The sequence below is a fragment of the Brachyistius frenatus genome, unplaced genomic scaffold (genome assembly GCF_029030835.1).
Source record: "Brachyistius frenatus isolate BFR_SWC_R1_liver_20210118 unplaced genomic scaffold, ASM2903083v1 Contig_35, whole genome shotgun sequence".
Classification (NCBI taxonomy): domain Eukaryota; kingdom Metazoa; phylum Chordata; class Actinopteri; family Embiotocidae; genus Brachyistius; species Brachyistius frenatus.
This window is the reverse complement of record NW_027210634.1, coordinates 2175663-2319841: the sequence shown is the minus strand read 5'-3', so window position 1 is coordinate 2319841 and position 144179 is coordinate 2175663. Positions and strand designations below refer to the sequence as shown.

Here is a 144179-nt window from a genome sequence, read left to right as displayed (position 1 = left end):
AAAAGTTTCAATTTAAAAATAACCTCTGCCGTTTCTGTACGAGCTCAAATGAGCCGACGGAGCTCCGAGCTGAGGTTATTCTCTGACTTCCTTCAGCGTTGGCGGGCACAAATTTCGCAGATATTCTCTCGACTGAGAGGCCCAGCAAAGGAGCAACACTTTAATGTTTATTAAAAAAAAAAAAAAAAAAAAAAAAAAAAAAAATGGCTGAAAGCTGGAATGAGGAGGAATAGTTTCCCAAGCCAGGCCCTCTTTCTCTTTTTCTCTCTCCCACTCCACATCTGCTGCACTCATGTAACCCCCCCCCCGCCCCCCTCCTCCCTCTCTCCCCCCTCATCCCACCTCCCACTGGCTCAGAGAGGAGAGGCCCCCTTTCCAAGCCTCCATTCTCCCCCTTGACCAGAGCTGACTGTAGGAAACTATCAAAACATTAAAAGAGGAGGAGGAAGGAGGAAGAAGAAAAAGAAGAAGGAAGAAAAAAAAAAAGGCTGTGGAGTAGGAGGAAGGGGAGCAAGATCCCCTCGGCGGTGGGGCAATAAATCACAAACTCTCTGGGAGCAACAAGATCCTCTTCAAAGCCCCCTCGGGCACGCAGAGCTCCCTCCTCCCAGGATGCCCCACCTCCAGCCCCCCCCCCCCAGCCCCTTTTGCACACTATCCCTCGCAGCGATCACAGGGGCTCTCTCTCTCCCTTACCCACAACTCCCTCCCCCTCACCTCCCCCCATCTCTCTCCCACAGCCCAGGACACAGAGACTTTTTTCTTCTCCCGGTGCTACAGTCAACTCGCTCCAGTCTTCGGCGCTGCTGGCCACTCAACCACGACAACGCCATCCAACACGCATGCTGCCCCCCCCCACCCCCCCCCGGCTCCGAGCACACTGCAAAGAATTTCACAATCGTACCACAAAGAGCAACATTTCTTTCTTCTTTTTTTTTTTTAAAACGACAACAAAAAATTGGCAACTTGCAGCTGCTCTTTAGGTGAGCGCAGAGCTTTAAGTGCACATTTCACGCCGGCCGCAGCGTCTTTAAAAAGATGCGAGTTTTTTTTTTTTTTTAATTGCAGCTCATCGCTGCGGCCTGAGCAGCAACACCGACTCGGATTTCAAAGGGTCGTTTTGACGCAAACGTTTAAAAGGAGCTAAAAAACAAAAAAGGAGCTTAAAAAACAGACCCGCCGTAATTTACACCTGGCCAAATATTTCCGTTATAAACTCGGTAAAGAAATAAATGTGACTGACGTTAAATATAGAAATACTGAAGAGTTCGTATTAGCGATGCACTTCCTGTTCCAGTAGCTACGCTGCTAACGTAGACCGCAAACACTGAACAGCCTGCTATCGTCCCTAAATAAAGAAATTCAAACGTTTCACCATGTTTCACCGATTTAACTCTGTCCGATAGGTCAAATGTTATAACATGCCAAGTGTGAATGTACGACACGTGTAAAGAAAATGATTGTTCTTCTTCACCGCGTTACGGGCAGCCATCTGCGATGTGCAAGATTTATCAGTCAGCACAAATAAATGTCAATTTTTTTTTTTTTGCCATGAAAAACCTTCAACTAATTCAAATTTGAGGAACGGCCTGACTTGTTGGGAAATATGCTTGTTTGAGGGCTTTAAAAAACAACAACAACAAAAACATCACCTGTTGGCAAACTCTACCAAAACTATCAAGTTTGTTTTTCCAGCTTCCCATCTAACTACAAGAAGTAAATAAGACATCATCAAATATACAGGAAGGCTCATTTTCATCCGTTTTGATAAATCTAGCTTACCATCTCCCCCCCGCGCTTCCAGACAACAACAACAACAAAAAAAAGCAATTTGCCTTAATTACCAGTGTACGGTGATCTAAGCAAGTTTCTCATTGCTGATGAGGGAGTTAAATTCCCTTCAGATGCAGTTTTGAGGAGAAAACAGATGATAGTCACTGGTAACATATGGCTTGCACAAGATCCCCCCCGGTGTACGATACCCTGAATACACACCAGTGGCTTCGTCCTCTGGGAGCGAGCTCGGTTCACATTCAGTGCAGCTGCACAGCACCGGTCAGAGCTACTTGCTCATAAAAAAACAACAACCAAACCCCCCCCCCCCCCCCCAAAAAAAAAAAAAAAAAAAAAACCAAAAAAACCAAAAAACTGCAGACTCAGCATCTTTCTTATACTTCATGAACCTGAATCCAGACCCGCCGGTTATTATCTCATCGATTCGCTTTAACAATTGATTCGTTTACGATAAAGGAGTGGGTGGACAACCGGGGAAAGATCGAAGAGGCCGTTTCGCGTACGACGCCGGGAACTCCTCCACATGACCACCTATCACCAACCGGCTAACTCCATCTGCTGATGAAGGCCGTGACATATGGCTGAAAGTTCAGGGGAAAAACCCAGTGAAAGGACCTCGGTATGTCAGCCAGATACCAGAGGAAGGTAAACAGTCATTTTCAAACATGGCTGTGTTCACATCCTGAACTTTTTCCCTCCAGTAAGAGTAAAACCATTTTTATGTTTTCTTCCTGCAAAAAGGTGGCAGCAGTGTTTTATTTGATGTTATCGACATTTAAGATGCCGCGAACCATTACGTAACGATCGTCTAATCTAATCTTTCCTGGAGCCTCATTGCACAAGCAACAACAACGAGAGCTGCTTTTTTTTTTTTTTTTTTTTTTGCATCGCGAGTTAGCCGAGGGAAAGCTATTTTTGATTCCGAGTTATATAAATTTTTCCCTTTAGACTTGCCCTCAATTTCACTCGAGAAAGTGTTTTCTTTTCGGGTATATGTCGCAAGCTTGTTGGTTTCGGTTGACTACTTGAAAATCCTGCTTCATTTTTCTGGTGACAGCTAGCTCAACTCAAATGAGGACACTGCGTAGAGGTAGCCACAGAGGAATTATGGGAACTGGTGTTGGATGTATGAACTCCAGGCAGCTATGGAAATCATTTTTAAAAAATCACACGATAAGACTGCAACTGCCAGGTAGAATAGTGATGTACCGTTGATTCACCTCGTGCTACTGTGGTAAATTCATTAAATCGCACTTGACGTCGCACTTCAGGGCCCGGTGACCATTGTCATATTTCTTCTTACAGAGAACTCTCAACGCCTTCTTGGATTTAACCGACAGCAACATATGACTCGGGTGCCTGAACACCTGTTAAACTGTGTTGGTTCGGGCACTCACCTTGTTCCGAGTCGGAGTCGGCCTCTGTCCTGAAGACGCCCGGCGCTACGGGTAAGGGCCGGAGGGGCCTCGGCTTCGGCGTCGGGGGAGAGATCCATTTCTTCCCGATGTACTCGACGTATGTCCCGGGGAAGTCCCCCTTTTCCTGAGTGGTTTCGTTAAAGCCCGGCAGCCAGCCAACCTCGTCTGGCCTCTGCTCCAGTCCGTCCGTGTACCCGAGAGCCACCAGGGCTCCTTTGCTGACCAACAGTATATCCCCCACATGCAGGTTTATGTCCTCCTCCCGCTCCTTCTTGTAGTCGTAAAGCGCCCTGTACTGGTACCCTTCAGCACTCATGTCGACCACTTTGCGTCGAGGTCTTCTTTTCAACGATGAGCTTCAACCCAAGTTACTTTTCAGGTTTTTCTGAGGACGTGCTTATTCCACGTACTCATTTGCTGGCTCGGACGGTCCCAAGAAAGCAAAGTTCGACGGTTTTCGGAAGAACAACTATTTCAAGCTCGTCGTCATTCTTTTACAGCTCTCCCGTCTCTTTTTGGATGATTTGCTGCCCCGTTGGTGTGTCGCCCCACAGCGTGCACCCATCGGTAAGTGATCGTGAGACCTGTAAGACGAGAGCAGAGGCCATTTACACCACGAGACAAATACTGTACGTATTGCATACGGTGTTTGAGCAGACTAAAGGTCTTGACAAAGAAATAACACGAAAATGCGAAATATTAAAATTTTCAAAACTATTCATACAATGCGAATTTGGGAGTTAATAGTATTTAAAAAAAAAAGGTTCAAACAGATTCACGCCAGCTAATCCTTCACGCAAAATGGATTCAAAATGGTAAAAACATATTTTTGAATTGGTCGTGGCTAGTATAAAGGTAAACCGCTGTGGGTGGAAAACTACAATGCTGCCGTAAACATACGCTACTTATTCTTTCAAAGCGACTAGAGATGGTTTGACGTAGTTTACGTAGTGGGACATCAGCCAATCCGAGAAAGGAGGAGTTTTGGTTGGGAATCTCTGGGTTCAGAGCTGATGACAAAGAGGTGACCCAACTAATAATGGACAAATCTTTGAGCTCCATGAAAGTGGACATCCCCATGCAAGCGCAATGCAAGTTCTGCAGCTGAATGATTATTCATCGCAGAGGAAACTAAGGATGTCACAACGCCCGGAAATGAATAATGTGTTTGGTCTTTATTGACTGTGCAAAAAGCTCAGAAAAATTCCTCAGAAAAAAAAATGAAACGGCACTTCTTTTTTTCATTTTTTTTTTCAAACAGTTCAAAAGAATATAGTGATGTGCAAATGAATCGCAATAAAAAATAAATAAATAAATGCTTCTAGTGTGTACGTGACATTAGTTTGGTTAAGTTTCAAGAGTAGCACAGACTTGATTGATCAGACTTTTACAGTATGCAAAGAATTTGCAGTGATAACAGGAAGTCGAAGCACAAATTCTGGGGCATGCCTTTACACGTTATATAAAACATGCACAGAGCCGGGTTTTTTTGGTTTGTTTTTAAATCACATTATTAATTTATACACAAGCCAAGTTACTAGACTGTAACGTAAAGTCGCGTTAAATGCGGTTAATTTCATCATTTAGTACTTTATTGTACCCCTGACGTAACCCTCAGGTGGAAACACAATAACTTTAACACAAGTAAATAATTTACTGACTGATCAGATGTTTTGTTTTCTTTGGGTCCATTTTTTTTTTTTACAGTTCGCTGTAAAAAAATAAATAAATAAAAATCGACTTCAAAAGCTGCACAGCCCAACATACGGCTGCTAACATTAGCACTATTTATAATAACTAAATAAGTCACCTTCCTGGTGCGTTAACGAGTCGGCAGCAAAACAAATTGTGGATTTGTAAAACGTTTTTTGGGTTTTTTTTTTTGTTTTTTTTAAAGCTCAACGCAGCAACTTTACATCGTCTGAGAAAAACAAACAAGAAAAACAACAAAAAAAAACGTCGCGTTAGCTAGCTAACGTCAGCATGCTAACACGATCGACTAGCGTTCGTTAGCTTCACGCTAAGTTACCGTTCATAAACCGAAGACATCTAATAACGGTAAAGTGATGTTAAAGTAGTAGTTATAAGCAAAACAACAACAACAACAACAAAAAGTTAACAGAAGAGAAGAAATGCAAAGAGAGAGAGAGAGAGAGAGAAAAACACGACTGCAACGGTGGAAAGTAAACTTAAGTTTAAACTAACTGCATTTCAGAACATTTTACTACCAGGAGAGTTTTTGAATTAATACTTTTAAGGAAAGTGGCGTAAAGTTTTGTTGTTGTTTTTTTTTTGCTGGAAAGGCTGGTGGAGCTCCGACCGCAGTTAACTTACGGTGTTCACGGATCCGCACGTAAATCCAACGAGTCCTCGTCCCTCCACGCCGAAACGATCCGGCAGTTAAAACTTCAGATTTTGCGACGCGTGATGAATAAAATAAAAAAATAAAAAATAAATTAAAAAAATGAAAGATCCTTTACCGGACCGGTTTACCGAGGAAAAAGTCCTCCCGCTTGAGTTTAAATCCGATTTAAGAAGTACAAAGTGCTACCAGCCGGCAGCTCGTCGACATAACGGCGCGGCTTCCCCCCTCGTCGAGAACAAATGTTCCCTTGGACTTCGCCTCTTCGGCGGACGAGGGGCCCGCAAGACAAAGCACGGCCGCTCATTGGTCCGCGTCTCTGTCAATCAGGAAGGTCTCAACGATCGGACCAATGGTGACCCTGCAAGAGGCGGACACTCCCGCTCCATGTACTCTTACACGCAACTCGAAACACCTATGGAAGTTACATAACTTCTGCACGCAATTCCTGTTAATCAGGGTGCTTTTTTAAAAAAAAAATTTTTTACTATCAGTACCTGTTCTTATATTAACCTGAGATTATTATTTTTTTTTACAGCATTAATATCTAAAGTAAGGACCAAAATTGACCAGTGAAGGTGACCAAAAACTACTCATATATTATTCATTTATTTGTTTTTTTTTGCTTACATACTATTCGGGAAGATGTTGTTTGTATATGACATTATGTCTTTAGAAAAACAAGACCCAAAACAACCTAGGTGTGCTATTTAAAAAAAAAGACACACAGGACAGCACTTAAGCATTGTTTTCCCTTTTTTTTTCTTTTTCTATAAATCATTACATGTCAGTATGGAAGGTCCCCAAATCTTTCAGAGTCATCCTCCAAGGCACATGACCGTGAATGTGGGTGGCCTAATTATGGCAGGGGAACTGGGCTGGCTTGCAGAAATCCCCTATCAAGTACGAACCCTACTGTCCCGGCTGTGCTAAAGAGGCAGTAAGCAGCTTTGCACAAGGGATGGCCCCTTTAAGTGTTCCATGATAACACAGGCATCAGTGGCCATCACCGCTGAGAAAAAGAGGAAGGAGTGAAGTTGGTGCTGTTGAAACCAAAAATAACTGGGAACTTCAAACTACTGCGTTGAGAAACTCAAACTAAAATGCCCTTTTGACAACCTCCTTTGGATCACATTAACAATATTTTGCCAACTGTTGCAATTTTTTTTTTTACAAACCACAGAAACCTCACAGTTATTGTGGAACTGGATTTCTTTCTACTGTTACGCAATTTATGTTTGCATTTACAACGGATGAAGTTTTCTTCCTTTCGAATGCCAGACCAAACTGTGTCCCTTAGATAGCCACTGAAAAGAAAAAGACATGGTTTATATTTCTGCTGCAGATAATAGAAAATAATATTTAAACCACCAGACCATATAATCCGCCTCCTCTGCTCCTACTACCCCCCCCCCCCCCCGATTAAATAGCCATGTTCTGGTGACCCATCTGCTGCCATGCACATACCCAAATTACACCTCTAATTCTCCAACTGTACCAGACATTTATTGGACTGGACTTAGTTAATATTTTCTCACAGGCTGTTCAAAGTGAGGCATAAAAGTAAGTTTCCATGTTTGCCTTGTCCATACAACAGAATATTTTACAAACAAAGCTGTTGCCATCCTGGGTTGGTACAAAAGAAAGAGGCTATTCATAAATCAGGAAGTTATTCATTAAATGTTTTTAATGGCCACGGCGGTCGAGTGCAAGTGTGAATTTTGCACCCAGGTTTTGGTGAAGTTTGAAACTGAACTTTGAAATTTAAAGAGACATACAGGCCTGCCAGTACATGAGCTTGACCTGTTGTTTATATTTTATCCTCTGATCTTAGAGACTCTTTTTCATATTTTATGCAAAGCTAAGAAGCGTGCAATGCAAACTAGACTAGTCCATGAAATGTACTGCTCTCTTACCGTAACACATTTGGTGGGTAATTGGACACCGGATTTATTTATGCTGAGAATATTTTGAATTCATCATGTTCCTTTTTGTACCATCCAGCACAGACTACGAAAGGAAGTGTGCACATAAACTACAGTATTCTGAAGGCTGTTTACATTTCCAGTAAACCTGCAGTTTGAAAGCTCTCATCTGGCGCACAAGGTCCAACCATGAATTGTTTTGTATGTAAATTATAATACGTATAAATTATTCCTATGCTTTGATGACAAATTGAAATTAGCATTTTGTTTGCTTGTCGTCTGAAAGCCCCGAGTCCCGTTTCAAGATGTAGTCTGACTTTCGATTAAGACGTGGCTAACTTATCAAACCAAATATTAATAAGATCCTAAAAAGCTTAAACTCCACATATAATTTAACAGTAGCCAACGCATCAGCACCATGGCGGACAAGCTCAGAAAACACCTCTGCAAAACACGGTAACGACAACACAACAACAGTTTTACTCATTTATCTGAATAAAAAGGACCTTTAAGCTTTCATTTGACACTTTGGAAAATATGCTTATTCACTTTAAACGATGAGATGTATACAAGAGGATTGTTTGACTATACTGCTATACACAGGTTAATTTAGCTTAGCATTAAGACCGGAAGCGATAGAACAGCTAGGCTGGCACTTTTATTTTTGTACAAGTTCAACAAATAAAATATAATGTGTTGATGAGAAAGCTTCAGAGGTGTTCTTGTTGGATGTTGTTGCCTTAATACAGAGCTAGGATAGTTTTCCTCTGACTGTAGCTTCGTCTTTAGCAGACAGTACCAACTGTCTCATGTCTCATCAGACACTTGTGTGATATCAGCGTGGCGCCACGTTCTCAGTTATTAGCAACTTTCCTGTTTACGATAGAAAACATTACGATTCAGAAACTTCAAACCATTTGAACTCTGTGGAAATTTTACCAATGTAGGATTTGTTTAAATTTGGACTGAAGGACTGAAACACAGCCACAATCACTACATATGCAGATGAAGTCCACAAATGCACAAATGAAAAATGTCATTGTGACTTCTTTATTGTTCAAATGCCAAATACAATTCTAACAAAAACAAAACAAAAGGATAATGTCTGTCTGTTTTTCTGTAGTTGCCCCTGCTTACATCATGCAGGGCTTGTAGTGTCTGTCTGGCCCTGCTGTAGGGATCATGCCCTATCTGGGTCAGTCTCCATCCTTTTACATAATTATTGCCCTGCAATGACATGAAAAGTATTTTTTTTTGTACCAGACGAGTGCATGACCTGTTATAGTAACCACAGATTAAACCCGTTGATGCTGCTCTCGGGTGTCTGTCGTTTGCTAAACCACAACAACGCTTTAGGAACGTAACTTAAACTCTAAAAACTCTGGTACTTACCTTTATTAAAATGAAAATTAATGGATAGCCTATATATCTTGGCGAAAGTGATGGTTTTGTGTTTCCCCAGTGTAATATTTTTTTTGTATCTCCTCTACCTGCAGTCCAGCCTTTTTTTCAGAAACGCCTTGAAAACAGAACACCTTCAAAATTGGGTGGATAGGTGTATCTGACTCGATCTGATTGTAAACCTGATGATACTATGTCCCGCCCACCTTTAGTGGAAACCTGACTGAATCAAAGGACTGTCAGTCAAACAGACACGCCCCTCCAAAAATGGCTTTTTGAGGCCTATTTTCTAATTAAAGACGGGATTATTTTCAGATGGACCGCCAGAAAACGAAACTTAAAAAGAAGGAGGGACCACTGCGGAGAACTTGTGGAAAAAAAATTCATTGACTTTGTATTTCATGAGAAAAGTTGAATGGGAGTCTATGGAGCCAGAGGCTTTTTGGAGCTGACCCCTGGTGGCCCTCGCTGGTATTGCACTTTATGGCAGTTCTGCATAGGCCTAATTTTTCAGACCCGGAAGCTACATCGACTTTTATATATGGTCAAGATCCGACAAGCAAACTTCTATCTTTTCATTTGCTCTAAGTGACAGCGGGCTGTTTAACATCAGTATACAAGCGCTCTAATTTTATATGGATCCATTTTGTTTCTTGTGTTGCCACCTTTAGTCCTTTTCTCAAAGAAAAAAAAAAAAAATCAAAAATGTTTCCAATAACCAGTCTGTAGCTATTTCAGTAGGTTACTTGAATAATTCACTAGATGAGCACTTTCAGTTGACATACATTTCTCCAAATAATGCTTGAGGTCCATAAAACTGTCCGACCTCCTCAGCTTTTATCATGGTAATTTTCAAAGTGTGAAGTTCTCTCAGACCACCAACTGTGTTACATTCCAAAACACACTGAAGTAGGTCAACATCCTCGCAATGCAGAGAATATTATCTTAAATATTGAAAAAAAACAACTTTAAGCTGTACAAACACACGAAAAAAAAGCAAAGACGTAAATTCATCGCAGGCTCTATTTCCTCATTTCGATAAGCATGTTTCAGGATTGTGTAATTTCTCTACTTCTCTGCAGAACAAAAACTGTTTTTTTTTTCTCTCGTCTTCCAGAATCTGTCAAAATGATTTTGGGAGTTGGGGTGCCTGCACGGGCTCTCAGGCGCTGAAGTAAAGCTCCAGGCACACGGCAGAGAGTTCCTTTCATGTTGGAACAGCGGACCTACTTTTTTTTTTTTTTTTTTTTTTAAGAATTCTCTCTGCTTGCATTGGGCCCCTTAAACCATTAATCTATGCAGTGTTTTCAGAGTTGTAATAATGGCTAACTTCAGTGTGCCGAGATCTCAGGCTCCCTGCTTTTTATTCCCCCCCCCACCGCGCTCCCTATTCATCGATTCTTTTACTTTTTGTGAGCAAGCTGAGAATTTTCACATGGGTAACCCCATAATGCTCACTAACATAAGATGAACTTGTGAAATGCATCACCCACCAATGCCTATTTAAACAAAACACCCCAAAAAGGAGGGGGTGGGGAGGTAGATACTTCCTCCATATGCTTTGGTTCCTGACAGGAATAGTTTTCTTCGGTCTATAAACTCAGTCACTTTCCGCTCTATTGACACATTTGCTCGTCCATGGTTTCATTATATTTTTATACTGAAGGGCCCATTATCCAATGAAAGGGATGTAAAGAGATGAGTGTCAACACCGTCTTGGAATTAACATAAAACCAGATTTAACCTTCCCATCTCAACCCAGTGGCCTGGAACATGTATGATAATTTGCAATTACGTATTCATTAAAACATTTTCCATCAGGATGAATGAGACTTTTTATTTAGACTTTAATGAGAAATACTTGTAATTCTTTGCATATAAAATGTATAAAAGCAGAGGTCATTTCCTAGTTAATGGTTTAAAATGGTTCGTCAACGCTCCTCTCTTGGACAGTTTCCACCCATCACTCCTGACAAAGTGTAGATCACATGAGCCTTCAGTAACATTTCTCTCTACTTGATTTTTGTCTGCCGCTAATTCCACATCATGCCGTTCTGCGTATCCTCTGAAAATTCAATAACCAAAAAAAAAAAAAAAAAACAGGCTTGCTTGTGTGCTCATCAGTCAAAGCATTCCTCCAGCATGAAATAACTCTTCTCTCTTCTCAACCATCAACTCATCAGACGCGGCAGACAATGCCTTTCTTCACTGGATGAGCCTGGAAATCATTAATTTTCAATATTAGCCACAGTTGAAGTGCTCTCTGGCCCTATAAGAATGCCTCACAGGACATACAGATGATTTGGAGACGAGCAGCGTTTTGACAACAACAGGAGCAGCAATTGTGAATCAGAAATTAGATCATAACGATGACTGTAACTCTAATAAACAACTCCATAGGTGTTTTGCTCGCAGATGATGACGACCCACAGTTAAATTTTTAGAGTAAGCGACGTCTAGCAGTCTTATAAATAAAGATAGTTCTTGTCGTCAAACGTATTACGTGGTCGTGGCATGTTAAGAGCTCAAATGATCTGCCATGGAAACAATGCCTATAGAAAGTCAATCAGACTCGTTTACGGTTTGTACAGGTGGCGGTATCGGTGAAAAGAGACTGGCGTTCACTTCCCGCTTTCAACCACGAGTCAGGAGAGGTTCTTTAGTTCACTATTGCCATGACAACCGAGGTTGCATAACTTTAAGGAAGTATAACTTCACGAGTCAGGAGTCATCATTCTAACAAAATCCATTATCTTTCCCTAACCGAGTGTTTTTTTTTATGCCTAAGCATAGCCAAGGACGCTAATTTAAGAAAAAGTCCAATGGGTCGTATTTGAGGGTAGAAACAAACCACCTATATGGTCGTGTGGGTTGGAAGTGATCCGAGTTAGCTCAAATGTGTAAAGTACAAGCACTAACCAGTGTCCCGTTTTACTGCTAATTTATTAAGAACTGGAAACTTGTTGTATTTCCACATTATAAAACCTAAACCTTCAATGTGGGATCCCTTGTGTGCCGCACAAGCAAGTTTTAAAAACAAAACTGAAATTTAAAAGCTGATATATGCCTAACATACTGTTGTTGTTGTTGTTTTTTAGCAAAGCAACATTAGTGTTGATTTGGAATCGTCATGTTTCTGTTTCGGTGTTTTTACGAGATAAATGTACAGTATTACAACTTTAAATTAATCTACTGTAGTATTGGAGGAAAGTTGGTTTGCATGCATGACAACAAACACAAAAATAACAATCAAGGACAACAGCAATACAATAAATACACATGATAGATTATAAAAGAAAACAAAAAACAAATAAAACGGCATTAGATCAAGCCAAAGTTGTGTCTTTAAAGTTCACGGTGTACATGTGTGTCTATAAACTTTTTGTGAGCAGGTTTGTGTGCCATGAAAGATTCAAGTAATGGAACATTCGGCGGGTAGGGCAAGTGATAACGTTACACACAAGATGTACCGTGGCACTCGTAAAGTCAAACACAAAGTCAGCACTTAAATGTACTCAAATGATTCTAAAGGTCAAAACGCAGCAGTGTTAAACTTTATTGTGTTTTGATGGTGTCAAATTTAAAGGGACACTTCTTAGTCTTAAATTAATGTATATTTACAAAATGTTGGACTAAAGGTTTGATGCACAGACCACTTAAATATGCAGTATTAACATAAATAATTCATAAAATACTGCTGTAAACTAAAAGAGGAAGAAGAAAAAGAAGAAGAAGAAAACAGGGTTTTTTTTTGTGCTGCTCATTATCTTTCAAAAAAAAATATCCTCCAACTACTGCCTTGCATGAAGGACACGTCCTGGAATGAGGCGCCGCAAGGTGATTAATGAATAATGTTGGCAAGCTGCAGCGGAGGCTTCTGGGAAATCAGTGACACAGATAGAAACCTGAACTGTCATCTGATGTTAATGTTTGGGGAAGAAAAAAAAAGTCTTTCTTCTTTCTTTAAACCCCCCCCCCCCCCCCCCCCCCCAAAAAAAAAAAAAACAGTTTGCAGCAGGACAGATTACTATTCAGAGATGAAGATCAATTGATCAGTCTGTGTGGCTGATCATTTTACAGCCTCTCGGTAATTTCCATGTACAGAAACGGACTACATTAAAACAAGACTTGCTTTTGCATGAACGCATTTCCTCTCGGACTGATCGTCTCCTCCCTTGTTAACCCTCGCCTGTCTGCAGCACCTCTCAGCCCGTGCCTCCCCCCTTCGCCCCTGTGCACTGAAGGGAACGAGACGCGGTGACATGTCACATAAACAAAAGACGGGGGGGGGGGGAAAAAAAAAAAATGGGCCACATCACGCGGAGGTGCAGCGCGGTAAGTCGCTGAGCTGGAGGCCCCCACGTTTGATGGGCGGTGCTCGGAGAAGAGTGACCTAGTTCGGCAGTGACATGTTTATGGCTGATGAGCGAAGGCCAGTGATTTTTTTTTTTTGCTCGCAGAGATTGCACCCTTTGCTTCGGGGCCCTCTCATTTGGAGCACTTGGGCTTGAAACCCTTCCAAGAGAGGAGACACGATTCTTTTCGGGTGGACCCTGTACACTCCTCCTTCCAGCCAGCCCCCGCGGCTTCTTCTGCTTTCTCTGCTTTCATGTCTCTGTCTTTACCTTTATTTTTAGCCGAGCTAGCAGCACGACTCTAGGGACGGCCGTGCAGGTTCTGTTTGTTGGTCCGTCCTCTATTGATCCGCGCTCAAATATCTGTTGTTGGCTGTTTGCTCATGAAACTTTGTACAAATATTTATGATCCGCGGACAGTGAATCATTACCGACTGAGCAATTAGCTCAAATACCCGCAGTGTTAAAACGGATGAATCCTGATGATGTAGGTGACTTCTTGCCTGTAGCATCACCAGCGGGCTGAAAAGGTTTTGTTTGGAGTAAAAAAAATTTAAAAAAAACGCCTCGGCATCTATTGAACGGATCACTGTGAAATTTAGTGAATCGTAATGATGCGTTTATCTTGGGTCGTCATCCGGTCAGAATTGAAATCGGACCAATGACGTGATTTGTGACCACATACCTGCAAAACTAATGACATTCCCTACAGGTTCAGTTGTACATCGTGCCTGGTGCTGACACACTTCAGTAAAATGGTGACTATTAGTCAAGTGTGAGCAGAGCATTATACCTACTTAGCGTTAGCATTTTAGCATTGTCATCCAGCCTGGCTGTACACATCTCTCTCTTAAACCTGGCAAAAAGGCAAGCTTTCTTTGCTAGTTCCAGACCAATGCAGTTTTTTTGCATCTAGATATCGACACATGAACCCATATGTACGACAATGGAAATGTTGGTCTTAAAATTAGGTGCAGTCGGGTGCTTTGTTGGTGCATTGCTACCTTGAAAGCAGTAGAACATGACCGCACGATTGACCAACAAAACACAGGTCTGAACTGAATGCGGTGTGCTGTTATTTCAAGGGGAAGTGAGTAATTTGCATCTGTACTGGCAGATGCACCATGCTCATACACTCTGCTTGTTACACGCATGGTGACATGCAGCAGATTAAAAATAATAAGATTACAATGGGAAAGATGATCGTTGTGAACATCAATTTGTTTCCGCTGCAGAGAAGCTTTCTTTCCTTCTTAACAAATCCGCTGTTGTTCAAGTAATTCGCTGAGGTGCAAGCCCACCTGGATTTTAAGGGAAATGATGCCCAAAACACACCTATGATGATGACGACAATGTACGACGTAAAACCCCTCTGGAGCGCGCGCGCCGTACTTTCAGTTTTAATTTTTTTCTGCCGTTAAATGAGCAAAAGTGGTTTTTGGACACGCCCTAAAACTTGGACCATGTGCATTAGGCCGTTAGCACAGATCTTTAAAATAGAGCCCTTAGTGTGGTTGAAGTGGTATCAGTTTGCTCTGACGTCCATGATATTATTCATGTTTTTTCCAAGTAGCTTTTCTTAAGTGCCTCCGCGAGGAATGCCTCGACTGGCGTGAATTATTTATTTCCCCCCCCACCTCAACGTGGGACAAATGCATCGGGACTGCCTCTCAGCGTCGACACACAGCACTTGACCGGTAAAACTCAGCGACTCCTCGGTTGCTTAACTTCAGTTTCTTGTCAAAATATATGCCTTTCTTTTTTTAATTTTTTTTGTATTACACTGCAGAAAATAGTCACACCGATTGCCCCATTCCTCATTATTATTAAATTACACTGAACTAATGCACATTTCAGGAGTTCACGGGTTCAAGAGCTATAATGAGCCTTCATTCCTCTGGTTGCTATTACATGGTGTCCAAGGCCATGTGTGAGTTGCCACAGGGCCAGCATGGACGAGCGTATTCATTTTTCTGATTAAAGCCTCTGATGAAGAGGCCCGGCTCTATAATTACAGCCGACTCCACAGCCACTCTTTGTGAGATTCATGTTGCCAGGGCAACAGCCAAATTAAATATGTCTCGGAGTGGAGTAAATATACCCCTCGGTCTATCCATGTAATCTTGTTTGATGTGTTTGCCACAGCGCTCTGCCTGTGAAGGAGGAAATAATTCACAGAGATTGGATGGGTAGAGGGCCGAGGAGGGCGAGCCCACTGTGTCATATAATCAGCCAGAAGAACAGGAAAGACATTTTGTCCTCGTAGCTATGAGCTATTTTTCTCTCGACATTAATAATAATACAGTTGCAAAGCCGCAACGAATGGTCATTCCATGTAATCCACTTGGCCTCAAGATCAATTTCCGCGGCTATTCGCTCTGTTTAGTGACGATTTATTTTTTTTAGATTTACAGAAAGCGGTTGAAATCCATTCGCTGTCAAAGGAGAACTACTAGAAGAATTTTTTTTAATTTTTTTTTTATTATTAATTAGCAAATGCTAGCATGCTAACACACAGCATTCAAATGGTTCATTGAGAACACCAGACTATTACTCACGGTTTAAATTTTCCTCGCTGTGATTGTAGTCTGGAAACCCTGTTGGCTCAGTCACGCTGAAGGGCGGGCCAATCAGCACCCAGTGAATGGGGATAAGCGCGATAACATTGAAGTCGAGCGGTTTTTTTTCTAAATGGTGGTCGAGTTTTCGGGCATGTGGTGGTCAATGCCGATCGGGCAAAGGCTGCGCTGTTGATGCAAAATTTAAGCCAAGGTCTGCCCCCCATTCGTATGCAACAACTGGAAATAATTCCCAATGGAGCAGACCCATATATTCAGGCTCCTCTTTTTAGACCTGAACGGTATGTCCACTTTTATAAAGTCTGTTCTCGCAACGTCAGACTTCTGAGTTTTCTGAAAGCCGAGAAAGTAATTTTTTTGGGGGGGGTATTAAACTAATATATTCAAATTTTAGTTGTATAGAATTTTTTCTTCAGAATTTAATAATATGCCCAAGGAAAAGATTCCCAACAGTCTCATCTTCTCCCTCTGCCATTGTGTTTTTGCTTTTTCTAGTATTACGTTACCTGCCTGCTTGCTTGCTAAATTGTTAGCCTCCATTTGAAGGCAGCATAACCGAATGGAAACGGTAAACGTCCCAGCTGCTAAACAATAATGTGTTGGCAGACCTCCATTCAACCCCAAGCCTTCGGACTTATCTTGTTTTCTCAACTGCTCCTTAAATATCTCACAACAAGTACATTGTTCTCTGTATTTGCTTGCTGGCCTCGACATTACAAGCATTAAAACGCCTTACACTGCCGGGGTCACGTGTTATTACTACGAGAATACGAAGCGGTCAGCAAAAAGCACCAGGTTACATATTTGCGAACGACATGTGCCGCGTGTGATATTTCACGGGTGAGAACATCAGCCCCGATAAACTCTGCTCCGGATCGGATGTCCTTCAGCACAGCAGCGCAGAACACACACTGCTGTGTTCCACCTCTCCTGACGCTGACACGGGCGATCTGTCCAGCTATTTCTCACCTGCATTTCAAATTCGTCATCAGCACACAGCGAGGGGTTTCAAACTGTCAATTTGAATTACACGAGGGGAGCTATAAGATCTGGCTGCAAATTGAATTTCCTGGAAGATGCTCATCCATCGCCCTGTCACTGCCACTGCTGTTACAGTTTTCAGTCAGATTGCGAGATACGCTGTCGGAGAGACATTGCAACGGATGTTTTATGGAAAAAAATTTTTTTTTGTTTTAATTTATTTCAAAGGAGGCTAAACGGTAATATTTAATTATTCGGGATAATTTAAGAGATGCAAACAAAAGAAATTTACAATTAAAGAGCTTATTCGAAAAGCAGATTTTCACGGAAGCCTCTGTCACAACAGTTCTAATCTCTTTTTCTCCATAAAATCTTTCTTTTGTGATAAAACCTTTTTTATTTATCACTTTTCAACTCATATAGTGATTTTACAAACAATATACCAACAGAAACCCAAAACAGCATGAAAAAAAATGAAATAAAAAAAAGAAATAGTAGCACATTTTTCTTGACAATAAAAATATTGTCATGAAATCTTTCTTAAAGTAAAGAAAATTCAGAAACAATTATGAAAAAAAAAAAGAGAAGGGAATTTGGAATGGGACAATAGCTTAAGAGCACAGTCAGCCTTTGTCTGTATTGGAAAACAATATATTAATACTCAAAGAAAATAACATTTTTGTGGTGCAATGGAATTGAAGCACATATTTGCAGCTTATAATTAAAATATTTGATGTGGAAATAACTGATGAAGGTGCCATTCAGTGGTTTCAAAACTATGTTGACATGGCAGGATGACATGTTGGTGCACTGCCTCAGAGTTTTCCCATGTGGGAACAAGTTGGTTGTTACGGTTTGATTCCAAGAGCAGAAATGACCTACATCTATCAGCGTCAATACCCATAGTATCCTTTGCTTTTCAGTTTGATTGAAGGGAAGGAACCTTTTTTCCCCCCGCTATTCAATCCTTAAACTTTATGACACGAGGCAAAAAAAGGAGACTTACAACGCCCGCTACGCTCTAACAGCACATGGCAAGAGAATCAAAAACACCTCGAGATGTTGGCAGAAGGACGTGAAAAGGAGATTTGAAAAGAGAGACTCTGGAGACCAGTTAAAGCCAAAGGGTCCGAGCAACGAGACGCTACTTTCATCCGGACTTCACATCCCAGTTCCCACCACAAGCTTAGGTACCATGAGCGCGCACAGGAGATGATGGAGAGAGCACGGCATTGTGTTGTCAGGTCGACCATCTGGCTTCATACAAAAAAAAAAGAAGCTGGGAGCAGGGAGGCCCCACAGCGTGTCCATCACACAAGACAAACACAAGCCGCGCTGAATGGTAGCTGTCAAGACTGACTCGCAGGTTTGTTTCAACAGCAGTTTCTGCCAGCAGAAGAATAGATGATCCAAACATTGGTCTTTCATTTTGTGCGTTTCGCCACCGTGAGAGATTTGTTGATTCGAACAGGTGCAATATGTATAGCACACGTGCGTGCTTATTTACACACGAGTTAGATGAGGAATCAATACTACTGTATTCTCATATTCGCTCATTAAAGAAGCTGCGCGGTTAGCTTAGCTTAACATAAAGACAAAGGCAAACTGTTAGCGTCGCTCTGACGAAAGGAAAAAAAGTATTCATTACAAGTGTAAAAACAACAAAAATGTGATTTTCTTGAGTTTTGTGACTTTCTAGGCTGGAAGTATCAGCTTCCTGGAGGCTTATTGTCAGGCAGAGGTTGCAAGGCGACCAGTTGACAACACTCCAGCCCCAATTGTGATTACCCAGCCTGTTGTCATTCTCAGAGCATCAAATATAGCTGTTGGTGTCGATAAGCAAGGTACCTTATGTCGAAAGTCATGTGACGGTGTAAAAATAGGAGTAACGTACACGTAGGGAGGTGGTTGGGTGGAAGAAAAACTGGATTTCTTCCCAGAAGACTGCTGCTCAAATCCATGAAAAGGCAAAAATCAATGTGAATTTCTTGAAAGTAACCCAAACCATGACCTTTTCCTGACCCTGACCAAGTAGTTTTAAAAAGTTACCTTAACCAAATGGTGACTTTTAACCAAAATCACGATCTTTTCAGTGGACCTAACCATGTAGTTTTTGTGCCTAACGTTAACTAAATAGCAACCGTGTCACATTGAACCCAAACCAGGATCTTTTCCTGACCATAACCACGCAGCTTTTCACCGTAAGGCCCCTTGTGTGTCACAAATGTTAAACTGCTAATCTATGCGTAAAGATGGCCTGTTTTGTTACGTCCCGGGTTGGATGGTATTAATCGGCGTCTGGATTTGCAGACACATTGTGCTCCCGGGACGAAACTGCAGCTCCATCCATTACACATTCTTAAAACTCGAAAGCTCACTTCGGTGCAGGCCGGGGCAGGTCTGCATAACCGGAGGCTCAAGGCTGCGCGTGTGCATACCCGGGAATAGACTTGTAAAAATTGGACGCGGCATTGTTTGACATACAATATTAATTCAGCGGTGGAGTTCTCTGCCGGGGCATGACTGGCATTTATGAACATCGCTCCGAAGCAATTTTATCACCCCTCAGAAGCGACATGAAACAATATAGCAGCTCACTCCCCACCCCCCCGTCTGATCGTGACACAAATCTCCTGTTTCCCAGGCACAGTTTAGGCCTCTGAAACTGCTGCAGGGCGAAGAAGTACGGATGATTTGTGTGTCTTGATCTTTATCGAATAATTAGAAGAAAAAAAAAAGTCCAGTGTTTCGTCTAGCTGGGAATCTAGTTGTGTTCAAGTTGTGTGACAGTTTTTGAAAAAAGAAGGACTAAACCAGACGTCCTTTTTCGGCATCTGTCTTTGCTTTCACACTGAGGTAAATATGAAATATAGTTCCCCAAAGTTCAAGCCAACCACTTTCCTCTGAACATGTACATCACATCTATGATTAACTCTGGCCTCCGCATGGCTGGTAGCCAACACCTCATTGTAAATAATGTTATAATTTCCTCGACCCCTTGCTGAGGACTTGGCCGTGTTTACGAACACATTTGGGTTTTTATGATTTAAATGACCCACGGCGATGATAACGTCTTTGATTTGGTCCCCTCGCGGGACAGCTCCATATCTGATTTAGTGAGTGGGGCGGGTATATTAGAGGGGTTCCCATCCCTGTTTACAATCACACATCCTGTTCCTTCAGCCTCCTCTCTCCCTTGCCAAACTCATTAAAAGACTCCTCTCTAATAATAGGAGCGATTCCAGCATCTCTCTCCTCGGTTATTTGATCTCAACGCAGTGTTCAACGCGGAAAACGATAAACTTCTGAACTGCACAGCTTGTCTTCCACAAGTCAGTGTTCATTTCATGTTTCATCATGTCTGTAAAAACCAGGCCAGCGATGACTCGAAGGACCGACTGGACCAGCGAGATAAATCTGACTGCACAAACTGAGTGAGGAAGGAAGCGCCACGCTGTCATTACCACCAATGAGGCGCCCTTGAGCAAAGCCCACAACCGCAACCCTCCGGTTGGAGCTGCTCGGCGGCCAACAGAGGGAACTGTGGTTGTACTTGGCAGCCTCCAGGTGAGAGTGTGTGAGTATGATTAGGGCATTCCTGCTTGAGTAAATGACATTTAATACTAAATACTAATAAATTTGAATAAAGAAAGGGTCACAAAAGTATCCAACAACATTATAGTCAAAAAGCTTCCAAACAAACTTGAGTCTACGGATTTTAAAACAAACAATTTCTTATACGTTTCGCTCCTCTCATTCACACGCAAACTGAGATTTTGGTCACTAAAACTGAGAATAAAAAAAAAAAATACATCTTCTAAAAACTGTTTATCTGTGTGGACATAACGATGACATAAAACGTTATTTTGCCAAACGTTGCATGCGCCTGAAACAACAACGAATGCAATACGTTTCTTTACGTTCGGTTAGCAACAGCATCTACAAGTTTACAACTTAATTATTAATGGTTGCATTTTTTTTTTATTTATTTTTTTTTTTAAGTCACTACCACGAAATGGAAATAAGCATTGGTGCTAGATTGGATCAGCTGGAGGAATGCATTGGTCTAAAGATTGGTTGTTTCACTCTAGAGTAATTGGCCCCTAACCTTTTCCCTAATCCTAACCGTAACCTTAATGCTCCCACGACATAACAACCAATCACAGGTCGAGTGTCCTACCCGCTAATCAGATCCAGCACAAGCCATTGTGAATGCTCAGCATTTTTCTTCTCTGGTATTTGACTTGTCTTTGTTGTAGAAATGTATCGCCGCCTACTGGCAAGGCATGCGACAGATTTTTCTCTAAAACGGAAGGGGAAAAGTCTGTATTAGCTCCAAGTTGTACCGCTATGCAGACGACACCCAAATCTACATATCAGCCCACACACACACCTGCCTACTTAGGGGGCCTAAGTACTCCAATAAAAGTGGTCATCGGATGCTTGTCACACATCCCCCTTCTCCTGCCACCGCACACGTAACTCTGTTTTCGAAATTGGTTGGAAATCTTGGTGTTTTGTTTGATCAAATACATTTGAAAAAGTGACAAAAAAAGAGAAGCAAAATACAGCAAACGATTTCCATGATTCTGCAACTTTTTTTTTTTTTTTTTGTGGGTGGTTTTCGTCATGTTTCCAGATTGCTTTCCTTCATCTGGTGAGTATTATGACCACAGCATCAGATAAAGGGTTGCATAATTGAATATGTGTGACCCCGGAGGGAGACAACCAGTAGAATCAATAAACAGACACTCTTTGTTTTTTTCCACACAGCAAAAGACTGATGTTTTTTTTCTTAGAAGGTATTTATGAGTAACTGGAATGCAGATAAATATAATCAGTTAATTGTTACTGACTTCATGCATTCATCTGTGTAATATAATTAAGCTGTCTTTCTTTACATGTTGCATTTTCCACAGCCTTGTATTTTTTTTTCTCCACATGAAATGCCTGCATCCCCACAGGAAATGGTATTAGCGATAACATCAGCACAACGTTGAGTGATGCCTCCACGTAAAATCGGATTACCACAGTTCTGAACGACTTTGGTCCAAAGCCCAAATCAATTTTTATATATTTTCACCGTGCTGCCCCCCCCCCCCCCCCCCCTCCCCTCCTTTCCCTCTCCCCCTCCCGAGACAAATACGACTGCGTTTGTGGCGATGCTCCAAATGGATTGAAAACACACAAGAAAAATTACGACATGCTCGCTGGAAGGTGAGTTTGACATTTACTCGTCCGATAACCTGGTTCTTGATTGAACCCTGAAACGGATCATGTGAGTGGGAGGCTTTTCAGTACGAGTCCTCTGGGAACATTGGACCATGTTCTTGTCAACAACCAGCATGAGTCACCCATTAAAGAAAAGTGCTTCCTGCGATCTGAGTCCAAAATAAACCGTGTCATTACAGATGTTAGCTGTGCTAAGTCATTCGAGCCCTTTAATGCAGTCGCTTTAAATACATTTTGTCGATGCAGGCTCAGACGGCAAAGTATATCTTTCCGTCTACACATACAATCGGCCATACACAAAAGTTTGTTTTCACTCTCTAATAGACGTTTGTGTCCCTGTGTGGAAGTTGAGTATTTTTAGGACGTCACTGTCAGGGGGCTTCTTTTTTTTTTTTTTTTTACTGCTCTAAGAGTCACTTCTTTCCATAAATAGCCTGCAAATTTTCTGCTTCTCACAGAACGCCAATGGTAGCTCGGGAAAGCAAGCATCAAAGATTTTAGATACGCTCCAAGCAAATTTGGGTAGCACAGCGCTCTATTCTATCATTTTATACTTCTCTCGTGAGGCCTTGCAAATGAAAAGATGCATTCATGAGTTTGGGTGTCACATGCCAACTTCAGAATGTTTTGAAATTCATTTTGAACTGTTTTGTGGTGTTTGTCCTGGAAGGAGCAGTAAAATCGGACTCGATCTGATTGGAAACCCGGTGATACTAGGTCCCGCCCACCGACAGCCAAAACCTGACTGCGTCACAGGCCTGTCAATCAAACAGATACCCCCCCCCCCCCAAAAAAAAAAAAAGTCCTTTTGAAAATAATTTTTGAATGAATGACAGGATTATTTTCAGATGGACCGCAAAAAAAACTAATAGGAAGGAGTGACTTTAGCTAACAACACCGAGACACCTCATGGAGTAATTTTATTGACTGAGAATTTCATGAGACTAGTTGAATGGGAGTCTATGGAGATGGAGGCTTTTTGGAGACAACCTCTAGTGGCACCCGGTGGTATTGCAGTTTAAGGCGCTTCTGCATCGACCTCATGTTATTAGAGCCATAAGCTTCGTCCACTTTTACAGAGTCAATGTTTATAGTCGTTTTCAGTGGTGTGTAATGTTGCACTGGACTGCTTTGATTACCTGTGTATCTGTTTGCCTTGCAGGAACTGAGCGAGAGAAAAAAAACAAAACGGTCTTTTTCAGGTTGCACCCAGCAGAATTATTGAACTATTGACCTCCGCCGAACTTCAGACACTTCCTGGCAGCACTACCTCAATACGTGGCACCAAAAGTGGCTTTTACTGTACTTTTGTTCGCATTTTTACAAGATTTACACAAATGAGAACATACTCCTCTAATTTGCTTATACCCTTTTTTTTTAAATTTATTTTTATCTTTTTTAATTAATCTACAAACTAAACTTGCTCTCGAGCAGTTTCCGAAGAATAAAGACGAACATCTTTGCATCTTCGTCTGTCACACTGAGCCACTTGTAATGAGAGAGCGAACACGTCTCCAAACCAAGCTGATTATTGCACAAGCCTATAATCTGTGAACATCTGCAGCTCGGCTAGTCTGTCACCACCGGTCTCCGCAGTGTGAGAAATCTGCCAATGGCAGATTTGTCTACTTTCGCTTAAAAGAATTACCTCAGCTCAAATCCAAACACGGCTTTGCTCAGTTTCAGCACTCAGACGGGGTCAAATGAGAAGCCTCATTGATCAAGTTTAATTCAGAGTATTGTGTGGCAGACTGGACGTGTGTGACTTGGATGTCGGTCATTATGAAGAGATGTGTTGTGTGTGAACGGCACTTCCACTTCATCAGACTGTCAAACGAACAGGAAGTATGTAAGTGCTGATGGGAGAATGAGTTGCATTCTGTGGTCCAAAGTAACTTTTACACACTTCAGTACAAGTTGTTTGTAGATGTAATGTACATTGAAGGGTCTCCATTTTCTGCTACTTTTAACTTATGATCCACTATATTTATATGAAAGCTGGAGTTACTTTGCAGATCCAAGATAAAAAAAAATTATATATTTGTAAAATATGATTCATAAACTAACAGTATATAAACGTGCTTTACTGTGGACATTTCTACAAAGTAAATAACTTCACATTTAAAGATTTAGTGACTTACTTTTCTCAAAACATCCTGAATACACACATTTTGTGTGTAATAGAGCATTTTTTCATTATGAAATTATACCTTTTATGAAAGTTAAAGGATCCGAGTACCTCTTTCCTCACTGGTGGCATCTAGAAAGCTGGAGTTATGCTTGTAAAACATTAAAAAAAAAAGAAGCAAAAAAACAAAAAAAAGCTATTAGAACTAACCATATCAACGATCTTAACATATCTGCATATAATGAAGACATGCATTGAAGATTGAAATCTACAAAACCCCTTAAATCCAACATATCCAATCCTCCATCTGGTTAGAATAAAAAAATAAAAAATAAAAAATAAAAAAACTTTTATTAAACTGTGTAATAATACAAAATGTGACCGTAAATCACGGTAATTTTTTTTTTTTTTCCCGTGGCACTACTTTTCGGCAGCTTTCTATGAAACAGTGACTCATTGTTATGCTGCTTCCACACCCTGAGCTGATGAAATCAGCAGCTGTAAGCTATGTGTTCCTGTGACTGTTAAGACTGTGCCATGCTGGCAGGCCAAGTGAGGTAAATCCAGTCTATTCCAATTATACAGCAGAGCACTTTACTCTACTTAAGTGCATTACCCCCTAATCAGTGCCTGGCTGTGCCTGTTAGTGCGTGACCTTCCCCTTCATATTCATGCAAAGGTAAGAGCTTCTGGAAAATTAGCTCCAATTTCCTCATCACGGTTAATTCTCGTATTCATATGTAAAGTAGTATTTACGTATGAAATCAGGAAATTGTTTTGTGGTTTCTCTCGCTTCAGCAGCCAACTCAGACGAAAGCGCGCATTAGTTATAAACGCTGCAGTAAAACGTATGAATAAGTTGAAGCTGCACTGGAGTTTTGATTCACCATATTTTTATGAAGCTGCAAATTACTGAAATGTCCAAAGTTGGTAAACATGTTCGCGAGCAGTTCTTTACTGAACCTGCACATCCGCTTAACAAATCCAACAAATATGGAGTGACATTTACCATCCATGTTAAGTTTTGTTTCCGGCAACCTGCCAAATGTAAATCCAATTTTCACTCCTCTTTTAGCTCTCGTTTTTGGTCTCCACCAACTGTTAAAGGAAATATCTGCTCTTTCGCTACTAAACGCTTCACTTTTCTCACCTGGGAGTTTGCCCGTCTGCTGTTTGGCGTTGAACGGGCAGAGCACAGGGGATTTTTAGAGTTGACGTTTTGGCTGAGAACAGCTACCTGTTTTGGAAAAAAAAACATCGAAAAAAAACAAAAACAACAACGAGAGCACTGAGAGTAAACAAAAACTTTAAAATTGCGCGTTGCTGAGCTGGAAGTTTGCAAAACTCTCAAACTTTGGGTTTAACTAAAATTCGTGTGATCATTTACGAACCTTGATTTTGTTTACATTGTTTGATATATTGCGGTCGAAAATATGGCTTGCAATACAACAAATCTGACAACGTTTTCGATGTAAATGCGAAGCCTCATTTTGAACGTTGAAAAAAAACAATTTGCCGTTTTCTTCTTTAACTTTTTCCATTTAAACGACTTCGGGGTCTAGCTATCTAAAATGTGCTATCAGAACACAACTATCTTTTCCATGACACATGCAATTTCGACCTGCTGAAACAGAGCAACTAGTAACCTTTCAAGAAATAGTTTGACATTTTGAGAAATAAGCGCATTCGCTGACTAAATGTGTAGGTAGAGCCAGGAAAAAGATAGCTCGGCTTATTTTAGCTTCGCGGACAGACCTGAAACACGGGGACACGCCAGCTTGACTTAACCAGGGCCTCTCACATTATGTTACAAGTCTTACTTTTATTTCTGTACATGTTAAAGAATATGACATGCAACCTGTAAATTTGTGAGCTTAAGTGTGGGTAGTATTTTTTGTAGGCTACCTTCTGACATTGCCGTGCTAGCGGTTTAACACTGCTTCCGGTGCGCTAAGCCAAGCTGCTGCTTCATTTTACAAGAGTATATATATAAAAAAAAAAAGTGTCATTAACTTTGTACTGAAAAACACAGGAGCTAAAAAAACAACAACTTGATATCCTCTGTCGTTAACCTCAGCAGGAACACACCTATCCACTTTTTCTGTACGACATCGGTTTTCCGAGTCGGTCAAATACGTCTTTGGACCGTGTTTTAACAGCAAACCTACTCGATGTGGGTCGTTTTTTTTTTTTTTTTTACGGCCCTGTTCGCTACCTTTAGACGAGGGGGGCAGGGGGGGGGGGGACAAAAAAAAAAAAAGTCTCTTTTGATTCTCCAGTTATCTGGGACAACCTCAATCCTGCACTTATGTTAATCCATCCGTTGCAGTGCCATGCAGCTGGTGCCTCTGACACAGGACTGAACTAAAGCAGATTTCAAGTGATCTACAAACTCGCATGGCATACGCAGAGTCTGAGCCAGGATCGCTTACGCAAGTTCAACCAGCTGTGGCTGTTCGGGCCGTGCGTGCCGGGAATGTGTTTTACATAACGCTCATTTGGGCTCCTTTTTTTTTTTTTTTTTTTTTTTTTTACTTCACAGGTCCTAAAGAAAGTCAAAAGCGTGCAGTAAGGATAAAAAGCAGTAAGGATACTTTTTCGTTTATTGCACCAAGTTTTAAAAAGTTTGTTCCAGCCGCCATTTGAGCAGGACGGCTGCAGCGTTGCACGACAGGGTCCAGACGTTTCCACACGCAAACTTTAAACTCGATCGCCAACCAAGTTTCACGACACAGAGACGTTATTTTGTTTCGCGACTCAACTTTTAATTAAAAACAAACCAAAAAAAGTACAATATTTCCTCTAAATTGTAACGATAAAGTAAAAATGGAGCTACTCAAGTAGAGTATAATCAGCTCAACACTGAATAAATCAGTAAAGTAAACTCCAACGTGGATAATCAGTGTATGTAGACTAGTCGGTCAAAGGTGATGCAACTAACAGCAACAGTGAAGTTTTTCTATCTAAAATGGGATCAGACAGCTCAGGTTGAGGCTCCACCTCTCCAGTGTGGGAGATAATGCGGTTTACGACATGTCCTAACAACAGTCCCTCTGTATTATTTTCAGGTGCTGCTTTCCATTGGAGACGACCTTAACGCGCCTCCGTAATGGCGGCTCAGACCCTCGTCCTGTTCCCCCCCCTCCCCTTGAGGCAGAGAATCAGCGCCTGATCTGCGCTAAGCCCCTGGACCTTAAATCCCTCTCAGACGCTCATTAATGCGCTCGGTGTGGGACCACACCGGGTCGTGTCACTCTTCTGAGCCCCGACCACGGGCCCTGCGTCTGTCTCAAGCCCTTTTTGCCCTGTCGAACTCGTCTTCTCCGCAGGTAGCTCTAAATATGGCCGCAAGAGGAAGGGATCGAGCGAACCAGGGAGATAATTCAGCTGAATATTTGTCTTTTTTTGTATTTATTTATTTATTTTTTACTAGCATCAGATCTAACATGGCTCCTATAGGAATATTCAATCTGAACATTAACATTTTGTCATTCATTTTGTCCTGATAAACTACATTTCTTCGAGTGACATGGTCAGAAAAGCACAACTTTTATTGCAGCCACGTGAATACGTTACTGCATTTCTAACTCCTTTTATTGCAAATGTAAAATATTACACTATTGAATAAAAAGTTTATCACGACACATTTGTCCCAAATATGTGGGAGAGCCAACAAAACCAAATAAATTAGAGTCATAGTGCTACAATTGGGAGAAAAAAAAAAGTGTACCTTTAATGAAGGTTGAACTTAAAGGTGCAATATGTAGGATTTAAGTCCTGTCTTGTAACACCGCTGTGTAATCATTAGGAGGCGATAGTGAGTCACTGTAGCGATTTTCAGATTTTGAAATTTTGTTTTGTTACGACAATGTTTCAATATTAAATGCTGAATCAAGGGATCACTGGAAACGAATGGAAAACGGAAACAACTGCATTGACAATAAAGTGAAGTAGCGAAGTTACTGAGACGCTTATCATCTATTCAAATCTCAACCGTGCAGGTAATTTAGATTAATATGTTACTTCATTCCCAAACCCCAAACAGTCACATCACCCGTCTGTTTATTTAGTCAACAGAAGTCGAGACGTGTAACAACAGAGCGACATCATCCTCTCATTTAACCACATGAAGCTTTTTTTTTTTTTTTTTTTAAATCATTGTGCTCTTTTTGTTTCGCCACACAGAGAGACAGTTTCGCGTGCGATCCGAAGAAGCTCCTCAAGTCCAAGAATCGGTTTTCAAAACCGTCGCCACGGCAGCACGAGAGCCCGGTTGCAACGCGAGCGTTTCCGTCGGCCCTGAAAATATTATCCTCCTGTTGGTGTTCTGCCCCGTTTGTAACCTCGACACGGTGTTCTTTAGCTCTCGACGCACCTACGCGGAAAAAAAACAACAACAAAAAAAACTCACTTCCTCGTGTTCACTTTGCGTCACGACTTTTGCGGAGACAGAAACCGTATCGACGCGGGCACGTTACCAAACATGTCACGTGACGGACAGGTCGGCAGCGGGGCAACACGCGGCGTGTCGGAAGCGTTGCGCAAGGCGCCGGGGGGGATGTTTTCGCTGCTGGTGCGTCCCACGCTGCGATTGGAAAACAGCATGAAACACTTTACACCTCCCGGGCGAGGGAGTGCGGCGAAAAAAGGGGAAGAGTTAATAAAGTGGAGATCATGCTGGGATAAGTGAAACGCAAGACGCCCGCACAAAAGAAATCACGAGGACTGTTGGATTTTCGAAACACAGAAGCAGCAGTTTTTCTTTTTTTTTTTTTTGCTTTTATGTTTTTCAAATGCGAGAGCGCCCCGACTCCCACACAATGAGCTCGCTCCTCCCTCGCGGGCGCGACGGCCCCAGCGGCTGAAGACCCGGGGCCCTCGGCCAGAAGCCATTAGTTGCAACATGAGATATGAGAGCTGGGCTGGAGTTTTTTTGGCTTCTCCCCAAGTCACAGAATGTACCCGAACAAATTCCAGCAGCAACGTTAATATGGGCCAGGCTGGATTTATCTCTCCGTGTGTCTCAGAGCTGCATGCGTCTTTACAGGAACAACTTATCTTCTCATCGCTGTTTACAAGCGTCTTTATGCGCAACAAAAAAAAAAAAAAAAAAGATTTTGATTTTGTTGACGGCCTGCAAACTCCAGTAGGAAATCTTTTTTTTTTTTTTTTTTTTTAATCGAACGCTTTTGAGTGATTTGAACCAAAGTTTGCACATGTTTAAGTAACTTATTTTTAGCCACGCCAACAGCTGGCAGGACGGACCGAAGGAAGCCGACCCGACTTTTATGATCCGCCGACTCTCCCTTAAAGCCAAAGTTTGGCTCTTAAATCGTGTAGGAAAAGAGTCCGGAGAACCATTAAATGGATTGCCCTGAAATTTGGTGGAGATATTTGTAGCTGCCAGAACATAAAGCCGACCGGTGATCTCCTGACTAGCACCACATTGCAGGTCATTTTTTTTAATTTGTTTTTTTTTTATCACGGATTAGCCCAAAAGTTTGAACATGACGTTTGCGGCCCTCAGAGGATAGATCCTCATGAATCGGACGTTTTCAATTTTGGACAAAACGTCGTTCCCATTAAATTTGTACTTTGCGTTTACATCAACGCCGTACCGGCTAAACAATCAGCACGTTTGAACGGTTGACACCGTGGAGCACGTCGGCGTGCTTAAATACATGCCGGGTGCATCCGTTGTTTAGGTGTATGTACGTATATTTGTTTCTCAGTTGCACATTTGTCTATTTATGTTTTCTATGTCCTATTTACGTCTAGTCTGTTTTTTTGGCACCCTGAGAGAGAAGCTACAACCGGAGTCAAATTCCTCGCCGTGCGTAAACACCCGCGGCCAATAAAGCGGCTTCGGATTGGGAAACCCGTTAGCCTCTGTGGCTTCTAAACGCCTTCCGTGTTTGGCGTCGCCTAGCAACACTGTTCGCGCCGCTTACGCCCGAGCACCAAGCGTACCGCACACGCGACTTCCGATGGCGTAGCTACGAGCTCGCGGGTTTAATTTGAAGATAGTGAACACGGTGAACCTGCGAAATGGTTTCATGTTGTTTCTTTTTTTTTTTTTTTTTTTTTTACCGTTACAGTCTCATGTCCACCACCCCCACCACCTTTTAACCCTTTTAAACCCACACCATATCGATAACGATGCCCACGTCATTAGTATCGACCAGTCTTTGTAAAACGGATCAGAGCCTCCATCCCGGGAGAACGTCACAGGAGAAGTTTCTCTGCTGGATACGAGTTCAAGACAAAGCGGCCAATTAGAAACCGTAATGTTCTCTCGGCAGGAGCTGCTGCAACACTTCCTCCCTCACAACGGTCAGCAGCATTCCCAACCCCCAAGAGGATTTTCTTTTCCGTTCATTGGTCTAGTTTTTTTTTTTTTTTGCTGAGAAATCTGCGGCGTGGACACTAATCCATCTGTATTATTAATTATGTATGAAAAGACAGTTACTGACGATCAACAGGGAACAATGTGTATTTCTCTGAGGAACCCTCGTCTGATCAAACCAAAGATAAGAAAAAAAAAGGAACTATTTCATCCCAGAGACGTTATCAAGTCGTAATATGTAGAATTGAAATACACAGCAGGAATGCAGATTAATGCCCAACTGATGTTTTAGAGTTAATAATCTGTGCAGGAGAAGCAGTTTAAAATATGCTTGGACAGACTCTCCCGAGGGGAGGGCGCTCCATACGTTACAGTACACCTCATGAGTCCTCCGTGTAGCTCCCGAACTGCTTGTTGCGCAACGGCGGTCGGACACGGGACGGACACGGACAGCATCCGCCCCGGCACACGAGTGGAAATGTGCTGCCCCCTGTTGGTACTGCATCAGACATCCTGGTTTAAGTTCCTTAAGTGACTTCTGTGTCATTTCAATGTAAAGTTACAGAATTAAAAAAGCATCTCTCTCACTGCATCTCCATTTCTGAATTCATGAACATGTCTTTTAGAGATTTTAGTGGGTTTTTTTTTGTTAGAGCTTTACAGGAAAGATACCAAATATAGAAAAAAAACAACCCTGTAATTTCCTGAAAACCTTTGCTCAGTTATTATATTAGAAACTGTCCTCCCTACACAGTATGTTTAATAGTATGTTTGCCGGCAGAGACATTTTCAATTTAATCTTGTACTCTGCTGCTTACACCACTGAATAATTGCAATGAATTAAGGGCATAAATTATACTATTCTTAAAACAAAATTCAATGTTTGAACAATTACAGATCTGTAAAACAAAGTGTTTCCAACCTTTTCATGGTATATAGCATTTCAATTTGATAAGAATTAAGACTGAAGACTGTATTAGTTGAATGCAAAATATTACAGGGTGATGCATGTGAAATTAGTTCAAGTTAATTGGACGGATTTAAATGAGTGGTTTAGATGTTTCTGAACGCAGCAGCAGTAAAACCTGAGCTGCCGCAATGTTCACCAATTCAGTAAAAAAAAAAAAAAAAAAAAAATTAAACCCCGTCATATAGTGGCTTTAATTATATTTTGTTTACATTTTTTTTCCCCACTGCGATAATCTGAATAATATATCTATATGCGCGTATGTTACTCCCTCTACGAGATTGTGGGTTTGTGAGGATAAACAAGTGAGAAAATAAAAAATAAAAAAGGGACTAATTTATAATTCCATTTTATTTTCAGTATTACGCAACATTAGAAGTATAAATATCTGTTTTAATATACAACATCTATGACATCCATAGAGCTTTCCTTGGGCAAAATACAAAACTCAAAACACTTTTATTGCACATGTTCTAAAAGACAAACCATCGTAAGCGAGTTCATCTAATACTAGTGTTGCACAGAGGGAGGGAGGAAGAAAGGAAACCGGAGAGACAAGCGGACGAAGAAGAACCCGACGTATGAAAAGACACCGATTACTGCACAAACAAATGCTCTCGTTAAACACCGTGGCGACGGGAGGGGGAGTGGGGGGGGGTGCAAAGTCTCACACGACTAGAAACAACAGTATCCGTGACACAGAACATAGATTTGGCAAATCAACCATATACAAAATATACATCCATGATGCTTTGTAAACAAACATTGAATGTGCTTTGAGGATTTAATAAATGTCCTTCGTCACAGGAAGAAAAGATAAAGAAAAAAAAAAAAGGTTCGCGGGTGTGTGTGTGGGGGGGGGGAGAGAGGGGGAATTACATGGTTTAATAGTAAATTCATTCAAATCTGAAGTGTTGGATGCATAAACCACTTTCAGTTCTGAAAAATGTCCCCCTTTTTCTGAACTGAATATCGGCGAAACATTAAGGTGCGTTTGTTTGTTCTCTCACGATACGTCAGCAACACATTTACGATATCTAACGCGAGTAAACATCAGATTAAAAATCTCTGCCGTCGACCTTTCGCTCTCCGGTGCGGTACGAGACATCTAGATACAAGCCGCGCGGGGTTAAACGAAGTGTTTTCTGCTCATCGTATACCAAGTTTGTTTACATTTTTTTTTGTGTGACATTTTTATTTTAATTTTTTTTTTTTTAAACCCAGAGCGAACACCGCCACCGTCCTAGGCGGGCTACGTCCCGGTTGTCGTTTAGGGTTTCCGCAGTTTAGGATGTGCAGCGTGAGAAACGTGGCGGCGTACGCAGCAGAAAAGTGAACGTGGGATATACGACAGCCGGTACGTAGAGAGTACCGAGTATTTTGCGCGCCAACATCAAATTTGTCGCGGACGGAAACGACGCCAACGATCAAAAAAACAAAAAAACAAAAAAAAAATCGAAGCTCGTTGGTTCCAAACACCGACACGCGACCCGAACGCCGCCGCCGCCGAAAACCCTGAAACCCCTCCGGGACCTGCGTCTCGGGTCAACGATCGATCCTGCAAAGCGAGACGGGAAACCCGCGGCTTTTCTTTTTTTTTTTTTTTTAGAAACGGACCGCGTTAATCCTATTTTACACGAGTCGTCGTTCGTCGAACCGCAGTCGGCCGGCAAAACACATCGTCGACGGCAAAGACATTCTCGGGGTGGGGGGAGGAGGGGGGGGGGGACGCCGACGGCCCTCACAGTTTTGTTATATAATGCTACATTTTTTTTTTTTTTTTTTTTTAGAAATCTCAATCTCTCAAATCTTTCTCTTCCAAGTTATTTTTGGAACACGTCAAAACACGTTAAAAGTCACGAAGAAGAAGAGGACGAGGAGGACGGGGGACGAGGACGCCTTCCGACGAGACGCGTCGCGCGACCTCAACTCCGGTCATCGAGCACAACGGGACGCTCTTTAATATCGAGCGTACGAACACGGCGCTGCAAAAAAAAAAAAAAAAAAATCTATACATATAATACAAACGACAATCATGTAAGCCCCGTGTTTCTCCCCGTTTTACAACGTCATCATATGTACACCCTGTTGCATAAAAATCAAAAGATATATGTACAGACGTCAGAGGAATGTGAATAAACGCCACGTCTCGCTAAGAGCAGCAGGTGTGTTTTTTTTTTCTTCAATTTCCTGTAAATCTAAGGCCCCGTCACTAATTCAGGATTTCTAGAACCGTAACGTGATTCTGTACAGGGGGGGGGGGGGGGGGGGGTTCGGTTTTATTTATTTTTTTAAGTTTTAGGTGAAAAGCACAGGACGTAGCGCGTTCCCCTCCGTGTACCGCTGCACGAAAACCAAACCCCCCGACGACGACGACGACAATCTGATCGTACGCGGAACAGAAAACGACGAGCCGCGGGACCCCGGCGTGGTCTACTGCATTAAAAGACTTCGACGTCAGGTCGTCCGGAGTCCAGAAGGAAGAGTGCAATTCCTGAAAAAAAATAAAGAATAAAACTTTTTTAATTTTTTTTATGGCACCGACCCACCCCTCCCCTCCCCCCCACTCCCTCCCCCACTGATTGCACAAAGCGTTCTGCGATGGACACGAACGAAACTTCAAAACATTCAGTTGAAAAGACTGGAAATGATCAGCAAACGATCGCCTACATTCAGACCTCGAAACATTGACCGTCTCACACACACACACACACACACACACACACACACACACACACACACACACACACACACACACACACACACACACCTCTAACCTCTCCTATCAGCATGTAACAGCTTGCCCGGTCCTCAAAACAGAAAACAAAAAAAAAAAAAAAAAACGAAGGCATGATGACGCTCGCACAAATCACTTCTAACATTTCATTCCGTCGATGCGGCGATGGAAGTCGTCCGACGTCGTCGCTCCCTCGCCGCCGTTTTACTTTTTGTTGCCGGAACTCCGAGGCGACTCCTTCTGCTGCTTGCACCTGCCAGCGTCTTTGTCCGCAGAGGGAGACGCCCTGGACGCGTCCCGCTTGGCGTTCTTCTGCGCGGACGCGGCCTCCTGAGCCGCGTCCTTTCTCTTCCTCTCGGCCGCCTCCTTCCGACCGACGGGCGCGTGCTTGTCCGACGCGCCGGCTCGGCTCTCCGCGGCCCTGTGTCCGTCCGCCCTGAGCGCCTCGGACCTGGGGCCGTCCTTGGCCGCCTTGGACTCGCAGGCGGAGAACTTGCCCGAGGCGGCTCCGCCGCCGCCCGGCGCGTGCGTTTCCTTCCTCGCCGCGGGTTTGGGCAGCACCGGCGGCGGATTGGCCGGAGGGGAAAGACCGGACGGCTGCGGCTCCTTCCTGAGCTGCTGCTGAGCCGCAGGATGAGGCGAAGCGACGTCTCTCGGTTTGGAGTCGCGATGCTCTCTGGCGACCGCGGCTTGGTTTTTGGGCGAGTGGTCTTTCGGTTTGCTGTCCGGACTTTGTTTCCCGGCCGGAGTCGGAGCTGCGGCCGGCTTCAGGGCCCGTCGACGCGGCGGCGGTTTTCGGAGGGAGCCATTTGGGCTTCGGGTCTGCTACAGAACTTCTGGACTGGGTTTCTCTTTGCTTGACGTCGGGGAGCGAGGGCGAACGCGTCGACTCTCTTTGCCTGGCGTCGGCTGCGGCGGATTGCGGCGAGTCTTCTTTCCGTTTAGCGTCGTGGGTTACCTGGACGGTCGAAGCTGAGGGCGCGGATTCCTTCGGCGGATCCCGCTGCTTTGAATGCGGGCCGCTCCCGACCGCCGGGACGGGCGGAGCTGTGCCGGGAGACTTCACTTCGGGGGCTCTGGCGTCCGTCTTCGCGGCCGTGGCCGGGACGGGTTGCGGGTCGGGCCTCGACTTACTTTTGGGACTCACGTTTTCGCTCGCCGAACTCTTGAGTTTAACTGAAGGGACCGCGGCGTTTTCTTTCTCGGACGTGCAGAGTTCAGAACCGGAGGATTTCTGTCGTGCTTTGTCGGCGGGGTCGTTTTTTGACGGCTGCTCTGAATCTTTAACGCTCACCGCACTCTTCGCCTTCGGTGACGCGGGAACGACGTTCTTCTGCAACGACGCGCCGCCGCCCTCAGACACAGTGTTATCCTTCTTGTTGGCGCTCGGTGCGACTTGCGAAATAACATTTAATGAGGCGGACGTGTTCGCGGCACAGACCTCCCTCTTCTGCTCCGCTCGCGCGACTGCGGCGCAGATGGTGACGTCCGTCTTGGAGCCGTTTAGCCCCGCGGACGGTTTAACGGCCGACCTGTTGGAGAGCCCAACGTCCTCACTGACAGATGTTTCGCAGCGGTCCCGACCCTCTGGTTTCAAACCGCTGGATTTATTGCCGTGCGCCGACGCCGTGACGGAAAGTTCCGGGTTCGCCGAGCAGACGTCGGGCAGCTTTGAAAAGGCCTCCTCGGGAACAGATGCCGAGCTGTTCTGCGCGTCCACCTCGGAGACGGAGGTCGTGTTTGCCTTGTGTGCGGGGGCCAGCTTTTTCTCGCGGCTCCGAAGCTGACCGGTGTCCAAACCGGAGTTTGTGCTCCGCCTCGGCGGCACCGGTAATGGATCGCTGGCGGCGGCTGCAGTAGCTGGAGCCTCCGCTCGAGGAGGTGCGGGGGAGGCTTTTATGTCTACCTCCGGCTTCTTCGCTGAAGTCAAAGAGACTTCTGTCTTGGAGCCGTCGGTGCTCTGTGATGTGGCGTCCGCCGCCGCTTCCTGCGGCTCCGCTTCGTCCTCCTGATCCTCGTTGCTCACCTCCCGTATGGACGGTGTTTTTCCACAGGAGGAGAAGTGGGAGCTGTGCCGAGGACCTCTGTGGTCGTGGGCCAGCGAGGAGGTGGCCTTCGCGGCAGCCCGGCTCTCTGGTTTCACGGTAAAGGTCGGGGCCTCCGCTTTGCTGGTCGGAGCCTTTAATGACTCGCCAAGTCGATCCTGCGTTTTCTCGCCGGTTTTCCCCTCCGTGGTTGCGGTACTCGGCTGCTCTTTGGAGACAAGTGCGATATTTAAAGAGGAAACGGGTTCGGGGATAACTGAACAAGTCAGGGGGCTCTTCATTTTGTCTGTAGTTTTCAGTTGGGGGACGGTTATCTGTCTCTCAGTCGGGCTCTGGAGCCAAACCGGAGGACTCGCAGAGACCGCGTCGCTCGTGTTGTCGGCCATCTTGGACAAGCAGGTTTCCGTTTTGGAGACTCGGGGCCCCGAGAGCAGACCGATGTCCAGGGTGCCCTCCAGAGGTTTGAGAGAGGAGACGTGGCGTCCTTCGAGTTTATACTCCGACGACGTCTTCCTGAGAGGAGACTCCGCGGAGATGAGCTGGAGTTTCTCCACAGCGCTCTCTCCTCTCCCGGAGAAAAGCTTCGGGGACAGACCTTCGGGGCTCGAGTGGACGCTTCCCAGCCCGGCCTTCATGTGGTCGTGGCACATGGCCGTGTCCAGCTGGAGGCTCTTCGACCGCGTGGAGCCAAAGTGGAGGTTCTCGTGGAAGCCAGAAGACAAGCGACACATGCAGTCCTCTCGCTCTTCGAAGGACAGCCTCTTCCTGGTGAACTCGATGTTGGGAGCTTTGAAGTCCAACCTGTCGGGCTTCAGGTTGTCTTTACTCTGTCTGGAGTGCTGCCACTCCGGGTGAATGGAGCAGAGAGCCGCTCGAAAGCCTGCGTCGGCGTCACCGCCGCCACCTGGAGGTTCATTGTGGCCTTCGGACGCACGCGTGTTCAGTTTTTTATACAAGACGTCTTTAAGGGTCGCGCTGGCAGCTTTGGGCTCCAGAGAACCCGACTCTGGACTCTGAGTTCTGTTTTGGCCCCGGACCAGGAAACCTTCCTCCCTGTCGTCACCGCACGGAGGCGACGGGTCGGACTCGTGCAGGGCGTCCTGCTTCTGCAGAGACTCCCTCCTCTCGGACCAGTCCTGCCTCATCACCACCATCTTGGCCTTCAGTTTGTCTTTGTCGAGCTCCTCGAGGGACTCCTGCCGGCCCATCTTGCGGCCGACGGGCCTCTTCAGGCAGCCCTGCTCGACGGGACGCACGCGGTTGATGGCCGGCGGCTCGCAGGCGGTTTCGTCCACGCTCTGCAGGACGCTGTACTCCCCGGTCCTCAGCTCCTCGTCCTGCACCTCCTCCTGCGTCACCTCCAGGCTGTGCTTTCTGGGGCACAGGTGTTTCTTATCCCCGGTGTAGGAGGGGGAGAGCTTCTCCTCCGACTGGACGCGCTTCAGGAGGGGCGAGCGAGGCGGCTCGGCGCTTTTGGGTCGGACGATGTGGCGCACGATCGTGGGCGGGGAATGTATCTTGGTCGGGAAGGATTGGGTCGTCTTGGAGATCGCAACGGAGTGTCCGCTGAGGAGGGGGGAGGGGGAGCGCTGAGGAGATGTCGGCTGGGGCGTCGGGGAAGGCGTGCGCGCCAACGGAGAGAGGGGAATGCTGCTGGCCGACTTGCGGCGCCCCTGACGGAGCCTCTGACCGGGCAGTTTGGGGCCGAGGCCGTGGAGGGTACTGGGCCGGATGTGGCCCGAGCCTGCGGGGGAGTTCGGCGCGCTGGAGCTGGGGGAGCTGCTCTGGGACGAGTTACCACCTGGAAATAAACAAAAAGAAAAAAGAAAGAAAGAAAGAACGGATATTAGTAATCAAACGTGATACGTGATGGTTTCTTTTGTTTTTTGTTCCCTGAATGACGTTCAAGCTTGTCGTCAAGATAAGTTGAAACCTCCACCTGACTGGGTGAAATCTGGTGCGGGGCGGAAGGCGGCAGTGGGGGAACGAGGGGAGAGACTGTGGGTAGGGGAGCCGGGGAGACTCTCACCAGAGGACAGAGAGTGGTTGAGGGACGAGAAACTGCGGCTCGTGTGCAGAAGCGGAGACGGCTGCATGGCGAACCGTCTGAAGAGGGAGCGTCGCCTGCAAAGAGAAGTAGAAAAAAAAAAAAAAATCAGCCCACTTTGGAAAGTGTCAAAAACGCCCTTGTTCATAACATCTTTTTTTATTAAAATGATACAGCAAACTAAAACAGCAAATGTGCAAATTTCCTGTTTCTCCTGCAGGTTTATTTGATTCCCTCAGTGTCCTCTGACTGCCTCCTAGAGGCCAATAGGAAACTCACACAGGAAGTCTGATCATTCACTTCTTTTCTGCAGGAATACTGAGCTGAATATGTTTCTGCAACGTCACGGTGCTACAGAAACAAGTATCAAGACAGGAAGTCTTCCCTCTGGTCCTCATTAACTTTTAGGGAGTTATAGAAGCGTCTCCACACTTTTGGGTGAAGTGAGCCCTCGCGCAAACTGAGCCGTGACTCACTGAACCATCGTAAAGTCCTACCAATCTCCAAATTTATCGTCCACTCAATAATATCCACATGATGTCAGGCACCGTGAGGTGGTTATATTTTGAACAAACCGATTATGGAGGAGACGAAACACGTCTTCTAATTTATAACAAATACGATTTGATTTATTCTTTAGCATCTAAAACCAATAAATGAACAATTTACTGTAATGTCGTTTTTAAGAAGTTTTTAGAATATAACAAAACACAGTTTGCAACATTTATATTTATCATCAATAAACATTTCCCCCTCGACTTTCATGACATCTGAGCAACCGCACTCGCTGACGAAGGCCACAAGAGGATGCCGAAAGCTTCGGAAGGTCTCGATAGGTTTTAATAGACAGTTTTGAATATTGTTATTAAATTAAATATGATTACAGCTGTCCGACGCCGTGTTAACAATCATAAATCTCGACCAACAAGTTAAATAATGCCTAGAAATAGTCAGTACTGTGTAATAAATACTATAGAAATGGTGTTAAAATATAATGAAGTTAAGTTTTCATACCTTTCCGGCGTCCTCTCCTTCTTGGGCTTTTTGCCACATCGGACCATCTTGCTCCGGTAGCTGTTCCTCCTGGCGGGACCTGTTTTTATGGAGGTGTTTTCAAACGCGGTCGTAGAGATGGCCACTTTACTGCCGCTCTGAAAAAAGGAAAGACAAAACCGTATTTAAATCGAAAATAATATTTATGACTAAATTACTTTTAGTTTATATATATATTCTTAAAAGATCAAAACTGCGGTCAGACCATAGACTGTTGGATTTATTTGGACCCGAGACTGCAGTCAGGGTGAGCGTTAACGTTGTGTGTAGCTTCAATTTTGCCACTTTTATAACCATGAAAATAAAGATGTTCATTTAAAATGATTTAATTTAGTAGTTTATCAAGTACATATTTTTCTACATAAACGACTTCAGAGTTGCTCCAGTGACTTCATCACTGCCGGATTTTTTTTTTTTTTTTACTCTCTCCACTCTTGAGTATAAAAACCTCAACTCATCAGATTTACCTCGGAAGTTTCAGAAGCACTTTGGTCAACAAGTTGGACAGATCAATCTATTTATTCTGAATTTTTAAAATCACTACTGTCCAAACCACATGAAGAACATCATTACTACCTTGAGCAGCAGCATATAAAAAAACCCCACAGTGATTAAAACCTGAAGCGCTTTGATTTAAAGTTACCTTCAGCAGCAGCTCCACCACCTCAGTGTGAACGAGGCCGTGAACTGGCTCTCCGTTCACGTGAGTAATCAGGTCTCCGGCTTTGAGTCCGGCCTTGTGAGCAGGTCCGCCGTCTTCTACGTTCTGATCCACAGACACAAGAGACAATGAAAGATTATCATTAATAGGATTTTTAAGCTGTCACGCCTGCAGTTTGGATCATTTTGTCCAGACGAGAAATTCCTTGTTGCATTTTAGTCGTGGTTCAGTTTGGTCTTTTTTTTACTTCTTGTTTTTACAATCAATAATATGAAATATCAAGTAACTCATTTAGTGGACAGTTTTGGTCATTTTGCATAACAAATGACACGGAACGTGAACCCGTGTTGTGACCAAGAGCTCGCAAAGAAATAGGACACAACTGGACCTTTGACATCAGAATTATTAAGTAATAATGATAATTATTGCCAAACATACAGAAAAAGGAAAGAGGCATTTTGTGTTGCAGTATTATGGGATATAGTTACTGTGCCGTACTATATTTCACACGTTTTATCAGCATTCAGCCAAAATAACGTGGACACACACTCCACAGTTCCCTGATTTAGGGCTGCAATGACATAATATTACTAGTTCATCTGCTGATTACTTTCGCAGTTAAATTGTTCAAAAGATGCAATTCTGAAACTTTTTAAAGTCCACGTTGACGCTTTTAATTTGCTTGTTTTTTCTGATCAACAGATTTTGCTTGAAAAAATGACTGAAATGATTCATGAATTATCAAAATTGCTTCATTTCCTGGATTTACAGCACATCTGGATGATGCACATACATTATCCAGATGGTCTCGAATGAATAGACTCTATACTGTGTGTTGTTTAGACACAGTGGGAGACTGAGTTCTCATATCTACTGTCACATCCCTGTGCTCGGTCCACTTCAGCCTCGTGTTTTTCGCCTGAATTTGATTGACAGCTTTCACGTCGGCCCGAACAAACTGAACGTAAACAGGTGAGCCCTGCAGAGTTGGTTTAAAATGCACCGAACAGGTGAGACGACCGCACGTCTGCTGCTGTCGTCCTTACCCAGACCATGTGATAGACGGTGTACATGTCGCCGTCGCACGCGTACACCCGGATCGCCCTCAGCGTGAAGCCGAACTTCTTCCCCGAGCTGTGGATGACGATGGGCTGCCGCGGGTTGGCGGTGCAGAGGGAGGAGTCTCGGCTGGGGGAGGAGTCTCGGGAGGACGGGTCCGAGGAAAGGGAGTAAGGGGAGAGGGGGCTGGCCAGCGGAGACACCCCGAAGATATCTGGAAGAATTAAGAAGATTCCTTTTATTCAATCAGACTTTAACCGGACCCTGAAGTCCGCTCCCGTAAAGCCCCGTGAGCCCGCTTCCCTTTCTGCTCCTGCTGCGGCCGAAACTAAATGGGATTTTCTCTCCCAGCGGTGCAGACCCATTGCTCCGGCCCCGCCTGTAAAATTCCCCCTGTTAGCGGCTTGTTCTCGGCTTCTTGCTCGCAGCCACTCGGTAAAAATGGAGCTCACAGCAGGCGTCACGCTGGGCCAATTCTGCACAGATCCACATTGAGCTTTCATCTCTTTCACATTTTATTCGTTCAAAGTCCGCTGCTGCTGTTGCGATTCCTGACACGGTTACTTCGGCAAACCGGTCGGAGAGTCTGCGCGGTTCGTCCGACTCACCTCCGGGGATCATGAGGGACAGGGCCCCCGTTGAGACGGACTTCGGGACTTTGGCCACGGCTCCGGTCCTCTCTGCAGCGCTCTCCGGCCGCAGAGAGGCGGTCTGAGGCCGCGGGTCTGCAGAGGTGTGACCGGTGCTGTCGGGGCTCTCCACGCCTTCACCCCGGGGCGTCAGCTGGTCCAAATGTTCGGAGAAACTTCCTGGATTTGAAAAAAGACGTGCGGGGAGTGAGGCACTGTGAGTGCTGTTGGGATAAATGAAACAATTATAGATTTGGAGTTTTGAATTTGTAAAACAAAAGTTTGAAATTCTGGGAAACGAACTTATTTGCTTTTTTTTGCCGAGCGTTAGACGAAAAGACCAATACCACTCTCGTGTTGTAATGAAGCCACAGCCAGCAGCATGTTAGCTTAGCTTAGCATAAAGACTGGAAAGCGGGGGAAAGGTTAGCCTGGCTCTGTCCCACGTTATGGAAAATCCGTACCGGAGAGCGTGGCTCCGCTGTGCGTGCTGCCGGGAGTCGTGGCGTCGGGCTCGTCCCGCGGCAGCTCCCCGATAGAGAAGGGGGCCTTGCTGGGGTCTCCGAGGCCCGAGGTGTCGTCCCCCTCGCTCTCCGCCGAGATGGCAAACTTGGGCAGCAAACCGGGGCGGGGGCCCTGATTCAGACTGTCGGTGTCGGTGGAGTGGGACAGTGAGGGCCTGGACAGGAGACACAACATGGTCAGGTGAGACGGACAGACTTCCTCTAAATGTCTGAATATAATGTACATCTTAACGCTATTAATAGGTTTATGCGAGAGTGAGTGAGAGGAAGGTATGACTAGTTTCATTTTTGATGGTCGTACAGTTGAAACAGACTGTTTAACATGATTAAAAGTGGCCTCGGAGCGTCTTAATGCAGAAATCAAATGTAAAATGTTCATCAATCGTCGGTTACTGTTCACGTTTGGTTTAATTCAGCCTCTCTGAGCACCCGAAAACTCCTCGTTTGGATCATATTTGCTGCAGACATATTTTAAAAACTTAAAAAATTTTGCACTGTACAAATACAGTTCTATTACCATCTACTAAGAGAACTGGAACATCAAGCTTCAAACTCTCCACCTGACAGCTGTCATTTGTTTAGATGTTTTGTTTAGAGGTAAAAAGGACAAATGTGTCTGAGCTATCAGATAAACTAAAGTTTCAACCGAGCAGTTCAGATAGAAATCATTATTTGTTAATATTTTTCATTACTCTCTTGACTTGAAGGAGGATTTATTTGTCATTTAATTGAATAAAATAGTGATTTATCTAAATATAAATACTTAAATTGTAAGTCAGGGACACAAACATGCTGCAATATGTGTACCTAAACATGCTTTTTTGCATTTTATCTGACAGTGGGTCATTTAACGATATGGTTTTCAGTCACATTTATCTATTTTTGTATGAAATAATGTATTGATTTATATCTTTATTTGCTCAAAGTTAAACACCTGCATCATCTGCAAACGTTCTCCACTGCCACGAACACAGAGTCTCACTTACTGATGTGGAGCTGGACCTCTTTAAACCCCATCTTACCTGAGTTTTCTAATCCTCTCATTAAAACTTGCAAATATTATAAAAAAAAATATTTTTTTTAAATGTTGTGTAAAATATCCAAGTGTATTGACTAATGTAGAGCTTTGAGTTATAAATAATAAACCATCTTTTTTAGCTTGTGACCTCTTCTCCCATTTCAGTTGTCTAAACTTCACAGATGGTTTAATTAAAAATGTATTGTTCGAGGCTCCAAGAGGCCAAATCTTCCGTTTCACACACGACAGCCAAAGAATAATGAAAAATCAAATGTTGTTTTTTTTTAAATTAAAAACCTGTATCAGAACTTTTTTTTCCATTTTCCTAAACAATAAATCATCCGAAGATCCCTCAGGTTTATCTGTTTACCTTTTAGAAGGGCCCAACCCTGATTTTGGAGAAACACTGCTTAACTGTATATAAACTATTACATTATTTTCCACATCATTTTGACCAAATACAACAGTAAATCAGCCATAAGGGTCTTTTTTTCGATACTTTAAATTTGTTTTACAATTTTTTTTTACTTACAAATTCTTCTGCCTTTTTGATTCCGATTTTTACATGAGAGCTGCTGGAAATTAAAATGTCCCTGTTGGAATGATTAAAGTATCTATTTATCCATTTTGATGACAATATTTATCTAAGCAGGGCTTTGAATGAATGACTTTCACTTGAAATGGAATACGTTTACATTAATATATCAGTACTTTCAGTTAAGTGAAGGATCTGAGCACTTCTTCCATTCCTTCCACTGCATTTGCACCACAGAACAAACTGCAGCTAGCTTGCCTCCAAACATAAAAAAAGATTCCTGCGACTCTGTAATAAAAACGACTTTTCATCTCGTGTTTAAATAAGCCGATTTCGAGCCTCGTCGTGCACCGAACTGTGTATTTAAATCTGTGTTTGGGTGCAGAGTTTTAAGGAACTCCAGCGATAATCTGGACTCAGATGACAGAGGTGAGTCAGCGTACATTTCAGCAAAGTCCGGCGTCCAGCTGAGCGAGTCCACGGTCAGCGGGCTCTCGCTCTTCTTCTCTTCCGTCTCTCCCTTCTCCTCCAGGTGTCCTCGGGACAAATCCAGGCTGCTGTAGACCTGACGACCACAACGGAAACACAAGGATGCACTTTATCACACGCGGGCTTGTAAGAGCAGCAAGGATTTATAAATAAACGCAGCACATTCTGCACAAGTGGAGCGCCATTATGACCTTCCTAGGGTTTTGAAAAAAGATTTGTGCCGACTTCATCGCGTCTTAAAAGGTTGGAGTTTTAGGTTTGCATTGTAGCTCAACACTTCCTCTGAGACCCCCTGCTGCTTCCTGAGACACTGTACTGCTCTGTGTTGATGCGAGAGGGGGAAGCGCACTGCAATGCAGCACAACAATGACTCTCAGCTTTTACGTCTGTATTGTTGCATTGTGTCACACATTACCAAAAAAAAAGAAAAAAAAAGAAACGGATCTGATTTGCAAGCAGAAAATATATGCAAAGCCGAAATGTACGCCTTAATACCGTCGGGGCTAAAAGGGAGAACGGGAGGGAAACGTGTTTTCTAGACGCACATTTCCATATGAAAAAGTCGTCTTTCCCATGAGAAGAATGGGAACGAGGACAAACGAGGCCATCGGCTCATTTACGTCGCTGAACGACTTTGGCGGTAACGACGACGCTTCTTCAGACCAGAACAAAATCGGAGGCGCGGGGGTTAAAAAGACGCACCTTGGAGAAGCGGTGAGAGCAAGAGGAGAACTGCCGCAGCTCCACGTTGAAGTCTTCGTCGTTCGTGTCGTCCTCCTCCGTCTCCAGGTGGTGGTACCTCTCGGAGCGAGCTGGGGAAAGAACGACAGGTTTAGATTTCACGCGGTTTTTAATTGCTTTCGGGTTATTGCAGGTTAATAAGAATCATCGCAGTGCCAGAAGGTGACTTGAAGATGGATTATAATCACTTTGGAAAGTGGAAAGCCCTTCATTTACAGCCGTTTCTCAGACAGACGTAACATATAATGGTATTTGGTTGGTCATGCCAGTTGTACTATTCTTGGACAGTGTTTAGGAACAATAGTTTTATGCTAAAAATGTAGTTCATGGCCAGTTTTTCCTACTTTAACTAAACAGCATCCAAACAGCGACGTCACTCGTCGGTTTGTCAGCGGCCGTTCTGAAGCCTCGTGTTCGGTATTTCAACCGTCGCCATCTTGCTTTTCTGAAGCCAGCAACCAGTGGATATGACTCAATTTGGAAACCTGAGGGCACTATGCCCCGCCCACCTGACTGCACTGTCAGGCCTGTCAATCAAACCAGACACGCCCCCCAAACATACTGCTTTTTGAGGAGTAATATCTAATTAACGACGGGATTATTTTCAGATTGACTGCCAGAAAACGAATCAAAAGAAGGGAATATAGCTGATGTCACCATAATAATCAATAAAAACATGTATCGATTTTGTATTTCATGAGAGAAGTTGAATGGAAGTCTATGGAGGCTATTTGAAGCCAACCTCTACTGGCCCTTGGTGGTATTGCAGTTTAAGACACTTTCGCATCGGCCTCATTTTTCAGGGCCGGAAGCTGCGTCCACTTTTAAATGAAGTCTTTGTTTTTAACTCGCACGAGAGTTTCAGCATTAAAGAAAAAAGTGTTTTGATGGAAAATTCCAGCATTAATAAAGTCAAATAATGTACTGGTGATTTTGTCATCCTGTTGTTATTTGTTTTCTTACATCTACTTGGGGGATAATTATACTCGACAAATCCCATAATGCTTTTGCTGTGTTAGCGAGGAGTATAAGGAGTCAGTGAGCTGGTATTTCTCAAGTACGCGGACAAAAACATGACTTTGTCCATTTTCCGCTGTTCAATCACTCACTGTCGAAGTAGCTGGTGTCGTCCTCGGACTCCAGCTGAGGGATGAACTCGGCCTTCTGCCTCAGCAGCCCGTTCCAGTCCAGGTTGTAGAAAAACTGATTCTGCTTCACCTCAGCGGCTCCACCTGCGGGTGAAATAAACACAGTTTGAGTTCGACTGTCGGGAGGACAAAAAAAAAAAAATAAAAAAAAAAAAACGGCGGAGAAAAGGACCGACATTGAACGGTTCAGTCAAACACAAGGAGGTGAAGAAGCGCTTACGCTACACGTTTCTCCTTCCCCCACCCTCGTGGCTGCAAGCCAAACCGATATCATGACCATAAATTATGCAGCACGATTTCCTGCCTGTGACCTTTGGTGGAACAACAGGAGACGTTGTGAATGGCAGCCGGTGGATCGGAGCTTCTGGCTCCGGACTGATTGAAAGCCGCCGGGTCACGTTCACTTTTACATTCCGCAGATCTGCACTCCGGTCACAAATGCGGGACTCACGATTGATGGACTAGCAAAGGACATAATTGCAATTGACCAAAGGGTGGAGGTGAGAAGGCCACAGGATGAACTGCTCTGCTGCCGGACGACCTCAATTTCCTCCCCCGCTGACTTGGAATAACGAGGCGACACGCGAGAATTTACGCCGGCCCGCGTTCGTACCTGCGCCCATCCTTTCCAGAGGATTCTGTCTCAGCAGCAACGTGATGAGCTCCTGGGAGTCGGGAGGAGGAGCGTCCTCTCCATCGGGCCAGTTGATCTCGTCTGGAAACGAAAAACACGGAAAACAAAATCAGTTTGAAGAATGACTTCACGTAGAAGCAAACCATGAAACTCCTGCTGTTTTCTTTTGGGGGAATTAGAACAAAAACTATTATTAGTTATTATCCTGAGAAGTGTGTGCACGCTAAGGGCGAGAAAACAAACCACGAGTGACTGACAGATTATGAAAAAAAAAAAAATGAAAAAAAATCAACACGAGAAGTTGTTTTAATGTTTTAACCATTAGAACCCGATGGATGCAAATTGCGTCTAAATTCCCGACCCTTCTTCTCACAACGAGTATTTTTTTTATTTTTTAGCTTATCTGGTTTTGAAATCTTACCTCTGTACTGTCTCCAACATTGTACTGATATTACATCCCACTTTGTATGAAAAAATAATAACGATAACAACACTACAGCTGAGCAGCTGGCCCCTCGGCCACCCGCAGTCATTTATGACATATTTTCAGTCAGGCACCGAGCACATGTTTTTTTTTCAAATTGTTGAGTCATACATTTTCCCACAAACATAGATATTGCCAGATTCTAGACAACTATAAAAAGATATTTCTACTGACAATATTAAATGGTTAGATACATGTAAAAACATAACAATTTAAAAAAAAAAATTTTTTTATTGATATGATGGCTAATTAAAAAAAATCTCTAAGTATGGCCCTAACAATGACTAAGACGGGTGCTGCCACATGGTCACGTTAACTCGCAAGATCTAACTTATGCAAGTGCGGCGTGTAGTAAGAGAGGTTTTTTTTGTGTTTTTTTTTGGAAACACAGACGGCTGCCATGTTAATTTATCTCCACATCATGTCATTGGCGACCTGCACGTTGTTGATTTTTTTAAATGCTACAAGTGTCCGTTTATTTAGCATCTTTGTTGACATGAAACTGTTCCGTAAGATTTTTTTTTTGTTTATTTCAAAAACAAAATTTTACATTTTAGCCCATCTTCAGGACTATTTTTTTTTTTTTTTTTACCCGTTTTGCGACCCACTAAGGCGGATTTTTGTGACACCCTAAGCGAGACAAATCAAAGCCGATTCTAATGTCGAACGAGACGGTTCACGTGTGGTCTAGCTCCGGGCAGAAACGCCTCACGGATCAGCAGCGAAAGGAGGAGCCGGGCCTGTCTGCGCCGGGCTGATTGTCTGCTCTGCGCACCGTTTGTCCCCCATTTTTAATCAAATTTGGGCTCCAGCTATGAATATGTATGTGCGGCCCGAGGCCACGGTGGCACGCATTCAGCGTGCTCGGGCCCCTTTAATTAACAGTCAGAGGCTCGGTACAGTTTTGATTGAGAGCGTACCAAATCGGTCGTGGTGCGCCATTCGTTTCCACGGCGCGGACGGAGGCCCGCGTCCAACGAGCGCCGCGAAACGCAATTCATCCGAGTCTCAGCGCGACAGAGTAATAGAAGCGCTTGTTTTCAGGATTACGATTTTTGTCACCTTGAGACTACAAAAGACATGAAGTAACATCATAATATTACAGCTTCACTCGGTGACTAAAAGTCAAGCTGAATCCACTCGCTGCCATCTGTTTCCCCGACGGCCGTCGGGGGAAATCTCAGTCCTTCGGTAAATTGGGAAATATGCGCACCAACTAATTCCATGTGGTCGCTATGCAAATGTTTAACTCGCGTCTCAACGAGGGCGCCAGGAGTTTCTCCTGATGTGCTCGACGGCACGTAAACGCCAGATGCTGCGAGGCTTAAATCGCCTCGAGCAGCAGAAAATACGTCTGTGCATTTTTATAATCATTGAACTAACATAAATAAGTAAATAGGTTTATTATACTTTAATGCAAATAGCAGAGAAGATGAAGAATTCTGCTGATGACACATTTGCAAAAAAAAAATATATATCTATATTATTGACATTCTGTCATTGTAATACTCAGTTCTGGAGGCTGCACGTTAGCACAGTGGAGCTAAATGCTAACACCAAAAACGTTTGTCGTTTTTCTGTTATTCTTCGTATTTAAATAATACGTCGGAGAAAAATGTTGATGTTCCCAACGCTCTTATCTTTTCACTCTCTTTACATTTCCTGCATTACTTTACCTGCCTGCCAGCTTGCTCGAATTAAGATTTTAAATATCCGAGCTCCATCTCAATTTAAAGATCTTGTCGTACCCGACTGTCCCAGCAGAGGGCTTCACTGTCAGACTGCTGGCTGGCTTTCAGGCCCGTCTGCTGTGCAACGGGCTCTCAGTTTGAGTTCGGGAGGCAGACAGCCTCTCTACTTTTACGATCGGGCTTCCTTTTTTTTTTAATAGAGCTTGTAATTACAGCACCCTAAAATGACCCTGAACCATCCCTTTGCTCTGCTCTCTTTTGCCATAACTGATATTTTAAACACTGATAATTTAATGCGATCGTAAAAAGTACACAGCCAAGTCTTTTAGTTTCATGCAACGACTCCATGATGTTTTAACTGTAAGATTTATTGGGATCATGTTCCACTGGGATTTTACACAGTAAATAAAATTTTTATTGCAGTATCTTACTCACTTGAACTGCCAAACATACTGTGTTTGACCTCTGACAGTACATCATAACCACAAGCTAATGAATTCCATGTAAAGGCAGCAGAGGTGACAATGCTAACATGCTATTCCCCATCTTATTTTAGCCTGTCAGCATCTGGCAGTGAACACTAAGTGCAGCTGAGGCTTATGGGACTTTTTTTTTTTTTTTGTCATTGGAGGAAGTCGGAGGATAACCAAAGTTATTCGCTGGCATCTTTTGGAAACCACGAATGTTTATGCAAAATTTCAATCCATCAAATACTTGTTGAGCTCTTAGTCGGGACCGAAGTGGTGGCAGAAGTCTCATGTTTTTTGTTATTTATCTAGAAAGAAAGGAGGTATTACTGACCGCTGATGACTTGTCCGAACAGCTCCTCCGGCGTGTCTCCAAAAAAAGGCACGCAGCCCACCAGGAACTCGTAGAGGATGATGCCCATCGCCCACCAGTCCACCGGCTTCCCGTAGCCTTGTCTCAGGATCACCTCCGGAGCGATGTACTCCGGGGTTCCACACACCTAATCAGAACAAAAACAAAACAAAACAACAACAACAACAAAAAATAAAAATATATCTTAAACATGATGTGATCTGTGAGGAAATGTCTTGTAAAACTGCACATGTCAAGCTTTCTACAACGTTTACCTGCTTATCAGAGAACTCCCGGGCGTCTTTCTCTATGTGTCCCTCGTACAGGTTAGTTGTCATGTTCATCAGCCCGACTTTGGAAAGGCCGAAGTCGGTCAGCTTGATGTGGCCCATCGAGGTCACCAGCAGACTGCGAGGAGGAGGAAGAGGAGGATGAGGAGGAGCAGGAGGAGGAGGAGGGACAAGAATAAGAGAAGGTTAGAAATCAGTAAATACCTTAAAATGAACTGTGGCCGACCAACACTGTATATTAATATTATATCAATATTGTAGAAATGAGACTCGATATTGTTTTAGATATCTTAATACAATATGGCATAAGTGTTGTTTTTCTTTGGTTTTACAGGCTGCATTACAGTAAAACAAGCTGTTCTAGCTGTTCTCTTATTTCCCTTTTCTTAATTCGTCATTATGTCCACATTACTAATGATTATTTATCAAAAATGTAATCGTGTACATTTTTGGTGAAAGCACCAATAGTTGTCCCGTCAACACTGTCACAATATCGGTATCGTGGTCAAAAATACTGTGATATCTGATTTTGTCCATATTGCCCTGCTCTATTTTATATATTATTATAGTTTTAAATTTTTTTCATTTGGAGTCGTTTTTCTGGCCACCTGACGAATTAAACTCCGATATTTACTGTCTTTCTGATCCGTTTTGATCTCAACCACCTTCCGAGGCTCCTTAGTGGCTGTAAATGATCCTTATATTCACCACCTTGTTGCTAGCACTGTGCTTGGTGCCGAGCAGGTAGTGTAGGCCCAACAGTTAGTTATCTTAAAGGTCCACTGTTTTATGAATTTAATGCTCATGGTGCGTTCATGGAGCAGTGAAAGTAAACAAGACAAAGCAGGAAAATAAAGATGCTAAAAGTGCTCCATTATTCTGTGTGGGTTCATCATTGTTGACTTTACTGATTGACTGCCTGTTTTGTTGTTTTGTCTGTTTTATTTCTGTTGTATGTCATCATTATATTTCATACTGTTGCATATTGTGTTTTAAATGTAAAGCGCTTTGTAACTTGTTTTTGAAAAGCGCTATAGAAATAAAGTTATTATTATTATTATCACCCTGAGCTGCCCATTATCAATGTAAGAATATTGATCGATATAAAATTCACAAGATCTCACTTGTCGGGTTTGAGATCCCTGTGGACGATGCCGTAGTTGTGGAGATACTCCAGAGCCAGTACCGTCTCCGCAAAGTACATCCTGGCCATGTCGACGGGCAGCGGACCCATGTTCTTCAAGAGGGTGGCACAGTCGCCTCCTGTAAAGACCAACGGCGTCATGTCATGAATCGCTTCAGATAACACACAGAAGGCCTTCAAAGCGCCACGGTAGCAGCGCGGCTGAAAGAAACTCGGGCCACTGACCTTCGACGTACTCCATCACCATGCACAGGTGCCGGCGCGTCTCGAAGGAGCAGTACATGGACACCACGAAGGGGTTCTCGGCGAAGGTGAGGATGTCTCTCTCCACGAAGGCCTGTTGTATCTGATTCCTCAACATCAGATTCTGCTTGTTGATCTTTTTCATGGCGAACCGCTGCTTCGTTTCCTTGTGACGAACCAGATAAACGGCTCTGCGGGAACAAAGAGGGGGAAATAAAATGAGCTTTTAGAAAAAAAAAATATATATATATATATATTGTTTTCGAAAGGGAATAGATAAGAAAAACGCGTCCTCACCCATAGGCACCATTGCTGATGAGTTTTGTCATCTCAAAGTCCAACTCGCAGGGTTTCCGCCGGCACCGCAGGGCCGTGCTGAGGCTCTGAGACTGAAGGGGCGAGAAGAGGGGACAAATACTTCAAAACAAATCAAGAAGATAAAAATCCGCATTGGGCTGCTTCGCCCGCAGTAAAGACGGACCAGATCAATGCGATAATCGATTTCTGAGGACTTACGGAGTCGTCTGTTTCTGGGGTTTCTGCGATCCCACTGTCACAGCTGGTCAGCTGAGCAATTTCTGTACAGAAAATAAAAAAACAACGCAGGGATGTTTAATATGAAAATAAAGTAGCTGTGAGTTGATTATAAATCTATAACTTTATGTGAAACCCACAAACAGTGCAGGTTTTGAAACAAAGGTGCTTTAAACACAACAGAAACAGCAGACTGGAGCCTTTATTCAGCCGTTAGCTTCGAGGCGCTGACTCCGAGAGATCCTGAATTGAGGATAAATGGGGCGGAAATCAAATCTTAGCAACACGTAACACTCATTTTAAAAAACCACCACTCCAGAACAAGCGCTCATTAAAAACCACCTTGCATCTTTTACAGCATTTGTTTGGTTTTTTTTTTGTCTCCGAGCATGTGTTTTTCCTGGCAGAGTTCATGTGTGCCGTTTCACAGGGGAGGCGTTTTGTCTCGTCCCCGGAGGGCTTGTAACCACATTTTCCACGGCTATTTAACATCTGTCCTTCCTTCGCAGGTTCGCTTCGGGCACACGAAGGCGGCAGGCAAATGGAAAAAAAACAAAACAGGAGACACTCGGGGGAAATGAACGGGGAGACTGGCTGATGAGCCAGCCTGTGTGGATCTGTATAAGGTCTGTGGGGAGGCCATTCTTTTCTAATTAGTCATAATGAATGTTGTCGGTTAGTGAATCTGGAGAGAAAGAGGGTCATTAGAAAGACGGTCTGTTCGGGTTCAGGACATTAGTCAAGAGGATCTTTGTCTCTTTGTTCCCTTCCACAACTCAATTCTCTCATTCCTTCACAGCCTCACCACAACATCATCTTTTTTTTTTTTTTTTTTTTACATATATATTATATCTTATAATAAGACAATTTATTCTTTACTAAAAGTTTTCTGAAATGTTACGTTTTAATATGCAAATGATGCCTTATGCAAATAAATATGCACCAATTTGCATACATTTTCAGAACAGAAATGTGAACATTGGATGACGTCAAGTTTTGACATTTTATTTTTCTATTTTGTTGAAATTTTAGATGCAAAGGTTTTTGCAGAAGAGATTTATCTTTTTAGCACTCAATGTATCAATGATAAATAAACTAAACAACTCTGTAAGAACCCACCAGAACACAGATGAGTGGAAACTGGAAAGTTTGGTGTTTCTCAGTCTCCCAACTTTTTCCCTGAGTTCTACTTTGACAAAAGGAAAGGTCACGTTTAGTAACATCTATTCACATAGCTGAGCTCCACCCAAACCAGCTGAATAAGCTTCTTTTATGTGAACAATAACAGATCTAAATTACTGGTTGGAGACTGGAGGCTAATAGTGAAGTGGAGATTTCTGGCTCAAAATATGCTAAAATAATTTTTGGGGGAGAAAGTTGCTTTAAATTTTAGAACTCATGTTTGGAGAGTTTAAAAAAAAAAAAAAAAAAAAAAAAAAATATATATATATATATATATATATATATATATATATATATATATATATATATATATATATATATCATTCATGGCCTGATTTATGTATATATATATTTTCTTTTAAACTTTTTGTGAATTCAGGAGAAATATACAGATGTAAAGTGTAGTAAAAAAACAACAACAATGACATGTAAATTTGGACGTTTTCTGTCCACAAATCTGAAAGAAGACGTGTAATCCCCAGCCCTACGATTAAACTATAAAGGTTAACAGTGCAATCAATGCACATATGCATGCACGTGTTATACAATCCACAGAGGAAACTACACAATGACAAACGCAGGAATCTGAGAGATGACCTAACTTTTCCTCCTATTTAATAATCACATTGTGTCACTTCAGTCTTTTATTGCTATCATGTGCCTTTTTAAAGACTGTTGGGAGTTTTTTTTTAATTTTTTATTTTACGGTCTTCCTGTACCTTCCAGAGGATCTCGTGTGAGTCCCAGCTGGCTGATGATGTAACGAGGGATGTCCGTTTTGATGCCCTGGCCCTCTTTAGCGTGTCCTTCAGCCGCCTCCAGAAGGTGGTAAAATTCTTCTGGGTCAAACTCCTGAAAAAAAACCAGCGACACAGTTCGCACTTTCGTCAGTGCAAGTCACTTCATAGTCTGTTTGTTTTTGGTCTCTGCGCACTCCTTAGGAAAATATCTGGCTCTTTCGCTGCTGTCTGCTCATCACGACGAGCCTTTATCATAAAAAACATTAATTATAGCCACTTTAACCTTTGTTTAACCTTTAACCTTCAAATATCAGACAACTGGCCGGGATGGCAAAACGTGACGAAGATCCCTTGAACAGTAAGGATGCAGGTAGTTTAATTTTCAGATTGCGGTAGCTTTGATTCACTGACTTCACATTAAATGGGGCAGAAAATAGATGCGGAAACTCAAACGCATCCAAAAACAAAGACACGTTGTGAAAATCACCCATCCAGAAAAAAAAAGAGCTCATCGTGAAGCACTTTGCATCTTTTGGTTTTTTTCTGTGTACATATGTTTGATGTTTGGTTTATGTCATTAGTTTAAGCTATCTATTAAGCATATTTCACTTTGGGTGAGTAAGAAAAAATAAAAGAGTTATGGTATTGAGAAACAGACTCCAGATGAGCTATTATATCTAAAAAATTTTAGATGCTGTTTACGTACCAGACACTCCAGCAGTCGAGCCGGTCGGGCGATCACGATGAGGATCTTCTTCACCAGATCTCTGATGAAGTTCACCTCCTCGCTCTCTGACCTCTCAGTGGACTACACAGCAACCAGGCAGAGAAGAAAAATAAGAAAGATGTCAGTATCGTTAAGAGGCAGAATAATTCTCTTATACTTCCATTTGGTCCCTTCATAAATTACATTTACATTCAAGTTACGAGGCTAAACTTATGAGTTTCTGAACAATAGATATCAGATGATCTCTGAAAAACCTCGAGGTCAGCAAATCTCTTCCAAAAAATATAAACTCTCTTCTGACCATCTGGATGAAAAATTGTTTCTATCTGTTGCATGATAAATTAAGATTTTCACCTAATTTCTAAGTCTAAACAATAAATGTAGCTGGAATAATATGCTAAATATGAAAAGTTGCTTTCCAAATTGATATTTTTAAGTAAAAGATGTGCCAAAACTTTGTTTTTGTTTCACAAAAATAACATCATATGTAATATCCAGCAACTTAAAGCAGTCACAGTTTGGGTTAAAAAAAAACAACAACGTGTTTTTTTAATTCAGTTTTATTTATCTTAATGGTTAAAACCAATACCCACAGAAGATCTTATCTTTCGAAAAAAAAAAAATAGGAAGCTTCGCACTGTGACTCAAATGTAAAAGTAAACAAAACATCTGAAGTGGCCCATTATTAACACAGTTTTGTAAAGATTTCCCTCATCACAGACTCAGCGGCGGGACCGTCTCTCTGCAGACGAACTCACCTCCAGAACGAGCCGCTCCAGCTTGTCGGTGAGCTCGCAGAAGTAGCTGGAGGTGATGAGTCCGAGCCGGCTCTTCTCCAGACAGTCGCGGGCCAGTTCAATTATCTGGTGGTGGGCGAAGCCGAGCACGCCATCTGCCAACGGGAGGACGCTCTCCGGAGAGCTGCTGCGGACGATCTCCTGGATCCTCTCCTCCATTTGTGCCGTGGCCTGCGGAGGGACGGGACACAGCCGGTGAGGTGAGATCATTAATAGCCGAGCGTGGTTGCAGCGAACTTGTTGTTGGCGCTTACCTTCGGAAACCGCTCCTTGTAGACGTGGTTCATCATAATAACCTCATGGTCGTAACACGACGGAGATCTTCCAGGGCTGAAAGACAAGATCGGGACTAAAAATTAGAAGGCCGAGTGGCATAAAAACACATTTGCACGTCGATGTGAAAAATGGGAAGAGAAATTAGTACCTGAGACTGCGTGAGCGGGGTCGCATGGCCGTCGCTCTGCGGCATTCGTCCCCGGAGATGCTCTCGGTGCAGAAGTGCTTGGAGAGGAAGTGCAGCTCGTCCGGCGTGGGCTGGAAGGGCAGCTGGTGCAGCTTCTCCTGTGATGAACAGGATGACTGGAAATGAAACAAATATATATTCAACATGAAAAGAAAAAGAAAAAAGGAGATGGTGATTTTTTTTTTCTTTTCTTAGGTGGATAAAAATACTTCCAGCTAGCAGACCGTCTGCTTGATGTTTTTGTTGGGCTTTTGTTGCCAAGAGCTAGATGAGAAGATCAATACCACTTTTATATCTGCGAGTTAAATATGAGGCTGCTGTCGCAGGACTGTTAGCTTCTCTTAGCATAAAGAGACTGTAAGCAGGGAGAAACATCTAGCTGTGGTCGGTTTAAAGGTAAAAAAAAAATAAAATAAAAAAAATAAAGGGACAACGACAACATGTCGTCTTTATTTTTCAGTTTTTGATTAAAGATAAAATCAGTCCCTCTCCTGGAATTCATTCATTCAAATTTGACCAAATTCTCCACGTTTGCAGAAGCTTGCAATTTTGCAAAATTCACATGATTGTTCTGCATTAAAAGTAGTTCATAAAAGCTCTGCTGTAGGTATTACTGCACAAAGTAAGACTTTCAAAAGAAAACGTGCTTTATCAATAATAAAAAAAAAAAACCTCCTCTTTTACAGTAAGTAAAGCTCCTCAAAAAGCTACATAACTTTTATGACCTCGTGGTTCAAGTTAATTCAAAAATACTTTGAATTATTTATGTGATGTGCAGGGGCCTTTTTAAAAAAAATTTTTTTTATCACAGGACGTGATGACTTTAAAAGTATAGTAGTTAAAAAAAAAAAAAAAAAAAAAGAATTCAAATTTTTGCCCTCAACTTGCAATTTTTGCCATTTAATCACATAAAGCTGCTAACTGCAAAGTAATATTTTTAAAAAGACGCTGCAAAATACAACATTTTTGATCACAACAAAATCCTGGATGGACTGTTTGATGTGTTAATTAGTGAGATTCAGAGGTGCAGGTTGTCTCTTTTGTTACCTTTGGACCGAGCATGGCTGGTTGTTTACTCCCGGTTAGAGACTTTATGCCAAGCTCAGCTAATCAGCAGCTGTCTCCACATTTAACCGACATATATTAAGAGCTGTTTCAAACCTTTCATCTAGTATTTGGCATAAAAAGCGAGTAAGCAGATTACCCAAATTTTCTAGAGCGCTGTAATAATCTGTGGACTCACGGTAACACATAAAACAATGATAGATGTCTAACAAATCAAATAAACATACAAAAAAAAGAAAAAAAAGAAAAGAACTTTAAAAACAACAGATGGGCAAATGAACTATTATTACTTGACTCGCGATGTTTCACCAGAGAAACATGCTTCCTTCAGTAGACGGTGTGAATAGCAGGAAATGCAGTGAGTGACCAAAACTTAAAACAAAAGCACAACATCGGGTCATTTCCAGTACCCCCCTGACACACTGAGATTCCTGTAAAGGCGCGAGTGAGTGCACAGTTGATTGTACAGTAGCTGCTGCCGCATCCTACGAACGATGGTGCCGATATACAGATGTAGACAGGAAGTCCACACAGTGAGAGAGAAAGAGAAAGAGAAAGAGCGAGGGGGTTGTGTATGTGTTTGTTGTTGGTGCGCCTTCTTGTCAAAGTCGTGTTTGCTCTGGAACAAATCTTTTGGGCCGCCATGACAAACACCCACATTGAAGTCATGTTCCCTTTGTTCTCTGTGGAGACCTAAACAGATTATTACCCACAATTACATCATGTTCTAACAATTTGAATTTGGGTTTTATTAGAGCTTAATGTTGTGTTGTTGTACTCATCCTTACTACTTTCTGTAGATACAGGTTGGGGTGCGTTTATAAAAATGATGATATTCTGGTTTTCAGCAGTTTGAGGTCGAGGTTTGTCCATTCGACAGCTTAACTTTCAGCTTTTAGTGCGCTTTTTTCACAGTCACGTAATGAGTGTAGTGTCTCCTCCCGTTGTCCCGGGAGGAGACACAGTGGTACCGATGTCTGTGGTTAGTTTGACCCGTTACAGAGCGGATGATGCTTACAGAGACGGTGGAGCTGGGTGTGTTGGTTCCATATCCAGAGGAGGGAAGGGAGGCCAACGACCAGCGGCGGCCATCAGTCCTGTCACACAACAGCAGAGACAAAACAGATACACTCTCCATCAACGACTCAACAAATCAACACTTACATTTAAAACGTACATACGTGAGAAGAATTTGTCTTTGAATGAAGACAAGTTCTTTTTGCAACATGCTTCATGAAAACGCTCCTTTTTTTTTTTCATGTTTGCATTCAAACAAGACAACTTCTAAAATCCTCATGATCACATGATTACAGATGAATGGCGACCTTCGTCTGGTATCGCTCAAAACAAATCTGTTAGTAACTGCAGACTAACACGGAAAAGCAGAAATAACAGAAACAACAAAACGAATGAATGTAGAACTGAAACTGTATGTGAGAGTGAAGGAGATGCAAACTAATGAACGGGTGAAGGGATTATGAAGTGTAACCGTAATGAATATTTAAGGCCAAACGAAAAGCCTAACATGAAGTTACCTGTCTGCTCTGTGGCAATGACTGTGGATTATAATAAAAAATACAGAATTACATGGTATCATGTTGAGAAATGGTTAAAAAATAAATGTGTTTTTGATGCTGTTTTTGAAAACACAAGTAGACTTAAGATGCTGAATATTTACACGAGTGCTGGCAGAGAAAACATTTACATCCTTATTGACTGAATTGCTAAAACTCACAGTTATTTTTTTTTGGAAGGATTCTGTATCTGACAAGTCTCCCTACGGTATTTACTGGCTGATGTGTCGAGCTGAAAATAAAGTAAATATCCATGGTTGGGTTACCTTCGTGCAAAGGAGAAATGAGCAGAGGCACTAGGAGAGAAATTTCTAGGACTGTCTTGTGGGCTTGTTCCTGCAGGGAGAACACACAGAAAAGGAGATAAAACAAATAATAATAATAAGAAAAAACATCCTGCAAGCAGAAAAACATCAATATGATTGGGTTCCAAAACAAAGACTCACGGCTGCTTTATCACAGATCAGATCAGCGTCCCAAAGCAGACGAGCAACGGTAACGGACAAGCAAATAATCTCTGGTCATTTGTAGTTCTTTGAAACACGAGAAATATTCCTTAAAAGGTAAAACCTTTATGCAAAAATGGGCATTTTTGTTCCAGTTCAAGTCATTGAAGAGCAACAGAATCCCATCATAAATCATACAATTAGCACATGAAGGCTGAATGAAAACCAACCAAAGCTGCAACTGAGCAAACATTTATTATCGATTATTTATTAATGAAGTGTTTCACCTACATAGGCTCTACTTAAGGAGCCCCCCAGGTTGATTTCAGCCTTGGTAAATCTTACATCAGGACACCTTATTTCACTCTATTCAAACTGGGAACAACAGAAAATATTGTGTCTATACAAAGCCTAAACGCGAGTCGTTTAATGAACATTGGTAAACTGTAGTGTTTATCCGTAGCCTGCACGGGAAGCGTTTTGGTAAATTGTAGCTACAGAAAATAACCCGTGTTTCGTTCTCCCCCTCTAACCTGAATGAGTCTCTGCGTGCAAATCGGTCACATGCTGCACCACCCGCGACCACGTGAATGCTCAGCGTGCCCGAAACACTGCCACGTCCAGATTAGTTTCTTTATTTGTCAGTTATTCCGTTGGTCCGAAATTACAGTAAAAGAAAGCAGCACATTTTTTTAGGGCTTTTCCTTCTTCATCAGGTTTTAGGATTATTTAAAAAATAAGACACCGATACCCGCACATTGGGTATCGGAGGACGCGCAGGGCGAGGCAGCTACACCACAACTCAGGTTAAGGTTTCGATTGGCATCGAGTCAGTCTGGAGGTGATGGAGGATGCACGGTCGTCCAGTCAGGGTGCTCAGACCGGGGTATGTTTTAGATCGCAGCGACCCCTGCTGGCCGCAGCCTTCACCACGGGAAGTTTCTTGCTGTAAAGCTTTGTCCCAATGAAAACCTTATAATTTAAAGACTTTTTGAAAGGCACCTATTAGAAGTCCTTTTTCTACAAATACACTGTAAAAACAAACCAAGCGTCCAGCATCAGTCAGGCATAATTACATCCCTTGGAGAAAAAAAAAAAAAAAAAAGGGAGGAAATGATTTAACCAGACGTTCCAATGCCAATCATCTCTTACGATGACGAAGACGGGCCTTCTCCACACCGAGGAACAATTATAGAGGGCCTGAATGTTGCTGGTGATGAATGTCACTTATTTAATTGCACTGTAATCTCAATCACAGCCAGGTCAAGATGATAACCTGGAAGTTAGACTGCACCCTCAAGAGACAGGTTTTCAAACTGAAATCTCGTTTTCTGAACATATTCATGACAATAAACAAAGGTTTTTATCTGATACGAACCAAAGAACAGAAATCAGAAACCTGAATAAGTCACCAGGATATACGTCAGAGCACCCCGGTTGTATCCACTAAAACTCCAACTTAAAAGGACACTATTCTTACCTTTAGTTCCAATATTACGTCTGAGCCACAGTGTTAAGTCGTCCCAGAGCTGAACACATTCATTAGCAGGAACACTGTGGCTTTCCGAGTCCGAATCCATCTTCAAGACCGGGTTCTCCTTCGTTAGGTCAGAAAACCCAGACTAAACACTGGCGAGCTGCGGCTGTGCTTGCTGCTAACCAATGCCAGGAAATAAAAACGCCCTGTGGTAAATGAGGCCTCCCCTCCCTCTGCTCCTGTGCATTTCCTCTCTGCAGGCCACCACTTCCTCACCCAAAACAATCACTGCCTTTTATAATTCGCCTCCTTGGCCGTTAAACTCTCGCCCCAAAACACGACACAACTGACCCGACAAGAGACCATAAAAACGGACAATGCAAAAGTTATTAATGACTTTTTATTGCTTTGTCTTCCCCTCGTTTGCTTTCGGCGTCAGACAAGCCTGCATCTCATGCTGGAATCAGTCGGCAATACTTGGTGTGTGCGCATGTATTCTTCTCCTTTTCATACTGTCATTATTGTGAGAGGGTGCCAGATGAAAGCTGCCATTTGGGTGCTGATATCTACCGTTACAAGGTCTGCACTGTGCATTTTCCTGTGTTGTTTTTCAAACCACTTTTCTTTTTTTTTTTTTTACAACACACAATGGACTGCATTCCTGTTGGAGAACATTGTGACTTAATGGCTCCTCCTCTGTGCACCCACTGGGGACGTTTCATACACTAAGGGGGGGGAATAAAACAAGGCGCTCAGACATTAGCAGACATGCACATGCAACGTACGCTTTACCTGTGAGAGATGAGAGAGGAGAGTGAGGTCGCGGTAAACCTGAAGGCTGACCGCTTCCTATGAGGCTTTTTCTGTTGCTCGTCCTGCAGCTGTAAAACCAGAAAGGGTACATATTAGGCAGAGGAAATTAAAAGCCGTGGCCTGAGCGGACAAAAAATAGGAAATAATATTGTTTAAGAAGGTTAAGTTTAAGATAAACTAAGCTAAGCTAAAATTAGATAAGCTAAGCTAAACTACGCTAAGCTAAGTTATGTTTTAAGAAGTGGTTTAAAAGATGTCACTTGATGCCTCAGACCTTAAGGCAGTGAGTTTGAGGGCTGAGGGGCCCTTTAGTCTTTGTTCACAGGATCCCTGCTTGAATATCTGAGCGAGCTAAGCTGCAAAATACTTTAAATATAATCGGTACATTTGTAAAAAAAAAATCAACTCTGAAACTGGCCAGGGAAATGAGGCCAGAATATGGATCATATGCCTTTTTTTTTTTTTTTTTAATCTTGTTTGTTAAAAGCAATGTGGTTCTGTTTTTTGCTTATTGAAGATTGATTGGAATGAGTACAGACGGCCACCTTCCCACCTAGTATATAACTCTTATGGTTTTGAGACTTAGTCTTTTTTTCTGTATTTTTATTGATCTTCTTGTTCCAAAACAAACTTTAACTTAACATAAATCAGCCGTTACTTCTACCCATCACTTAGTTCTGATTGATTTCGCTGCTTCATTCGCAAAAGTGACGACGGAAGAAGGCATGCTGGGGAAATCCGATTTGTATGTACAGTGACCTTGGGTTCAACCTTTTTGAAAGAAAATCTCTTCTTCAAATGGACAAAGAGGTAGCAGCAAAGGATAAACATATGTATGTTGGTGTGTGCACGAGCGCGGACTTGTGTTTTGGGGCGACAGGAGAAAAATATTTGCACCGCGGCCAGTCACAATCACATTACGCTGCAGCTTAAACCTCAATATATGGAATAGCAATAGTCATTAATACATGACTTTTTTTTTACGTGTGTACAACCATCTCGGGGAGGAGGCTCTTCTTGTTATTATTCCTGCAATGCAAACACCCACCATCCCCTATTTACACAATCAATTACACTTCCCACAAACACTGACTAGCATGTATATCTGACTAAATGCATTATTACTTTGCCAAAACGTGCTACCCTCTGATACACAGTCATACTACAGTCCTCGACTCAACAGTAAATACTGCTGCCTGCTGTGCCATGAAAACAAGACAAGAGACAGAACATCTTGGTTCAGTCGCCCAAAAAAAGAAAAGAAAAGAAAAGAAAAGAAAAGAAAAGAAAAGAAAAGAAAAGAAAAGAAAAGAAAAGAAAAGAAAAGAAAAGAAAAGAAAAGAAAAGAAAAGAAAAAGAAAAAGAAAAAGAAAAAGAAGCCGGTTCTGTGCAAAGCATTCGCAACGCTTTCATATTTGCTGGTCATGTTAATACAGCACCGTGACTCAGGACGAGCTGCTGCGATCGACAACATGTGACTCACAAACCGAAGCCCAGTCTTTAACCTTGAGAGAAAAGTGAAAATATTTCCGTGTGAAAGCGGCTTCGTTGTTCAATGTGCCGCTTAATGTTTGGGTTTATAATTTCAAATTAAAGGCTGTCAGTGGAAACACATAATGCGTGAAGAACACTAATTCACTTCAAGGTCAGAGACTCAATGACATCCTGTTACATAACCTCCTCGGAGATCTGAACCGTTTCCAACTGATTTTTTTTTAAGATGCTGTTCAGTAATAATTTGCAGCCTCCAAACGCCAGAAAACAAATTCGTTCTGTTTTTGTTTTGTTTTTTCCTGCTTGTTTGAATATTGAAGCAAAGATTCCTTTATAGGAGAAACACGGAGCTGCTGAAGGATAAATAACTTTTAGAGCAGTGATGGAGATAAACAGTCAGAGGTGCAGCTCTGCTGTCTGTGTTGCAGCACTGAACGCACAGCACGATCAGATTCACATGGGCTTCTGCAATGATGCAGAAATGCTGGAGCGGGCGGCCTTCATCTCTTTTGTCAGCGCTGCTGCAGAGAAGCTCCTACAGGTGAAACAGCACAGCCCCCAGAGACTCAATGTCACATCAGCAGTAGTGAAGAGCTACGACACTTGTAAAAAAAAAAAAAAAAAAGTAAATAAATAAATCACAACTGATAATGATGTGCCAAAAGCTCTCAACACACTGTGCTGTCGAATCACTGCATTTACTAAAGGCTTTAATGAATACAAAAACAAATGCAATATTCCAAATCAGCATTAATTCACACGACTTTACGAGTATTTACATCAACTTAAAACTGGTCACGCAAGGCTTAAAAATGGGGTTTCCCTGGAGGGCGAAGGTGCTGTGGGTGTAGCAGTGGAGGTCACATCAGGTTTGATGTTAACGGACTAAAAACTATTTTCATACACCATTTTGGACCATTAACGTTACAATATTTGATTAAAGACAACAGAAGTTGTAGTTTATCACAGTGCAATCAGTCATTACCAAGAAAAGAGGCTGAACAAATCGACAATCAATACATACTGTGAAAGACCAAAAACTCTTTCACATTATATATTAAAATCAGGGTTCAGATTTCGGCCGTCGCCATCTTGCTAGTTCGGAGCCAGAAGTGACCATATTTGGACGATCAGGGCAGGAGCAAGCGATGGATCTGACTCGATCTGATTGGTAACCCGAGGACACTGCGCCGCTCTCCACCGATAGTGGAAACCAGACTGCACCACAGGCCTGTCAATCAAACAGACACGCCCCTAAAAATACCGCTTTTTATAGGTCTAATATCTAATTAATGACGGGATTATTTTCAGATGGACCGCCAGAAAACTAATAAGAAGAGGCGACTTTAGCTAACAACACCGAGATAACTCGTGGAAAAAAAATCTTATTGACTTTGTATTTCACGAGAAAAGTTGAATAGGAGTCCACGGAGGCTTTTTGGAACCAACCTCTAGTGGCACCAGGTGGTATTACATCTTAAGGCACTTCCGCATCGGCCTCATTTTTCAGACCCGGAAGCGACGTCCACGTTTATATACAGTCAGTGGTTAAAATGAGCCTAGTTGATGTGAAAGTGAGTAAAACCTCATCTTTCACTTCACCTGGGTTCACAGACTTTATCTATCTATTAAGAATAAAAGATCTTGGAAAGCAAATAAAGTATTAAAAAACGAATTTTCCATCTCTTTTAAAGTATAATTAAAAGTCACATTCAATCAGAACACCAAAACTCAGTCAATATTTCTGCTGAAGAGGCCTACAAATGACTTTTGTGTTCATGTTGGTGCTGATTACGCAACATTTCCCGCAAATTGAATGCCTCCATTTAACAACCGACACCAGAAATATCAGCGGACACAGGAAGAAGCCTTGTTTATAGCCGAGCTATGATGACGAATGGATGTCGAAGAAATGCACAGGGACCAGATGTTAACAAATCAGCGGTTACGACACCTCAGCGCTCTCGAGATTATTAATGAAAGCACGCAAACTTCTCATGGCGCTAAATGCGGCAGAGGCTAATTCAAGATGTTCAAGAAAGCAGCGAACTTGAGGAATATGTGGAAAGAAATGTCCGAATGTAAATCATAATGTGAAGTGACAAAGTGTGCAAAGAGAAATCAGCGGGATATTGATCCTCCAAACACGAGAGTTTTAGCATTTAATTGAATCAATAATCCCGTGTAACTGAATGTTGAAGCAGAGCAGCACAGAAAAGGAGACAACGTGTGTCCTTTTGAGCAATTCATGGCATTTTTACACCTGAAGGTCTGGACCAAAGTCAGAGCCAAGGTGATTGGAAACACTTCCTGTTAAGTGCGTAAGCGTACTACGAGACTTTTCATGACAAACCTACGTCCTGTCATCATCCCCAACGTGGACTGTGTCTCCCTGTACTTGACAAACACTCGGTTTGTGGACGACGATCGTCTGACGACGACGTGTGGACAATTCGGCAGGTAGCCTTTTCCATTTGAATGGAGAAAAAGGAGTGAAAAGACCAGTCCCTATTTTTACTCACAGAAAGGCTTTTATGTAGTATTATTTAAGTGGACTTTTGAGTTCTTCTTCGGACCAAATTACAATTAAATGCTTTGTCACCTACCTCTCCCCATTGTTTTTTTTTTTTTTACCCATCTTCCAGTTCCTTTTTCTTCTATTGTCTATTGGAGTGACGATAACTTGCCTAAACTCCCTGCATTATGTCCAAAACTCCGAACCATCCAGAATTTTTTTTTCACACTGCAAACAAACCGAACTATGATTCAGTTTGATCCGGACCGAGACACACCTTCTATTCAGATTTAAACCAAACCGAAGAGTCTGAAGGTCCGGCCCAAACAAGGTGGGCCTGAAAGCACCATTAGTTTGCAAATATTTTTTATTTATTTTTTTTTCCAAAAGATTACAGAACCGTACCAGAGGATAAACCAAAGTCGGGTGGAATTTGGTGTGAAATTCAAACACCTGTACAAACACCTGATCACGATGGCGGGCTACACACCAGCGTAGCATCATAAGCTGCTTGTAGCTGCCCGAGGTTCTGTTGTCGCGGCAAAATCCCTAAATTCACGCGACCTTAATCGGAAGGGGAAACCCCTGTTTTGACTGCAATCCCCGTCACCCTTGCTTACTCGAGCGGTTCTTCTGGGGGGCCGACCCCCGCAATCAAGAAGCGTGCCATGAATCATTTATCATGACGGCGAAGGGGAGCGAATAGTATCTGGTACACAGGTGCTCGGTCAAAGAGGATCGGATTTAACGAGCTCTATTTATACCCTCTCAGTGTGGATTAGGCCGGGGCCGGTGCCACGCTGCCGCCCAATCAAGCCTCGTGTTGTCTTCGCCCTCCCGATGCCCCGTCACAGACACGAGTGCCACATTTTGAAACGGGACGATTTCACGTGAAGCCGAGCTTCGGTGGAGGAAGCACCTCCACAGCGAGGTGGGGAAAATAAATTCATGTTGGTATCGTGAAGCTTTAAGGATGGGGGAGGGAGGGTGGATAAAGAAGCCCTGGGCGAAGATGATAGGGAGGAAAGTAGGCCAGTGTTTATGCTGTACTGCAGATGTGAGATTCCTGGAACGGATCCATACGAGGTTTTAACCGTCTCGCTTATATGCAAAAACCCTCAAACCTCACGAAAACCATTGTGGCGTCGCACAAAAGCACGGCGACCAATCTCTCCTGTCAGCGACTAAAAATACTTTCTAAAAGTCAAAGTTAGCGCCGCTTTACACATCAGAGCGCACTTTATTTTTACCTTATTTTACATTTTACCGTAGCCTACATTATTTTCGAAGACAAAGTCATCTCAATCTGTCAAAAACTATTTCCCAGATTGCAGTTTGGCTTCTTATTTTGGCTCCAAGAAGAAGCAAAAATAGATTAAATTTTTTTTTTTAAAAACCACTTTGATTTTTAGCGTTTGAATCCAGATGAATGTGAAACGTCTGATCCTGACCCTTGTCAACAACAAAAAAAAGCCATGATTAATCTCTTTCTTCCCAGAGTTTTGCTCCCTCGTCACAGCTGTCAGGTGAGCTGACGAAGCGCAATGACACATTAATTGCTGCTCCGCGCTGACAAACCCAAATTCAAAGTCAGACATGTGACACACGCCGCTCTATTAATAGTGTTTAAAAAAAACTTGCTGCTTGGGTATGACATTTTTTTTTTAAAGCATGGCAGCTCGTTTTCATTGTCGCCGCCGAGGAGGACTGTTGTTGTTTTTTTTAAAGCGACTGTCAGTTTCGACATCCGAAGATGTAAAGTGTTAAAGAGCTTCGAGGAGATTTTACCTTCGACAAATCTCTTGTTTTTTCTGAGGATTTAATATTCCCACATACTGCACCGTATTGACTCCTATGCATGACATATTTAACTGTGGACGTCACGTCAGTGTGGTCAAGCAACTTGCAGGTTACATTTAACAGCTGTTTGCTGCATTTTCTTTCACATTTTGGTTTTTCTAGATCAGCTGCTGTGGGACTAAACTCAAGTGTTTCACTTAAGATAACAAATTGTATTAAACACAGAGCTGAAATCAGAATATCATGAAGATACCTTGGAAACAGGATGTTATTTTAACGACAAGAAACGACATAAAATAAAGGTTTTCAAGCATTTCTAAAGGATAAGAGCCTTTTTATGATTTTATAGCTCATAAAATCACGTCAGCTGTATAGAAAGCATGCTTCTACCTATTTTCAATATGGCTGTATTAAAATGAAATGATTATTTGACAATATTTTCATCAACTTCTCATTTTATTCACAGAATCAAACCCATCTGTGACCTCTGAGACAGTTTTACAACACAAAGCTCCAAGTTTTCAAATAAATCCAAAATACAACGAGAAAAAATATATTTACGCGCTGATGTATTTCATGTTCAGCTGTTCTGCACTATAAAATAGGTCAGGACAGGGATTAAAAATAAATATGTGTGTATGGGCTTCACCAATACTGTAGCACCCGCATATACAACAAACAACTGGGATCAAGTGGATGACACCAGCGGCTGCAAACTCTAAATCCCAAAAGGCAGCGAAACGGTTTTAATTCAGCGACGTTCGGTATCTCCCAACAAGCCAAATGAATAAAACATCCCGAGGAGCAGGACTTTGTCAAAGACTCGCTCACTTTTCTTGACGCGAACCGTAACGACGGCAACAATCAGCAGTTCCACTTTTCCGGTGTAAATCAATAGGGATGGCACATCCTGTGCGAGGAACGTGAGCCCGCACCGACAACAAACACTCCAACCACCGCTCGACTCACAACGCCAACAACACACAATAAGGCAAGAAGGGAACACCCAGCTCCTCATTCACGTTGACCTCGCATAGCAGCTCAGATTACCTGCTGCAAACGCAAAACCCAAAACATCCGGCTGTCACTCACTAAACGTGTATAAGTAACCTGGAAACAACCTTTTTTTTTTTTTTTTTTTTTTAAACTGCGTATGGACTCGTCTCATCATTGCAGAAAAAACCCAAAGTACAGCCCTGACTTCACTGTTAAGTCGGTACCTTTTGGACCGGCGCAGGCGAGCCCCGCTGAAGAAGTGCGGCATGTTAAAGTTGGACAGCACCGTCCACAGACTAGAGTCCGACATGGTGTCCAGGTCATGCCAGAGCGGGAGGTGCAAAGGCGGCTTCTGAAGCCCCGCCGAGGAGAAGCGGCGGCGGCGGCCGCAGTCGTCGGTGTTCGGGAGGATGCGACCCTCCCGACTCGTACTCTCCTTGGGTCCGAACTTCCTCTGCGCGGCCACATCTGCAGCCAGCTGCGGCATAAACCCACACCGGCAGGGAGGACACGCTGTCCTCCTCTGTCCTCAAACAAAACAAAACAAAAAAACAAAAAGTAATCCAGAGAGAATCCTGAAAGGCGCACACACACACACACACACACACACGCACGGAGAGAGAGAGAGAGGGAGAGAGAGAGTGTGTGTGTGTGTATGTGTGTGTGATCCAGGTCAGACGTTGACAGCCTCCGCTGTTGCACGGATGTGACACCTAACGCCAGCTGACTTTGTGTTTCCCCCCCCCCACGTCTCGCTGCGACCGCGCTCCGCTTCCCAAACACTCGCCCCGCTCCCTCCGCTCGACATGCTTCATATCATGTAACAGGCATCTACCACTTCACATCCTGCGGAGGGGGGTGGCTGTGAGACGGAGGGGCACTGCATCATCAGCAGATGCTGCTGTGCACTCGCCGCTCTCGCTAAACTGGCACCCCTCCAAAAGTCCGGTGGGTCAGAGTATTTAAGCAGGGACCTATTTGAAATGGAAATGTTGGATTCTTCTTCTGCTGCTGCTGCTGCTTGCTGCTGCTGCATGAATTCCTCCCTCAGCTGTTCCCTGCATTACGCACAGTCCTGCGTCATTCATTCGACGGGAGCCTCGCCGGAACGACATCACCTTTGATCCTTCGCTGTTTTTTTTTCATGGTTGACTCCACAGATAAGAAACTAAACACTTGAATTTGTTGACAATTCAGGAAAATATCGATTGGGAAAAAAAAAAAAAAAAAAGAAAGAAAAAAAAAAAAAAAAGCAAGTTGGGTTGGATCAGAATACGTCTGACCTTTCGGGTGACCTGTCGGTACGAGCTGCTCTCACGTATTCACACGTGAACTGATTTTTTTTTGTGTGTGTGTGTGTGTCAGTCCGGTGATGAATTTGACTTTGGCGACCTGCGCGTATATGTGTGAGAGCTTCGGGTCAGCTGATCGCAAGGTGAAAAGTATGCAGACGAGTTCTCTGAAGCGGCTACCGAACAAAACAAACCCCCTCTCCCTCCCTCCCCCCAAAACCAGACGAAGCATTACACGTTAGTTTCACAGTCGAGCTTCAAAAATATTGGTCTTGTCCGAGCTGAGAGTCGTAAAAAGAAATGGGAATAGCTGCCAAATTCTGGCTTCTTTTAATGAGCGAGTAAATGCAGCTCACGTTAAAAGAAAGATTTCCAATAATGCGGCTTCCGGTGTAATATTATGATCGGAAAATTTAAATACCAGTACTTTGACTTCAATACCCGTTTACTTAATTCGATACCAACCGTTGTGTTAAAAAAATTAATCCCAAAAAATAAATCACACCTTACAGTGCAAATCTTTAGTTTTCATGCAGTTTAGAGGGGGAGAGTGTAACCTGGGGTTGTTTTCTAAAATTAACAAAATGTTCCCTAAACGTGACCTTTTTTTTTTTTTTTTTTTTTTAATCAATTTACCGACGTACCCTAAATGCCTCACGTGCACGTTATTGCTAGATGCTACAATTTACCAATGTTTCATGAAGACTGTTCATGCTATCAGTAGATGCCAGCTAGCCGGTTGGTTGCACACAGAGAAGCCTCCAGTTACCGCAGCGCACAAAACTCAAGACACGTAGCCCAAAAAATGCGTTTAAGCCTAATGTAAGACTTGTTGAATCCGAGTGATGGGCGGGCTTGCCCACATGTCAAGTGAAAGAAAATGAGCAAAATTTGATTTATTTTCATCAATCAATTTTCGGATTATTCTCTCGTATAGACAGCAAAGCATCAGAAAAGGGGCTTGTAACATGCTCTTACCAAATATCTTGTCTGACGAAGAGACTAAAATTTAATATCGTTGATTTAATTTATGACACCCCCCCCCCCCCAAAAGGGCAAATTCTCACATTTGACCAACTGAAAACATCTTATTTTCAACATGTTTGCTTCACAAGTGACGACTTGGCAATTCATTTTCAAACGGCAAATCTACCACTGGCTTGATTGTTGCAGCTCAAATCTGATGTTCACGCTCCCGAGTCGAGGCCAATATGATAACAAATAATGAAATGAAACCGAAATGGAGACGCGTCTTCTTTTTATTTTTAAACCGCGACCGTAACTTCGGAGAAAAATGACACGAGACGCCCCGGCGAGCTCTCTCAGACACGCACCGACGTTCCTGTTTTGACACGCTCGCGCGTCGCCTCAATCGTATCGCTGAGAGAGATCCGAAGTTCAGCCGCCGTTCGGCCGGTTTCGGCGGCCACGGTGAAACAGGAGAGCGAAGAGTTCAAAAGACGGGCTCGAGAGCTTTTTGCTCAGGAAGTGCACAGTCAGACCCGAGGACGGTCAGTCTAATCACCCGCCAAGTGCTCTGCCCGGAAGGGATTCAGGAGCTCGGGGGGAGAGGGAGCGAAATCGACAAGATGAGGAACGACGTGCGTAACCACTTTACAGGCACCTCCTCTGTAATAACGCCTTCTCGGGAGTCGTCTTTTTTTTTTTTTTTTTTAATATATATATATATATATATATATACGTTTTATTTTTTGTCAGTGTCAAACCTGAGCGTGCGCATTTCCCTGAGAGTGGCTCCGTCCGTCTCCCTGCAGGCCGCCGTGACAGCCTTCACTCTAATTATGGCTCTGCTCCGTTTCTCTGTTCCACATAGGAAACGACAGTTCGTAACGGTTCAAAGTCAAACTTGCAGAGAGCAGCATGAATGAGGAGGTCACTGCCGGTGCTGACAGTAACAAGCAGAAGGAAAAAAAAATATGGTCGGCTGTCCTCGGCTTTGTTTTTTATTTTGTGTTTTTTTTTTTTACTGGTAGCTCTGAGAAGAAAAAAAAAAGAAAAAAGAAAGTGATAAAGAAAGAAAAATATTCCTAATTTACCTTTTCTTAATTGAGATATGACGATGCAGTTTGTGATAAATCTACAGTTCTGTGTGCAAAGAGAAAGGATTGAAGAGTGTTACTGTTGGCTCTTTCATAAACACTAAGCATAACGACACACAGGGGATGAAATGTAATTAGCACAAGCACCGATCTGTTATCATTCATAAATCCTGGGAAAGGTCAGCATATTTTGTGAAGTCACCGCGTCTACTCTGCCAGCTGATATGAAACACACAGGCCCAAAAATAACAATGCTTTTAACTATCCTACAGTTAATGGACATTTTCTTGCTTCATGTGCTTTACGTGTCCAGTTAAAAGTGCTTGGTGGAGGATTGTGGTGAACAATTGTTTGAGTGCATTTCCTTCCTCATCAAATGCAGACACACCCAAATTCAAAAATATCTGAAGTCGTGCTCGCTGGCAGTTTTCGTTCTTTGTTTTGCTTTTATTAGTGATTGCAAAGTTTATTTTGGCCAATTTACGCCATCAACAACACTGTTTATCACGTGCTCGTTTCTCGGTCAAAAAAGCATTGCTCCATAGCACTCCTAGTGGTAAAAGACTCCACAGAGCACCTTTAAACCTCCAACTAGTTTTTTGTAAATATAATTTAACACATTATGGACCTATGGGGCCTCTAAAAACATAAGAAAAAAAAAAAACTATGGTACTGTTTGAAAACAACCTCCTTAAACCAGAGGTGTCTCTGAAAAACATGCTGACTAAAAAATATGAAATAAAAACCATTTGAGAGCCTTAATGATGGCATCATGATGGCGTTTTTCCTCATGTTCATTTACATCAATCACATAAATTGATGCGCCGTTAGAACGAGTCAAGGTCAACACCTGGTATATTAGCTGGAACATGTATGAAAACCTAGAGGGCTTTTAATTTGAAATGAGGGCTTTTAATTTGAAACAGATACAGGAAGTACTGGCATTTGTCCAACGAATGGTGTAACTTCACACTCACAGACAGACATTTTGTCATGTGTACAGCCTTGTTTCAGTGTTTGCAGCCCTTGACGGCAGTAAGGTCCGATAGCATCGTCTAAAACACGCAAACGTCACACCTGATCTTAAAGGTATACACACGAATCCGGACATAACGGGTTAATGCAAACAGCTGCAGGTTCACAGTTCATCTTTACTGGGTAAATCTCTCACATTCAAGTTATGTATCCATCATACAAAGCAGTATGAATTCTGCATATCCCTGAGCAATCAATTCCTCAGCTCACGTGCTGCTTCAATTGATTTCAGTATCAACTGAGACTGCGTTCTTACCAACTTCGGCCCAACAAGAAAACCCCCGAAACCATTTATCCGAGTTGAAGTTCTTAGAAAAACAGCAGGGTTGCTGACCCAGAGGATTTTGACAGAGCAAAGTATAAAACTCAAAAATGCAACGTCATCAGGTAAGAGTTGTAAAAATCTGTCTGTGAGTGTGACAAACGGCTCTGACAGGCCTTCAAACTCACAGATCTGTTCTTCAAACTGAGCTTTTTGGATCATATTTCATGTCTCAACAACGCCTTAAGTAACACGCTTGCATTTGCATTTTCTTTTTGATCTGCTTGCCCACTAAAGTCGGCTACTACCTTCGCCTGGGGGAGGAGGGGGGGGCGTTTCTATAGCTACATATAAAAATATAGAGAACAGAAAAACGACCTATATTTGAACTCAAGAAAACGAATATATACATGTAACAAACGTTATGTTGAAGCATGAAACAAAATCTGAAAAGAACTCAAGGGAATCCACAAGAAGTCTCCTCCAACTTATTTATCAAACATCAATGAATCATAAAACAATCTTTTTCTCAAACAGATATCAGTACGGTCTAAAACGCTGCAGTCTAATGGTCCAACGGTGTAAAACAGACTTCTTCTCTGAAAACATCACACAAAGCACTCCCTGCTGATGTTTGTGTATCGATGGAATAAAAACGGAAACTGTCAATAAGAACATAAAGAAAAAAAATAACACCCCATAATAAATAAATAAATAAAACACCTCTTCATTCGAGTATGGAGCTGACTCACTTTAATGGCTGCTCCACTTGACTCTCTATGAAAGCTGAGCCGAACAAGATGAGACCAGGGGTGAAACGGGTGGGCGTTTCATGCTATTCATTGATACAGAAAATTCGACAAAATTGAAGGTTTTGAATGAGCTGCAAAGAAATTTTTTTAAAAAAATACCAAAATACCAAATTCAGTCCAAGTTTCATTCCGACTGTTTTTCTTGGCAAATCTTCACCAGATTCAGGCTGAATAAACCCCGACAGAAAAGCACAAAACGTTGACTCTCTTCAAATAAGACTTTTCTTCCAGTGAGCGCTTCAAGAGCTGCAAGAGAATTTAGAGAAATAAAGTTTCTCAAAATTTTACGGATTCGGGAAGAAGTGAAGATGTACTTTAGGTGGGAAAATCCGCAACTGTAGATCAGACCGGCATTTCGTCATCCAGGGCGGGCTCTCGTCGCCACGTCCCTTTCTGGAGCGAAAACCAACCTCTTCAAACTCTTTAAACTTCCGCTTTAAACTAACCGGTTTAAATAAATAATGCCACGCCGGCGAGTTGCCGTGTAGTTAGTTGCACCAACAATGATGTGAAAAACAATTTGCTTCTCTGTCATGTCCTAAAAAAAAAATGATCCGGCGTGTTCTATGGCAGGCAGAGTGGAAATATAACCGCCTGGACATCGTGCCACCGTGCCATTTCTGAAGTAATTTTGATCCGGTGGTTTACAACGGATTGGTTTTCCAACACTATCTTGCATCGAAGTCTATGGCGAGAGGCGTTTGTTTTCCACCCACCATAAGAGGGGGGGGGGGTGTTTCTGAAAGCCAAAGTTCCCACTGGATGAACCGGTCTGATCTATTGGCACTTCTTGGATTTTTAAAGACCGTACGTGAGTGAAATCAGCAAGACAAGAAAGACAAGGAAATCTTCAAAAGGCCCCCGAATCACAGGCCGCCTTCCTCTCCGCCGCCTGATTGGCGAACCGTTAATTATATAAACAGGAGCAATCCAAACAAGATGGCTTCAACCCAAACGACCCATTTGAAAGAGAAAAGCTCCAGACGGCTTCGACACTTCCCGGCGGGGCGAAATGCGAGAGTTTTAGGAGACAAACCGGTCTCCGGGGGTCACCGATGCATATTAAACCCCCCCCCCAGAAAAAAAGATAATCGTATCTGTGACACGAGGACAAATGTGAGGCTGAATCTGAAGCTCCGGCAGCAGTTTTTAAAAAAAAAATTTTTAATACTAATTATAAAACTAGTTTAGATCTCAGCTCCGCTATCGAAACCGAGATTTCCTCCATGTTTTGAGCGATCTTTCATTCCCAAACGAATCAAGCCGGGATTCAGACAGATTCGAGACAGTTCCTCACTTTGATGTATTGCAAATGCCACAAATCCTACTTAGCACATGAAAGAGGAGCATAAACCTCCGAACAGAGAGAGAGAGAGAGAGGGGAGGGTGGGGGGTAAGATGGAGAGAGAGAGAGAGAGAGAGAGAGAGAGAGAGAGAGAGAGAGAGAGAGAGAGGAGGAGGCGGCGGGAGGGTGGGGGAAGGCAGGGCGGGGGACAGTATCGACATTATATAAGCTCCGTGTCCTCCTTCAGTGTCATTTCAATGGCAAACGATTTCTTTTTTAGGGAAGCTCCGGCCTTGTGACGCATGAAAACTCCAACATGCACCAAACGGGCCTTTTTTAAAAACAAGAAACAACAACAACAACAACAACAAACAGCCGCGGCTCAAGAACTCATTTCTTACCTCCAGAAATGAAACGCGTGCAGCGGGCTGCACGGGCTGCAGGGGCTAGTGGGAGTGGGGCTCAAGCTCCGGGGAGTGAGGCTGTAAGTTAAAGGGGAGTGTGGTGAATAGTTGTCTTTCATCACACACAGGACAGGACAGGACAGGACAGACCCCCCCCCACACACACACACACACAGCTGTGATGAAGACAGCAGCATCATGAAGGGTAAATGATCCCGTCACATGAACCACTTAATCGTGTTTGAAGAGCAGGCCCCCCCCCCGGAGGCATTTGTCTGCTTCTTTGCAGCGTTTGTTTTGACATTGAGGGACGTTTGACCCTGAAGACTAAAATGAAAGACAAAAATGAAAGAAGGCAAATCAAGCAGCAAAAATAAAAAAAAAGGAGTTTACAGATGAACCCCTCCTGTTATTATAGTATAGTATTATTATTATTATTATTCCTACAGTAAACTGACTAACTTCACCTGTGTGACGTCATTGGCACTGCAGAGCGTCGGGTCGTGTAAAGGTGAGCAACTTTTTACTGCAGTGGCCTTTGCAAATTATGCATCAGAATAATCCGATAGAGACGTGTCTGTAAAATAATGCAGGGCACATGAAATACTGTGAGTGTAAACACTTTTTGAAGGATTATTCTGGAGATTTTTCTATATTTGGACAAAAAAAAAATGTACAAAGAATTGCCTGTTTAATCTCATTCTTCTGAGCTGTAGACTTCCAGTGTTGTCCAGAAACTATTATTGTGATCATTTTAAGTCGTAATGATGAAGTTAATTTGGCCACATACACCATCCTGCTGCAGTAAATACATACTGCACAAAATGTATATTATTCCTCTGAGGAAAATAGTCCCCCAAAAATGCACTTTTTCCACCCATTTTTAGTAACATTACTTAAAAACGACATTATCCAGCAGTGTTAGGAAATTACTTTTTTTTAATATTAAACTACATACTCATGACTGGTTTTTAGAGATTTACATCTTCAGTCTGAACAAAAGGGCTTTTGGGTGAAGTGTCAGTGGATTTGTTGACAGTTTGAAAAATATCACTCCCCTTATTCAGAAACCCAATTTGCTAAACTCACCAGATTAGAGTTTCCATTTTAATCAGTGGATACTGTTGGCTGAAATATCATGCAGTCCTTACTATACGTGAACAAAACAAACAGGTAAGAAAAATGTGTTTTTCGTTCGACGGATGAACTGCTTTCATCATTTGTTCCAAATTCTGCATAGAAACAACAAAAGTGAAACAAAAAAAAAACCTACAATTTTTCATTCTTCCGCCAATTATGCTCAAATGCAGATTTTAAATCCTCAAAAACGGAGGGGACCATAACAAATGCCTCGGTGACCTAAATAAAAAAATAAAAATGTACCAAGCTGATGACAGGGGCTGTGATTAAAGGGGGAAACAGACATGGAAGAACCAGACAGCCTTCAGAGATCCACTGCTTTTTCACATCCGATAAAAAACACAACACTCTGGATAGGTGTGTTGTGTGTGTTGTTTGTGTGTGTGTGTGTGTGTGTGTGTGTGTGTGTGTGTGTGTGTGTGTGTGTGTGTGTGTGTGTGTGTGTGTGTGTGTGTGTGTGTGTGTGTGTGTGTGTCACGCCAGCAAAATAAAAAGCAGTTGCGGCACTCCTTTGCGTGACACGTTATCTGTCCGTCAATCACACACACACACACACACACACACACACACACACACACACACACACACACGCACGCACGCACGCACACACACATGCACAAAAAAACACAAAACCTGTAAACATACGCAGGCATTAACGCGAGCACAAAAGTAAGCCGCTGTCGCCTCGCTGTGAAGGATTTGACATGAGACTTCCTGCTGCAGATGCTGCTGCTGTTGCTGCTGCTAATGCTAACGCAGCACACAGTGAAAGACAGCCACACAGCCACACACACACACACACACACACACACACACACACACACACACACACACACACACACACACACACACACACACACACACACACGATACAGAAACAGATGAAGGCGCACGCTGCAGAGAAGCTGCAGGATAACGGAGGTAAAATACTCACTCTAGCGTCAGCCCGGGAATTCTCAGCCTCTCCCGCTGGGCTTTCATGGCTGAACTGTGCTCGTTTGCTCTATTGTGGTCATGATATGCATTCACACTGCCTGCCTGCCTGCCTGCCTGCCTGCTGCCCCCCCCCTCCTGCACTGACAAAGAGCCAAACCCAGCCACCACAGAGCGATGAGACGGATTGGTTTTCTCCCCCCCCCCCTTCCTGCCTCCCCCCTTCTACAGAAAGGGAGGAGGGTTAAAAAAAAAATAAAAAAAATAAAGAGGAGAGGGGGGGGGGTGCTACAGTTCTTGTTTTGGTCTTTCCACGTTTCCACCTTGACGCTGTCAAATGGGATCCTCGGCTGCCTGCGGAGGGCACGGAGGCAGGACAATATCCCCCCACCCCCCTTTCTTCCCTCCCCTAATACACGCCCCCCCTCCCAACCCCTCACCCCCCACCCCTGCACACATTTGTACCCCCCCCACACCACCACCACAGCGCCTCCACCAGCTGGTGACTTGACTACACAGCAGAAAAATGAATGCGATAAATTGAAATCTACATTTTTTTTTTTGTCGCCTCCTCATGCGTGCAGTCACCTTGACAGATGCTAACACGAGGAGGCAGGCGCCGCCGCGTTGCAGTGTCACCACGGGGATGATGTCATCTCAGAGAGAGAGAGAGAGAGAGAGAGAGAGAGAGAGAGAGAGAGAGAGAGAGAGAGGAGCAACATAATGCGCCACGAACTGCCAGTCCGTCAAACGTACAGGAAACCAAAACAACAACAACAAAAGAACCAGAAGCGCGAGTCGAGTGTTTGCGCTTCATTTAGAGGAGGAACAAGAAAGTTTGGGGCGATTGTGAAAGTAATAGAGTCGGATGACGCACGAGCCCCCGAGTGTCCTATCAGCCTGCAGGGATTCGAAACACCCCTCGAGGTGGCTGCTGCTTATCATCAGAGAAATCGTTCATCGTTAGACACTGTGTTGGCCGGACCGTGAAGATCCCAACAAGTCAAACTGAATCAATGACTCAGGCTGGAAATCATCCGCAGATAAAGCACTTCAATGACAAAAGCGGGAGGGGGGGGGGGATGATTTGACACTAAACTCAAGAAATACACGTCCAAAAAAAATGTGCAATGTCTGCAATGAGTCAGCGACAGTAACAGAAACATAGAAAGCGAAGCCGACCAGAAAAGCAACCCTTGTTTTTGTTTTGTTTTTTTTCTCTCCCCCCCCTTCTGCCTCACTTTTACCCATCCGGCGTCCTGATGAATTCTTTATTGCCACGAGCATGTTTTGAGGAGCCGAGAGCCACCGCAGGTGACATCAAACACTGCATGAACCACAGAACCAGATAGCCGAGGCCCGGCAGGAAGCGGAGCGCGAGAAGGCGGAGAGCCTGAAGAAGAAGAAGAAGAAGAAGAAGAAGAAGAAGAAAAAAAAAAGAAAAAAAAAAATGGCCCGTGATCATCAGAGACGGGCGACAAATTAAAGGGGAAAAAAAAGGGTGTCGAACAGCTTCGCTCGCGTCTCGGCATTAACTGCACGAGTCTTGGAAACTCTGCCGGAGGCATTAAAACACCGTTTTCCCAAAACACATTCGCTCAGCGGGCGTTTTATTGATGGCGACGGGGCTTTTTTTTTTTTTTTTTTCTAACACGTCAATCCAACAATCTCCCGCGAACGTTCAGCTTGGTTTGAGATCCGGTTGACCGCGAAAAAGGCCACGGCACAATAAACGCATCATTTTCACACTTATCAAACCGGTCAGCGAGTCCTCGTAACGGCCACAAACACTTTTGCCTTAGGGATAAAAAAAACAACAACAACAAAAAAAAAGAAAACACGTCGTCTTGAGGTTTTCGACACCGAGTTCTACCGGGACCTTCCGAGGGAGGTGAAAAAAAAACGTTCGCTCCAAATGACCCGGGACCGCGTCCGACCGGCTCTTTCGGAGCGGACGCTGGCCCTCAACTCTTCAGCCGGACAAGTTAAGAGAGTCATTCCTAAAAATCCACTGAACCAGAAGACACACGTTAAAAACGACCATTTCCTCAGCGTCCATTTGACAACATTTCTGTAAAAACATCCCGAATCAAATGCCTAAAAATGAACCGCCACCAGATAATTATTTATTTTCAGAACGGAAGCGGTAAAAAAGGTGCCAAAAACGTTTGACATTGAGGAGAATTGACCACACATTCGGCACACTGAACTCACGTTGAGGTGTCAGTTCATTTAAAAAAAATGTATAAATCAAAGACCGTCACCGGCTTTAGTTTTTTTTTTTTTAAAAGAAGTCGAGCTTCAGTCCAGGAGACGATGCAGGTGTGCACTTTCAGAAACGCGAGCTCATGCCATATTCGAAATGAACATGAATGAAGAACTGAAAATGAACAAACAACAAATGAAACGTATTCAATTTATGATGTCACAACATTATAGAACAAAATACAAAAAAAAATTAAAATAAATATTAAGCTCAGCTGAGACCTGGGCTGAGAAAGAAAAAGAAAAAACGAAAACCGTTCACCTTCAGTGTGCAGAAGAGCTTCTTGCTACAAGCTTCTTGGTTTGGAATTCGTGGCATTGTACATTATATTTACACAATTATATAAATTAATCTTGTCGAAACACTTTCATCGCTGAAAATCTCTTGTAAAATAAAATACAATTCCAGCTTCTCCTTTAAAAATATGCAGCTTTCTGCAGTAATAAACTGAATATTTATTGGTTTTGGACTGTTGGTAAATAAAAACCAGCAATAGGAAGGCATCACTTTGGGCTTGAAGGAGTTGTGATAGATAATTCCTACGGGTCACTGACATTGAGAGAATATTTATGAAATTCTGTCATCTTTTCCTTGAACATCTCCAAACAACTTCCTTCGCAGCGATGTGGTCCATGAAGTGTGCGGGGTGACAGCATCTGTTAAACTGAATGTAACCGAATCTACAGTCAACAAGTCCTCTTTTAATATCCTGTTGCGACACTCTTGACGGGCAGGTTTGGAACCTCGGCGCTTCAAAGGGCAACCGGCCGTGTTTTTGTGCTGATGATGAGAAATACGAATAACGCAACGGTCAAGTAATCCAACGAGTGCATCTCGAACTGCGCACAAATGATTGATTTTCATTTATTTAATTGGACCCGGCGAGAGGACTTCCAGCTATTAAGGTCAGCCTATAAATAGGCTCGAGTAGTTTCAACTAGAATGACTCGTATCAACAAAAAAAAACAACTCCGGATATGGCGGCGTAACGAGGCGCAATCCATCACCGCTGCGGCCGTGGAAAAAGAATTACACTCATTAACGCCCCCCCCCCCCATCCCACTTTATAATGGAAGGGAGTGTGAGGAGAGGGCTAGCAATGCTAATTAAATGGCATGTTGACACCAGGCAGCCTGTTAATGACATCAAACTTTCAGTAGATGGCTCTCTGTCCCAGGAAGAAAAACTCAGAGGGTTCGGTGCTCAGCCAGCAACGGATGCACTGCTCAAAAGAGACAAGTTTCCTTTAAATGCATTGAAGGAGACGCAGAGTCCGACAGCCCCAGATTACACATCATTGTTTTTTTTAATTTTTTTTATTATGTATTCATTGCTCGGCTCCTGTATCCGTCAGATTTGAACTCGCCGCGTTCAAACGAAGCACACGAGCGACACAACAGGCCCCCCACCCCCCAAAAAAACCAAAAAACCAACACAGCTCTGTATATAAATAAATCTGACTTGACCATAAAACCAATCAAGAGAAGGAAATACATCAATTGCGTAGAATAAACGTCACTTTAAGCTCTCTTTTCTCATTTTCACGAGGACAAATTAGTACAAGCGTGAAATGAAACTGTTGCCGTATTGGATTTGAAGCGGCCGCGGCAACTTTGTCACTTCCAAAACCGCCTTTACCGTTCGGCACCAAGGTCGGCTCGAGACCCGCTAAATATAAACCCGGCGCGGCCGGTGACCTCGCGGCATGCGCGTTAGTGACGGGTCGCCTCCATTACGGTGAGGCGGGCAGCGAGGTGTCACGGCGTAACTCTTTCTCCGCCGCGAGCTGTATCGAACCGGAGCCGAATCGATTCGCCAAGGAAAGTCGGTCACGGCTGTAAAAAGCTGCATCACCTTTAACAAACCGGAGAACAGAGAGGAGAGCAGCCAGACCGAGGGCGGCTTAATTCCACGGCGACGACTTCTCTTTTCTGATGGCAGGACCGACCGTTATGAGGAGAGCGGTGAATTATGCGTTTGACCGTGATGAATAACCTTCCGACTCTTGACGGTGGAATCAAAGCAACGATTCAAACACTTTTCAAGAACTAAACGTCGAGGAAAAACATTTTAGTACCGGCATATGATTTGGCTAACTTACACGCAAACAGCGTGTGACATTTGCCGGGTGGCGACAACAGCGCCCTCTGTGGCCACAAATGGTCATGTCTGAGATTCTGAGATCGAAGCGGGACGAACCAAAAACGCGACATCAGCTCAGTTCGCGCGCTTCTTTTTCCGTCATTTTCCAAAGCGCACGAACGTAACAAGTCTCGGACTTTGTTTCCATTTAGTCTCGCAGGTCCCAGACTCTCCATCTCCACACCGCCCCCCTCCACCGGTCGCGTTTTGCGTTGCACCTCGCAGACGTAACGCGGTGCCATCTGAGGAAGCGCGCGACCCGACGCTTCAAAACCGTCGTTACGTTAGAGAGTCGCTCTACGACGCGGTGAGGAGCCTGCGGACCGCCACACAATCACAACGGCCGACTGGACAACCGAGAACGCCCGCGTCGTCAAAATGTATACCGAATTGACACCTCTGAATCAAAGCTATTCCCCGAATGCGTCGACCGCATCGCGAGCACAAATTCATAGCGTCTAAATATCTTGCGCTTCAACACCTTTGATTGAACAAACGCGCTATGCGAACAGTAATGGAGCCGCGGTGTGAATTAACACCGCATATAAATGCCCACCATGTCCGATTTTTCGTAGCTATTAAATTATCCATATGATTATTTTATGCTCTGCATTGTATTCATACATGTTGGGATTCGAATATGTGCCCTGACGACAGGGGTGTTTTTGGGAATCAGTTTTCTGCTAAAGCCTCTCCGCTCTCACACTTCATCCTCAAACTCTCGGCGTCACGTTGTCGATGATTAACTGTTATTTTATTTTTTTTATTGCTGTATGGACGCGGTTGATGAAACCGATGCAGTCCTGCGGTAAATCGACCCCTTCGCCAGGGCTGTGACGTAAAAGTTTTTTAAATTTTTTTTTATTGAATCTCTGTCGGGGATGTGTTCCCTTCAACGCTTCATGTTGAGTTCGGAGGAGGCCGTTTGCCGTGCTGTTGATTTATATCGGATTGCAACAGAGAGCCGTTTCTCTTATCGAGCCTCTTCCGTGTAATTAGCACGAGACAATGGAAACACCTGTCCAGTATAACACAACACGATTCCACGGTGACACAAACGACGATACATCCTCCAGAAGGACCACGCAGTCGAATCCACACCTATCGTAACCTCCGGGAGAGGAAGATCTACTGCAGAACGGTCGTATCAGACGGCATTCGTTTTAAATGGGTGTACCTAATAAACTGGCAAATGAGTGAAGAGTTTTGTGATGTTGTGAGGTCTCTTTACTGCAATGTGTAACATTTAAAACGGTACTCACAAGCTGCCTCTTCTGGGAAGACTCAGCTCCTTCTGTGAAAGACAAGAACACGGTCATGAGTGCAAAAGCAAATCTCTTTTGTTACGCAGCGTCTCGGTTGATATCAGTTTTTTTTGGTCTCCACTTGCAGTACTTGCTGTCGTCTAAGTGCAATACGCCCACGAACAGAAGAAAGTAAAGCCTGAGAGGTTACTTCACGCTATTAAATCACACAGAAGCTGCTGTGGCAACATCAGCAAATGTGCATATTTATTTCTTACGCCGGTGCTTATTCGATATTTAAGAAGAAAAGCATAGCCTGACAAATATCAAAAAAGATCACCAAAATGTTTTAAGACCAAAATAAACAAGGAGATCATTAAGGAAGCGATTTAAGTTGCGTTATAAACCTCGAGCACTTCCAACACTTTACAGCTACAAAAACAGCCGACATATGGAGGGAGATCACAGAGCAGGTGTGAAACGGTTCCGTCAATTCCCCGAGAACCGGGAAAAGATGTTTTGAGAATCTGATTCGGGATGTCAAACTGTTCCTCTTGAATCACGTAACAGCTGGGAAAAAAAAAAAAAAAAAAGATCTGCACGCGGATCCTAATTGTGTGGACATTTTGTTTACTCTGCTTTATTTCACCTCGTTTACCTTTTAAGGTGCAAATTAAGTGCACAAGTATGAACAACTTTCACAATCTCCTCACGCCGTGTGAACTTCTTTTGGTTTCCTTAAATACTCTACATTGTATGGAGGTGAAGTCAGCTGCAGAAGGCAAAGCTGCACAGAGGTCAGAGTTCACTGAAACAGCTCAGCAAACAACAACGACCTTATTGATTTTCTGGAGGGATTTTTTTTTTTTTTTTTTTTTTTGCTTTAACAAGCTTGTTAAGGAATAATACAGAGGGGGGGGCAGTTGCAGTATGAATAGTCCTTGAAGACATCGAGCAACTCTGGCTAAATAACAAACTCTCACAAAATGTATCAGATCCTCTCTCTTGATACGATGGTGAAAATAAACAGTGAAAAAGAAGTGAAACTGCACCGCGACAGCATCAAAGACATGCATTCACGATTATGTAGCTGGCATTAAATAATAATTCAAAATTTGGGTCTTCAGAAGTTAAAAAGTCCTTCTGACTTTAATTTTCTTCTTGAAAAGGAGATTAAAAAAAAAAAAACTTCGGCAGGCTCCGACTGAATTAAACTCGATTCTGTTCTACATTCAGGAGGTTCTATTGGCAGATCTGTGGGATCAATTAGTGGGAGATTAAAAATCTCTGGTATTGACGTCTTTAATGTGGCTAATTAAAAAATAAAAATAAACACTGTATCACATATTTAATAATAAGGGGAACAAAAATTGATTTTTTTTTTTTTTTTTTGGTTTGCATGAATTTGAAAAAAAAAAAAAAACAACCTAAAAACATTCTTTAAACTGAACCAAAAACCGTGACAACAAAAGCAAACTGGAAGTCTCGTGAACCGTTTCAAACCCCGACTATATGAAGAAACTGAGTCGCGTGGAGTTATCCCCAACCAAAAGCCAAATAGTGTAACTACAAAGGAGGAAACACCTCTAATTTACCTAAGAAGGTCAAAGACAGGCAGCCAGATCTGTACTCGGTTTCGGACGTTTAAACTTTATAGTAACAACACGCACAGCACTTTTAGAAGGCTACGTTTGTTAGCATTTTAGCATGCCCCATCCACCCGCCCTCACCGCGCACGTGAACAAGTTCAGAGCCGGCAGATATCCGGCCAACTAAACCTCCCGCCGATAACGGATCAACAGATGAAGTACGCACACGACACGCCATCTTGTAATGGTTTTACTTGCAATCGTCCGGCTCGGCATCCTTTCGGAGTTTGGCCGGACTCGTGCCGTCTCGTACTTCTGAACACATAAGGAGAGAGAACTTAACGGGAGCTTTTGGTCGTTTCGGTACGGTGAACCTGCGGGACATTAAACACCTACCGGTGTGTCGTTTCGGGCTGCTTTTAAAAAGAAATGAAATGACGCGTTTGAATGAAACGCTCCAGAGGAGATATTTCTTCACCCATCTTTTTTTTTTTTTTTTTTTTTTTAATTACCCTCAGACAAGCACACCGTGTTCGGATCACTACATCCCCCTTTACACTTAACAGCATGACGTGTTGTTGTTTTTTTGTTTGGTTTTAATTACAGTCAATTAATGTGACGAAACCGGGTGTTTGTTTTTTTTAAATCACCCTCGGCACATTTCTCTTTCACATCAGTAATATAAACCCGTGCAGCTCTGATTATTTGTTTTGAATCCTTCCCTCACGATCTGTCCTTTCCGTTGTAAGAGGGCACTGATAAATAACCAGGCTTTCGGATCTGCTTTTGGTTTGCGTCTACAAATCCCACCGATCCGATCGTCAGACGTTTCATCGCGTGATAGAAAACACCGATAAAGAGCGCGGCGCCTTGTCTCAGACGGCGCAGGACGCTGGGCTGATGCGTATTGGCTGCTCGAGTCAGCAGAAAGAAAAAAAAGAAAAAGTGCTAAGCCCCCGCTCTCCCTTTGCTATCAATTAGGGCTTAATGTCTGGCTTCCCCTGCTGCCTACAGAAGACCAAGGGCAGAGTGTTTCCTTGAGAGACACGACCGCAGCTAACACAACACTAATTACCACGGAGCGGACGGCCCCGCGCCGACGAGACGTCCACCAATCACAGCGCGCCGCATCACAGCGTGAAGTCACGCGCGCGCAGGTTCGTGCGAAATCAGCTCGGGCCTCGGGAAAATGTATTCAGGTGGCACTGCGTGACGGGATTTTAATGAAACGGACGCGTGCGCGCCTCCAGCTCTAATGTTTGGTTTGGTCTTTGTCTCGGCATTAGGTTTCCGTGTGTAAATAGGGCGGCTCCGACCGCACACACGTCGGGAAACCAAGTGAAGGCACTAATTCCACAAACAGTGGTGTTTAAAAAAAAAATAATAATAATAATAATATGTAAAACGGCAACGCCAGAAACTCTCGAGGTCATAGAAACTAATCACAGTTTCACAATATGGCAAAAAGAATTTAACATACGGTATTTCTATTGACTTTACCAAAAAGTGGACGGAGCTCCCGCGTCTGCAAATGAGGCCGATGCGCAAGTGCCTTAAGCTGCAATACCACCAGGTGCCACTAGAGGGTCGGCTTACTATGCTTATATGTTTATTGATTTAAGTACAATAAAAATATAATTCATACACTTTTTTCCTGTTTTAACAACCCTAAAAAAAAAGAACAAACACTAAATAAAGCCAAATAAAATGAAGTTGCTCAAAAGTTCAGTATAAAAAGATGAATCAACTTGCTTTCTCTCTCTTTTTTTTTTAAACATAAAAAGTGTCTTTTTTTTGTTGCTTTTATTTTGATGGTGCAGAGGAGAAAGACAGGATATGTAGAGAAACAGAGTCGAGGAATTACATCCGGTAAAGATCCGGCTCATCTGGTGATGGGGAAAAGCCTAATTATTGCCTGACATCTTTGTTAAAAACTACGAAACATTGTGTGACCTCGCTGTAAACAGATACCGGTTGACCGGGGTGCCTCCGAGACCGTTGGTGGCGCTAAAGCTCCGCCCACAAAAGGAAGGAGGAGCAGAAGAAGAGGCATTAAAAGGAAGCGCACTCGTTCCAAATCGCATCCTTTTTCCTTTTTCCGTTATACGCGGCGTTCAATCACGATGGATACGACCGAGAGGGTCAAAGTTCAAGGCGCGCTGAAGTAGTATGTCCCAATTGTAGACGTACTACATGCAACGGTACGTACTTTTTTAATGGCAGCTGTAGCCCCTGCTTAAAGTAAAAAAGAAATAGTATGCGATTCGGAACGTAGGGATTGTAATTTAAGTCGACTTTTTCTTCATAACTTAATAATACTTCTGAGGAAAATGTTGACGTTCCCAACGGCCTCATCTTCTCCTTCTGCCATTATGCCTTTGGATTTCCTGCTTTATTTCACTTGTCCGCCGAGCTTGCCGAATTGCTGGCCTCTGTGGCTTCTAGACGCCGACAACAGGGAGTATTTTTTTTTGCCGTCCATGTTGTCGTAACCTGGCAGCAACGTTCTCACGACCACTTCAACTCACAAGTCCCGTTTTTTTGAAGAAGGAAGATAAATTTGGCGAACCGGGGACAACAGCCACAAGTTCAATAACTCCCAATGCGGCAGAGCGTCCGTCAGACTCGGGATTGTTTCCTGTCACAAACAAACATGAGAGCTGTAAAACATGTTACTGCCGTCTCTTCATAATTCTTTCCATTCTCATTAGTTTTTCCTGCAACAAACTACAAATTATGAGGCATGTTTTCCTTTTTTTGTCATTTAGTGCCACTGGTGAGCAGGTGTCACTGATCGTTACCATGGAAACTGGCTCCGAGTTTGGAGTTAGCCCGGGGATGAGTTGGCGAAGTTTATAGGCTTCAAATAAGTGGGCCTCTGTTTGTGTGTCTCCCTTCAAACCGGGGGTCTCCAACCTTTTCTCTCAGAGCTACTTTGACAAAATGAAAGTGTCCGAGAGCTACTCGCGTTGAGTAACATTTATTCAGAGCTGAGCTCCACCCAAACCAGCTGAATAAGCTTCTTCAGTGTGAAAAATGAAAAAAGAATGCCCATCACACGCATTTTGTATCACAACACTTAAAATTCAACAGCATTTGCATGTTTTTTTGGGTTTTTTTTCTCCCCTTTATGCATTTCTTAATGTTTTCAATTGAAGGGGAGGATATTTTCTTTATCTGCAATTACACAGATGTTCCGTAAATGCCCGCTGCAGTGAATGCAACCCTTTTGTATTTTCTTTTCTATTTACCTAATTTCCGAGAAGCCGTTTCTTGTGTCAAAGTCTCTGCTGCGTTTATATCCTCCGATCTCTGCGTGTTTCATGCAGGGCGGAGCTCGACCTCCGGTAGCAGCTACTGGGAGTTTGCAAGCTACGGGCTTAAAACGGATCTGAACCCCAACTCCCAGGTTGGTCTACAATACAAATCCTCAAATATTAACCATTAGATCTCTAAAAAGGAACACGGAGGATTTAAAGGCCGTGATATTTCCCGTTTTATTCCAATTTAGCAGCATTAGCTGACGACATGGAACAGTTGTTTTTTTTGTTTGTTTGTTTTCTTTAAATCACGGGGTCAGCGCACTTCACCTCCGTGTTCATTATCCCTCTAACAGGCATGTCTCACGATGTTGTCGGAGTCTGGCTGGAGCCTGAGCTTGCGTGTCGATGTCACGGTCAAGCGGCGTTTCAGACTCCCACCGCTGCAATATAAACAGCTCCGAGATCGGGCAGGAGAACTTAAAATGAACGAGAGACCGTCGGGGGAACCCGGCTGTACGTGCAAGCATTCTCACCGAATGCCTTTTCATACAAAAGCACACAAATGTGAAAAACGTTATTTGGCGTTCGGCAATTTGATAACTTCACACGACGAACGCGAGCGAGTCGTTCCTGAAGCTTGGGTTGGATTTTTCTTCGCGGTTAAATTGTTTCGTCGGGTTATTGTCGGTTCAGCGTATCCTCCGAGAAGCCTATGTCTGTAGACATAGTCTAAGTCTATGCACGAAGTCTATTGACGATGCGTGTAGCTGAGAGACACGAAAACCCAACGGAAAAGCCTTTAATTTCAATCTTTTGAAATATTCAAGATCTAATTTGGGAGAGCAATACCCACGACAACAATTTTTTTTTTTTTAAAGTCAACATAACGCCTAACATAAACACAAGTATTTCTATTAAATCTGCACAGCTGTCAAAGAGGCAATGCAAACTGAGAGTAATTGAATGAAAAGCTTTCATCTTTGAAGGAGTCGGTCGGGGTAACAAACCAGGGATGAAAGCACATCTTGTACGTTTAATCATGTGTTTATCCCGTAATCTCGTCGGTGTTCGAGGGATAACAATTGTGACACGTTGAACCTGAGAGAGTGTGTTTTGTTCCACAGGGGTAAATGTCAATGAATGCCTTCGAGCAACAACATCTCATCCGCGAGACGCCACATCAAAGCAGCCGGTATTGCTCTTGTTTAAAAAAAAAAAAAAAAAGGCCAACGTGTAATGCTTCATTAATAATTCCCCTTGATTTATTTTGGAATTTTCAGATCAAAAGTGCGCTTAGTTTAACTGTAGCGTTGCTGCTGACTGGGCGAGGAAATCCCCGATCTCACGCGGGGTCACGACGTCGTGGAACAGACAGCTCGAGTGAATGAGAGACATCAAAGCTCTCTCTCTGGTCTTTCTGATTCACATCTGGGTTGTTAATTTTGCCTGTAATTTACAAAACATGTCGGGATGATCGCTCGAGGATCGCTGACGACGTCTGCTGGTCCACTTTGTAATCAACAGCGATGCTGATTCAGTGTCGGAAACCCCGACGCAGCAAACCGTAGCTTTGGAAGACGTGTCGTTACGATGGCGAGGAAGATTGTGAAGCTAAAGCTGGAATTCGGATTAAAGAGAAATCTTTAATAAAAGGTAAATCTGGGGTGTGTTGGTCTCTAAATGAAGTGAGGTCAGCTGCGTTGATATCTTGAGGCAGTCGAAAGAGAATCACCAACAAAAACCTCGTCTTAAGTCAACGGCGCCATATTTCACAATTATTTTAAGGGTGCATTATTAATTTTAGGGATGGAGCACAATTTTTGAATATTTGAATTGTCGTTATGATATAAAAAAAAAATTGATGACGAACTTTTAAAAAAGTTTTTTTTATCTCCCCTGTTTTTACCGCCACCTGGTTGTAATGCGTTACTCCCGTCAGAAGGTGGCGGTAAATGCAAGTAAAAGCTGTTTGCCAGCCGCCGTTAAATAAATTAAAGAGAAGAAAAAACACGTTGCTCCCCGTCTCCAAGAGCATTGCGGGTCAAAACTGTGAGATTAAGAAGAAGATGCGGCGTGAACAGCAGAAAACACGCAAAGTCGACTACGGCCGTCAAAAATATTTCTTTCCCACTACTCGGCAAATCCGCCGTTACAACGGTTCCACTGTTAAACTAGAAAAAGTGTACATTATTTTCCTTTTCTGCCAATAAATCCCACTAAATCCCAAAACACAACTTTTTAAGTACTGCCGAGGGAAGCAATTTTAAGAAGCTTCATAGATGCGCGATCGACTTTAGGGGGAAAATGCGTTTTGTTTTGCACAGTTGTGAACTTTTGCTCGAACAGAAACGACATCATTTTACAGTTGCAATCACAATAAACGTCTTTCAAAAGAAATCCGACTGGACATATTCACATTTGGCGCCTTTGTAAGAAGAGTACAGTTCGACGGTTTTCATGCCTTGAATGAATTAAGAAGCTCTTTCGAGTGACAAAAAGATCTTTATTGAAGAACTTCAAACTAAACGCGAGCCTCATCATCTTGGCAACCTGGACGTTGCTTCTAAAGTCAGAGACCTGAAGTGTATGCGGAGATTAGGAAAGGTCAACGAGATCGATGGAAGCGGTTATCTGCCCCGAACACACGTGTGGCAAAGGAGCAGACGCCACATTATTAGAATTGATGGAAGGTCGTCTTAAAGTGCGTACATTGACCTTCGGGAGCGAAACGAAGCGGCCGAGACGTTTAAAAAAAAAAAAAAAAAAAAAAGTCGATGACCTGTAATTCTGATCGTATCGAAAACAACATGTGAGCGGCTGTTTGTTTTTAATTATTAACAATGACAAACAAGTGCACGAGTAAAAACGCGAGTGGAAACCCAACCCGGAGAGTCATCGATTTCTGCCGCAGCGGGAGGAGATTCGGACGGCGGTTTAGAAAAAGCTGTGCTGATTAAATCTGGAGGCATCCTCACTTTTTTGTTGTTGTTGCTCGTAGCAGCATGTTAGGCGTCATAAATGCTTAATCCACTGCCTCCGTCCAGTGTTGTAAGAGGGGAAACGATTCATTAGTGGCGCCGAGCATCGCGTTCCTCCAAGTTTGAGGATGTCTCTTTCCGTTTTTAACGAGGAGCTCCTTTTAATGTGCGGACAATGTCCTTTATTTATTTATTTTTTTAAACTTGATATGGATTCAAAACTTATTACACCTTTATGAACCGTATTCAGTGTTTTGCTCTGGTCAGACAGCCCTAGGGAGGGTGGGGTTGGGATGGTGGGGGGTGGGAGGGGGTTAGCAGCTGTTCACACGAGGCCTAAATGTAGATAAGTAGAAAGACAAAAATATCATACTTGGCAACTTTTTTTTTTTTTTTTTTTGCATACAAAAGTATGTGAAGCGCTAGAACTAGCAGTTAATTTAAAAAGGTGAAATTAAAAGTGTTTTTCGTCAATGGGGTGATAATTAGGTACGAGTGAGTGAGCTTTAAGGCACCACTGTAAAACCGTACTTTGCGAAACGCGTCTCGGGGATGGGCATTTAAAAAAACAACAACAACACACAATGCATGAAATGCCGATCTAAAATTAGGTCATTCAAAACCGCACGGACGGATCCCTCTTCAAAAAAAAAAAAAAAAACAACTGTTGAAGAATAAAAGAGTGAAGAGTTAACATTTCCAGTGCTGAGGCCGAATATGAACATCAGGGACGACAGGCGCGACGCGGTTTGAAGAAAAGCGGTCGACCGTCTGGGAAACCAAATTTTGTATTTTTTATTTTACCTGCCCGGTTGGACATAACCTGCAGACATCGATCTCTGAACAGACAAAGCAGGTTTGTCTAAATGAGGATTCACAGAAGAGCGCCTCACATTTCCCAGCGGACGCACCCGAGTTAGAGCTGCGAAAACCTGGAGAGGTTTCAGTCAGGGACGAAAGAAAAAAAAAAAAGAAAAAAACATCGACACGCCAGAAAAGTGGAGACTTTTTTTTCCCCCCTCATCATAATCAGTCCCTGACGTGACGCTTAACGTGACAAATGTTGCGGGGCAGTAGATTATATCAAGAGATCGTCTTTAGATCCTCTCTGAAGGAAGATGTATCACTCTGTAAGGATGCTTCGCCCGTTTGATTGCAGTTGATATCTGTAGTTTGTAGCTATGATAATCACAGTTTAAGTGGAGGTGATTAAGCATATTAGTCAAATATTATATATATATTTTTTTAGATGAATTAAGTTATATGCATTTAAAAAAAAAAAGGGCCCCGGCAAAGCAGAAACTTGCCAATTAAAAGCTGACCGGCCAGTGACACGGGGATCAGACGCGTCGCTTAAATCTGTCGATTTTTAAAAAAAACTTTTTTTTTTTAAGCGAACGTATCCAACAATTCGGTGAAATATTTGTTTCCGTCTTCCCATATCTAGTTGCTCACCGGTCGGGAGTTACCGTCGTTAAAAATGAGGCCCTGCTGACGTCACGGCGTACCGGCAAACCGGGTCATTTGCATTTAACCGACAGCTTTTCTCACTGTTTAATGTGGACGGGTGTCTGTTGAAGTTCGACAGGAGCAAAATGCAAATGACGGAAAGCGACGCACGAGCTCCAGACGACAGACGGCACGAACAGCTGGAGACGACAGAGGACCGGCAAACGGCGATGACAAAAGACAACCAGCCCCGGTTTAAACAAGTAGGTGCTGTGAGGACAGCGGGGGGAAAAAGGCAAACGCCACAGAAAAGCACAGACTTGGGCCGTAAAAATGTGTAACGGGGAGGGAATTTGTGCCAAACAAAATTAAATAAATGAAAAAATGCTACGAAAATCACAAGGACACAAACACATTCATCAGATTAGCTATTGATTCGTTTGTGGGACGCAAGATGAGCAGACAAATTATCATGACACTTGCAGAGTGTAAAAAAAAAAAAAAAAAAAAAAAAAAAGCTTTCTGGACAGCCAACTCTACTCCCTCTGTAGGCCGGATCAAATATAGATAAATTCATTTCTAAAACTTTAAATCAAATTTTTCCCACAATTACCATCAGATTTGTACGTATTCTGTAGAAAATTGTAATCCTCTCGAGACAACTATTTACTTAAAATACATGAATATAGCCCTTTATGGACTACTTGACCAACTCTATAATTCAGCCAGCTGACTAACAGATGCACCCCCCACCCCTTTTTTTTTTTGTTCTTTAATGTTATTTCGTTTAATTATTTTAGGTTTTTTTGAATTTTGTCTTGTGTTATATCTTGTAATTTATGTCTTTAGTGGCAGCAAGCGCCAACCAGCAGAGACGTCGCCCGTTGGTTTGTGAACGTCCGACACGGAAACCACGATAACGCGGCTTTTTGAGACCTATTTTTGAATTGACAACGGGATTATTTTCAAACGGGCTGCTGGAAAACGAATAAGAAGGAGCGACTTTAGCTCACAACACCGAGATAAGTCGTGGAGAAATTTTACTGACTTCGAATCTAATGAGAGAAGTTGAATGGGAGTCTACGGACGCTTTTTTTTTTGGAGCTGACCCTCTAGTGGCAATCGGTGGTATCGCAGCTTAAGCCACTTCTGCATCGGCCTCAATTTTTCAGACCCGGAAGCCACGTCCACTTTTATATACAGTCTGTGAGTGGCACGACACACAGATGAATGTGTTGTTTGTCCCAGCCACTTGAGAAGTGTGTTTGTAAAAATGGATTTAAAAAAAAAAAAAAAATAAATTTGTGTGCAAAGATTCGATAAGAAATTACATTAAAATATCAAATGCAAAACATTCAGAAATGTCTGAGAAACTTCAAACGTGCTCATAATCTCAAAAGAAACACTTCGTTGTTTTGTTTTTTTATCCACATGGGCTCCCAGTGATGACAGATGTTGTCTTTTGAGACGGTTTTTCTTCCTCAAGGAGAAACTTACCTTTTAAACCTGACCCCTTCAATAAGTACAACACTGCTGCAGCTGATAGAAACTCGCCGTCTAACACAAGGACACTTCAGCACAGGAGCTGTTTTGTTTCGTCCGTCAGACGGGAAAAGCTTTGTCCTTTTTCACTCGTCCCTCTCAGACGAGAGCTTTCCTCGGGTGCTTCGGCGAAAGCACTTATTTTCCCGTCGTCAAATTAGCACAAACAACAACAACATGTCGGCGCTCTCGTGACAACCTAATTTGTACCTAGTTATGTTAATACAAACAGGGTTCGTGGGTGAGCTCTGGTAGGACAAAAAAAAAAAAAAAAAAATTTTTTTTTTTAAATTCGTGACAGCAAATGGGCTTTCTGATACCGCAGCATCGCGTCGTGGTCGGCCGGGGCTGCGTCTCACCAGCTGGCTCGCACCGCTTCAACACAAACGGCTCTTCGGAGGCGCACAATGTCGCCCGCACTCGTTTGGGTAGACGCCTCTCGTTACGAGGCGGCGTTAGATGGATGTCAAAAGTACAGTGAAAAGCTCTCGATGCGAGGAGGTAGGAGCCACCGACAGGCTGCTCCTAATTAAGATGAAGAAGGCAGGTGGCTGCTGTCGTTAAAATCTGCACGCAGCCCAACAAATTTTATGTAACGAGGGAACGCGGCAGATATATATATATATATGTATATATACATACATACACGCCGAACCCTCATTAGAGTAGAAACACAACGACAAACACTAAAACAGGAGGTTGGAGTCGCTTGTTCCACTGAAAATGCAAAATGCCCCTCAGATACTCTGCTGTAGATATACGGAGACGTTTAGTTAAAGGGACGTTCAAAAAAACACCGAGCATACGCACATATTCCTCTGAAAAATATTGAACATTGTGTCGATCGGGTGAAAACACGCACACACACAATATCGGGCACGTTTTGAAAAAAAAAAAAAAAAAATTGCGTCTGTCGAGAAGGAGAAACCGCACGAACTTGGAGGAAGGGGTTTCATAGGTGCAGACCGAAAGAGCTGGAAACGGACAAATGCAAAGGTATCCGTGGTAACAGCTGGACGCAAACACAAAGAGGATATGTTGTATCACAGGACACAATAAATACAATTTACCAAGTTGTTTGAACCAAACGAGTTTCCTTTGGAACATTTCGACTTTATTCATGAAATCGAACTAACTTTAACTCTAAATTGTGACTTTAGTCACAAAATTTTGAATTTATTCTCGAAACATTTCCTTTTTTTTTTTTTTAAGCAAAATTTAAAAAAAAAAAAAATCTCTTTTTTGTGGCCCTAAACAAACGCCAACGTACGCTGACGTGCAACCAAATTAAAACATCAACGTATTCTGTTGTCAGTATTAAGATTATTATTTACAACAGTGCATCACATCACTCAACTAATTGTCTCATTCATTTATATTCAGCAGAACTAAAATAAAAGTAAGCAGCAGAGAAAGACACGTGAGGCTCGAGTAGCCATCAACACCATTAATAATATATACTATGATAATACGATTATAAAACTAATGTAAACTTCACTTTATATCAACAGTCTAGAAACAAACGCATCACACTGACAGGCAGTCATACTAAACTGAGCTGAACAACACACTTTGGCCGAGCCGTTCATTTAGAGAGCTCATTAATGGGTCTTGATAGTCGGAAACGATAATCCTCCTGCGAATTGTCGGGGAGTCGCGTTTGGTTTCAAAAAGCCAAAAAGTAAATTGCGCACACTGTCATATTCATCAGGAATCAACACGCACACTGAAGCTTCCTCCTGTTGTTCTCCGCGATCGAGGATCGAGTTGAAAACTCACCAAAGCATCACTGAACGCCACCGCGAAGGTTTCTCAGCAGGACACGCGTGCACGCACAATTCTTCTAATCCAACTTTCTGCAAGAACGCAACTTTTTAGGAAACAAATCCTCTCATAGATTTAAGAATAAACACTAAAGTCTTAAAAATACAAATAAATGATAATAAAGCCACTATTGGCTATTCAGCTACTGGACTGTGATCGACTTTTGGTACTAGGCACTTTTCTGGATTGAATTTGAATTTTACCGCTGCAGGTAGTATATCCACTCGTCACTGCACTTTTAAACAGCGTCGTTTCTATGGCAACACCACACTAAACTGCCTTTACGTCACCCAGCGAGCTGAGACCGTCCATCGGCTACCCAGCACCTCCTCTGTTGACCACACGGGGCAGCAGCGGCTCAGGCCGCGGAGCAGGTTGCCCACTAATCATAAAAGGTTGGGGCTTCGATCCCCAGTTCTTCTCGCCCACACGTCGAAGCGTCCTTGAGCAAGACCTTTTACTTTTAGCTCAACTTCCTTTGAAGCTCGATGGGATGACACCAAAAATAGCAGCGGGTACTAGCCACAACTTTTGTCCAAAGTTTCGTTGGTCGGAAAAAAAGGCTTTATGAGACTTTGATTTGTGTTTGTTGAGAAAATGAGCTGAAGCAGCACTTTTAATTGAACTATTTTGAGGATGGGACTGAGATCGAGTCAGATGTTGTTCCTCTGGCCGACTCTACATCTAAAAGTGTTATTTCACAGTAGTGAAGCGAAGACAAATGTAACGCTCGCATCTTTCCACGTGTCCGTGCCCCCTCTCTCTCAACCCCCCCCCACCACCACCACCATCACCACTCGCCAACAGCCCAGACGCCCTCCATACTGTAAGCAGTCCGGTCCTCACCACCCACTCTACATAAACAAGGTCTGACTTGAATGATGTCATCCCCTTCCTGGTCGGGGGAATGAATGTGGAAACTGTGGAGCTGAACCGGCTGAATTCATTTGCCTGACAAACTAACTTCCGTGTTGTTCCTTTTGCATGAGAAAGTTCGAGTGAACCACGTTGTGTCCGTTGTGTTTGGTTTAGCCGGCACAACGATAGGGAACATAAAGGAGGCTTGTGTGGGAGAAGAAGGCGGGTGAGTGAGCGAGCGAGGAGGAGGAGGAGGTGGTGTTCAACAAAAGGAATGAAAGAGATTAGGGCAACTGTGCACAAAATTACAATTTGGGAAACTTTCAATAAATCCAATTACAAAAGGTGTTTTTTTTTTATTATTTGGGGGAGGGGGAGGTGGGGTTTTTTTTTTGGGGGGGGGGGTTCTCCAGAGAAACTCATTAAGACCATCAAGAAAATATTCAAAGAGCATAAATTAAACGTCAGCATTTCCTGCTGTCTCATTTTCACAGAGATTCATAATCACAGAGGAACACATTGACACCAAATTGGTGAACATGAAAGTCAAATGTTGTGGCTTTATTCTAAAGAGTTGCTCGACAGCTAAATAAATAAAACATTACAGGAGGGGAAAATCTGTTTTCAAAACATGCTGAATGTACGTTTTTTTTGTTGTTGTTGTTGTTTTTTTAATGGTGAAATTAACAGTGTAAAAGCTGTTTTATTGGTTTAATTCATCAGCCGGAGTGCATCCTAATTACGATGGATCGCAAGGAGTTTGTGATTCCAAACACTCGCAGCAGTTCGAGCTGAATTTAAAAGAGGCTCCCCCCCCCCCTTTTTTTTTTTTAAAACATGTTTATCAATTACTCCGTACGTGGCCCCGATCAGAGTAAGCAAAAAAAAAAAAAAAAAAAAAAAGATAAATCAAGTCCAATTCATGCTTCATTACGGCAGCTGCCGCAGAGTTTGAAGAAATCACCACTGAAGTAAAACAACGAATGGATGAAACACGCTGCTGGATGAAATACAAGCAAATCTATTTTTACACTTTCATTTACATGTGGCGTTACGGCAGCAACATTTCTGACAAAGTACATCGTTTATCAGGGGTGTCGTCCTGACCTCGGCTCACGTCTCAAAATCCCGATTTCTGACAGAAAGGACTAAAAGCCTCGCCGGGCTCTCGATTATCATAAAAAGTCAATAAAGAGCACGAGGAAAGCCTCTTTCTTAAAACACGCGACGAAGACGTCACGTTTTCCTCCCGCCGGCGGCGAAAAACGCAAATGAAATGTGGAAAGAACCGATTTGCCCGTTTGGAAAACTGTTTTGGACGCAAACCCGTGTGAGCTATTATTTAACGAGAGGGAACAAAGTAATGAGGAGCCACAAAAAGTGTTGCTGTGGAAAAAAAAAAAAAAAAAAAAATAAAAAGAACAAACGACAACAACAAAACAACAACTCTCCTTCTCGGGACGCTGCCGACAGATTCTCTCGCATGCAGGACACACAGTGTGTTAACACGGGGGAGGGGAGGGGGTCTCAAAGTCTTAACTGTGCTCAGGTAATAAAATAAAAAGAGCACACACACACACACACACACACACCGCAGAAGCAGCTCCACGCACACGTACTCGGCTGCGTTTCCTCTCCTACCTGTAGCCCTCGTCTCCGCAGGATACTGGACTCGTCCATCGTCCGGAGACCCCGACCGATCACGCCAGCCTCACCGGTGCACAGCCATGCTGCACTGCCTCGCTCCAGCCTCCCGCTAACCCTTCCCTTTTCCCCTTTTTCCCTCTCCTCCTCTCCCTCCCTCCCTCCCTCCCTCCGGCTAAATCTGATCTTAGCAGCTGCTAAACACTTCCATCGGAACTTATCTGATTGGAGGGGGGCCGGTCAGCTGACGCCTCTCCCTCTTGTTTCCTCTCCTCTGTAACTTCAGGAGGAGAGAGAGAGAGAAAGAGAGAGAGAGACGACGGAGCAGAGAGAGGGAGAGAGAGAGACAGAGATATAGGCAGGTCTAATTCAGCGTAGCAACGGGTGGAGGGGTGAACGGGAGGTGCGGAGCAGGGGGACGAGAGGGGAGCACTCCCCCGCCCCGAGACTCATTCCTCACCCGCGCTCCGAGATGACCATGAAAATGAGAGGATATCCTTCCCCAGGCATTGTTTCTGCTCCGACCTCCGCGGCATCCCGTCTGCGGCAGGAGGAAGCTCGCCCATGACGACTACCGAACACACACACACACACACACACACACACACACCTGAGTGGGTTTAGGTGAGTGACAGAAACGTGATGGCTGGGCTGGGATTATAAAAGTAAAAAAATTAAAATTTAAAAAAAAAAAGCGAAACGGAGAATTGCATGTGGAAAAAAAATTTAACAGCCGGGCTCGGTGTGTAAAGCATTCCTCCGGAAGAGCTCTCAAACCTGCTGGGAAAACACCACGGGACAAAAAACAAAACAAAACAAAAAAACCACTTCCTTCTTTCCCCGAAACGAACCCCGCGACCGAATCGCTATGCCGGTGACACAACCTGTTACATCTACATCTGCATATGTCCGTCCGGCTGTCACAGTACCTGCGCCGCGACACAGCTCCACAGTAAAAAAAACAAAAACAAACAAAACAAAAAAATAACATGAGTTTGGGAGGCAGCGAGATCTTCACACTTACTAAACTCCCATGTCCCCACACCATCCCGGTTTATTTGTAAAAAAACAATAAGTTGTTTCCGTGCTGCCAGTCATTTTGCATTCTTTAACCCCCCCACCCACCCACCTCTCTCTCTCTCTCTCTCCCCTCCCCCCCCCCTCCTCTTCTTCTCTCACTCATTTCCATTCACTCTGGTAGCGCTCTGTGAATATTAAGTGGACACCCCCCCCCCCCACCCACCCACCCGCCCCTTTCCATTCTCCTCATCTCCAGCCATGCTCAAATGATTTCTCTCGGAGAGTGCCGGCCCCCCCGAATGACAGCCGATGCGACGGCTCGGGGATCGTCGGGACAGGTGAGCACTTGCGACAACTTTTTTTTTTTTTTCTCTCTCTCTCTCATTTTGAAACCCCCGAGCGCCGCCGTGCTGATAAGACAGCCGAGAGGAGAGAAAAGCTCAGGTCGGTGTGCTCGGGTAATCAGCCCGTTTTTTTGTTTTTTTTTATCTATTTATTTTTTTCTAAATAAACCCCCTTAAAACCTGAGAGGACGAGGATTACGGCAGTCAACTTTTTTTTCAACTCGAACAATGCCCCTCCAGATTACCTGCGGGAATAAAAAAAAAAAAGAATCCTGTTATGTTCGACTGACTGGTCTCGAGTCGCTGCTCCGTCCGCGGCTGCTCAGAGGAGCAATTAAGAAAAAACTCCGACGTCGGGCGAAGGTGAAGATGAAGAGCCGCAGGAACACGAATGAGGGGAGTGGGGGGGGGGGGGGGGCGCGTTTGTTTTACTCAACACACAGAGTCCCCGTTTCTCCGTTGTACACGGTGGCTGTAACACGCACCAAAGTCACTGCACTCGTGTTAACACAATTAGTCGATAAATCGATTAGCCGCCAGGGAACTTATTTGGAAAGTCCGTTGATAATCAATGAATTTAAGGCATTCTATAAAAAAAATAAAAAATAAAAATACTGGAGCCCGAGCGGTGTATATGTTGGCCAATATGTGCCAATACAAAAACTCTTTTTAAACCACACATATTGCAGACATAGACGCCGGAGGTTCATTAGAAATTCTCCATTTTTTGTTTTGTAGTGATTTATAATTATTACATTCCCGATGAAGATTACGGTTTCCGTGCACCGACGTCAGCGTGGACAATAAACTGTAAAATATCCAGCCTCCATGACAAGAGAATGTTTGTTTTGAGGGATCGTTGCAAAAAAAACAAAAAAAAAAAACAACGTGTTTATATAAACTGCATATAAAAGTACATGTAAGCATATCGAGCCCCGGTAAAGGGCGTAATACACCTTCCCGTCCACTAGAGGGCACCGCATCTTTGACATGCCTGGCATCGTCTAGATAGGTGATAAGAACAGGTAAATAAACAGAAGCAGGTCACTTGATTGAGGTCATGTGCCAAAAACCCGTTGATGAAGGGAATGAGGCGCAAAGTTTCTAAATGTTTTTGTTTTCCTAAAGATGCGACACATCGACACGACTTGCAAAGCAAAGACGCCACATTGATACGCTTCCCTCTAGTGGACGTGCGGTTGTATTACACGATTTGCCGAGATAACGGGTTTTGTATATCGGTAGAAGTACTGATATTGGAATTATTTTACTTAACCGTCCAATATTGGTATTGGTCCCAAAAATCCAACACTTAATGGTTCAAGCTTCTCAATTTAATAATAATAATTTTTTTTTTTTAATTAATAATTTATGGACATTTCAAAGATAAAATATTCAGGGCTGCAACTAATGATTATTTCTACTATCAATTAAATCGGCTGATTATTTTCTCGATTCATAAATGAATCACTTTGTCTATAAAATGTAAATCAATAGTGAAAGAAGCCTGAAATGATCTCCCACAGCCCAAGGTGATATATTCAGATTGGTTTTTTTTTAATTTATTCGAGTCCAAGTCCAGGAACACAAAGACGTTCGGTTTCCCATCTGATCTAACAAAGAGAAGCATCAAAATCCTCCATTTTGAGAAGCTAGCACGAGAAAAATGTATACAAATACTAAAATGATCCATTAATTACTAATATAGTAGCCGTTTCGTTTCTGTCAATCAACTAAACCTTTGGCTCATCACTTCAGCACTAGAGAAGCTATTTGATATGAATGATCGCAATTATTTAGTTATTTGTCCTGTTATTTTGAACATGAATAGATCAAAAATAATCGAGAACAAAAAAAAAAATCAGACAAAGCGAAGCTGTTTCGAGGTGGGTTTCGGAGGGGGGGGGGGTCAGCCACGAAAGGCAGGGAGTTTGAGCGGACGGCCTCAGAGCAGGGCCGGAGAAGAGCCTCTGGGAAAAGTCCAGGACTCATTTCCTCCTGGCAGGTGGACAGCAGAGGTTGTTATCACCTTTGGAGAAAGAGGGAAAAAAAAAAAAAAAAAAGGGAGCGCCGGCACTGAAAGCATGCAGAGATCGCTGATTGAGTGACCCGCAAGCCTCGGCTCCGGCCCGAGCTTATCAGACCCGAGAGGTGACCTGCAGATGTGAGGCGGTCAGAGGAGGCACGCGGCCTGTGAAGAGAGCAGCGACGACAAGAAAGAGTCTATTCCCTCAATACAAAGCGATGCAAAAAAAATAAATAAATAAACATCAGTCCAAAAGCCAAAGAAGAGAGAATATCCAGCCATATGATAAAGCCCCGTGGAGCCAAACCCCCTCCCCCCTCCGTGCACGAAGCCGGTCTTAAACCTTGACAACAAGTGCAAAGATGGTAACCAAGAAACAACCGACGGCAGCGACGCATCACTCTGTACAAACCCTCTCCGGCTTTTCAATTTGAAATAAACTGGAGATGCCGTGTAAACATATGCATTTCGTGAGATGAAAACGGATGTCGGGTCGAGTCCACTCGGGTGGGGACGGGGTGGGGGGGGGGATCCAATAGGCTTTCTTCTCCGTTCGTTTTTGTCTCGTTTCAAAAGAAACGCAAAGTCGTGTGACACCGTCGCATTTGAACTTCACAACGGAGGGGGAAAAAAAAGAAGAAAAAAAAAATCGCATCTGAAGCCAGAACGGGTGACGGGCGGCCGAACGTCTCAAAGCGCGGCGACTTCATCTAGAGTGACAGTTTCATTTATATCGCGTAAACATGTTTACAGTGACTCACGGCAGGTGATAACAAAAACAGTGGTGAGCTGGTGTTATTTTTCTCCCCTCACGGTTGAAGAATACAAATTTCAATGCGTTCGGCTGCTACCTGAACCCGGTCTCTCTTTGTTTTTGTTGTTTTTTTTTTTTTTATTTCAACAGGACTTGCGGGTAAAATAAAGGTGAAACACAATGAAATAGAAATGTACAATCTCTTCTATAATAATCAGTCCCTCCACAAAATCGCAATTATTGCAAATTTGAGCAAGCTCAGCGATATTTGTGGGGGTTTTATTCTAAAAAATTTTTTAAAAAAATAAAAAAATGTCGTCGACGCTTTCCGAACAAAACTCGCTTCATAAAAGAAAAATATCTGGTAATGTACAGTCGGCTTTACAAGCTCTGTTCGCTCTCCTCTCACCATCAAAACAAGCCAGTAGTGCCCGAAGGGAAAACCGGAACAAAAGGAAGTGACGGCGTTTATGGAAAATGTGGTCTTATTAGTTTTGTACACAGTTTTAGTCATAAGAGACTGCACTTCGTTTTTGTGCATACAGTAGGCCTATGTATTGAACCGATATTATTTAAAAAAAATAATATTTAAAGCATTTGTTTTTTTTTTACAAGGAAAGAAAACAAAATACTATTTAATATTCGCTATTCGGCTCTTAATTCAAAGAGAACAGCTTTTAGGTGCATTACCGCCACATTCTGGCGATTGTGGTGCATTACTACCAGGTGCATTAAAAAAAAAAAACAAGGGAATTAGGACAAGATGATACGCTCATTTCCTTTTGAAAACCATGAAAAAAATAAATTTGGAATTATTACCTACCAAGTGGTGAGGTGAAGAACTACAGAATGAATTATGTTACCGTCAGCTCAGGAAAAAAAAGACATATACGTGAAATACATGCTTCTGCTGATTAAGCAATTACAAACAACGGTAAACAACAGTATACAGTTTACACACAATAATGTGCTGAATATGCAAATGGGTCATATCTTTTTTTTTTAAAGAAAACCACACAACTGGAGCTCCAATCCTATAGTAGCCATGAAGAGACCAGAGAACAAAGACGGGTGCAGCAGGTAAACAGATCAATAAGGTGCATCAGGGTAACTTATTTTTTCACTTCCTCCTTTATGTGTACAGGCGGTCTGATAATAAAGCTTAATAATAGCATTTTTTTATTATTATTATTAGACGTGGCCTTTTAAAAAAAAAATAAGACGGGTTGTTCGGTATTGACAGAAAAATAATCTGCACTTCCTTCCTTTCGCGACAACAAACTCCTCCAACAACAACAACTACGATATCAGCGAAGGACATCACTGACTGACAATTACGGCGGAAAATGAGAGTCCACAAAAGGCCCAACATCAGGATTATGACAGTCTTATCTCCATATCACAACAGAAGTGAAGTATTGATTTTCTGCCAAGGAGCATCACAGTCAAGAGGGATGTGCCACGGCTCGCCAAAGAGCCATGCACACCCAGGGGCATGATGGGAGAGCGTGGAGGATGAAGAGGGGGGAGGGGAGGGAGGTGGTGAAAGGGAGGGGGGGGGGAGTGGCATGGCCAACAGAAGCGAAGGTTAAAACCTGTGCAACCGAGGCGCAAACAAGCAGAAGGAGATAGGAGCGGTAGAAAAATAAATAAAAATACAGAACCACTCCTGTCTGTCTGTCTGTCTGTCTTTAGAGTAAATATCAGAGTATTTAAGAAAAGATAGATCAAAGGGGTGTCTCAGAAATATATTGGATAAATAACAAAACAATAACAGACCTGACAAACTGAAAAAAGAGGTTAGAAATGCTGATATCAACGAGGGTTTATTTTTGCCATGCAAAAAATTCAAATGAACAAAGTAATTGTCTTTTTCATTTTCATTTTACTTTGACTTCAACTTTGTTGCTGCAAATCCAACAAATCGGGACTCTCCCTTTTTTATTTTTATTTTTTATTTTTTTACCTTGGCTTAAAACCAAAATGTGCTGTCGGTGTTTTGGCTTCGCAACTAAATCCACGATGTCAACGTCAACAGATGCTCGTCAAAATGCGGTTGGTGGAATATTTGAAGTCGAGTGCCTCAAGATGAACACCGGGTGGCGCCATTTCGCCACTCGCGTGTCGTTAAACGGCGGACGAAGAAGAGGACGCAACGACGATGAAACAGTGACGGAAATATAACACGAAAGGAAAATGTTTTTGGACGATTATACAAAATGTTGGCAGTCAGCTCAAATGAACTGTGACAGGCCAAACGTCAACATGCTCACGAGGCCGCTTTAACATTCAGCGGGTATCGCACATCGTGTTACAATCTTAGTTTAGGACGTCGGCGTGGTTGTATTTGCCGGTTGAAATAAAAGCGGACACCCTCACGCACGCTTGTTACGCGTTAAGTTTAAGAAAAGCATACGCTCCAATTTTATATGGGTTCCTCTGGGGTTTGAATGTCCAGTTGAATATGTACCAAATTTAATAGTAATTCAAGCAGCATTTGCTGCATTAAAACCGCAAATATCAAGCTGTTGGATGGGAAATTCAAGCCAACTACTCGAAAATCGCTCTGAATTGATTGACTATTTATCGAGTATTTGATATTTCGTTAAAAAAAAAAATCGTGGTTGAGTGGTCAGAAACAAGTTACAAAAAAGTGGACAGATTTTGTTGCTGTTGCTGTTTTGTCATTGAACTTCAAAAACAGCTGACGAAATGAAAAAAATGTTTGACTATCAACATCTTTAAAAAGAAACATTTTCTACAGTGATTTTCTTTTTAACTACAGAACCGTTTTGGTTTCTTCAGTCAAACTGTGAAGCAATATGAAAGGAATTCTCTACAGTAAAGAGCAAAATCTCAAATTAAACATGACATTTTCTTGCAGGCCACAGCGATCCATCTTTTTTAAAATATTGTCACTTTTTTGAAAAAGAAAAAAAGAAGCCTGAGCCTGAACCGACTCCGTGTCGAGAGTTTCCCCGATTTTAAACCGATACCAGCGGTAAACAAATCCAACCGTCAATTACAGCGAATCTCTCCAGACACGAGTGCGTGACTGCCAAATGTGACCGCGGTTAGAAGTGACAACAATGACATGCCGTAACACAATCCGCTCGCTGGCAGACCTCCATTCATTCACTGTCGGCGAGGCCAGCGACCGGCGCGCTCTCCCAGTCATATAAACCGTCATTATGACAAATGCCTCGCCGCCTGAGGGAGTGACAGGCGTCGCCTTCGCTCCTTTTAAGTGCCCCCCCCCCTACATCCCCCCGTTTACGAGTTTTCGTCTCGACACCGCGTCGTGGGACAAAATTAACCCCCCAAAACATTTTTTTGTTGTTGTTGTTGTTTTTTTTACTGTAAAATTTGAACAAATTAAAACTAAAAAGGAAAGGATAATAAATCTGAGGTTGTCCCCCGTGCTTCTCTCCCAAGGTCAACCGGTCCACCGTCTCTTCCCGAGCTCATTGTGGAGGCAGGATAATACAGTGGCTGCAGATGAACACCACCCCCTCCCCTCCTCCCCACCACCTCACCGATCCCCTCCCCTCCCCTCCCCCCCTGGAGGTGTCAGCGCAGCCGACTCCGAAAGATACCATTAAGATGTAGCCAACACATCAGACGTTCGGCCCGAGTCCACAGGAAGGAGACGGTATCCGAGCGGCGGGTCAACAGCGTTTAATTTTTCGTGTTGGCCGAGTCGCCGGCCAACACGCGGACAGCGGGGACAGAATAGGCAGATGATAACGTTAGACAGATGATATCGGGACACGTGTGGTATACATATGACATACAAAAAAAAAAAAAGACTGTGAGGGTGTAAACAGGTACACCTTTAGAAAACTAAAATTCTTCTCCGGGTTAGAAAAAGGTTTTCTGGTTTCACGCAGTATTCAAAAACACTAAATTTAAACTTGTTTTTTGTTTTTTAAGGTTTGAAAGGATTCATTCGATTTCTATTTAATTCCATGATCGTGGTCAAAATTCAGACACAAAGTGACAGAATCGGCTTCAATTCTATTTTGGCGAGAGACGGCAGCGACACGATCGCGATCATAAAAGATTCACAGTGTTTTCTCTCGGTGTAATGTCCCTTTGAAACCCGCGACGGAGTTATAAGAGGACAAAAGGCGAAGCGGTCACACTTCGTAGCAGGTTCGCGCGAAATATTTTGGAAGTGCTCACCGGTTTCAAAAACGTTCCTCTGCTCCCACGCCGACGGACGGACTGCTTGCGAGCGGCTGAGTTTCTGCGCTTTATTGGCAAACAGAGGCCGCGGTGGAAAACGGTTTGCGGTGGACGTTCGCCGTTCGGACACAAAGGGTCGGCGAACGAACAACGTGCGGCTGGAGACCGTTTAACCTCTCTGCTGCTAAATTATCCTCATCTCGTGAGCGCCAGCGTTTCCTTCAGAGAATCACAACGTGTTCGCACTGGTTTTTTTTTTTTTTGGGCAAAGTCGGCGACGTTAAAAGACTCCCCGAGGTCATCAAAGATGCAAGAACTGAAATTGAGTCGACAAAACCTGAGCTGGGGGACGTGTCCGCTGGAGGACAATTATGTCTCAGGAAGTCGTGTGTTCCTTCACACCGCAGAGGGACGTGGGGGGGGGGAGACTAAAAACCACGGGGGTTAATTAGTGGCTTTTACAAGCACAGGGGTCCATGCACTTAAATTCAAAGCACTAAAAATGCACCAGCGCCCCCAAGTGGAGGGAATGAGCGCAGATACTTGACTTGTACTCAGTCAATTTTACACATTAGAGCAGGAGAATATTTACAACTGCAATGCTTTGTGGGTATTTTTTTTTTTTTTTTTTTAACATTTTGCATGTCGAGAACGGTCGACAGAAGGACACACTGTACTAGCAGCGCTGCGTTATTAGTGTAAACGGGGTCAGCGTGATGTCAGCGGCCATCTGAGAAACACTCTGACCTCCTCCGGTTCAGGTTACAGCAGGTTGTTGTTTTTTTGTTGTTGTTGTTGTTGTTGTTTTTCTCAGATCGCGGAGGGTGTCGGTGTCAGATGGCCAAAACACACACCCCCTCAACAGCGAGGTCTGAAAAGCACCCACTCGACAAACATTTTTTTTTTTTTTTTATTTTATTGCATTAACCTTTTTCTCCGAGTGAGTCATCGCTCGACGGCATCGGATTGACCCCGTCCGCTTTTGATCGCGTCTCTCCCTCCGGAGACGATGGGGTCACGACGGAGGGCCGGCGGGTCTGTCGCTGTAATCTAAAAGAGGGGGACACCGCCGACGGTCGGTTCCATCCTCGCGACTTCAGAACTCTTCAAAATGGGTTTTGTATTTGGAATTTTTCAGGCATTTTGTTTTGTTCTAACCAAATCGGCCTTTCTCAGTACAGTCAATTATCCCTGACGAGTATTGTGTTTTTCCCGGCCCGTCGCGTTTTGTGTCCGTTATAAATAAACACACGTACGGGAGCACTTGTTTTGCCGCCCAGCAGCGGTGACACATAACAGCCATTAACAAACAAACACACACACACACACACACACACACACACACACACACACACACACACACACACACACACACACACACACACACACACACACACACACACACACGGGGTCTTATTCATCAAGCCGGAGGGCAGTCACGACGCACAAAACTAAAACTAAAAACACGTTATTGGCTCACTGTTCACGGGCATCGCGCAACGGGGGTGTTCTCTGCTCCGTACGAGGCGTAATCACCTGAAAATGTCTGAACATAATCACCTTTTCCAAGTGGTTTTATTTACACGTCTGCGGAATTCTGCTTTATGTGGAATATTTCTTAAAAAGCGTTATTAAGACCGTAAACCGACAAAATAAGCACCTGCCTGGAAGCGCTACGAATTGTCTGGACGCTGAACAAAACTCAAAAACCGAAGTGTGGGATTACAAACAAACAAACAAACAAACTGATGTGTTTATATACATACAAATGTGTCCTCTGTTGTGATTTTCGGTCGGTTACGTTTGTAGGTTTTGTACGCGGGCGCAACAGTGATCGTGCACAAACTGATAACTGTAATGAGCAAAACATAAACAGCGGGAGTATAATTCTCAAAATATATCAGTAGGAGACCCTTAAAAAAAAAAAAAAAACTTCCAAATATGACAGCGCTACGCTTTAATTAAAGTGTTTGTTTTACTTGCGTCCCTTTTTAGACGTCTGAGGTCAAATGACACAAAATTTCTCGCCCGAGGCCGACAACACAAACAATCTTAGAGCTTCTCGAAACACGCAGTCACAGTCGGTAGTTGAGATTAAACAGGTTAATTCACCATGTAGCTGTCAAAATCCATTCCTTTCTGTTTTTTTTCTGAAAAAGCGAGTAATTATTTTGCCGACTCTTTGTTACTTGCAGCCTCCAGAAAACGACTGTTGTTTTCAGAAGCTGCTTATTTCACAAAAAAGGGTTGCAAAAATAACATCTTACATCGGTTTGACTGCCGATGGAGTCTTCCTGCTTTCGGATATTGTAGTTTTTATAAGACAAATTATGTTTTAGGAAAATTCCCCCTTTCATGAAACATAACCGGTTCTGTGAAATTCAGCTTTTGTTTAACTCTGTTCACGGGTTGAGGTGAGAACTCGGTCTGAATCCATCAGGGTGTAGTGAGGTAAAAAAAAAAAAAAAAAAAAGAGTTTGGAATTACTCACCAGGCTCGAGGTGAGGGACGGGTCCGACTTCCCGAGGTTAAGGGAGCGCATGCGGACCAGGTTGGAGACCTCAGAGGTCGGCTGCCATGCTGCCTGCATCTGCTGGGGGTTGGTGGGCAGCAGGAGGTACTTCCCTGCAGAACAACAGGAAGAGATCGGTTCAAATGAAACACTGACAAAAAAAAAACAACCGCTGATCAGTCTCACTAGCGGTTTTTAATATTTATTAGAGTTATGGTAAAAAAATACATTGGTTGGTTTGTGATGCTTTATATAAGTGTTCCTGATTCCCTCTGAAACTTTTCAGATGACTTCATTAAAAAAAAGAAAATTCACTGTAAAATACAAAAGATAAAAACATAAAAACAAACTGGTGAAGCATAATATTTTTTCCATATCTTTCCTCTCATTAATCACGTCACAATTCTTCAGATTCATCTTGAGGCCCTCGGAGGGTCCCCGACCCCAAAGTTGGGAACCACAGGACTGAAATCCTGAATAGTGGAAACCAGCTCCAACTAAACCAGCTGATTCAGCAGCTTTCACAATAATATGTCAGTCTGTGAGGCCATTTTTCCACATAATAAATACTTCTGATGCTTGGAGTATCAACTGAGTACTGCTAAATCCTTCAAACTTTTGCTTCTTTTACCCCTCTTCTGGCTTCGATTAAAAACTCTAAAAACTCATCTCTGTTCACCAAAATTTCATATGTTGATATCACCCCCCCCCCCTCAAAAAAAAAAAATCCCTTCGTGCCTTAAAGTGTCTTCTTCAGGTTAAAAACTAGATTTATGTCGATAGATGTAGTCAAGTTTTTTGTTTTTTTTACCGGTACTTTTACACAAGTAAAGGACGTTTTAATAAAACTTTGCCGTACAACTGTAAATCCAAACTACAGTGTGTCATCAGAAACACGATCACCAGCGCAGGTCCAATGACAAACCAGCAAGAGAAGAAAATCCGGGCTGTCCGCTCTCGTTAGTCGCGTTAAGCTGCAGCTTCTGACCCTGCATCAGCCAGGCAGGGTGTCAAAGGGTTAAAACAGGGTTAAAATAAGAGGGGGGGTGGGGGGGGAGAAAGCCCATTAAGAGATCACTGACAATCCTGACATTACATAACCACAGCGACAACACGCTGCCTTACAGGTGAGTGGATGCGCATGCGGACAGGAGGTCTACATATGTAAGAATATTATTTAGAGAACAGATAAACAAGCTGTACTTTTCATCTACCACATCTGACAGCTAGGTGGCACTGAGCGTCTCTTCTACCAATTTTTTTTTTTTTCCAATCTGGAAATTTATCATAAAACCTCAGCACAACGAAAGGGCAAAACGAAAGATTAGATCCGAAACCAACCTCGGCATCTAAATTAGCAGATTTGTTGGCTCCCCGTAAACTGAAAAATCACTTATTGATGTGGTGTCATCTTGTGTAAATTTCTGTTTCCTGAGCGAAGTAAGCACTTCGGGAGAAATAAGAGGACGAACAATTCAGTCAGAGAGAAGGAAGGAAAGATAAGAAAGCTGCGCTCCAAACAGAGAGATGATATCTAAAGTTCATTTGGCCTGAAGCAGGTAAATCTCTTCTTTTTTTTTTTATCAGATGAGCCAAGCTTTGATAAACTGGAAGGTTGTATACTGTATATCCGACGTTCAGATTTACAGATAATGTTGCTGCTTCAGAGGCATTTAAATCTAATATAAGTACCTTTTTTTTTTTTTTTCCGAAAGAATGACAGTGATGTAAAATACAAAGTATGCAGGATTTAAAAAGGACCCTAACAATGTTTTTTTTTTTTTTTTTTTTTTTAACCATGATGTAAACAGCAATTTGGGGATAAGTTCCCGTCCCACCAGTGTAATTTTAACTCGGAGAGTGTTTAAAACGTCGCCACAACTATCAACGTGTTTTTCAAGTTTTGTTGCGTTTAGAGCTCCAACAGTTGGTCGATTAGTCGCTCAACAGAAATATAAACATCTATAAACGTCGCATATTCTAAATCTATGAATAATGTTTTTTTGTCATTTGATGAAGTGAAAATGACAGATTCACCCAGAGCGAAAAGACGCGTTAAATTCTTTAGTTTTCTTCTGAACTTATGTATTAAAAACACAATTGAGTGGTCACACAATGTAGCTATTTAGTTAATGCGTCTAAAACCATGTGCTTAACGCCTGTCATCAGACAAATATTAATTGCATTAAAGCTTGTATTACAAGTACTTTTATGAATGTGTAATTGAATCAAATCATATTTATTAAAAGAATGATCAAATGGACACCCATTTTAAATCTAACTAATCAAATTAGATAAAGGAAGCATTTTAATGCCATTTACTACAAAATTTGTCCAATTTGTTTTACTGTTTTTTTTTTTTTTTTTTAAATCAGTGCATTTTGTATTCGAATTTTTTATGTAATTTCCTGACGTCTCCCATGCGAGAATCAATCTGCAGACTTGAAACTTGCCATAAATAATCTCCACAGTCGAAACAAGAGTCATGTGTGCTCTAATTGTTGTTAGACAATAAATATATTGACCCTCACACTCCTGCTATCAACTGGTTTCCACGCCTCTTTTTATGAAAAGTAATAAATAGCCCCGTTAGGTCGTGTCTTCTTTCTCGGTCTTCCTCAGCTACGTTATAAGAAAAATGGAATGACATTTTCTGAAAAATCACCTAACCCTCCGTTTTGTTTTCTTCCGCAGTGCAGGCCGGGTACGAATAGCGGCTTTGGACCTCATTAAGGCAATAATAAATAACACTATCTTCACATTACTGCCTGCCTTGCTCCACTTATCTCCCCAGTTGTACCTTGATCGCTGCAGGGGAAAAAAAAAACAACACACGAGAGAATCGAAGGGAGACCAAACAGGGCGAGGAGGGAAAACTAATGTCCTTCCTTCCTTCCTTACCGGCAAATGTTTTCCTCACTGAAGCCCATCACATCCCAGCAGAGAGGAAATCTCTCGTCACACACAAGTCAACACTCGCAGAACAAGTGTGTGTGTGTGTGTGTGTGTGTGTGTGTGTGTGTGTGTGTGTGTGTGTGTGTGTGTGTGTGTGTGTGTGTGTGTGTGGGTGTGTGTGGGTGGGTGTGGCGGCGGTGGGGGGGGGCAGGAGAAACGGGTGAGTAGAGGTGTTGAGCAGGATTTTTTTTTTTTTTTTTTTTTTTTTTACATTTAGCGCAGGTATTCGCAAGGTCAGCTCCCAACCTTGAGCAGATGTTGTTTCAAGTCTCTCGCATGAATCATGATGTGAAAGAGAAATTAAAAAAATTCCTGCACACGCCATTGCTGTTCAGTTCAGCTGGGCATATTGTATTTTAAATGCATCTCAACCAAGGTAATCTATGTTCATTCATCCTGGCAGACTCATTAAAGGGGTAAACAAAGCCTTTTAAGGCATTTCATACTTTGGAGTTCTCACAAAAATTAAAACCGCGGCTCATTTCTCAGGGGACTGAAAACACTGGCGCTCTCGTCTTAAGTTCAGTGAAAGCTGACAGATGTTTATATACCAACAGATGGACGTGATTGTATTAGTTTTAAAAGCTACAGCAGGATATGAATTTCCTGGAAAGCACGATTTCAAAGGAACAAAGCTTGATGTCGCCATCTTGTTATTTATATATCTGGACGAGCTTGGGAGGAGCCAGAAAGAAATATGACTAGACCTGATTGGAACCCGAGGACACTATGCCCCTCCCACTGTTAGAAACCGAACTGCACCACAGGACTGTCAATCAAACAGACACGCCCCCTAAACTTTTTGAGGCCTAATATATAACTAATGATGGAAATATTTTCAGCTGGACCGCCAGAAAACTAATAAGGAGGAGCGACTTTAGCAAATGGCGCCGTCATGACGTATGGAAAAAAAAACGTATAGGCTTTGTATTTCACGAGTTAAGTTGAATGGAAGTCTATGGAAACAGAGTCTTTTTGGAGCGAACCCCTAGTGGCATTCAGTGGTGTTGCAGTTTATTGCACCTCCTCATTGGCCTCATTTCTCAGACCCAAAAGCCACATCCACTTTTAAATACACTCAGTGCTTGCAGACTAGCTACAATTTTAGCGCTGGGAAGAAAACCTCATCTGAATTTAGAAACAAAAACGTGGTACCAAACCTGGTTTAACAGCACAATCAAATCAGTCAAAGTCGCCTCGATTTAGGTTCATGTTTGTTTACCCGTCTTGTGTTTACGTGGCTCAATTAGGAAAGGGTAATGCATTCATTCAGAGCGGAGCCTGATGAAAACGCAATCTTACATTGACTGTGAAAAGGTCAATGTTTCAATCAGCGAGGGGAAGTTCTTCACATTTACATCCACCGAAGTAAAAAAAATGTAATAAACACGGCCAACAAACACATTTCTGGAACCGTCCAGAGGAAGGAATGTAACCAAGATGGACACTCAGATTATTTTTTTTTGTACTTAACCATTTGTTATATTCTGATATCGGCAGGGCTCCTCTCTTTCCTTATTTATTGTCTGAGACTCATTCTTGCTGGAAACTCGATAACAACTGGATGTAGAGAGAAATTCTTTAAATACTGAATCTGTTCTGGTAGTTTGTATTCCAGGCTGCAGGGTTTTCTAACCTACCAGCTCTCTGCTGACTTGACACATTCCCCATCACAGGAACGTGGTGCAGTTCCTTATGAGAGCACTCACAATGCAGCACACTGACCCTCCCCAGTGATTCAAATTCAAAACTTATGGCGCATTTTAAAACCACATTTCAACCACACGTTACACTTCAGGCATCCACGTAATGGACGGCAGTTAAAAAGAAGGAGACACTTTATGAAAGAACATCGAGGGAACATCGGAAAAACTGCGCGGGTCACGGATCAGGTCACGTCTGTGTTGTTCGTTTAATTTGAAATAGGCTACGAGGAATGCACAGGAAAAAAAATTCCAGGCGCAATTAAAGCTAATAAAACAACCTGGCACCAATAATATACCGAAGCGCCCGCCAGCATTGTTTCGGATTATGGGTTTACATCACATCGGATTGCAGGACTGTATGTCTCGAACGTGGTTTTTAATGAGGCCATTTTTATTACAAAATAACAATGTTGTTGAGGGGTTTTTTTTGTCCGCAGTCATTAGAAAACCTATTCTTGTATTTAAAATTTGACAATGAAGAATGGTCCATATGGCCTTAGCCAGAAATTTAAGATAAGCAGTTAACTTTTTTTCTTTTTTTTTCGCCAAGTACACTAAAATTTTTAATATATTTTTAGAAGATATTTTTACTTATATAAAAATAAAAATATCACAGAAAAATTTGATTATAATCTGGAATCGATACTTTGATATTTAACAGGTTTGATGGGAGTCCACTTAGGCAATATTCGGGTTATGTCTGTGCTGTTTGTAAATGACGATGTCATCATTTAGGCTTCAGCAACTTTCGCGCCAAGCGCGACACAGTCATCGTTGACTTCCTTGAGCAATCCTCTCTGCCGAGAGTTTAAGTAACAGATGGCCACTGTTTACCAAGTGTTTGGTGCCGCTGAAAACAGTCACACATTTGAAGTGAAGTTTTTTTTTTTTTTTTTTTTTTTTTTTTACTTCAAAGTCGTATCCTTGGCGACAATTTCTCCCCCATAAAAATGAAGGTAGCACTGAAAACTGTTCACAGTGGGAACTGCGGATTATCCTGATTATTCCGAGTAACCGAGGCGGCTTCTGGAAATACGGTTTGCAAGTCATTTTTTCAAAGCTCTTAACTCCACAAATGAAATTCCACGAGTTTCATTGAACTGAGAAGGCGGCAAAAGTCCTTGAGATCTCCAAAAGACACAAGAAATAAAAGCAGAAAGATCTCCAAAATATAGTCATGGCGGGTAAACATTAAAGGTAAGAGGAAAAACATGATTGTGATTTGAATGAAATGACACTTGAGACGTATTCCCACGTGTTTTCAAATTGATGGATGGTTTGTGGACATTATTGTGGTAAGGATGAACATAAATTGTTTCTCTCCCCTCTGGGGTCAACCACGTCAAATACATTTTCGAGCTGTGGGAAGTGGTGAAAATAATATGCGAGTTTTAGGAGGGAGAGGAAAATGATTGAGTGATTTGATGAGGGACTTGTATGTTTAGTTACTGCATCTGTTTTCTTAAAGTTTGGTTGCATAGAGTAAGATTAGTAACAGTGTAGATAAATCAGGCTGTACAGAAATATATAAACTGTCCTCCCATGTAGTTTTAAAGAGTTACAATTTATGTGTCAAGAATATGGATCATAATTGTCTAGGAAATTAGAAAAACTTGGATAAACAAGATGAGGTCAAAGCCTAGTATAAATCCGGACTGTATGAAACGCTGGAGCGCTTTTAATTTGAAACCAGGGCTTTTAATTTGAAAAAGATACAGGAAGTGCCGGCATTCGGCCAAACCGTTCAGTCAGTGACAAATATTTGCGTTTATAGTTATTAAAGTTGCAAGTTTCTGCTATCAGTTGTAAATAAAAAGGTCATTCCAGTTGTCTAAAATGGAAAAGAACAAAAAAACAACAACAACAACAACAAAAAAAACATACCTGTGAGGCCGCCCCCGAGACTCCGCCGCCGAACATTTCGTCGATCCTCGCTGAGATGTCGTTTCAATTTGAGGGCGGGACTTAATCCATGAGTGACCTCGGGGTTACTGGACTTCCTGAGGAACATGGCGGGGGGGTAGAGGATGTTGTCCAACTACAGAAAAAGACAAAAAAGAAGGTAAGGTTGCAGAAATTGGTTTAAAAGGCACACTTCTCGAGCTATACTCATACAAGGACGAGATCCACATTAAAAAACAATTGTTTATTTTTGTTTTGTTCAAAATAAAAAATTAAAAAAAAAAAAAAAAAAGCATTAACTTTCGCTTATATCAGTGTGTAATCAGAGATACACAACACGTTCGGTACTTATTAGTCACGTCTCTAATTTTTGGACAATTATTTTCATTATGTAATATCTGCCAAGTATTTTCTTGATTAAGCGCTTCATCCGTGAGGCGTCGGAAACTGTGAAAAATGTGATATTAACAAATGCCTTCTCTTGGTTTATGATAATGTTAAGAGAAAGCAGCAAATGCTCATAATTTATGAAGCTGAAACCATCAAATATTCAGCGATTTTACAAGAATACGTACTTAAGCCAAATAGTTTCTACCCATCAGCTGACTGTTTCAACTCCCCTTTCCCAACTTCCTTCTGTAAATCCAAAACTGATCTCAAATAGTAGCAGCTAACAGGGCAACGGAAAACAGGTTATTGGTTTTTGTTTTTTTTAAATACATGTGTACCAATGATGAATTATCAAGTGAAAATGAGCTTAAAGAGGGCACGCACAGGAGCTGCGAATCATACGGCAGGGCAACTTCTCAGATGTTGTACGAAGGGGGATTCCCAGGATGTAGTCAATGAATCAGTTTATGAAGGACAGTCTATAACGACAGCTTGTTGTTGTTTTTTTCCTGAAACTCTGTCCGACAGATTTAGCAAACCACGCACGAACGCGATGATATTAAATTCATCAGAAGCATCAGAAGACAACACCTCGCACGAAGCTGGGACTGACAAAGCCGAGCGGTGAGGAAGAGGCCCTCCCTGAGAATACAAAAGATACAGACGGCCGAGAGCCGTCTCTGGAAGGAAATGCCCTCTGCCCCTCTGTGGGATGATTCATGATCCCGCTGCTATTAAGGACAACTTTTAGAGCCGGAGCCCTCGTAGGCCGCCGTGACCTCAGCGCGAACGGCGAAATCTGGAAACGGGAGCGATGCAGTAAAAAACAAAAACAAAACAAACAAACAACAGAAACGAGTAGAAACACGCACACAGAGAGAGTGTATTTATGCTGAGTAGGCGCAAATAGTTCAGTACACCATTAAACTGCGTATCCTCTGCCCGAATGTTGATCTTTTCAAATATACGTTACGAACCCATGACGTATCGAAAACGTAAAACACACACCGTGCAAACCGGTAAACGCACGCAAGGGCGCCCGATTGTCTTCACAAAAACCCCGAAGAAGTTCTAATCCCAACTACAGAAATGATCTCGTTGCGTAACAGCGCCGACTCCTTTTTCTTGGACGACAGCGGCCAGTTGGGCTCGATGAAAACAAACAGCACCACCTAACGTCCAGCCAGATATCACCGCCGAGGCACAGATGAGGAGCTCAGATTTTTTTTTTTTACTACACAGATCTTCAGAAAAAGGTGCTTTAACTCCACGTTGCAAAAGCTACGAAATTTTGTTTGAAATATCGCTTGGCGTTATTTTTTGGGGGCGAAATCGAATTAATAACGAGGGTTTGCGTCGTTATCAAAACGACATTTTACACCCTGCGGGTTCGGACGCGTGAACATTTATTACGCAACCGATCGCCACGTACGAACTCGGTTGCGCGACGTATCAATCTAGCAAATCGCCAGTCAGCGAAGAACGAAACTCGCGAGACAAATCGAAGCGGAGTTTGACCTCTCGAACAGCTGGCGTTAAAGTGTTTAAAGCCGAGTACGTTCAGATTAATCGCGCACGACGCGAGGAATGGACGGGTGGTTTGTGTAATTTTAAAGCAAACGGATGAGACGCAAACATTTCCTCTATAAGCAGCTTAGAGTCAAACCGCCAAACAATCAGCGGTAAAACTCCTGCGTCGACCCGGCGGGGGTCCCTCTCTCTTTAAAAAATAAATAAATAAAAAATCACCACACGACTGCTGTGTGTATAAGTTTCGACATCACAAAGGAAGTCGGGCTCATTTTGGAGAAGCGCTCTTATTTCGCAATACGTCTCGGCTTCCGGTGCGTTTCATCATCTCGTTTCCTTCGAGTCTGGTTTTTTTCCTGATCAAAACCAATTGGAATTGGCTTATTGCATAAATGCAACGATGACATAAGGCCAGAGAAGCCGTGTAGAGATTTTTCATTTGTTTTTTTTCTTTGTTTCACAGGCAGATTCAGGCGGATGACTTTCAAACTCATAAAAGGAAGTAAGATAATCTGCGATGTGTCGTGCTATCTGTGCAGCGGGTCAAAGGCTGAAGTTTAGAGGCGTGCAATATATCCAAGTCTGACGTTTGCATTTAACCAGACAAACATAGAGACTATCAATTAATCAATATTAAAAAAATAAAATTAAAAAAAAGACAACAAACAGGACAACCTGAGGAGAAACGTGCTCCCCCACCCCACCCACCCCACCGCTCAAAGGCAAAATTTCATACAATCTGACCGTCGTAAGCCCAACATCCATGTCCACGTTCAGCCTCCCCCCGCACCGTAAGAGCAACCCGTGGAGGGGCTGCCAGATTTAGCCAGAGTTTCATCAGATTTTTTTTTTTTTTTTTTTTTGCCCGAGCGCGGCCAACATCGTCACCGGCCGGTCGCGCCAAACGTGAATCGTCTGGGCAATCGGTTAAACCAGCGTTTCCCGATCCCACGCGTGAACCGAATGCGAGACGGCCGGGCGGCGAGCTGAGGTGTACTGGTCGAAACGTCTCTCCGTCTGAAACATCTGCACTGATTTTGAGGGTGGGTGTCAGCCCTTCAAATGCCTATTCGATTACACAGAAAACACTCACTCTCTCTCTCTGTGTGTGTGTGTGTGTGTGTGTGTGTGTGTGTGTGTGTGTGTGTGTGTGTGTGTGTGTGTGTGTGTGTGTGTGTGCGTGCACAGCAGGCAGCCCGCAGACTGCAGCTTGGGCAGCTGCCAGTGACCTTTCACCCACCATTCCTCTTCACCTGCAGGGGAACCAGATCAAAACCCGACCCCCCCCTCCCCACCCACCCCATCCACCTTCCTCCCCCCTCCCTCAGCCTCACACGCGATGGACAGTACCAACAAGCCTTTATGTTGCCAAAGCAGACGGCAAACAGCCGAAAACAAAGACGACGGGCCGCACGGTACACTGGGAGCGTTCGTGTTTACCGACCGAAGGAAAAAAAAATAAATAAATAAAGAATGGAGGTAATCTTCGTCTTTGTTTCTATGTGAATCTGTAACGCTGATAATGCTGCCGTTGCGGAAACATTTCCCCTTGGTGGATTAATAAAAGTAACTATCTATCGAGACATTTTTTTTTTTCATGCATTCGCTGTCACACTATTTTTTTTTAAAATTTTTTTATTGAGAATGCAAACTGGAATATTTACAAAACTACTTTGACTGTATATAAAATCGCACGATACGATAATCCCCTAGAGAACCATGTTAAACACGGTATACGTTTAGCTTCAAACTACCTCACCTTTCGTAAAAACGTAAAAATAAGGCAGGGTGTGTGTGCAGAGGGTTTGTGGAGCTGGAGAGTGAACAAAAAGAAGCAAAATTGTGGGTCGCACAGCTGAAGAATGAGCTGAAACTTGCTATGAAAGCTCTATAAAGCCGAGGAATGCTGCAGATTCGAGCGCTAATCGTCTCCGGATCTATCTCTAGAAATTACCTCCTTTCACATTGGCCATTTGTTTTTATATTGTCGTTCAACACGTCGATATAAAAACTTTTAATATTCGCTGCTTTCAGATAACTGTAGGCACCCAACGAGCTACGAAATGTTGCAGAGATTCAATAAAAAAATAATAATAATAATCTGGCATGAAAAAGTAAAAGCTTCAAGCGCTGACAAAAATCAATTCAAGTCAGATATTGTGCGAAGAGAAAGTATGAGGGAAGAAAAGAAAAAAAAAAAAAGGAAAAATATAGTGTTTGTCAGGAGTCGCTGTGCCATCGACTGAAAAAAAAAAAAAAAAAAAAGTTTCAGCACACTGTGAATGAGGCTGACAGAGTGGAAAGCAGTGCAAACATTCAGTCGAGCTTGCCCGGTGTCGACCTTTAACCAGCCGAGGCTAAAAAACACAACCAAAAAAAAGGCTTCGGAGGTGGGAAAGACACTCGGCTACAAAAAGAAGACTTTTTTTTTTTTTTTCCTGTACCGGTACATACACAAGCAGACGCAGCTACCCAAACAAAACGGACTAACAAAAGGATGGGGCAGCAGGAAGAGTAGCATATATACCGCACAGACAAAATGCGAGGGAAGAGCGATGGCTGTACGCAGGAACACTGCCCCCCCACCGAGGTCGAGCAATAAATAATTCGACGGTCCGAGCCGGAGGGGGAAAAAAAAAGAGACTCGGACGGATCCGCGTGCTCGTATGTGGTCGATGCAACGGAAACCACGAGAGAACAGCAACCATGTAAACAACATGCTTTTCCTTCTACTTTCTCTAAAGAGTTATTGGGACATTTCACGGTACGCTACACCAACTGGCTGGGTTTCTAGGTTTCTAGGTTTCTCAAGGTCAAGTTGGTCCAGTCGGCAAGTTTGTGGGTCGTCGGACTTCTGAACGGGCAGTTGTCATCACACGGGGTCTGCTAAACCTACTGGTAGGTTCAGTAGGCTGTTATCGACGACACGCAGTACATGAACAGACACACAGGACCGTTGTCATGGTAATAATAATAATAATAATAATACCAATAACAAACGTGGTTCACGTCGTGACACGGTCGCAATTCGGCCGCGTTCAGGAGAAGATCCGACGAGTCCCCCGGCCGATACGGCAGACGTTACGTTAGTCAAAAATCGTCTTTACGTACGCGACTTGGAATGAGTCACCGTTAACTTTTGTTTTCGCGGGCGACGCAAACCGTTTGCTGCTTTTTACACCACGTCAACCAACTCCCTTCTTTCACTGCAGCCGGTAGAGGTCGCAATAAATGTTTCTTATCGGCGCTACTGGAAGCTGCGGCTCGCCCGGTCTCAACACCGGTCAGGTGAAATAAACCGATGATAAAAGCCTCCCGGACGTCCCGGTAATGTCAGCGGGCCCCTATTGGCCCACGTATTTCGGGGGGCAGATTGTGTGACGATCACAGTCGAATCGGCCGTTTCAGTGATGAATTCCACCCCCCCCCCAAAAAAAAACAAAAACAAAACAACAACAGTTGTACAAAAGGCCGAATTGGAAAACACCGTCACGCCGCAGGATATTCTAATTCTCTTTGAAGGCTTTGTGGTGAAGTGTTGTTTGTCGTTTCACCGAGACGGATGAAAGAAGCCTTTTAGGAGTGGGGACAAATTGTTATTGGTGTCCTTCATTTGGTTGCTAAGACACAAAGAGTACACATTTACAGTAAAGCAGGAAGCGTGACCCCGCTGCCCCTCTCCCCCCCCGACCCCTCCCATACATCAAGAGGCATTATGCTGTACCTCTTTCCAGTCATCGCTCTCCCTGCCATTGTTTCTCGATCATATCCTTTTTCTGAAGAGCAACTGGGAATCGCATGAATCACTGGTAATGAAATCAGTTTTCAACCTCCATGCCGTAGTTATAATCACACAAACCTACAGATTTAAGAATAATTTCTATCCTCCTATCAGTCAGGTTTTCATCGAGGAACGTCTTTTTTTGCTGATAAACTCCAAGACGAGACAAAATGCAGCTTTTAGAGCGCAAATCTGTATCTTAAAAGCAGACAATCGTTACATAATCTTATTATATAACCGCGTCGGTATTTTATTTCAATTTTTTTTTTTTTTTTTTATTCCAGTGTGTTGAAACCACATTTCCATATTTCTGACAAAGTAACGAGTCCAACGCCGGGATCGGACTGCACAAAATTCAGCCTCGATTTTTGACAGGATTTAGTCCGTGTCGGCTCGAATACGAGCGTCGGGATCTGCAAACGGCCTCGCGGTGCGCGGCATGATCGAAGAACCAACGATGGACCGCAACACTCCGACGAAAACTCCGGTAGGTGAGAATTTTTTGTCGTTCTTATGCGCCCAGTGTGCCCAGCTGGCCTAAAATCGGACGGCAGGTAGGAAAAGGCTGCCGCTTAGCCATTTAGCTAGACATGCTAGACATTTGCCACGTTTCCTTTTGGAAAAGGCTCAATAAAAAGACACAACCGTCTCGACTCTTTTCATGCCGAGAAGCACTTTTCCTACACCCCCGCGCTCCCACGCTCGGTACGGGCGATAAGCTGAGCACGAGCAGACTCGGGAGGGGAGTGGTTTCGCAAACTGTCAGTCGGTGGAAGAAAAATGTATAAAAAGGAGGATTGTTCCTGCAGCTTCTACAAAACCCAGAAAAAAAAAAAAAAAAAAGAAACGAGGCATTTAGCCAGCATGCCTCCGGAAACAAACACGTGGTCTAATTACACGATGCAAACGCTCCATGAATCGCTGGCAACGCTTCCATGTTGGTGAACTGCACTGAACTGTGAAAGACGTTCATCTGTCTTTTTTTCTCAGGGTCAACTTCAGTCGAGTAAACCTTGCTCTGGCCGACCTTGTCACCCAACATCTGTCTTATTCAACTCTCCCCCGAATTCCACCCGGGGCCCGAATGCGTCTCCCTCCGCTCTCTGGGACTCAGGATCTCGGTGTTTAAATAACAGCACTTAAAATGTCCTGCAGCTCAAATCTAAATATTTGCGCGAATAAAACTCTTCAAAATCATCGGTATTTCACATTTCGGTCACCTGACGGACACTTTAAAAGTAAACTCTTTCCCTCCATAAGCTAAAAAAAGAAAAACAGCTCGGGTTTCGGGTATTTGAACTTTGTACGCTCTCTCATGGGAATTCTGTTTCCTGTGTTGACAAGATTTAAAGTTAAATACGGCAGCCCTTTCCTTCTCCGATTTAATACAATTATCCATGTAAAGATGTAACAAATACGGCGTTGTTAGGAAATAAACCACGCGATGCTTCTTCCACCAAGAAAGTCGAGCACTAAAGACCTATTTGTACGCATCCCATCAAATCTGGGGCCCCGGGAGCAACCGATCGCAGATCGGTCGTGATGTGTGTCTGGGATTTCCGCCATGAAAAACAGCAGAAGGAGTCGAGAGTGACCCGAAGAAGTCCGTGCGGTTTGACCGCGAGGTTTGACCGCGAGGTTTGACCGTCGCCGGTGATAACAACAGCTTAATTTTGCCACACCAAATGTATCTTCACTCAGCCAAGTTTATTTTTTTAATAATCAGGAATATTGTGAGGAACGAGAAAAAGATCTTTCTGCTCGATTTGCCTCAAAAATATCCTTATTGCTGCGAAAAAGCTTCCTCCGTTGTGGTTCCGATGTGCGACTGGAAGCAGGTCGGGTTTAATAAACAGTAGGCTTACATCACACTCACCTTTTTACTTATATTCTGTATTTCACTTTTTAGCCTTAAGTGCACCCTTAAGCGCGAAACACATCATCAATAATTGTTAATGGCGCAATATAATGTGTTTATTAATCAACCCCACGTCAACAATTTGTCCTATTAAAACATTTTATATCATTACAACTACATTTAACTGCATTGTTTTTCAACTTTTGTTTATACACCAGCCTCCGCAACGTTATAATTGTTGACAAAAGAGTGAATAAACACTGAAGCCGCGTTCAGACCAAACGTGAAGCCAATTACTCCCGCAGAGCGATGACGTCCGAACATTCGCTTCACGCTTCGGTCTGAACACACCGTTACCATTAGCGCGTTACAAACGGTGAAATACTTTCATCTGGATCGCTGAAACGGGCAACACAACCTTCCAGATTTGTTTCTTCAAAACGAAGGCATCTTCAATTTTAAAAGGTGACCATCAATATCGCTTCACGTAGAAATTAAGATACAAAAAAAAAGAAGAATGAATGAATAAATAAACACATTCAAGGAAGTTTAAATTCATCCAATCAGGGGTGTGGACTCTCTTACCTCGCTCCCCTCCGGTGACGCCCAATGACCTCCGGGTAAATTTCGACCAAGAGACATTTTGTTTTGTTTTGTTTCGTTTGGGTACCGACAAAACTCAAAGCTCACTTGTCACTTTGAACGCTCGGTCATCACGCACGCAATGCGGACTCAAGTCAGAAGTAAGCGTGCGCACGTACGACGGGAACAGGAGTCAAAAAAAAAATTAAAAAAATCAAAAGACGACTCCCGGAAAGACGCGGTGAAAAAGAGTCTTAACCAGATCGCGTTAATCCTCTTATGGACTCGACGCATTCGCGGACACGTCCCTCTAATCGCCCCCCTCCCCCCGACTGACCGCCCCGTTGGAGTGAACGGCTGCTCGTTCAGGAGGCACGACGCACGGCTGGACTCTTCGCCCCCCCCCCCTCAGACGCAGAGTTAAACATTGTCAAACGGAAGCAAATATTGATAAACGCTGATGCAACGTGTGGAACAGCTGCCCTACCAGCTTCAGGGAAACCCCCCCACCCCTGGTCACGGAGAAACCAATTTGCCAAACAAGGATTATGTCAGAGGGAGTTGCCGTGGTAAGAAAAACACACCGAGGCTGTCACCTGGTCGGTCAGAGTTAGTAATTCAATTAGGAAACGATCGCTTGGGCTCAAAAAAACTTCCGGTCTAATCACCGAGCCGCTCGACCGCAGAACAAAATCTTCCGAGATGTCAACACACGGTGAGAATCGACATCGATTTGTGTGCCAGCTGACTCACTGATCTCTTGCAGTGAGTGTAGCAGAGCACGGCCCAACCCAGTACGCCTCATCCTAATTTTTCCACTTGTCTATTCTTGTCTGGAAAGTACTCCGAATGCGTCAAATAAATCTCGAGTTTGGAAGCACACGCAGCCGAAAACCCCTCAACCCTAAAGAAAAAAAAAAAGTGCTCTGTCGCAGAATACGTCAATTAAAAATAATGAATGGCTCTGAGAGTCTGGGGAAGCCTCAAACACTACCAGTGTGATTATTGCGCAATATATATTTTGCATAAGATGAACAAAGTTGAAACGGAATAAAACGGATGTGATCTTAAGAGGGCAGCCAAGAAATTTTGAAACATTCAATTCAATTTTAGTTCTATAGGTTATTTCATGGCACTTAACACATTGAAGTCTTTACAGCAGAACTTTACAGCATCACACAGAGGAACCCAACAAATCAACAAATTCCCCACGTAACCTAGGAGGGGAAAAAAAAAAAAAAAAAAACTCCCCTTTAAAAGGGAGAAAAACCTCCAGGGGGGAAGGAGGGAAAAACTCCCTTTTAACAGGAAGAAACCTCCGACAGAACCAGTCTCAGGCCGTCTGCCTCGACCGGGCGGCGGTGAGGGGAGAGCAGAGAGAGAACAGGACAGGATCCAACACATGAACTGGTACTGAATAAACGATAAAAGGAAACGGACGTGATGAGCCACCCCGCATCATTTATTAGGGGAATTGTGGTTTCCCCGCTGGAAGTTTGACATTCGAGGGGCTGAATATCACCGGACGGGAAATCTTTAGCACATTAAAGAAGCAAAAAAAACATACAAAAAAAAAAGAAAAGAAAAGAAAAGAAAAACTGAAAACGTTTGAGATTAAGAAAAAAAAAAAAAAGAAAAAAAAAAAAAACCAGCAGAAATACTCCTGCTCTTACCAACATGCCAGAGAGAGATAACGTATGAAACACCAGGATTTACGATCCTGACGGGATATAAAAGCAGCGGAGGGACATATCGAGTCGAGGAACACGGTGATTAACAGGTTGTGTACTTTGAGACGCAGCGTGGACAGAACTGGATATCTGGGATTTGTTGCAGGTCTACAGAAAGCTCCAAAAAAAAAAAAAAAAAAAGAAAGTGCATCGTGTCGTGCTCAACTTGTGCACCAAAGCGCTTTCTGCAAGGATTTCATGGGTGCTAATATTTCAACCTTCAGATTGAATCCTTCTACGACGAACCCGTCTTGAAATAATCAGATCAGAGCTTCGACAATTGTTCCGCTGATTAGTCGGACAAAAACTCAAATGAATTCGGCAATATTTGCAATTTAAGAACTTGCATAATTGGAATCGGAGAAGTTGTGAAGGGTGTTAAGAGTTCACAACCTGTTCCTGTTGCGCAGAAACGGAGCGTATCGCAGCCGCGGGCATGAAACAGGTGGAAGGGAATGATTCGCATCGACAGGTATTCCAGGGTACGTCGCCTGATCAACGTCAGCGCCCGTGTTTATTGCGGTCACTGGTGACGTCGGGCATTTGCAATCTCACCATGGACCTGAAACTTGAGCAGAGAGTTAGAATTTCTAGTATAAATTTTTTTGGAAAACAGAAAAGAAGTCACAGGGAGCCGAATCCAGTGATCAGGGGTGGTGGGGAGCTACGATTGTGTTTCTGCAGGCGAGAAACTCATTCGTTTTCAACACACTCTTGAGTTGATGCACTGTTGCCATGGCGCCACGGCTCATGTAGTCCACAGCAAATGTTTTCGCCCCCCCCCCCCCAGACGCCTTCGGATTGGTCAAAGCAGGAACTCGGTGTTGACGGTGTACCTCTGGGGGACGAATTCACGGTGACACAACCCCCGAAGACCTTCTGAAGCGTTTCGAGAGGTCTCCGTTGGCAATTTCCCAAATTTAGTGCAAGATTTGATGTTTCTCCGCTCAAGTTTCAGGTCCACGGTGAAATCGCTAAATATTCACGTCACGGCGGTCACCGAAAACACGCGCAACTCAGGTGCTGATGTTGATCAAGCAACGTTACTTGGGTGTATTTACTCACGTAATTTATAGCTTCCTCCCGCTGCGGCTGTAACAGGAACGGGCTCGGAAAACTTTTGATGTCACCTGGTTTATAATTAACACCGAGATACCGAGTAGGTCAAATATCCTGTAATATCATCCATCCATATATTTGGACGGTGAAGAGCAGGTGCTGCTGCTTTTAATCTCAAACTTATTGACAGTAATTGACGGTGACAGTTCACACACACACACACACACACACACACACACACACACACACACACACACACACACACACACACCACACCGATGAACTTGAGGCCAAAAATCTCATAATCTGAACTGCACGCTTCCCATTTTTAATCTATTTTTTGTTGTTGTCTCGTCTTGGTCATGAAAGACAGGATTATTGCGTGGGATAATCTCGTCCGGAGTGTAGATCATTTTCTCTGTCGCTGCCTACAACTCCGGACAGATTTAGATGTCTGGGATGGACAACGATGCCGATTTTTTTTTTTTTTTTTTTTTTTTGAAGATAGGCATCGTTGGAAGTATATCCCAATCCTTGAAACGCCGGGCGGGGCAAAGTCTGGAAACTGAGCGCTAACCGAGTTCGGAGTTCTCAGAAGACTTTCCTTCTTTAACTCCGCCGCAGCAGCAAGGCACAGGTCAAAGGTCAGGACTCCCCCGGTTAACACCCTTTCCGCTAATACCACTGCGAGGCTTCTCCTCACTGGCAGGTTACCCGACCTGCTTCGCGGCGTTTCAGCCGGCGACGGGTCCCCTCGGTTCAGTATGACGGGTCGGATTACAACTCTTCTTCTGTAGCCGGCACGAGCGAGGTCACCGGTTTTAAATGAACTTCAAACTGGCATTTCAAAAGGGAGCGGGGAGGACACCGGGTTCACACTCCTCCGGTTCACAATTAGGGCGGGGTGGTTTTTAAAATTTGGCTTTAGTAAATAGAACATCTGACACTGAAAGTATATTCATAGTGTTGTATTTGAAATGGTCTTTTAATAGCTCAGATTGAGAGAAAATGAAATAAGAGACGAGTTACAGTGCTTGCCCCCTCGTCTCCGATATCGCGGCTCTATTACGGTAATGGACTGTCAAACTGCAGCTCGGCCAAACCGAATCAGTGAAGCGCCAATGTTAGCAAACACGACACCACCCTGGCGGTATCGTCGCGGCGATGTCGGCGTGCACGCTTACAAATACCGATTTAACCCGTGTTAAAAATAACGGGTGGAGAATTAATCAAATGAACTACAATCTATTCTTGGTTTGCAGTTGCAGTGTGCAGCTCGGGTTATTTTCTAACTGCATCCAAAAAGTGCGGACTGACAGATGGGGAAATTGTTGCACAATTTGCTGTTCCTTATATTGGACATCTTCAGAGGTGACAAGTCGGCCGCACCTACAGCCCGAAGTCATGTAGCCTTATGATTCAGAAAAAAAAAGAAAGAAGCTTTTTAATCCAAAGCAGTCGAACCAGCCGGCAGAAACACAGACGTGACGTTTTATACTAATTACAAAGCTTTCTCATTTTCTCCATCCGTTTCCTGAATAAACAACACAATAAGAGCACTGTCCTGTAAAATATTATACTCGGGTTAGTCACAGTTTGTGCCTCTCATCATGTAACGGTATTACATTCAACTTCGGAGCAAAGCGCTCGAATATACCCGACCATCCTTAAAAAAAAAAAGGAAATAAAAAGAAAGAAATCACCTTTTAAAGAGTGCCGACAACACTTTTGAAGATGTTTCCTGAAGCCTAAAAGATGTGTCTAAGCCTCCAGGCTGAAAAACATTTCCATCTGTTGCATAATAATAATTTAAAAAAAAAAAGATTTTGGACATGTTCTCAACATAGCAGGAATGACATCATGTCTTTGCTCTTTCTTATATAAAAAAAAAATAAACACAAAAACAAAGCAGTAGGTTGCAACAACATAGAAAATATTAAAAAGAAACATGAACATACACGTAGTTGCCAGGTTAAATAAAACATCCCTGCGACAAGTCCATCTTCATTTAGGTTCTAATGACTTGTTTTGATTAAAGCTGTTTAGGAGAAGTGTTGATTTAACCGCATGATCACTTTGGAGGGTGTAGTTTGCGGTGCCCTCGAGCCGCTTCTCACATTCAGTGGACCTTCACTGATATAAATAGGGTGGACAAAACAATAGAAACACCTCTCACCTATAAAAGATGACAATAACATGTTTCATTTTGGATCGAGCTGCCAACTTTGCTCGGATTGGAAAAAGTGGTGCAACTTGGAAAGCACCGGGATATGTGACCATATATTTTGTTTATTTTTCATCCTATGGCGTCATGGGATGAGTGTCAGGGGATTGTGGGAAAAACCCCTCAGTGCAGTGGGAAGTGCATTTTTGAAAAGTCTCAAGAGTTGAGGGACTGACGATGAGTCTGACTTTGTAAATGAAGTGGGATGAAGTCAAAGTAGCTCACGGCGGGGATTAAACTGACTTCGTGACATGTGCAGCAGCAGCAAACCTGAGATGGAGGAGGCTGTTTACAAATACTTTGACAGCAGGATCAGAATTAATCAGCTTACTGTCACCCGAGATGTTTTGTTTACTGACTGCAGGAGCCTGAGCAGCCTGTAGTCTCTGTTCACAGCAGTGTTAGCGGTTTTTTTTATTTATTTTTTTTTTTTTAATGCTTTCTTCATTAATTATTTAGTTTTCTCAAAGCTCAAAAACTCTTCCAGATGTCTTGTTTTGACTCCTAAATATTTTTAATTTGACTCTATTATATGGTAAAGAAAAGCGTAAAAGCCTCACATGAAGCTGGAACCAGCAAACGTTTTGACAATTTTACTTTGAAAAGGACTGAAATTATTCAACAATTAACAACACAGTTGTCGACTAAGTTTCTGTGGCATGATGAATTAATTAACCGACAGATAATTTGAATTTGAACTGGCCTCAAACGTGTTCGTGTGCGTGCGCGTGTGTGTTTACCTTTTCGTCTTCCTCTCCTTCCTCTTCTTCCTCCTCTTCATCCCCTGCTGTCTCCTTGTCGTATCCCGCGTTTCCATCGTCCTCAACTTCGTCCAAGCCGTGTCCGTCGTCCCCGTAAACTTTAATGTCCAGTGCCGCCGTCATTTCTTCTCCCTCGGACAAGGTGTGCGAGCCCGACGACGACGACGAGGAGGAGGAGGACAGGCTCGCGCAGCTTCCAGACGCCAAAAAACGCTCGCGCTCCATTCTGTCAATTTATGACGCGACGTCAAAACAAAACGTAGCTGCTAATTAACCTGCCGGCGCACCTGCACGGTTCATTTTGAGTCGCGAGCCCACGAAAGGACAGTATTTTTTTTTTTTTTTTTTTCGTTTACTGGCGTAAAAATAAAGTGACGACGCTGCCAAAAGTTAGTGCTATCGATTAAAATAATGTGTCCGCCCTGTTTTATTTCAATGTCACCTCCGGGTCGACGTGTCCGCTTCACTTAAAAGTTGCCTCTGTTTAGATTTAGTCGCTCATGACTTTCGCTGCAGCAGCGTGAGTCCATGCTGTCATGCCACTGCCCTCATTACGCACAGCTACGGCACTGCTGGCCAAAAACAAGGCCCCGCCCACAAAGTACGGGCGCGGACCAATCAGTTCGCTGCAGCTGCCAAACCCAACACACACACACACACACACACGGTTTTAAGCATCTTTAGATATGCAAGCTGACCACTCAATTTAGTGAGAATAATCAGTTTATTATAATATATAGAAGTGGAAGAAGGATCTTTACTAAAGTACATAAGTACAAAAATATTAATACTGCAATGTGAAAATACGACAGTAAAAATTATAGCCCTGCATTTAAAACCTTACTTAAGTAAAAGTAGCCTACTGATACTACAAAGCAAACATTTTCCACTACGACAAAAAAGTCCTGCATTCAACCCGAAGGTAAAAGTACTACTACTTTAGAGCAAAAATACTGAAAGTTAAAGTTCTGCATTTAAAACCTTACTTAAGTAAAAGTGAAAATACTCCACTACAAGTAAAAGTCATGCAGTTAACGCTAAAGTAAAAGTGTGCTCACTGGAACAACGTCAGGTTTCACAGTTTAAACTTCTTTGAAAGTGTTTGTCATAAAATGATTGTGTCCCTCTGCACACTGTATTATACTACAGCATTATTACCCCACATGGAGCTGCAGCCAGGCCTCAGGCTCACCATACTGAGAGTCCACTAGAGGGCCCTCTTCCACAAATCTGCAACTGCATCTGCAACTAAAGTAAATAGAAAAGAATGTGCATCTATAATGGTAACTAACCTGTTGTTTCTAACATACACCTAACATATCTGGACACTCAGACACAGTTTAGAAAAAGAAGGAGAAAGGCACCAAGAGGTTATACTTTTTTTTAAGGCACGGTTCACATATTAATGAGGGTTTTTGTCTCAGAGGTCATAAACATGTCATTCAAAAATTCAAATGCAACTCAAAGGATGAACCAATAAGAGAGAAAATATTATTTACAGCCCCCAAAATACAGATAACAGAAGATATAAGAATTCGAGAAGGTTTGCGAGTGATTCCCTCACGTTTTTCTGCCCTGGGTTTTGACTCTAAGGCTTCATATAGTTTGATCTCCCTAATCTCACTATTTATTTATTACTTAGCATATTTGAACATCACTCAAATAGAGAGCAGTACATGACAGTAGTAGTACAGATACACACACATCAAGCCTTACATAAACTAAACATATTAAACTGGTTGGGGAATTAATAAGTGACACAGCATTTACATTTGGATTATAGATGTATCATATCCTTGTGTCACACCCAGTTCTTAAATATCAAACAGAGCTTAAAATCTAAGACAAACAGACACACATGTTAGAACAGCTATCTTTGTGAGGACATTCATTGACATAATGCATTCCTTATAATCCCTAATCTTGACCTTAACCATCACAACAAAGTGCCCAACCCGGAACCTTAACCTAATTCGAACCTTAACCCTAAAAACCAAGTTTTAACCCTCAAACAACCCTGAAGGGGTGTGACAAAGCCCTCACTTAGTCAAAATGTCCCCACTTTGTCGAAACGTGCACCCACCAATGGTCTAAAAAGAAAACTGGTCCGCTCAAAGATAGTTGTACAAGTACACACACACACACATTGGATTGCCTCATAAAACCGAACCGTATTTGAAGCACAGCCAGTTTACAGTCAACATCACTAAAGCCGTCCTGTTCATCCGGAGTCCCACATGCAGTGAACCTCAGAGCTTCCCTCTTTTAAAATCCTTATCTCCTACATTATGTCATGGTACACTGAGCTCCACAGAGTAAACACACTTGTGAGTGCTGAGCTTTTACACACGGTCATTTCCTGACCCAGTGTTGACAGAGTGACGTGTCGACACCAGAGAAAGTGTTCAGAGAGATCTGCTGTAAATGGCTCATCAGGCCCAACAACACTACAGTCACACCGACCACATTTATTATCCCTGACAACATCTGCCCGAGTATTTCCGTGTTACTTAACACATAAACAAGACTTTTGGGATCCGTGGGATTTAGAGGAAGGAAGTGCAAGTAGTTTAATTACACGTATGTGTGTTTACGCCGTGTGTGTGGCTGGTGCACCACCTTGATCCAGACTTAAATATCTCTAAAACTATTGGGCGGATTGGCGTGAAATTTGGTACAAACATGCATGGACCCAAGTAGATAAATACTAGGGACTTTTGGTGATCTTCTTAATTTATATTTCGTGCCACCAGCAGGTCAAAGATTCCAGTTCTCAAGTGAAAACATGTCAACATTTACTGGATGGATTGGCAATGCTTGTACAGAAATTTAAGGTTCCCAGCTTGTGAATCTTGTTTCCATTTCCTCGAGGGACAGAACGTGAGATTTAGAAGAGATGTCGAGGTGCCACTCATTTAAAATTTAAGAATACAGCAACGTAAGCCCTCTCGGTGGATCTTCTCCACACTAATATATTGTGATGAAAACTGCTTGCATGCTTCAAGCTGACTTGGAAAGGCTAAAACTGCCAGTGTGATACCCACAAGTCACCGCTGCCTTTTTTTCTGTTGGGTAGAAAAAAAAATGGCCAATCATATGATTTGTTTCTTGCTGCATCCCCCTCTCTCTCTGTCTCTACTGAAAGATACTACGTGCAGGTTTGTGCACACACCGTCTTTCCACAGGTGGGGGCTGTTTGCTGACGTCGATGAGAACAGCAGAAATGGCAGCTGACCTCACAAGGTATTCTTAACATGGTCTGGCTATTGCCACTGAAAGCGCAGCATACAATCTATCCCTTAAACACGAGGCCAGAAACTGACATATCCGAAATAAAGTGGTTACTGATGCTGAACCATTTTAATCAAAGAACTGAATCTGGTCTCTTCTGAGAGGCGACTCTAATATTTACCATCGAAAGTCCAAATTAGTCAAAGTGATATTGAAAAGGTGAAACGCAAGACACAAACTTCCCTATTTTGTTGCTATGCTGTGTTACAAAACAAGTAATTAAATAGTTAATTAAAAAACAGTCTTTAAGATGATTTACACGTGACATTGAAACTTTATGTTTTAAAACGACGTGCAGTTTGTGGAGGATTCACGCCTCATTCAGTTTTTATTTGTTGTTTTAATTAAAAGGATAATTGTGGTGTCTCGTGTGAAGAGTGGCAACATTTGAATACAGACCAAAACATCAGGAAGCCACTTAAGATTTTCACAATAAAGGTATTTATTCAACACTTTTTGTGCAGTTTTCTTTTTTTTCACTTGATCCGAATAAAAAAAGAAAATCATTCAAGAAAGAAAAAGTTTCTGTGCCACCGAAAACTTGAATTATACTTTATCTCTTGCCTAATTACATTGAATATATTTCAAAATAGAATTTTTTTATTTTTTTTTAACAGCTGTTCTCATGATAATACAAATATTTTTTTTTACATCATTACATTGTGCGAACACATTTCAAAACAAAACATTTCAGTAATCATGAATGAGACATTGCCAGTTTACTGAAGACGTGACTGTTGAATCCTGTTCTCACCGGTCGGACTCAAAGTCAAACTACAAAAGCAACCAAAGCATTTAGATCAAAGTAAAACACAGTGAGAGGAACCCACACAGAGCAGTTCAGCTCCTGTTGCCCACAGAGTCACAGTACAACTCTGATCTCAGGGATGATAAGAATCAAGGAGGGGAAATTTACGTATGAGAAAAACATGAGTAGGCAGGGCTTTCACCTGTTTAATGGAAATGTACTTCCTGCGGCAGGGATCTTTAGAAGGTCACGTTTTTAATCATTCGCTTTTGATTTCAACATTTTATTTTAGAGGTTTATTTTGTTGTCTGCGTTTTTGGCTGCCTTTGATGTTTTTTATTTCACCGTTCCTTTAAAAACCTTTAAAAGGTTTGGAAAGATGAAAATCGAACACAGCGACAACAGCCTTTCTGACTCGAGTACCGTGTTTAGATAAAGATCAGCGTTAATGACGTTCTTCAGGCTGACAAAACACAAGTCAATGAGGTGTGAACTGAACTTCCTGTAAGCGAATAGCTCACCAGTGAAGGAGGAACACGCTGCAAAAAGAACATGCAGCCTCTGTGCTTCTGCTTCTCAAAATAAATGAATGAAAAATACAGAATCGATAAATGTCCAAATATTTTTAACAATAAGTTTAACAGCTGGGCACTGGATGTTTTCCATGCTTCCAAAAGAACACTGTTATCAGTATACAGTATATAGAAAAGCATAGAGCATACACTTGTCTGGTAACTTTCAGCTAAATTATATCTAATGTGTGACATTATATATATATATATACATATTCAAGGCTGCACATCAGCCTACGTTCAGATGCATAACTGGCTTTCAAAGAAGTTGTGATGTTATAAATTCTGCTGATGGGTAAACACACATTTTCCTCCTCCAGCAGACAAACATGAAAACAGCCCTTGTAACATGTTTTTTTGTTTGTTTGTTTTTTAGCAGAGAGGAGCATCATCTCCTCAGAAATCTGATTAGTTGGAGCAATGATTAAAAAAAAAACATATTTTAGATAAGCTGATAAAACCCCGCAGACGGGGGGAGGGGACTCTCGAAGTGAACAGACGTTTTGAGGATCTGTTCATGTTTTGTCATGTTTCTAAGAATTCCTTCTTCGGTCCAACGAATTTGGCCAACTTTCAAAATGTCTGAAAGATTAGAAATGTTTTGAGTCACTGGAGATCTCGTGAAGTTACTGAAAACCGGCTCCGTAAGAGAGTCGACGTGACTTAAAATTAGAGCAGATGTGACTTTATCCTCCGTTACTTGAAGAGCTCCTGACCTGAATTCACGTGGCAAGAAAGTTACCTGTGCATTTATTTTCTCCAACCAAAAAAAAGAGAAAAACAGAAAACTTTTTTACGAACGATTGCAATAAATAAATAAATAAATAAATAACACCCAGTTAGTCCATTAGAAAACAACAATTTCACAAGCAGAGCATAAACACACGGGGGCGTGCAAAACATAAAATGTAACGCAATTCCCTTCATCTCTCAAAGTTGTTTTTTCTTATCTCACTTAGATATTTGATCTTTAATTTGAAGAACTAAGTTATATTTTACCATAAAAAAAAAAAAAAAGTGCACTTTTGTAGATTTTTGGTTTTTCGGTGTAGTCGCAGAAGTATTTTTTTAACAAACTAATTGAGAAAAACTACATCTAAATTAGTAGAGAAACGACTGATTTTGCACCAGTTAATCTAAAGACATTTTTTGCAGAAAAATCCGGTGAATTTTAGAAAAAAAATTGCAAGCTCTCACAAATATTGCAGCGTTTTCTTGAATTTGCGTTTAATTATTGCGATCGGAGGAACTGAGGACGGAACGGATGAGTGTTGTTCCGGCATCTATACCCTTCTCTCCACTCTCACGTTTTAGTCTGAACAAGAGGTTGTTTCGCTTTGTTAAAACCCCCCAACAACCAACGTTCAGACATTTTTTTTGGGATCAGCTAATTCTTTGGATTTTAATGATCCCACGAGGTTACAGAGGATTTTACACAACGCAGCTTTCTGCTTTTTTGGATTAAGCACTCGCCGTACAAGCCTCTTCTCAGAAACGCCTTTAAAATTAAGAAAGCGATTTCATTTTACAGTTTTACAGCCCGTCAGATTCCAATGAAAGTTGCGTTCAGTTCTTTGAAAGCAACGCAAGCGCGAAGAGTTCCTAAACTCACGAGGCAGAAAGTAATCTGTGCTCTTATTTTGAGTCATGGCGAGAGGTCTTTTTCTTTTTTTTTTCAGTAAGTGCACGGAGAAATTACTCCATCCGAACAAACTCGATAGTCGATTTTCTTAGTTAGCAAATCGAGAGCGAGTTTGTTCTGTGAAGTGGTTCGACCTCCTCACGCTACTATTTGTGGAAAGAAGGAAGTGCAGACAGGACGTCGGTTTCTGCAAACTCCAGAGTACTCCTATGAAGTGTGTCAAAGTGTGCCCCCGCCCCTTCATTGTAAAACTCCCCAGAATATTTCCTTTTTCGTTCATTCTGCGGATGGCAGTAGCAGGCAGTAGGTGTGAGATCGGTGCCTCCAGACACACACGGTTTCAGTCTTTTCTAAAAGCAGGCGACATGGTCGGCCGAACATTTCAGTTGGGTTTTTTAGACCTGAAACATTTTCTGATCCTTGGTAAGTGGCCTATAAATGACTTTTTCTCTTTTTTTTTTTTTTTTTTACTGGATACATGTTTATTGTAAGATATTTACAGGGGGAATTTCAAGTCAATCATCCCCATTGTTTTTGTACATCTGTCTGTACTTTTGGAATTATTATTATTATTATTATTATGGATCTCTTTGCTGTCCTGATCCCTCACCTCTCCTCTCCACCCGACCGGTCGAGGCAGACGGCCGCCCACCTCTGCGCCCGGTTCTGTCGGAGGTTTCTTCCTGTAAAAAGGGAGTTTTTTCCCTCCCAGCTTACATGAGAATGGTTGGGTTCTTCTGTATAATGTCGTAAAGTTCTGTTGTAAGGACTTTAAAAGTGTTAAGTGCCATGAAATAAGCTGTGTTGTGATTTGGCGCTATAAATAAAATGAATTTTTTATAATTATTATTATTATTATTATCACATCCTGCCAGTCAACTCTGTTGTTCACATTAAAGGTCCGGTGCTTGGTTACTACGCTACACTCTCCTCACACATTCAAGCATCGCCAGGTTTGTACGTTTCAGCTTATTCACCATCACATTACAACTTAAATATCAGTTATTCCCTCATGTTACCTCGAATAGTTTTATTAATGAATCGGCTCACTTTTCTGCCAAAAAAACACATGAATATTGTATTTTTTTTCTCTCCTAACATAACATTAAAAAAGTGGTAAAAGTTTTCCACTGTGAAAGTTTTCTTGTAAAAAATGACACGTCTGATGATATTGATCAATTTTCACTCGCCGTATTCATGTTCATTATGTTCCAGTGAGCTGCAGGAACATTTCTTCTACATATCAGCACTGTGGGATTCACCCAGGTAATAAAAAGAAACCTGAGTCATCATGAGTCGAATCACCAGCTAAAAAAAAAAGTTGCTTTTTACTGTACTTTTTACTTTTTTTTTTTTTTATTCAGATGGAGTTCACGATTTAGACTGTTTTGGTAAATATAATTCACCCGGTAGAAAAATCTGTTTGTGGAAACCGGGCAGCCCGGCATCAAAAAAGACGTACACACTCGTCGTACAACAAGCGTAAGCAGCGACCGAGTTTTTATTATTGTCCTTTTCTGCTTTAAAAACACATATTATTTATGATTTTTTTTTTTTTTTTAAACATGATGATTTTGGATTATAAACAACTATTTTTTTTTCTCCTTCTAGAAGCCGCAACTATTGCAAACATTACCACAACATCACTGAATTTTCTAAAAAGATCACATTATTTAAAGAATGCAACATGAGCGTCGAGGTTTTCGAAAACAAAGAGTCGGCAAACTGCACAAAAGCGGTTTTCAAAGGTTCGCCAAAGAGTCTGCGTAAGTCCACGAAAATATATATATAAAAAAAAGAAAAAAAAAAAGATTGTTTTTAAGAATAAATCTCTGATGGATCTGGATTCAGGGGATTTTTCTTTTTACTATTTCAGTGCGATGTGGTCCTCCAAATAACGTGTCCTTCAGGCGCCTCTCTGGAGGACTGGATGTGTACGTGAACTGGCAACAGGAAGACATAAAGGACGTCGAGTTTTACTCTGTGAGATATGAAGCGGTGGGCAGCCTGGGATGGAGCGAGGTCAGTGTGAGACACACAAAAAACACAATGGCCTGTGTCTTTTTTTTTTAGTAAAGGTACTTAAAACAAAAAAACAAAAATGCTTAACAATGTAACACAGAGGTTCCTTAACCAAAGTCCTGAATGAATGGAAATTGTTCATCTATCCAATAGTTGTTGAGCTATTTTAGTCTGGACTGAAGTCGTGGCAGCAGCACAAACAAAACCACAGAAGAAGAATCTGCCCGACGATCTGAAGGAAACTTCTGTGGACATTTTTAAAAGTAAATTTGAGACATATCTTTTTATCGGCTTTTCATTCAGGATTTATTGTTTGGCTGTTAAGGCTTTACAACTAAATCGTTTTTCATTTTTGTTTTTATTGCATTTTTAAGTTCTTTTAATACTATTTTGCTCTGTGAAGCACTTTAGGAAAAGTAAAGGTGCTCTATAACTGAATCTAGTTGAATCTTAAATTTCCTTACATTTAATGGCATTTTACTTTCCGTTGCAAACTCCGTCTGAATCCAAACTCTAGATTCTGTTTTCTCAAATTTTCCAGCCTGATTAACACCCAGTAAACTGACCTTCATTTGAAAAAAAAAAAAAAAAAAAATAATTAGCGGAGGGACCCTTTAAGCCTTTAGCTCTGGACCTTTTTGCATGAAGTCTATTAGCGTCTCGTCCGCACTCAGGTCTTGTCTTGGGAATTCATAAATTTCAGTTTTGTTCACAGTCAAACGTGGAAACCCAAAACGGAAGGAGATGCCGGGTGGAGAACCTGACCTCCTCACTGACCTACATTGTGCAAGTCGGGTGTGTCGTCAATGAGAAATGCTCCCAGTGCCCCTGGAGTGAAGCGTACAGCGTCCCATTAGGTCAGCTCACTCTCGGCTTCACTGATTTAAACGAAATAAATCGATTCGGTTAAGTGCGACGGAAAAAGCACGTCGAAGGGAATCGAAGAGTGAAACATTGGTTTTTATTTCACGATAAACGAACGTCCTCTTTCAGAGCTGACGACGCAGCCCGTTATCGTAAACTTCGAAGACACCGACATAGCAGGGAAAAAAGGCTGCCGGCTGATTTCTGTGACCTGGAAGGTAATTTTTGTTCTTGAAATATCTCCTTGAGATTCCCTTAAAAAAAAAAAAAAAAAGTATAACGAGGACTTGGAAGGTATCGTGGTGATGAAGTTAACCCCGTTCCTTAGTTTCCCGCCACAGAGCTGTACGACGGCTTCCACGTGACCGTCGGGAAAGCGTCCGGAGAGGCTCCGCGCGAGCGGGTGACGACCTCTCGGCCAGAAATCGCGCTGGTCCTCTCCCACTCGGCGTATCGTGTCGACATCAGCGCCGTCAACAACGTCAGCGTCTCGCCGGCCGCCAGCCGGGCGATACCGCGGCGCGAAGACACGCCCGGTCTGTAACGTCTCTCTCTCTTTTTGATTTCGATATGAATTATCTCGAAGCGGAGCTGCGTTTTGTTTTTTTTTCTTTTCACAAACTGAACGAGCCAACTGCGAATCCACAGGTGCGGACGACGGGAGGCTGAACGTGACCGTCCACAGTAACTCGTCTTTCACCATCTATTGGAAGGACGCTCTCATCCAAACCTACGTCTGCTATTCGGTGGAGTGGAGGGAAGCGGGGAGAAACGCGGTGTACATGTCCTTTTATCAGAGCGACGTAAACTACAGGACTTTATTTCCTTTACCGGGTGAGGAATTATCCACTGGAAGAAATTCTGTGGCCTTTAATTTGTTTTGCCAGGACTACTTTGAAGAATCGTCTAAATGATGTAACTTTTTTTTTTCTTTTTGTTTACTTTTAGATTCTGCACGTGGTCAGATTTAGACAGCAAAACCCACTTTTGGTTGAAGAAAAAGATTTTGGTTTTGATTTTTTTTTTTTGTGTGTGTTTCAAGCCACTGTAACTGTAACTAAATGCCCAAACTTTAGAGTAAAAATCATAAACCATGCTTTAGCTTAATGGTTCCCACACGGTGGTACGCGTAACCGATGTAGGTACCAAGACCACGGGTGGGATCACCTGGTTGTATTCTTTGAATTTGGTGAAATTAGGGCATTTCTGAAGAGTTTGCGAACCTCCGCTGCACGTTGTATTTCAGAAATGTTGGGAATGGTTTTGATGACGTGTTCTTTATGAACATTTTCTGACAAATAAAGTGCCCTCACGTAAAGGAAAAACCTTCCCGTTGCTGCGAAGTCGGATTCGAATGCATCGGTACGTTTTAGAGAAACAGGTATTTGTGCGATCCGTAACGATCCGTTTGGTTCTTTTTAAATACCCAGAGCCTCTGGAGCCTTACAAGAGGTACAGCATCACTCTGCACACGCGACCGAACAAGGAGCCGTGCAACTTGGAGCGCATCAACGCCAGTGAGAGCACCTACGGATCGACACAATTTTATTTCGTCGAAGGATGTGAGTCACAGGACCTTCTAGTCCCAACTCGCGCACGCATTACAATCCACAGCGAAACCGATTTTTGGTTTATTTCGATATCCCCCCCCCAAAAAAAAAGCTCCCGTCGGCGCTCCGGCCACCGTCAGCAGCTCCAACGCGACGCTGAAATCGGTGGCGCTGCGGTGGTCGCCCATCCCGGAGGAAGACGTCAGAGGTTTCCTACGTGGTTACGTAATCCACTACAGCGAGTACCGCCACGGGGGGACGCCCGCCGAGAACAGTAAGCGTCCTCCGCCGAAACCCGACCCGATGCCCGCTCGCGGAACGTCCGCCGCGCTCGCCGTTTGAGGAAAAACTCGTAAATACAGATCCAGTTTCACCGGTTTGAGATCCAGACAAAAGCGTAGCAGCGGCTTCCGCACAGACTGAGACGTACGTTACTCTCAGCGGATTTCCTGTTCATCAGCTGTGTCTCAGTTGCAGGAGGTTAATATAGTCACAGTGAAATTTATGTCTGAGGTTTTATTGGGCCGAGACAGAAACACAGCCGTGACATCTTATTTGAATAAAAACGCTTCATTTGATGACAATGTTTTTTTGTTGTTGTTGTTGTTGTTTTTTTGTCTGGATGACGTAAATCTGACGAGTCTGACTTCAGAGCAGTTCGAGGTTCGTCGTCGGCTAAAAACTGTCGCTCTCTCTTTGCAGACATTACGGTGGCTCCGGAGGTAAACAGCTCAGAACTGGGGGATCTCAAAAGCGACACGGCGTACCGAGTCCAGGTATCGGGCGTCACCTCTGCGGGAGAAGGAGTACGGAGCACAGCGAGCTATTTTAAAACGAAGCACGAAGGTTGTATCGGTTCCAACAACTTTCCGGCCATTGATCGCACGTAACGCGACAATTTCGGACACTTATAACGGCATCTAATTTGTTTTTCTTCCTCTTTTTCTTCACACAGGAAACGTGTACCTCGGCGGTATTATCGCAGTCTTTGCAGTTGTGACCACCTTGCTGATATTTGCATCGCCTATAATAAAAAGGTAATATAACACGTCGGTCACCGACTAAGCTGCCCTTCCTTTTGGACATCCGCTCACCGCAACCCAACACCGCTCAACTCCGTCCGCTCTGTCTTCCAGAGCAAAAGTCGTCCTGTGGCCGAGCATACCAAACCCCGGGAAGAGCACCGCAACACAGAAAATAAGCAGATCCGGCCAAGCGGTGAGTGTCGGGTTTGTGCTTTCCATTGCGAAAACCAGCGTTAAGATCACGGAAACCTCGAGCAACCAGCCAGACTGAAGAAATTTTGGTATTTTGAAGCGCAATCAAAAAAAAAAAAAAAAAAAAAAAAAAGGTCGGAGACGGTCTCCGTCGCTTGATCGACATCGGCAACCGCGGTGCGCCCTTTTGTTTGTGACCGGTAGTTGTGGCACTCGAGCGGAGCGTCCGGATCGTCGACAGAGAGCCTGAAAACGTCTGGGAACGCCTCACGTCATCGAAGCACCGAGCCGGGCGAGGTTTTTTTTTTTTTTTTTTTTGAGCCGGCGTTCGCGTTTCAAGAGGCGCGGAACGTCACCGCCCAAAGACCGAAGAGGTCGCGTCGGGTCTTTGACATTCGCGGGGGGGGTGGGGGTTGTGCACCGTGACCCCCCCTCCACCCCCCGAGGGTCAGACCGTCAACACCGAGTTCTACCGCGACCTTCCGGGGCGAAAACATTCGCCGCGAACCGACCTGAACTGCGTTGCCACGGCGACAGGGTTCCCCGCCTTTGACAATACATTGAAAAGTGCAGGCTCCCCGCGACGTCTTTCCGTTACCCCCCCCCAAAAAATTTGACATGCGATCGAGCTTCCAGGTCCACGGTGGATCCCGACTCCCAAACGTCGCAGCTTCGCCGCGCTGCGCTCCGTTAGCGCGTAACGGAAGCGGTTGACGCCGCCGTGTTATTTCTCTCTCAGGGACTCGCGGAGGCGATCAACACCGAAGCGGAAGAATGGGATACCGAATGTCTTCAAGTCATCGAGAAAGATGTCGCGAGGCCCGCCGACGCGTCGACACCGACGTTGCCGCTCCTGCGCGCCTCGGACGCTGCCGGAGGTTCCCCGGAAATGAACCGCAACCGGATCCGGGGCGACGCGGACGACGCAACCGGAGACACCGGACCCGACGACGCCGCGGACACACTCCCGGACGGGGCGGACGAGGCAGACCTCCAAAGTTCTCCTTTCGCCCATTCGAGCGATTACACCACCATGGAGATGTTTCGGCAGGTCGCGTCTGCCCTCGCCGGCGCGACCCGCGTCGCGGAGGGCGACCCGGAGGACTCGGACTTCGCGGCGGGGAAGTCGAGGTTCGACTACGTGAGACAATTCAGCACCAGTCCGGTCGCGGAGGGCGAGGACATTTTGTGAGACGAGATGAACTGCGGAGCACAAAGAGAGGCCTTAACTCAAAATGCATCGGGGTTCATTCTCCGGGAGGGGGGGGGACACAACCGTGGACGTGTGGACATAATCCCGTGGTCGTCCATTTTTTTGAATTTTTGTACTTGTTGTGTTTTCGCAGCAAACAGACCTTTGGTGCAAAGAATACGTGGTATTACACGGCAGAATGTCGTCGGCAAAGTGACGAATATTAATGCTTCAATTCAGACTTTCTAGGGTTCACACCGAAACACAAAGCAAACGCAATTCAGCAAACATCACTGAATGAAAAGTCTCTTTTATTGAGTGTTTTTTTTTTTTTTTTGGAAACGTATCAGCTGTGTTCTTGGATTCAAACTGAGGAGGATCACCAACATACATTCAAGCTTTTCAAAAAACAGTGTAACCAAACCTTTATATACCAAGCAACCAATCCCCAACCCCCCCACCCCACCCCAGAGCAAACCACCTAACCTGTTTTTACAGTATATTATGCAATGGGTACATGAATATAAAAAATACAATTCTTCACATACTTGTCCGTTGTATCCGAAATACTTTTTTTTTTTTCCTTTCTTTTTTTTTTTTTACTAAACTTCATCACGAGTTCACCACTTCAAACGGAAGCCTTTTGTATGTAAAAAAAAAAAAAATAATAAAAAGAAGAAGAAAGAAAACAAAATAAAAACCAACGCTAAAATCAGGTTCGTAAAAGCCATAGAAGTGGAATTTGGCAAAGACGGCCGCAAAGTCTCTCTTCTTAAAAAGCAAAACCTTTTTTTAAAATATAAAAAAAAAAGCTTCCGCGAACACTGATCTCGATTCCGGGGCCAGTTTGCAGACAGACATTTTCAACAGAAATCGCAATACTCCAAACATCAAAAATGACAACAACAACAAAACAAAAAACACAAACAAAACAGAAGAAGTCCCATGAACGTTTCGGCTATTCTGCTATTAATTACCTAAAGACAGCTTACAATACTTTAAATATAACATCTCATTCGTTTTATCTATTCGACATCCTAAACAAGTCTCCGTGTTTTGTTTTTTTATTAGAATATTCTGTACAATCTTTGTCTAGGCACTTTTTGACCCTTCTGTGTTTGCATGCAGTTTATTGACCTGTGACATTTCCCGTTCGGCCCCGACTCGACTCGCCGCCCTGAACCTTTCAGCGTCTCGCCGTTTCTCCAGCAACGTGAGCCGACAGACGTTTTTTTTTTTTTGCACACCACCATCGTTTTACAGCGTAGGCCCGTGTCGTACGTGTACAAAACGGTAAATAGCTTTTGTCTCACAGAATTACAACGATACCAGGACGGTGGACCGTGAGACAATGTGATTTTGCTGCAACTTCTAACCAGAAATATATCTTCTTCTTTTGTTTTTTTATTTAAAAAGCAAGTAAATGCACACCCGTGAAACAAAAACAGGAAATAAAGCCATGTTTTCATGTCGAGTAATTGAGAAATGTATCTTTTTTTTTTTTTTAACGGTGACTTTTTGTTGTTGTTTTTTACAGAGAACATAATACCGTTTCGCGACCTCATAATTACAAACACTTCCGAGTCATAAAACAACTGTACAAATTTGCAGGACACCCCAGCTCCCAGACGATGA

The 144179-nt window shown here is 43.0% G+C and overlaps 4 protein-coding genes across 4 annotated transcripts in view; 1 reads left to right on the top strand and 3 right to left on the bottom strand.

Moving 5' to 3' along the window:
* pik3r1 (phosphoinositide-3-kinase, regulatory subunit 1 (alpha)) overlaps positions 1 to 5803 on the bottom strand; it is a 25117-nt gene extending 19314 nt beyond the window's left edge. Inside the window, exons 1-2 of the mRNA XM_069700905.1 lie at positions 5547 to 5803; positions 3192 to 3796 (exon numbers count right to left, since the gene is read on the bottom strand). Of these exons, the coding sequence (XP_069557006.1) occupies positions 3192 to 3528 (337 nt within the window). The 5' untranslated portion in view covers positions 3529 to 3796; positions 5547 to 5803. The remainder of the gene's footprint in view (positions 1 to 3191; positions 3797 to 5546) is intronic.
* Positions 5804 to 34336: 28533 nt separating this feature from the next.
* LOC138622183 (ensconsin-like) lies at positions 34337 to 35050 on the bottom strand (the record flags this gene model as incomplete). The annotated part of the gene is made up of 1 exon (XM_069700761.1): positions 34337 to 35050. A coding segment is annotated over one exon (621 nt), but the record flags the coding sequence as incomplete, so codon positions are not given.
* Positions 35051 to 35416: 366 nt separating this feature from the next.
* mast4 (microtubule associated serine/threonine kinase family member 4) lies at positions 35417 to 130025 on the bottom strand. Its single transcript, XM_069700900.1, is given in 31 exon segments — positions 35417 to 35543; positions 35546 to 38071; positions 38210 to 38394; positions 39332 to 39468; positions 40014 to 40136; positions 41078 to 41304; positions 41699 to 41899; positions 42184 to 42398; positions 44240 to 44361; positions 44988 to 45097; positions 46136 to 46258; positions 46788 to 46889; positions 49785 to 49950; positions 50078 to 50210; positions 51217 to 51355; positions 51462 to 51670; positions 51777 to 51868; positions 51996 to 52057; positions 53915 to 54047; positions 54642 to 54743; positions 55421 to 55630; positions 55714 to 55789; positions 55884 to 56038; positions 58006 to 58084; positions 58523 to 58543; positions 58828 to 58897; positions 61277 to 61365; positions 82996 to 83027; positions 108948 to 109081; positions 115514 to 115667; positions 129426 to 130025. Coding segments are annotated over 31 exon segments (6408 nt in total). The 5' UTR covers positions 129672 to 130025; the 3' UTR covers positions 35417 to 35508.
* Positions 130026 to 137284: 7259 nt separating this feature from the next.
* LOC138622182 (uncharacterized) lies at positions 137285 to 142609 on the top strand (the record flags this gene model as incomplete). Its single annotated transcript, XM_069700760.1, has 12 exons — positions 137285 to 137465; positions 137576 to 137727; positions 138368 to 138578; positions 138715 to 138803; positions 138914 to 139121; positions 139234 to 139419; positions 139905 to 140147; positions 140248 to 140409; positions 140838 to 140981; positions 141091 to 141172; positions 141272 to 141353; positions 142092 to 142609. Coding segments are annotated over 12 exons (2193 nt in total), but the record flags the coding sequence as incomplete, so codon positions are not given.
* Positions 142610 to 144179: the final 1570 nt, after the last annotated feature.